At 45.7% G+C, this 144,179-nt stretch overlaps 1 pseudogene; it reads right to left on the reverse strand.

Annotated features, from left to right (window-relative positions):
- Positions 1 to 10,014: 10,014 nt before the first annotated feature.
- LOC120845975 lies at positions 10,015 to 89,949 on the reverse strand (annotated as a pseudogene).
- Between the last annotated feature and the right edge of the window lie 54,230 nt (positions 89,950 to 144,179).

Here is a 144,179-nt window from a genome sequence, read left to right on the forward strand (position 1 = left end):
CTAAGCTGAAAGTGTAGAGGAACCTATGGGGTGCCCGGTGAACTAATCGCACGTCTGTCCTTAATCACGTTATCACGCTCCCTCCTGTAACCACGCGCAGAGAGCGGGGCAGGTGGTAACTGGTCCGGTGGGCGCTTAGCTCGCCCGGCACAATCAGCTTAGGAATGAAAGGAGTCTTCCCTCAAGGACGCTGAGTCCGCTTACGAAGAGATTTGGAGATTGGTGATGGTGTAGGGCAGTGTGGGGAAAACGGGAGGGGAACTGTTCTCTCATCACCCTCTCTCCCTCTTTACCAGGGGAAGATAGAGGTCTTGCACCTGGCCGAGCGACCTTGTAAGCATTCCGTTTCGAGGCCGTCGGTGTGTGCGCCTTTCCCCCCGTGCAGCGGAAGGGCGCGTCGAATTCTTTCGTTTTTCTCTGCTGGTATTCGCTTGCCGGGTATGCAAAAAGCCTATGTGGTAGAGGTTGCTTAGGCATGACACCTCTAGCAAGAAGACAAAAAGTCTGGCAGACACGACGCTCCGAACTCAGCTTGAAGCCTAATGTCAAAAGTAGAAAGAGAATGATAAATCAAATGTCTCCCAACGAAAAAAAAAGAGGCAATATGATTTTCAGAAAATCGTCAACCACTTTCGCGTTGATTCGGAGCACCAGCGAAGCTAACTAGGTTATGCCTCAAAATAAACAAAACAACAAAACATGCGCACCAAAAAAAAAGAAAAAAAAAAGAACATGCACGCAAACATGTGGATTGCGCCAGATCGGTAGTCTAAAATACCAACCACATGTGGGCGATCGTACAGGTGTAGCATTATAGCCTCACGTGCAGAATCCCTGTGCGGGCTTCAACCAGCATTGCTCCATGTCTTAACCTAATATGTTGAGGGTCATGGGCTTCTGATCAAGCTAGCCTTTTAAAGGCGGGGCTAAAGGGTGGGGGTGTCAATCGTGGGGCATTTGGCACGGGCTTTTGACATTGGGTGCTTTCGTGCACCACCAGATCGTACACAGGGCATGAACTTCCTGTAAAGCGGTCCCCCTTGTGGAACTTGGCAGTCCACTGTGATAAGTGTTCGTATGATTTTTTGCTAGATAAAATACCTATTCCGGGCAAGTATGTACCGAAAACAGAGGGGAAAATTTTTGAGGCATTCAAAATCAGTGTAAAGAAGGATGACGGTTGCATCAGTGCGTCGTCACTCGTTTCATCAAATAAGAAATTCGGATTCATTTGGGGTGAGGTATAATAATGTGTGTATATATGTTCGGGTTTTTGGCAAATAAAATTCAGTAGCCAGTAGCGCTCCGAGTGTGCACTCGTATTTCTTTGTGCTCGCTTTTTTTTTTTTTTTTTTGCGTTTTGCGTTTTGCAGCTGACGTTATTTCCGGCTAAACTCTAAATAAAACACGACGTTATCGTCTGCTATCAGTGCCTTGGTGCCATGTTGGAGGCATTCGGCGTGTTATTGTGGCAGCAGTAGTGCCGTAAAGTCATAGAGCCGTCCTTGTATAACCACGTTTCAGAATATGTTCTTGTCCCGTCAATCGCAACGGGGTTCTTCACTAGACACGAAATGGAGTTCATAAACCCGTAGTTAGGGCACGAAGCTTTTCTCTCGAGGTCATAAAGTCAACATAATATTCTGGAGCGAAAGGTCTCATGCATTTGGTCGCGACGGAATGACGAGGCATTGACGCGGACATCGGCAGCCCCATTTGGAGGGCCCCGATGAGCCCATATCGAGACATTTCTGATCGTAGTTTTCGGTTTCCAGAAACAAAGATACGGTCCTCATATCAAGATCGGCAATAAAATAAAAGAAATTCTTCATTAACCCTTTGCTCATGTGTAGTCATAAAATGATGTACTTTTATCCAAGTCTCTGGAAAAAAGTGCTGAAGTTTCGCGCGGGTCATCGAAAAGCTTTTGTCCGGCAGAGCTTTTGTTCGGGATTCATAAATTCATCAGTGACGATGTTTACATCGCCCGCACGGATTATAGTCACGTGACCTTGTGACTATTATATGGAGCGCTATTTCCACTGTGGTTACGTGGTGGCTCCAATCTGTTGTATGGTTACAGACGACCGACCGGCGGACCGTTACGGACGCGTAAAGTGCGCAGGGCTCGCCCATAAATGCTATCGCAAAGCAAGCTATGTTGTGAAACGACACAACGCTCGTTTTGATGAAACCGTCGATGGGACAGCGCAGTGTCGACGAGACGATTTTGTCGATGAAGCATCCTCCAACAAACTGATTGCCATAGCGGATGAAACTCGTCGATAAAACCCATATTCCGGATTGCTAGTTGGAGGGGTTATTAATCATATGATATACGTAATACCGAGGCAAGAGAGCGCGGGTGCACTACTGAAGGAATGCCCCCAATAAACAAGAGCTCACGCGTTGAAAGCATCCGCCACAGTAAATATATTCAAACCAACATGTCCGAAAAAAAAAAGTACATTGGAGAATGTTTACCATTTTACAGCGATAGCTCTTCGAATCTCTAAAACCCGCGAACGGTTCCACTTGCCTTCACTACAAAAACAGATCTCAGCTTAATATTTGAATGATTAACTGCCGTAAAATACCAACCTTTGAAAGACTAATCGAAAATTATTCATTCAGTTATTAGCGCATCCTTTCCACGGATATTTATTTGTTCTATTTATATATAAAATTGCCTACAGTGTGCAGAGGGCATTATTTAGGGATTAAGTTCGTACATAAACTATAAAATTTTCACCGATGGAGAAACACAGCGTCCGACTACATAAAAGTCCAGTTGTCAAATTGCAAAAAAAAAACAACAGGAATTATAAAAAGGAACACGATGCATCAAGAGCACAGCACTCAAATGTCACGCCAATATGGCACTATACAGGTATCACTGGTGACCGATATTCTCGGAGATCACTCCAATCACGAATAAATTTTTTGAGAAAAAAAAGTGAAAGCCGTTTACAACTCCCTGTAACGCCGAATTAGAGCGCAGCTCTTGAGGAGGAGGAGGGAAGGGTACTTGGGGGGTGAAGTGACCTGGGGGGGTGGTCGCGTGACCTTGGGGGTCACGTGACGATGCCGATGACGTCATCAGTGACGTCACTTATGACGTCGTCAGTGACGATGACGATGCGGACTCCGATGACGTCATCAGCGATGATGACGATGACGATGCGGATGTCGGTGACGTCATTAGTGACGTCACTGATGACATCATCTGTGATGATGACGATGACGATGCGGATGCCCCCCCCCCGAAGTCACGTGACACCCCCAGGTCCCGTGACCAACCTCAGGGTCACGTGACCCCCGCCGAGGTCACGTGACCTCCCCGATGACGTCAACGTCACTGATGACGTCACCGGCATCCGCATCGTCATCGTCATCATCACTGATGACGTCATCAGTGACGTCACTGATGACCTTGCCACCTCAACAACCTCACCGGCATCCGCATCGTCATCGTCATCATCACTGATGACGTCATCAGTGACGTCACTGATGACGTCACCGGCATCCGCATCGTCATCGTCATCATCACTGATGACGTCACCAGTGATGATGACGATGACGATGCGGATGCCGATGACGTCATCGGGGAGGTCACGTGACCTCGGCGGGGTCACGTGACCTGGGGGTGTCACGCGACCGGGGGGGGGGGGTCACGTGACCTCGGGGGAGGGGGGGTCACGTGACCTCGGGGGGTCACGTGACTTCAGGGGGGTCACGTGACTTTGGCTGTCACGTGACGTTGGGGGTCACGTGACCCTGGGGGAGGGGTCACGTGACCTCTGGGGGTCACGTGACCTTGGGGTGACCTTGGGGGTCACGTGACCTTGAGATGACCTTGGGGGCCACGTGACCTTGGGATGACCTTGGTTACGCCGACGCCGACGCCGCTCAAGTTGGGAACGGGCCCCTTAGAGCTGCGCTCTAAAAGAACAAATAGAAGATTATTCAAACAATTACATTCTGTTTCTAAAAGTGGTAGCTTACGTTAAAAGTACTTACGCTACTTTCGCGAGCACTCTGCTCGTGAAATAGATGCGGGTGGCTTCCAGCTTTTCTCCTGCACTTCAAAATACTACTACAACACCAAAATGCTGCACGTGCCCGAGGCTTGTCCTTAAACAGCGAAGGCTACCGGCACGAAAGTGCAGCCTTCAGAGGTGTTTTCGCGGAATGACCGCTTGCGCTAGAATATTCTGTTTCAAAGGGAGGATTTCGCGCTAGCCCGCGCGTGTCGCTGACTGGTTGGAGCTAGGAGCACGAGGAGCGCAAGCTCATTCTGCAGAACGTGCTATGAACACAAGGAATACTTCGTCTCAACTCAGCATGGACCATTGTTGGTCACACGTGCTAAAAGCGCGAGCTAATTGTTTTGGATGACGCCTCGGCGGGCACACGAGCGCTCGCGGGTGCACAAGCACTGAAACAGCATCTGCAGTTCATTCGGAGGTGAAACTAAGTATAGCGCGTGATGCACGTTAACGACCTCAGGTTAGCGGTCGTGCTGCACTAGCTACTCGTGTCTCATGTACAGCGTGAACCAGTGTCGCAAATCTTGAGTGGCAGACCGACTTCACACCTAATAATCTCTCACGAACAGTTTGACCTTTGAATCGAGTGTACACCAGTTCATTGCGTGTAAACAAGCACGCATTTGCACACAAGAGCTCCGCGCACGACGCGCTGCATGTACCCATTTTCCGAAGTGTGAAGCGTTCGGCCATGCTCCGTTCAACAGGCTGCACCACCGCCTAAGCGCGACGTCATAGATTTGGTGTAGGTGGGACTCTTGTTTAATTAACGATTCACTATGGCACATCGACTGTAATTTCGCCCTCATTTGCTTTGAAAAAATGTTTTCATCCGAAATACTATCTATAGATTACGAATGACAAGTCACTGATCGTTTATACGCCAGGCGAGCACGGGATGGCGGCCCCTCTCAGTGGAAATGCACCGGTGATTTTGGCACGGGTGTTTATTTCAAATTTATAATATAAACGCACTCCTGACCTGTCCTATCAAAAATATGTTTGCTTTTTTTTTGCAGCAATGACAGCAGTGTTGCACAGAAGCATATATGCATTTAAGCACGTCCCTTATTATAGGGAAAATTTAATCGAGAAAAGTAATTAAGGTAAATTAACGTAAAGTTCTTTTGTATAAAAATTAAAAAAAAATTATGCCATATAAGTGCACACGTCAGTACTTAAATGATTGTGTTGTAACCTATGAAGCGCGCGAGAAAGACCTTCTTGAGAAAAAATGTGAAACATATACTTTTATAAATATATTAATTAATTCATTTATGTACTTTCCGTGTTCACAAACATAACAAATAAATTATCGTTGTCCTATATATTTATGCATAATTGCGCATGGAATACCTACTATCAATGACACATTCATAGTGTCACTAAATCTTAGTTCTGTGGAGATGTCAAAACGGTATTCGGTCATATATTCCGAAACTGTTCGTAAAATCAAAAACAGAAATAAAAAAAAAATAAAAAATATGGCAGCGCTACTCTTCCTAGGCCCCATCGTTCGCAAGGCATCCGTTCTAAAGTTCCGGCAAGCTTGCTCGTGGGAAAAACGATCTTGTTGCTTTCAAGGTTGGAGGTTCCGCTCGCAGAAAGTGATGTCAGGCGATAACAGGCCGGAAATTGATAATAATAATAATAATAATAATAATGTGTTTTATTCCCTTAACAAATACATACAAATAATGCTGGCCTACAAAAGCAGTATTCTGCTTGTGCATAGGACCAGACAATAAAGCGAAATACATATTAATACATCATGATAAAAAAAATCGAACGAGTGCAATGTGGCCATTTATACCAACATTAATACAAAACAAAGCCGCAATTCGGCACAAAACAAAATGAACACAACTATCGAAATCATCAAGAGCCAAGTATACAGTGATGGTAGTAAAGTAGTGTTTATGGAGGTAATGAGAGGCACCAGTTTTTTATTTCTTTTTTTAGTACTTTTATCGAATTTATTTTCATTAAAGGCTCAGTGAGCTCATTAAATAAGGTGGGAATAAAGTGAGCTCTGCATCTTTTTCCGTATCGCGTGTAAATTCTGGGGATTATAAACCTTTCTTTGCGCCTTAGGTCCTTAGGCTTGTCCAATGGAACCTTGAACGTTGCATCGTAGAAATAATTTATAAACGTAACGTATCTATGAAAATTTTTAAAGAATAAAATTTGGAGCTTCTTTGCTTTATCTTCCATATCTAATGTTCCGTGTGTAGTTCCGTATGTGATGTTTTTAACCATATGTTTTGAAATTCTGTTTATTGCATTTGTCTTGTATGGAGAACAGTGACCATATAAAGTGATTCCATATCGTAGAATTGATTCTACGATATGGAATTGTAGAGGTGAGCTCTTATTTCGTTCATCTCTAAGTTGACAATGCGGTGAAGCTAAGCGTTAGCCAACCATTGAGTGGCCTGACTCCTATCGCTTGATTTCGCTCGTTTCGTGTGTGTATGCGGAGAAGGGGTGATCACGTGGTGCGAGACTGACAGTCAAACGGTCTAACAAGCACGTAGTTTCCACCGCGCTGTCAGCTTACGGGGGATAAAGTCCCCGATCCATGACTAAAGGCTTTATGTGGCAACTGAGGACAGCGTGTGCTTCCGAAGGCGGTAATCCAGGGAATCCGGACTCAACGGGAGCCTCGCTCGTTCGTTGCGCACCTTGCACCCAGCTTGCACTAATGCTCCATACAAAAAAAAAAAAAAAAAATAAGAAAAAAATATTGACGAACTTTAGTGTCCGCAGCATGCCCATTCCACACTATCTTTTTTGTGTTTATTTTTTTGTTTTTTCGAAGTTTTTTTTAAAGTTTTTTCGTGAATATATTTGCGTCGTAAAAGAGCTGGTTGGTCGGTGCTGGTTTGTTGTCGATTCGGTAACTAACAAACACAGGAGACCAAATTAAAGTTCACAATCTTTCCACATCATGACTTTCAGCTGGCTGGATTGGTACCAAGACCAAGCTTATAAGTAAATTTGGCTGTCCCTAAAAGACAGATTTATTTATCTTCTAAATTTCTTGTTATGTCTGCGGTGCAAGGAGTGGCCAGACGAAGGAAGGACTGCGAAACAGCTTTATTTCCGCAGAGGCCGGCAGCGATCTGGCTGCGCGTATGACGGTGCTCTTCTTATAGAGCGCCCGGTGACGTCAGTACTACGCGTACTGCTGATAGCAACGGCAGCGGCCTCTAGCACTTCCTTCACCGCAATTTGGAACGTCATGAGGCTTCATAGCGATCGGGGGGTCTTCTCTGGCGTTGTGGGTATCGCCGAGGCGCAGCGTTAGTGGGGGTGACGGGCACCGTTTGTCTTGCGGAGACAGTAGACGGAGGTGGTACGTCGGCTTCAGACGCAGGATAGATGGTGTCGGTATCGTCCTCCCCCACAAGGGACGGCGCTGTCACTGCAGTAGACGCTGAGCGCAGGTGGTCCTTGTGTCGCCTCCAAGTACGGAGTCCATCCGGTGTCCGCACCTTGACCACGTAGGACACTGGTCCCGTCCGCTGCAGTACTGTTGCGTGGAACCATGTGGGGCCGCTCCTGAAATTACGCACGAACACTTCATCGTTCACTTCGAACACACTGTTAGCACCCCTGCGCCGTGAAGTCTGTTCAAACTGACGTGCTCGGATAGTACGATCCAGAGCCGGCTTCAGTGCATCCAACCGTGTTAGTGGCCGACGACCCAAAAAAAGAAAAGATGGGGTTTCTTGAGTCGTCGCATGCGGAGTGTTGCGATATGTCATTAAGAACTTTGACAAGGTTTCCTCCATACTTTCAGTTGCAGGGCCTTTTCGTAGTGCGTTCTTTAGGGTTTGCACAAATCTCTCTGCGAGTCCATTGCTGCTGGGGTGATATGCAGAAGTGAGAACCTGTCGAACTGCCTGTTCTTTAAGGAACTCTTTAAACTCGGACGATGTAAACTGCGCACCGTTATCGCTAACCAGAGCTTCTGGTGCCCCATACCGAGCGAATAAATCGCGCAGTTTTGTTATCGTCGCTTCTGCGGTGGTAGACGTCATGACAAAAACCTCCGGCCATTTAGAATGCGCGTCTACAATGACTAGTAGCATACGACCGCGAAGAGGGCCCGCAAAATCTACATGTACCCGTGACCACGGTTGTGTCGGCCATGACCAAGGGTGCAATGGTGCCTTTTCTGGCATGTGGCGCTGCTGTTGGCATGCTGCGCAGTGTCTCACTTGGTTCTCCAAGTCCGTTTCCAAGGAGGGCCACCATACGTAGCTTCGGGCGAGTGCTTTGCTCCGCACCATTCCTGGGTGTCCCTGGTGTAGCTCCTCCAGGACCAGCTGTTGAAGTTTCGGGGGCACGACGACTCTCATTTCATGCATCAGGCACCGCTCGTGGACTGTGAGTTCCCTGCGTCTGTCAAAATAGGGCTTCAACACATTATCATCAAGATGTGATGGCCATCCCTTCTTGGTGAAGTCTACGACCAAGCTGAGGACGGGATCACGCTCTGTATGACGCGCGATGTCCCTACTGGTGACTGGTAGAGATGCCAATCGCAGCGTATAAAACGTCTCGTCGTGACTGTCGTCTACTTCTGTGGACTGCAACGGAAGTCGTGAAAAACAGTCCGCGTCCGCGTTCTCTGCGGACGTCCTGTAGGCAAGTTTATACTTGTAGGCTGACTGAGTTACCGCCCACCTCTGCAGTCTTGCGGCGGCTATTGCCGGGATCCCACTCTTTGGCCCAAGGATCGCTTGCAAAGGTTTATGATCAGTAATCAACGTAAACTCCCGACCATAAATGTAGAAGTGGAATTTCTTGACGCCAAAGATTAGGGCGAGCGCCTCCTTTTCAATCTGGCTATAGTTTTCCTCAGCCTTTGATAATGTTCGGGAAGCGTAGGCAATTGGCCTTACCGTGCCATCTTTCATGACGTGCGACAGCACAGCGCCGAGACCATACGCAGACGCGTCGCAGGATAGCTGCAGCGGGCGTGCCGGGTCGTAGTGTGCCAGCACCTCCGTCGAAGACAAGATTTCCTTGATGGCTTGGAAGGCATCTTGACATTTCCGATTCCAGCACCAGGGAGCATCCTTCTGTAGTAACCTGTAGAAAGGCTTTGCCAGCGTTGCTAGCCGTGGCGTGAATTTTCCATAGTAATGTATCAGTCCAAGCAGTGAACGCAACTGTGCGATGTTAGTAGGCGCTGGGGCATGCAGCAACGCTTGAACTTTTTCCTCGCTTGGCTTGACGCCGGTCTCGCTGATAATGTGCCCCAGATACTGCAGGCTTTCATTGAAAAATTCACATTTTTCACGCTTGACGCGAACACCTTTCTGCTGAAGTGTACAAAACACGGCTTCAAGGTTCCTGAGGTGTTCTTCAGCGGTTGCTCCCGTGACGAAAATATCGTCAAGGTAGCATATGACACCCGGTAGTCCTTTAAGTATGTTGTCCATAATGCGCTGGAACAACGCGGGCGCAGACGCTACTCCGAAAGGGAGTCTGTTCACCGCAAAAAGCCCTTTGTGCGTGTTTAGTGTGAGAAGTTTTTTTGAGTCCTCCGACATCTCTACCTGCTGGTATGCCCTGCTAAGATCTAGCTTGGAAAAGTATTTGCCTCCGGCGAGCGCAGCTAGTATTTCCTCAGGTTTGGGCAGGGGGTACTGCTCCCTGTCTAGGACAGGGTTCAACGTTGTTTTGTAATCCCCGCACACACGTATGGTGCCGTCCTTTTTAACTACCGGTACAATAGGCGTAGCAAACTCACTGGTTGACACTTGCGTAATGACGCCCATTTGTTCAAGCTTCTGCAACTCTTCCTCTACGGCCGACCGGAGTGCGTAAGGCACGTTTCTCGCTTTGAGGAACTTCGGACGTTGCTCTTTCAAAAATAAAGTGGCTCGCTCACCTTCTATCTTGCCAAGGGTGCCGTCGAAGATGCGGCTGTACTTGGCTTGAAGTTCTTTTAGGCGTGCCTCGTACTTCTTGCTTGCATCAGACCGATGAGGGTCCGACAGCTTGTGTACGCCGCAGATGTTGTCCCAGTCCAGACGAAGACGTGTGAGCCACTCGCGGCGCAAAAGAGGCGGGCCATTGTGGTCAACTACGTAGAGGGGTAGAACGTCCTCTTGACCCTTGTATCTTACGGACGCTTTGACGAAACCGCAGGGTTGCACGACTTCCCCGGTGTAAGTCTTGAGGCGTAGCTCGGTGGGTTCAAGCTTCAAAGGGGGCTGAAATTTCTTGAACTGCTGCTTCGGTATTATGGACACCGTGGCTCCCGTGTCCAATTCCATGCTCAAGGAAGTTCCTTGAACTTCCACGTCGACGGTGATGGGTCGCCGGCTTTGCGGTGACAGCATCTTGACGTTGAATGTGTCGTCGCTTTGAAGAGTCCGGACCCACTTCTTTCCGCCAACAGTCTTCTTCTTGGCACTCCAACATGCACGCTGAACGTGACCCTTCTTGCCGCAATTCATGCACTTATCTGCAATGTGCGGACACGCCCGGGCGAAATGCTTATCAGAGCCACAGCGATAACACTCGAACGACTGTTTCCTTTTCGCGGAATCTTCGGTACTCATCTTGTGCAAGTCATCGCTCCTTTCTTTTGCGTGCGCCTCCTGAACATTTTTTTTAGCTTCTTCTAACGCGAGTGCGCGTTCAACGGCTTTTTGAAATGTCAACGTTTTATCCTCTGCAAACAAATACCGCTGTATGTCCGCACGGAACAAACCGCACACGAACCGATCTCTCAGCGACTCATCTAGGAAACCGCCAAATTCACAGGTTTGAGAGAGCTTCCTGAGCTCCGCTACATATTGTGCGATACTCTCGTGTTCCAACTGACTACGGCGATGGAATTTCGCTCGTTCTCCAATCACTGATACTCTCGGTGACAGCTGGTTTCGCAGCAATTGGGTTAGTTGCTCGAGCGTGTTTTCTGACGGTTTGGCAGGTGCCGTCAAAGACTTCAAGAGACTGTACGTTTTAGGCCCAATAACGCTTAAAAAAGCATGCACCTTGAGGTCGTCAGGTATTTTGTTGATCAGAAAAAAGGACGTAAACCTTTCTTCATAAGACTGCCAGTCACTCACAGTTTCATCGAAGGCTTCTACTTGGCCGATATGACTGGAGGATGCCATCTTGAGAAACTTGCTGTCGCCGAGTACCCAGCGGCGTGCGGTGATGTTTCGCTGTCTGTTTGGACGCAGCTTCAAGGCTTCTCACCTTCGTCTTGGCTTTGTTGCCCCCATCTTCGTCGCCAGTTGTTATGTCTGCGGTGCAAGGAGTGGCCAGACGAAGGAAGGACTGCGAAACAGCTTTATTTCCGCAGAGGCCGGCAGCGATCTGGCTGCGCGTATGACGGTGCTCTTCTTATAGAGCGCCCGGTGACGTCAGTACTACCCGTACTGCTGATAGCAACGGCAGCGGCCTCTAGCATTTCTCTAAATTTATTTACTCTCTAATTTCCTCTGGGTCCTCTAAATTTCCGCTTGCGACACTTCCCTCACTTCCGAAGCACTTCGATGATGAAAAATTTTTTGTGAATCGGATTTCTTTAGCTCACGGATGCTGCAGGCTATGTTTCTCGGGACGCGCTGACCCACGTCTTCTGTACAGCCCATTTAGGGCATTCGGACGGCACTCCAATGCGTGCTTAGAGTGCCGACGGACGTGGGCACTTGAACGCTCGGCAAGCATGGCATTCTAGACACAGGCTTTTTCAAAGGCCATGCTAGATGGAGGAAAATACCGCTAGTTACAGAACATATAGAAATTTTCGCTCATTCATTTTAACTGAGCTTCTGTCGTCCATGTTTCGTACCTCGGGGACATTGAACATAAGAAGCTTAGCATACTTTTTAACATATCGTAGGGCGACATAGAGCAGTCTACGTTCTTCCCAAAATAATTGAGCTATCGCTTGCTGTGTAGAATCAACTGAACGTAAGGTGAACCCGTCAATGGCAGTTTAAATGTGGCTCTGTTGGACAGCGAAATAAGACTTCTGTAATACACACTAATGTATCTATATTTAAAGCCAGTAAGATCCGTACCACAAATATCGATATCCGGAATGCTACACGGTGCTTCCGCTGTACATTAGGAACTGTTTGATGAACAGCGGAAAAGAGCAGCGATCTTGAATGTTCCCTTATATCGAAAACCTTCCTGTCAAGGGAGCTTCGGAGAGCGAGGTTAAAACAGTTAAAGGATGTAGCAAACTGTGCAGAGTTAAAGGTTAAACTCCCCAGAGCTTTTCTTGAACAGAGCAGAAGACTGATCGACTCCCGCGCTTCGGAAAGTAAAATGTAAATATTGTAAAAAAAGGTAGTAGTCAAGCCAAGTTTATTTAATGACTCAAAACAAAGACCGCTTAACAAGTTTGGAAATCATCGCTAACAACTTTTCCAAACGCTCTGGCTCCGTCGTTTATTTTCTCCACGGCGGTGTAAATTAGGGAGCCCCTAGTGTCACGTACCATAAACCTGGCTTGCCGCCATACATAGGTTTTTTGAACCTATACATGGCTTCGAAACGAACGCCGTGTTTAGGGCGACGCTTTATGAAATGGTCGTCACGTGGCGTATGCAATAGACCGCGCGAAGCCGACCTCTTCTGTCACGGAGGGAGGTTTTCCTCTTTGCTTGCTTTTAACGCGAATGTGAAAAAAATACATTTTTTATACATATACCTGTTCCTACGATCAGGGAGGTCGGGCTCAGCAGTAACTTGAAACGACCCCCCAAAAATATAACAAAGCTCCAAAAACATCCCTGGGCTACACAACAACCCTAGGCACTTGTGTAACGAAACATAATCGCACACGCGCGTCAGCATCCGCTCATACACCCGTTTACACACTGATCTATATGTTTATTGTTTAATATATCTGTGTAGCAAAAGTATTAATTGCCTATTGCTTGGATAAAGGAGTTTCCCCCGGTCCAATGATCTTCCTGCCGCAGGTAATAATTAAGTTAATAAATACTGGAATATAAACCCGTCAAGGCAGGCTGTACCAACTCATTTATTAAAATATCCTTGCCCATCCCCCCCCTCCCCCGCAAAAAAAAAAAGAAGAAGAAAAGAAAAAGAAAAAAAGAAAAGCGGATAGGAAAAAAAAGGTTTCCCCGAGAAAACGAAAAAAATACCTGCGCCGAACAGCGTCGGACTTGCGCCGAACCCATAGCGGCGCCATCTATCGACAGCCCGTGATATCGCGAGGAGAAACTAACTCTTGTTACAGTTACTCTCGAGGTCGAGGGAGGGTTAAGGGAGAGTATCATCGAAAGAAGCGGTCGGGAAAGAGTAACTTCCATGCAGATAGAGTTAAAGGAGAGTAAGTTAGGGCACTTACTCTCCCTTGACACTTTTTTTTTTAGAGTGTACGCCTCGCTAAGCGATGGCGTTGGTTTCTAGCAGACCAGCGAATCGCGCGGGGTCATAAGAACGCAACGGTCACGTGTCGCGCCCGATTCAATTGAAGCGAGGGAAAAGATAAATTTTGAGAGGGAAAGGGCACGGGTTAGGAGAAAGTTCTCTTCCCATTTCAGACAATGGTTTACGTTACCTTTCAGTCTCGGTGGACTCTAGCGGCCCAGGTTTCAAGAGTGAGTTTCCCAACCCCAGAAGGCAGCGCGCTGAATTTCCTCGCCTTCATTCTTTCTTCGGGTACATCATGACACAAGAGAGCAAGGAATCTCCATCTGTCCGTCGTTTCCGACAGCGTCTCCCATAATGCCTCTCCGCGCCTGTCCGCTCCCGCAGGCGGTCGTTGATACACCTGCCAGTTCGGCCTATGCCTTCTCCGCCGCAGGTGAACGGGATAGAGTAGACCCTCTCTTGTTTACATGGAGCGAACTCATGCCCGCGCATCTTAGAGCAGGTCTTATTTAGGGGAGTGCAATTAGCCATTTTGTTAACTGAGTTTGAATTTGCAGCGGAACACCACACCTACTTCGAATCTGGACGCGAGCGCTTTTCGCCGGTGCGCTGTGTTGTGTATATCAGCAATGACGGCCAGTTTTCCCTTCCCTTGTCTGGGTGCCGGTGTCGGACTAGGAGGGGCGAAAATTAGCCTCTTGAGCGAGTTGTCCAGCAAGTCGTCGGGAAAGCCGGCCTTCCTCAAACTCCGCGTCTGCAGCCGGTCACTACTCTCCGCATAACGGGGGCAGGATCTTGAACGCGCTGACGTCGTAAAAGACTTGACAAGCCCTGGTTTAATTAACGGTCTTTGAGTGAGCGCTAGCGAAATGCAGAACTCGCTTCTTCCGTCCTTTGCCTAAACTCACAGCAGATTCCCCCGGGATGGATCGCCAAACGAACGTTTAAAAATTGGAAGGTTCCGCCGGATCGAGGTGTCCTTCTTTTTAAAGACGAGGCCTGCCGGGCCCGACGAGAAGGCCTCCAGGATAGTCTCAGGGTCTATCTGCTCTTCATGCATGATTATGTAGTCATCTACATAACGGTACGGCCAGCAGCCCGGCGCGGAATCATTCAGTCGTTCCCTGATTGCCCGATTTACGTACGTGAGAAATAAATTGAGCATTGCAAACTAAAGACATGGAGTGGGGGGAGGGGGGGGGGGGGGGGGGTAACGAACAAAAGAAAAAACACTGAACAAAACAGACGAAGTCTCAAACGAAAGAAAAAAATTATCTTGCTTTGTGCTGTTTATACAGTCTTGAGCTGAGACGGGTGAGCCTTATGGTGCCTACATGTTTTTGCTTCGCTTTAGAGTGGCGCCAGCTTCTTCTTACCGTTTCCCAGATACTCTCTTACCACCAATATTTTCCGCTTCTTATTTCGCCAAACGTAGGCATGAATTCCTACAGTCTGAAAACACCGGCAACACTGTTAGACCACTTCCGTTTCCGTTCACGAGAGGAGTCGGAGACTCAGCAGGATGGCGGTCGTTGTGGCTGTCGCTCTCTTTATTCGGGTGTTTCATATTTCGAAGTTGCGAGCAGGAAGTGTGCATTGCTTTTAACGAAACGCGAGTTCCCGCGACAAAATAAAACGCATAAGACCGGCATCGGACGCCGGAGCCTCTCCGTTGGAACTAGAGCGGTGGGCGCTCCCTAGCGCCGACTGACGACAATTTGCGGCGTAGTGCGTGCACAGAGCCGGCGAGTGTAACAAAATGGCCGACGAAAACAGCGCAGGTTGCCATGGTGACGAGGTAGGCAACACCGGTTTGTCGGCAACAGGTATGACAAAAGTTGTCGCCACCCTAAACAGCGGAGCTGCGGCAACATGTAGGCACCCTAGTTTGCCCACTCGGCCACTTCCTCAGATAATCATTTCACAGGACGAACTTATATGTCACTCGCTACCCTTTGTCCCCCTCTTTTCTTCTTCATTTTCCCAAAAGCCCTACCCCCTTCTTTCTTCCTTTCTTCGGGTTTCCGTACATTCTAGCCAACGATAAGCTCAGACGGCGTCAGCTCAAAGTTGCCGAACGGTCTCCTGTCAACACACATACACCGCGACATCGCAAGGACCCCCCGGTTCTCCCAAATAAATCGCAAAGCCGCCGACAGGACCCGTGTCATGATGGAAGCATGGCGGAAAGCAGATTGCTGGAAATAGAAGACTATATTCCATTGCCCTGGTGCGAAAAAGTATTGCGTATTTTGTCTTATTTCCGTGCCAAAATAAAAACAGCGTTTAGAAACCGAACACTGTGCGTTTATAGGAGTGCTGAAAGGACATAAAAAACCCGGACTCAGCTTGTCCTGGTTCTTGTTTTTCAGGAGCCTTTCAAAAGTGGATGAAAAATTATGAATTGTCTGATCCGACTTACCACATTAGAGGAGTTCATTTTCATTACGATAGGCTCTCTTCAAGTGTCTTGCATAGTTCAGCTTGTATTGGTCCGTTTTCATTTCCGGTTCCATTCAAAAAGTGAGCTCTAAGCCACTGGACCAATCTACCAATTTCATAATTTGCGGAAGCAGCGAAATGGAAATGCGACAAAAGGAAAGATTCGTCCGCGTTATTTGAGGCCTATAGAAAAGCGGACCGGATGGGAGGGGCCGAAATCTTTTTTCAAGAAACACACAATCTTCCCTACAGTTCTAACAATTTTATATGAAGGTATACTTGGACGCCGGCATTATTCGTTTAGGAATCAAGCGAAACTTTGTATCGGATAATTATACATCTACATCCACTCCCATTTGGTGATTATCGTGTTTTAGACTCCGTACACAGGGTGGTTTTCAGCGGTGGGTTTTTAATCTGACTGCCCGCCAGAGCGCGAGCAATAACGCACTACGGCCGCGAACCGTCGCGCTCTTCCCCTTCTTCTCCGTATCAATAAACAGTAAAATACCTGGACGGAGCCGTCAATCGTGCTGGCGTCGGGAACAAGTAACCGCTCATTCACACTGGAAGCGGATCTGCGTTCGCAAAGCGGTTGCGAACGCGGTTGTATAAAGATACTGTACAATTGCGCGTGCACTCCATGACATCGAGTGCGCGTGTAATTACTGGACCTTTTTAGAGCCGCGTTCGCAACCCCCTTGCGAGCGCGGATCCGCCTCCAGTGTGAATGAGCGGTAAGTCGGACCCTTGAAAGGCAGGCGTGACGCAAAACCTAGAGCCACTCTATGTGGCAGCCTAGCTGCCAGAGTAGCGCCACGCTTTTCTCTGTGCCGCCTCTCACCGCGATTGATCACAAGCTGTACCATAGCAACGAGCCGAGCTGGCACCGTGCCCATAGCAACCGAGTGACTACTCGTCACGTGACCTCGCAAGAGTCATGATGTCACCGGTAAGATGGCACCACCCAGAGCTGGTGAATGCGAGTTTGTTCTGTGTACGGAGTCATGATGTGCAGCTGCTTGCTGACGATTTCGGACTTCTTCGTGCTCTCTGATGCGGGTATAACGTGAAGATCTGAAAGAATGAGACTTTATACCTTTTCTGCGCAAGATCGAATCAGTCATCTCGCCGTAGTTGTGCCCAGATTCCCGGATGTGTTCGAGGATCAATACGACTCTCAGCATGAAATTTTCGCATACTCTTGGCTTCGTTTCAACGTTGGAGTGTCTGAGAACCGGCACGGAATGTATGAGTCGCAAGTTGGGCCTTGCGGATGTTGTTTCAGCCCCAGGTAAACGCATAATCATATAAAGGTTTAGCGAGGAAGCTCCTGCAGCCTTTACCTTTTTGTACTATTCAACAATTTTACGAATTGGCAGCTCTAAAATCTTTGATATAACGTGCTTTGGTTGCAATGAATTGCATGTGATCGCACTGTTTTTCGGTTTGTTTTTGTCAAGTGACGAGCTGGCGTTTCCTCAAATGACGTATATGAAATGACCTGCTATATAACAATGCATTAACACATACTATTAAACTTAGATATTCAGAGATGTGTTCGTCTTTGTAATTAGCAAGTTGAAGACATAATTATTTATACGTGCAATATTTGTTTTTCCTCGCGCAGAGCCCGAAAGAAGGGCCGGTGCAAAAGGCTAAAAAAGCCTGACATGGCACCGGTCTCTTACAGTCCGCATATAAAAATAACATGAAAATACATTCGATCTGAACAAATAATACAAGATGATAAAAACTTTTACAGAACTGAGTCACACATACTTAACAGATATGCAACAATAAAGGCCACATATATTTAGAGGCAGTCATTTTTATAACCTAACCCAATTAAAACTGTTAAAAAACAGCAAGGGGCTTTGATATATTTATTTATCAAGTTTTGCACTTTCTTCCCTCGATTCAAGAACCACGCGCGGTAGGGAGCGGGCAAAGTGGAGAGTGATTTAGCGGTTTTGACATGGCATGTCGGTGATGGCATAGTTGTTTGTGTTAGCGAGAACTTTTCATACTGGAGTTCTATGCATTATTTAATTTTCTAGTGAAGTTAAAACCCTCATAAAGTGCTGTCGCATTGAGCATGAACAAAGTTGCACACTTTTGGCAGCGTGCCTTTGACGGTCATGGGCAGTCTTGGGTAGTAACGCGTTACTGTAACTTCGTTACTTTTTTGGTAACTTGTAACTGTAACTAGTTACTTTTTAAATTGTAACTTGTAACTGTAACCAGTTACTTTTTAAATTGTAACTTGTAACTGTAGTTCTATTACTTTTTTCTGAGGTAACGATGAAAGTAACGACGTTACTTTGGTCGTTACTTTCCAGTGTTTTATGAATAATATATCACTGAACGAGTACAATTTAGCCATTCCTTGGACTTTCCAAATCATCTATTCCGACGTTTCGAGTGTCAAGTTGGCCTTGCACAAATTTGTAAATACGTTCTTTCTTGCGAGTCACGACCCGAATATAACGACGTGTAGATTTTATGAAAAAATATCTAGTTGTCTTTATGCACGCGCTTGTACTTTGTGATCGAACACTCACATCACATCTTAGTGTCTTGAAGCACTACCGATGTTGCAGTTTTTTTTTTTCTGTGCAAACGCATTTTGATCGGGTGAATCAACCGTGAAACAACAAAACACGGGAAGGACACTGTGCATGGCTCGTATTTTGATTAGCGCCAGTACTCCGCGCTGCGGATGTTTCGTATTTTGATTTGCGCCACTACTCTGGCATGGAAACTTTCAAACACTAACTTCGAGAAGCAACTCCTGCTATGTTACAATATGAAGCAAAAAGCGTACTTTTTAATTTTATGCAATAAAACGTTGTGAAAGGCGTTTTATAATTTTTTCTATATTTTTTGTGTTATTCAAAAATAAATAAAAAGTAACGTCGTTACTTCTTAAAAGTAACTGCAACTGTAACGAGTTACCCTTTTGTTGCGGTAACTGTAACGGTGAATTCGCTACTTTTTTTCTAAAAGTAACTGTAACTGTAACGAATTACTTTTAAAAGTAAGTTACCCATGACTGGTCATGGGTAAGTTAATAGTAACGCGTTACTCTAATTTCGTTACTTTTTTGGTAACTTGTAACAGTAAAGAGTTACTTTTTCAAAATGTAACTTGTAACTGTAGTTCTATTACTTTTTCTGAGGTATCGATGAAAGTAAGGACGTTCCTTTTGTCGTGAATTTATAGTTTTTATTTTAATTATGTATCATTGAACGCGTACAATTTGCTTTTCCTTGTACTTTCTAAACTGTCTGTTCCGACATTTTGAATGTCAAGGTGGCCTGTTCACAAACTTGTGAATACGTTCATTCTCGCGAGTGACAACCCGAATATAGCCACGTGTAGGTTTGACGAAAAAAAAACTACGGTAGTTGTCTTTACGCACGCGATTGTACTTTGTGATTGAACACTTGCATCATAGTAACTTCAAGCACTATCCATGTTGCGGTTTTTCTTTTTTTCTGTGCGAATGCTTTTTAATCGGGCGTATCAATTGTGAAACAACAATACACGCAGAGGGTACTCCGAATATTTTTTTCTTATTTCGACTAGCGCCATTACTCCGCACTGCGCATGTTTCGTGTTCGCCATTAAACGAGGGAAATAGAAGCAACTCTGCTAGGCTACAATATGAAGTGAAAAGCATACTTTTTAATGTTACGGAATAAAACCTGGTGAGGGGTGTTTTCTAGTTTTTCCTAAATGTTTTTGTGTTCTAGAGAAGTAACTGAAAAGTAACATCGTTACTTTTTAAAAGTAGCTGTAACTGTAACGAGTTACTCTTTTGTTGCGGTAGCTGTAACGGTAACTTCGCTACTTTTTTCTCAAAGTAACTGTAACTGTAGCGAATTACTTTTTAAAGGTAACTTACCCAAGACTGGCCTTTGGTGGATGCTCCAGCATCATACTTGCAACGGTTCGTCTGAAGCGACTACGTAAGCACAGCATCCTGCGCCCCGTGCAGCGCGCTGTTTTTAATCAGGCGACGAAATGCAGAGTTTTAGCTATGAATAACTCTGAACTCGTCACCTTTTCGCAAAATAATTCAGTTGGGCTAGAGCTTATTTATAGCCCCTTTAAAACTTAAAATTACACATGGTCAATTACACCGTCAATTAAAAAATTTAATTAGACAGCGTGTACTGTGACGTTTATTTACTCATCTGATGTCCGCCGAGCCCCACAAATATTCTGTGAAAACGGAATCGGCCTATCTATCGCGTTTTTAACGTGTTGATGTTAAAAATGGCACTATATATATATATATATATATATATATATATATATATATATATATATAAAACTGAGAAGAAAAAAAACCCTTAGTGAAAAACAGCAACAACGGACGATTTAATCTTCGACGTTTCGGCCGGAGTCCGGCCTTCGTCAGGAAGAACGTTTACAGATAAACGCGGGTGGTATTTATACAATGCTACGGTCGAGTCCAAATTTCGGAGGGGTGACGGTTGAAGCTTTCGAGAGAGGGAAGCGTAGGGCAGTTCTTATCCGGGTGAAGAAGCTTGACGGTCGGTGCCATGTTTCAAGGACGGCAAGATGACGGTTGTAGCTTCTTGAGAGGGGGCGCAGGGTGACTTTGTGTCCGGGCCGGCAGCGGTGACCTATATAGACGATAGCGTACAATAGACGATAGTTACACGCGCAAACTAAAATACTGTCTCAAAAAAAAAAAAAGAAAGGGCGGCACGGTCATTTGTGTGCATGCAGGCATGCATGAGTCAAACCTGGAAGGGAACAATGTTAAACCTAGAAGTAAAAAGAAATACAATGGATATCAGAACCTGGAAATAAAAGAAAAGTTGATGGTCCAGTTCCGGCCCCAAACACACTACCACTGTTAACAACAAAATCTACAAAAAAAAAAAATGTTTTTGGATTGCTGTTGTTATTCGTCTGTTAGCATTTTAATCGATGCCAGAGTACCGGGGCTTTCATTTATTCCTTGTTTAATAGTGTTAAATCGGTAAATTAGGTAGGATTCACGCTGTTCACGTTCGCGATTTGATTTAAATCCAGATTCTAGGAGCGTCACTGACAATTTATCAAAAGAATGTTTTGGGAGAGCGAGATGTTTGGATAAAGGTAGTGCCGGAAGATTTATGGCGTGAGATTTGTGATTATTAAAGCGCAGTCTAAATGCCGTTCTAGTCTGCCCTATGTATTGCATTTTGCATACCGTACACTCGAATAAGTAAATGACATTCGACTAGGCACATGTTAAGTTCCCTTTAATTTTGATCGAGAACTGCGAGTGCGTGCTGCTGGCCGTGCTTGTGTGCTGCATCTGTTTACAGATTAGACATCCTGGGTGCCTGCAAGGCCTACATTCGTTAGGGGGTGGCGATGAATTTATCCGAGAGTTTACTAGCGCGTCTTTGAGGTTACGCGATCGTCTGTGGACCACCCCCGGGGCGGATGGAAACGCGCGTTTAAGGCGCTCGCTTTGTTCGAGAATGTTATAATGTCGTCTCAAGACATTATTTACATTAGGATGGTTTGTGCTATAAGTTAGACATAGATTTGTGCGTTGTGTGGGGCTTTGCGTGGGGCATATATATATATATATATACCCCTTATTATAATTTCAGTACGCCGACTGCAAGCACTGAAAGTACACCTAAAGTATACTTAAGTGCACTTCCTGTATACATATTCTGAACTACTTTTTACTGCGGGCACCACGATTCTACTACTTGTACTACTTTTGTACGAACGAGTATACTTTCAGTCCACCACCATTTGTACTGCAAGTATACTTTAAGTACACTTAAAGTATTCATTGAGTAGGAAGACCATACTGAAAGTATACTTTTAGTATACTTCAGTGCACTTCTAGTATACTAATTTTGAATGACTTTTCACTAAGGGTGTTTCTTCAGTGCTATGGACGAAGTTACAGACTTGGAGGGGTTCTAATTTATTTGTTAAGTCCTGCACCAGGAGGCAACTTTAGAAAGACACATGTATAGTTTAAACTCGTCATCAGGGGAATCAATGATGCTATATAGAATACAATCATCAGCAAATAATTTGATATTTACATCAATATTCGAACATAGGTCGTTAATAAGCAGTAAACATAATAGCAATGAGAGACTTGAACCTTGCGGTACCCCGGATGTAACACTGCAGCTGTTCGAGGCAGAACCACCAAAGGAAACAACTCGCAGCCTATTTGTCAGAACTGCGTGTTGCCAATTTTGGATTTGAAAATGTTTAATATAGTATGAACCTTCTGTAACAGCTTAGTGTGCGAGACAATATCAAAAGCATTACCCAGATCTAAAAATATAACATCCACCTGTTTGTTTTTATAGAGCACGGAAGCAAAATCATGGACACTAAGTAAGAGCTGTGTGGTTGTCGAGTAGCCCCTTCTAAATCCGTGTTGGTTCGGACTTAGTATTTGTGGTTGGTCTAAAAAGATATTGATATGCTTTTTATTTACATCTTCGAGTATTTTGCAGCACTGAGATGTCATTGAAATAGGACGATAGCTTGACAGGTCGGTTTCTTTGCCCTTTTTGTGAATTTTTTATATTTGCTATTTACCAGGCACTTGGTAAATCCGCATTTCAGAGAGATTTTCAAAATATGATACACAAATATTTTGCTATCCACGGAAAACACCGCTTCAAGAATGTATTCGGTAGCATATCGGGTCCCTGAGTTTTCTTGCAATCGAGATTGATTAATAAATTGAGATCACCTTCTGATATCACAAGATCACTCAGAGAAGCGTCAAGATTGTGGTGCAAGAAAATAGGAGCCTCACCATTATCGATCGAAAAGACAGAAGCAAAGTATAAAGTACCTATTAAACCCTTTACTATCGTTTTGCTATCCTGAGTAAGAATACCATCGACGAAAAATCTATATAGGGAGACATGTTTCGGCGAAATGTGACGCCAAAATTTCGCAGGTGACATTTTATAAAATTGACGAGGGTTGTCTTATGGCAATGAAAATTAGCATGTTGAATTTTACCTTTATGCTCTACGACAAGACGTTGGAGGGTGTGAGGCGGTTGGTTTGAGTGTGCCTTTTTGGAAGCTTTTCTCAGTCTGATTTTTCTGCCCAACCGTATTATTTCTCGAGAAACCCAAGGACTCGTCTTGCCTGGGTTTATAATCCTTTTAGAAACAAAACGGTTAATAGACTCGTGTGGAATGTCTTCGAATTTATTCCATGGCGTGTTAAAATTTGCGTGAGGAATACAGGAAAGCGAGACAAATTCCTCGTGATTTTCTCCGAGAACGTCAAGGATGGAGTTGTCATCCCCCTTTTCAAAATTAAATGCGTTTTGTTTATTTGCCGGTTTATGCGGGACCGGTATGAATGGAAGTTTAAAAAGTACGCTTTTATGGTCGCTTAGTCCTTCCCCAATAGAATCCTGAGATTAATTCGGAAGTTCATGGCTAACAAAAGTAAGATCGAGGATTGATTCTTATTCCACTTGAATTCTTGTGGGTGATAAAGCGAAGAGTTATAAGTCAAATAGAAACGGAATATCTAATAAACACTCCGAGCTTTCACGGTCCGATTATCCTCCCGATAGGCATTTCCAATCTATATGGGAAAGGTTGACATCTCCGGCGAGAATTATTGTGTAGTTACTGTGCACATGGGTCAGCATATAGTTTTTCTTTCTTTCCTTCTTTCTTTCTTGCTTTATTTGTTTTCCCTCGCGCAGAGTCCTAAAGAAGGGCCGGTGCAAAATGCTAAGAAAGCCTTGTATGGCACCGGTCTCTTACAGCCCACATATAAAAAAACATAAATATACATTCGATCTGAAAAAAATATTACATGATAAAAAATTTTACAGAACCGAGTCACACATACTTAACAGAAATGCAACAATAAAGCACATATATATAAAGAAAAAAATGCGCACTGAATGCGAAAAAACGAGAATACAGATTATAACACACATACAAATAAAAAAGAAGTCATCTAAGGAACACACAAATAACAAGCATCATTAAAGCTCATATTCCTAACGAGCGTGTTGGTAAGATGTACTAGATAACAGGAAGTATAAAACAGAGAGAGGACGAAACAGACGAGTACATTCCTTCAACTCACAACAAAATTTACTCCATGGGGTACGAACGCATGTTCCCCTCACTTTGCGGAAACTGAACAGTATATTGTCACGGTTGGTGACCAAAAGAAAACAGGAAATAAACAGGGAGAAATAAACGTTTAATGCGGCGAACTTGTGCCGAAAATAAAGAAGGAAACAGAAGAAAGCAGAGCGTCGCGGGCGTCGAAGTCGGCGTGTCAGCAGAATCGAGCGCTAGGGCGAGACTGACTCGACAAGGTCGCGGGCGGCCTCTTATCTAGAGTGCGCCGCTATCTCGAAGATTCGGCGAAAGCGGTTCGAGCGTCGCGTGATCGTGGCGAGAATGAACACGCACTTTCTAGAAAACAAAAGCAGGGATAAATGATAGAAGTTACGTGCGGTACATGAGTAAACGGGAACTTTCTGGAGGACCGTGACCGAGCGTTGCTTTCTCAGCCTTGCGCGCGGCATTACTCCCCCCTTTAAAAGTGCATCGCCCCGATGCAGTGTAAAACAAATCAAAATAAAAAAAGAACGATAAACCAAAGAGTCTTTTGGAGCACAAAAGGTCCACAGTCCTATCGAGCGTAGTACGGCTTCAGGCGCACGACGTGGACGACCTCAGGTCGTGGTGAGCGGCGTGACGATGTTCGTGTTCCGTCGGGCATCACCTCGTAGTTCAGCTCGCCGAGGCGACGAAGTACCTTGTATGGTCCAAAGTACCGTTTCAGCAGTTTCTCACTGAGGCCGCGGCGACGGATGGGCGTCCATACCCACACCCTATCTCCGGGCTGGAAGTGGACGTCCCTGCGACGAAGGTTGTAGCGGCCGGCGTCGACGCGTTGCTGGTCTTGAATCAGGAGTCGGGCGAGCTGGCGAACTTCTTCGGCGCGTTGAGCAACCGCCTGGGCGTCGTTGCTCTCGTTGTCAGATGGCTCATGGGGCAGCATGGCGTCCAGCATGGTCGTTACCTTCCGACCATGTACCAGCTGGAAAGGGGTGAATCCAGTGGTCTCTTGAACCGCCGTATTGTAGGCGAACGTGACGTAGGGCAGCACCTCGTCCCACGTCTTGTGCTCTACGTCGACGTACATAGAGATCATATCGGCGATTGTCTTGTTGAGTCGCTCCGTCAGCCCGTTGGTCTGCGGGTGGTACGCAGTTGTACGACGATGGCTGGTGTGACTGAGTCGGAAGATTTCTTGGGTCAGTTGTGCCATGAACGATGATCCGCGATCTGTAATCAGAACTTCTGGAGCGCCGTGCCGGAGGACGATGGACTCAATGAAAAACTTGGCAACTTCCACAGCAGTCCCCGAAGGAAGAGCTTTCGTTTCGGCGTACCGCGTGAGATAATCTGTGGCGACGATGATCCAGCGGTTCCCCGACGTCGAAGGCGGAAAAGGACCAAGTAGATCCATTCCGATCTGCTGGAAGGGTGCAGTTGGAGGAGAAATAGGCTGCAGGAGTCCGGCCGGCCTCGTCGGAGGTTTCTTGCGTCGCTGGCACTCGTGGCATGATCGTGTGTACAGGTGGACGGTGTTGGGGAGCTTGGGCCAGTAATACTTTTCACGAATACGGGCCAGTGTCCGGCTGTATCCAAGGTGTCCGGACGTCGGGTCGTCGTGACATGCTTGAAAGATCTCCCCTCGAAGGTCGGTAGGGATTACCAGCAGCCACGGCGAGTTGTTGTTCCCGAAGTTCTCTTTGTAGAGTACACCTTGTCGGATGGCGAAGGTCGGCAGTACTCGTGAGAAGACACGTGGCACGGTACTCCTGCCCCCTTCCAGGTGCTCGATTAATGCGCGCAGCTCAGGATCGTCCCGTTGACGTCGTGCCATATCGTTGGTGTTCACTGCTCCTAGGAAGCACTCGTCGTCATTGTCGTCGCTGCAGCCGGAAGGGGTTTCGACGGGGGCTCTGGACAGGCAGTCGGCGTCGCTGTGCTTGCGGCCTGACTTATAGACCACTGTCATGTTGAACTCTTGTAGTCAAAGACTCCATCGAGCGAGGCGTCCTGACGGGTCCTTCAGGTTCGCAAGCCAGCAGAGCGAGTGGTGGTCCGTGACTACACGAAACGGGCTCCCGTACAATTACGGACGAAACTTCGTTATTGCCCAGACGACCGCAAGGCATTCTTTCTCAGTCGTGGAGTAATTTTTCTCCGCCTTGGACAATGTCCGACTTGCGTAGGCGATGACTCGCTCGATGCCTTCTTGCACTTGGACTAGTACTGCGCCCAGTCCCGCGTTACTTGCGTCCGTGTGAATTTCTGTTTCCGCATCCTGGTCGAAATGTCCAAGCACAGGAGGAGTCTGGAGTCGTTGTTTCAGTTCGTCGAATGCCTGCTGTTGCTCCTCGGCCCATTCGAACTTCTCGGCGTCCTTCGTGAGATTCGTAAGTGGTGCGGAAATCCTTGCGAAATCCCGAACGAAGCGTCGATAATAGGCACAAAGTCCAAGGAATCTTCGCACGGCCTTCTTGTCTGTTGGCGCTGGAAATGCCGCGACGGCGCGAGTCTTCTCGGGGTCTGGGCGGACGCCTTCGTTACTAACCACGTGGCCAAGGAACTTCAGTTCGTCATAGGCGAACCGGCACTTTGACGGCTTGAGTGTGAGTCCGGCGGTCTGAATGGCTTGAAGAACAGCTCGGAGTCGTCTCAAGTGCTCGTCAAAGTCAGCTGAAAATACTACGACGTCGTCAAGGTAGACGAGACAACTCTGCCACTTCAGCCCTGCCAGCACGGTGTCCATGACACGCTGGAAAGTTGCTGGCGCCGTGCATAGTCCGAAGGGCATCACCTTGAACTCGTACAGTCCATCCGGCGTGACGAAGGCTGTCTTCTCTCGGTCCCGTTCGTCGACCTCGATTTGCCAGTAGCCGCTCTTCAGATCCATCGATGAAAAGTATCGAGAGTGGCGCAGCCGGTCTAGAGTGTCGTCGATGCGGGGGAGTGGGTAGACGTCTTTCTTCGTAACCGTGTTGAGCTGCCGGTAGTCCACGCAGAACCGAAGAGTTCCGTCCTTCTTCTTAACCAGCACGACTGGAGAGGCCCATGGACTGCTTGAAGGTTGGATTATGTCGTCATTCAGCATCTCTTGAACTTGCTGATGGATCACCTCCCTTTCCTTAGCGGAGACTCTGTACGGCGATCGATGCACAGGGCGCGCGTCGTCCTCGGTAACGATGCGGTGCTTGGCAACCGCGGTCTGGCGCATCTTCGACGACGTCGCAAAGCAGTCGCGGTATTCGGCGAGGAGGTTAGCCAGCTGACGCCGTTTAGGGTCCGGAAGCTTAGGGTCAATGTCGAGCTGCGCTGGCGACGTACTGTCTTGCTTTGGCGGCGAGGATTCGTCAGTAATCGCGGTGATTTCGGCGGGGTTTCGGAGTTTCTCGATGTGGCCCACGGCTGCACCTTTTGTGAGGTGTTGCGTTTCGTTTCGGAAGTTCGTCACGAGGGCCACAGTCCGCCCGTCCTGAAGTTCAGCTACACCCCTTGCGACGCCTATGCCTCTTCCCAGGAGCAATTGGAGGCTTCCCTCGAGAAGAACTTCGCCACAGGAAGCTTCATCGATCCCGACAAGTACGAAAACACTCGACCGCGGTGGTAGGTTTACGTGGTTTGCGAGGACTCGGACCGTGGGTGACGTCGCTTGGGGTCCCTCCGCTGGTGGAGCAGGTTTTCGTAGCGTCAGCCGGTTTGTTCCGAGATCGATGACGGCGCCATACTCGCAGAGAAAGTCCATTCCGAGGATAACGTCCCTCGAACAGTCTTGCAGAACGACGAACTTGACAGGGCACGTTTCACCGTGGATGTCGACGCGAGCAGTGCATCTCCCGACTGGTGTGATGAGATGTCCTCCGGCGGTTCGTATTTGGGGTCCTTCCCACGGCGTCATGACTTTTCGAAGGCGGCGGGAGAGCCTCCCACTCAAGACTGAGTCGTCTGCTCCGGTGTCCACGAGTGCCGATGCGTCGAGGCCGTCGATCACAACGTTCAGGTTGTTAGACACCGATGCAGGAGCGTCGTTGTGATGCTTGGGGTCGGGAGAGTGGGAGCGCTCCGTCGTTCTTGGAGGCTCTTTACGTCGGTTGTCTTCGGCAACTCCACCTCCAGGGGTTGCCGCGCCTAGTTTCCCCGGTGAGGAGCGAGGGGTGACAGGCTTTCACGTCGGGGTCGGTGCATCGGCGAAGCTGGACGTCGGGGCGATGGCGACCGGAACTCTCGGCGGGACGCAGGCTCGGGGGACTGGGGTCGTCGCAGGTACTCGTCGATCTCCCGAGGGCGTTCACCATACCGGGGGCGCGGGTCGTTTGGGTGGAATCCGCGCAGCCCGAGTCGTCGGTATGGGCATCGGCGGTACACATGGTCGGCTTCCCCGCAGTGGTAGCAGAGCGGGCGTCGGTCGGCCGTTCGCCACACATCGGTCTTCCGGGGTACACGGGGCTCCTGGCTGGCGTACTGGGGCTGGTCGTCGCGGCGTCGGTCGTGCTGCGGCGCAGGAGACTGGCGTCGGGGCGGCGCGACATAGGCGCGAGGAGGAGGCGGTGGCCGTCGGGCCACTGCGGCGTAGGTCACGGTGGGCTCCTCGGGTGCAGCTACGTTGGCAGGAGCCTCCAGTTGAATTGCCCGCTGAACCTCGTCGCGGACAACTTCGGCTATTGACACCGAAGCCGGCTGGTGGGTAGCAGGCAGGAGCTTCTTAATTTCCTCCCGGACGACGTCCCGGATGATCTGGCGAATGCTGGAGATGCTGGAGCCAAGGTCGCAAGCGGACGGCGGAACCGCGCTGACGCCGGGTAGCCTCTGGTAGTGGCTGGCTCGGGATTGCAGTGCACGCTCAATGTTCGTCGCCTCGGTTACAAATTCTTGAATCGTCGTCGGTGGGTTGCGTACGAGGCCACCGAAAATGTCGTCCTTCACGCCGCGCATCAGGATACGCAGCTTCTTTTCCTCGGTGGACTGAGGGTCGGCGCGGCTGCTCAGGCGGAGGACGTCTTCAACGAAGCTGGTTACCCTTTCGTTGGGCCCTTGAGTTCGTACTTGAAGGAGGTCTTCCGCTCGCTGTCGTCGTGTCTGGTTCGTGAATATCTCCTTCAGGCCAGCGGTACAGGTGTCCCACGACGTAAGCGACGCCTCGTGGTTCTCGAACCACTGCCTCGCGGTACCCTCCAAGGAGAAGTAGAGGTTTTGGAGGCGCTGCTCAGTGGTCCATCCATTATGGCGTGCTACACGTTCGTAGTGCAGGAGCCAGTCCTCTACGTCTTCGTGGGTCTCGCCATGGAAGGTCGTCGGGGTTCGCTGGGCAACAGGCAGGTAGACGACGGCGGCGGCGGTCGGGGACTGCGATTGCTGGTCGTCCATCGTCGGCCTCGTAGGCTGCCTGGTCCTGGGTGGCAGAAGTCCGTATTCCGGGTGTAGACCTTGGGTTCGGCGACTGGTCCGAGTTTCAGGTTCCGCGTTGAGTGGTCTTGTCACAGGGCTTGGAATCGGGCTTGCACTGCGGGCCCCGGGAGGGGAACGCTGTACGGGCACGCGGTACCCCGCACCTCCACCAAAATGTCACGGTTGGTGACCAAAAGAAAACAGGAAATAAACAGGGAGAAATAAACGTTTAATGTGGCGAACTTTTGCCGAAAATAAAGAAGGAAACAGAAGAAAGCAGAGCGTCGCGGGCGTCGAAGTCGGCGTGTCAGCAGAATCGAGCGCTAGGGCGAGACTGACTCGACAAGGTCGCGGGCGGCCTCTTATCTAGAGTGCGCCGCTATCTCGAAGATTCGGCGAAAGCGGTTCGAGCGTCGCGTGATCGTGGCGAGAATGAACACGCACTTTCTAGAAAACAAAAGCAGGGATAAATGATAGAAGTTACGTGCGGTACATGAATAAACGGGAACTTTCTGGAGGACCGTGACCGAGCGTTGCTTTCTCAGCCTTGCGCGCGGCAATATCACCAACTAAATAAAACAAGGTGAGACAGGCACATAAAATAGATCAAAGATAATCTTTGAAGGTATAAAGTCTAACACAAACTTTATTGTGATTGGGAAGCTTAGACGACTTTTATATCACTGCCTACCAGCAGTGCTCTACATTATTATTTAATCAAAGTGGAATATTTTACATAGTTCACAGAGGGCATGTTATTTAATAATTGTTTGACAGTGTATACACTGCCTTCCGTAATTCGTTCTTGTATAGGGTTCCGTCTTTTTAATATGATGGAACGGGTACAAGTCTTCTGTTGCGACTGGGGTGGCATATAACCTTTTTTTATAAATTAATTGATATATTTTGAAGTAGCATATTTGATTTGCCTTCAAGATCTTGTAGATAATAAAAACTGGTTCCGTCCGCAGTTCTCTTATTCTCCCCCTATAGTTTTCGAATATGCGTAGAACCTTTTTTTGTACGATTAGTAACTTATAGTAATCGGATACTGTAGTTGTGCCCCATATAAGAATTCCATAACACATTTTGGAAAAAAAATAAGGAATAATACAATGTTTCAACTGATCACCTCGGCACAAGGCTTGCCACTCTATAAGTACAGCCAATAACTCGTGGTAATTCTGAGTTTAGTTTACTTACGTGTGTATTCCATTTTAGCTCTTGGTTAGGCCACACACCCAGAAACTTTTGCTCGGTTACTTGATCTATTAAATCCCCTTCAAACGTAATCATAAGGAAGTTTTAAGATGTTTTGTTGCTGGTTTAGAAATAAAATATTTTGTTTTGCTTGTGTTTAACTGTAACTCATTGGAACTCAGCCATTTTGAAAGATTTGCAGGATAGCCGTTTGTCCTTCCCTCCTGGCGTTCTGGAGATGCTTCACTAAAAAATATTAGTGTCATCTGCGTACATTATTAACTCCAGGGAACCAGAAACGCTTCTGAGATCATTTATATAAACTGAGAAAAGTAAAGAGCCTAATATAAAACCCTGCGGGACACCATGACGCGTTATTTCCCTATTTTATTGGAGACTGACAATTTTTACGTATTGACGCCGATTTGTTAAATAGCTTTTTAGTAACGCGAGCGCTACCCCGCGGATGCAGTAATGTTCTAATTTTCTGATTAAAAAAAGTATGTCGAATGTTTTCCTCAAATCTAGAAACAGTCCGAGTGTAAATAAATTGTCTTCAATATTTGCAAACAATGTCTCTTTTATGTACGAAAGAGCTTGCTCGATCTTCCAAAAAGGAAACGTGGCTTCCAGGGGTCTGTAAAGGGCGCCTCTTAAAGGGGATGTATTATCAATCATTATTTTTGCATCAAAGCGTTTTTGCTGACCCTTGCTCGTCAAGCTGCAGACATGATATGTTATTCTTTAGAGCAATCGCAACCTCTCCTCCTCTAGTCAACCTGTCTTTTCGTGGAATTACGCATTTGGGTGGTATAAGTTCTTCATTTAGAATGTTAGAGTGTAACCATGTTTCTGTATGTACGATGAAGTCCGGTCCATGGAGAAGTATCATATGCTCCAGATCTTCGGTTTTATTCACAAGGCTTCTTACATTTACATTCAATATTTTGAGCTGGCTTCATGTAGGATTTGTCGCTAAGTCTACGTTGTGCGGAACTGCTGTCACTTGTTGGTCAAGCAGTTTAACATTATCAGCAGAAGTATTATATACGTAAACCGAGTCGCCAATGATCAGCCTATGGTACCGTAATTTAAATCGGTGTGTTTTCCCTTTGCCAAAATCTAGAAGTCGTCGAGCAAAATGAACATCAAGTGGAAAATCCTCGCTGATAGATATGCCGATACCTTATAGCTTATGGGCCGACGACAAGACAGCTGCTTTTTGTTTGAAGGATCAAGATTTCACGATAATGGTGCGTTTTTTATCTGAACCAAAACGGCCAAGGCATTGGGCCCTTTCCATTTCAAATGCCTGGATTTCCAGCCCTAGTCTATCAAGGCACAGTTTTCGTACGTGTTCGTCGGATTCCGCCCACGTTTCTTTTCCTGTGCCATTGATTCCGAAAAACAGAAAATTTGATCTACGTGATCGGGCCTCTGAGTCTACACATCTTATCTTCAGACCGGATATTTCATTCTGTAAAGTAGAAACTTGTGCGCCGATTTAATTTTGCAAAGTGGAAGCTTGTTCGTTGAAATTGGTTTCTGGTGCACTGGTTGAGCTTTGAAGTTTTAAAGCACGCTGCTCTGGTCTTTCGATACGTTCTCGATACTTCAGCCCACTGCGCATTACTGATGACACCTCCGAACAAGCCATCGAGACAGAGGCCATCCGAAAGTGTCACAAAACAAACCGCGTGCGACTTTTTAAGCCTTACTGTTCTTCGTGCTCGTACACGGATACATCGCTCTCATATCAGACATGTTCAGATCTCTGCTCTATAGATGCTTTCAAGCAGCTGTCTGTAAGCACCGCCATAACCGACTTTCAGTTTTTGTGTCCTCTTATTCCGTTCGCTTCACTTTATCATTGACACATCAGGACAAGTTACTGCCACTTTAGGTGCTAATGCGTCTTTCTCCCTAGCATAGGCCTTTAAGGAATTCTCCTCAACGCCTGCTTCAGTGGCTCGCCATTTAGGTAAGACAAGAGAAGATCAGAAATGGCGGCTCAATTTGGCGCGTGTTTAAAGTGTCTATACAGCCGACGCAACATCGCTACAACATGCCTATTTTCTGCACGAGCCCCAAACTTCACGCTTTTTTGGACCACAACAGCGATACAACCTGTGGAAAAAAGAAAACAACAAGCCGGTATGTTTCTACCGCAGCACCCCTAAGCACATCGCTCGCTGTTGTCGCCACCAGATGAATCAAGACACGCCTCACAACACGACAGTGACTCCATCCCAATACTTTAGTTCTGACGACAGCCGCCATTTCTAGAACCGCCGCGATGCAAGCACTTTTCAGACGCCCGGCACCCGCCGCAGTCGATGGCCTTCTCAATATTGTGCTCGCCGTCGCTAAGTTTGTACGTTTAACAACACTGCCGCTCCCACCCAGTTAACAAATTAGGCGCTGCAGCCTGCAGATCAACCTGGATACTCTCATATTGCGAACAAATACCCCAGGCGCGGCAACACAATAATTAACGTTGAAATCGCAGGACACATATTGCGCTCTAGTCGACACCGTCGTTGTAATATGTTGCATCTATGACGACGTCCAAAAGCGTTTAACGCAGTTGTGACCCTTGCACGTGGACATGTGTTGCGTCTCGGAATAGATGCTATTTCTCAGCTTCTGGGAGGTTCAACCCTATCAGTGCTCGTTGCAGGAGCTCGTTGTGTTACTTTATTCATCGGTCTCCCCGACTGTGGTGCGCATAACATTTTAAGATTATATTTCGTAAACTCAACAGACACTCTCATTTACTGCGCCATCCGCGAGTTGCACGCAAATACTTCTGGAGCTCCAGACGAATTACCTGACCAACCAACTGTCGTATCCTGGCGCACAATAGATAACATTCTTCTGCAACACTTATCGGTCATCGTTGCATCCCTTAATCCGGCTCAGCCTTTTCCATGAACTTCCGACTTAATAGAGCCCTTCATTCTCATTTTACTAAGGGCATCACTGTTCTGTAATCTATCGTTATATGTTTACTGTACCAGAAGGCTTAGTTCATATCTAAGCCAAAGCGCTTTCCAGCAGCAGCAATTTCTTCCACATGGAAGTCACCTTGCTAACTCTTGGGCGTTTGAATAACACAACGTAGCTTCGCTGGCTGACCACGCGTCCCGTATTACAACTTGCCCAGTAATGCGATTGGCCTAAGACATTTTGGAGCACCTTTCGGAGCAGCCAAAACGGTGTTTGGGAGCAGCAATTGTGGCCTTTGGAACAACCAAAACAGTGTTTTGGAGCAGCAAAAGTGGCTTTTGGAGCAGCCAATACAGTGTTTCGGAGCAGTAAAAGTGACTTTTGGAGCAGATATTTTTAGAAAAATCAAAATATCCGTTTTAATGAGCTGTACAAACGAATGACACTTCGTGTTGTGTTGTGCTCTCATGTGACTTGTTATGACGGAACTCGCTGCTCGTGGTTTTACTGCTGAGATATCCCACAAGTGTACAGCGCAGTGCTGTACGCATTGTCGAGCAATTCCGAAAAACTACTTGCCACCGTTTTACTGGTTCCCAACATTCCAGATTTTCGTCAAAGGTAAGCAAACGTAAAACATAAATTGCAATCGTCCCGGCTGGTGCCTCTGTCGTTCAATCAAGTTCGCATGCACGTGAGGGAAACTTCGGCAGGTTTGCAGTCGCGCGTGCTTCGTCGGGCGAGTGGAGGCAACGGCTGTTCGTTCGAAACCGAAACCATTGCAGTCCGCTCCGTCGCCAACCGATTCCCAAAATTGTATGCAAAATGTCACTGTCGAGCATACGACAAAAAACAGTCCAGCCGCGCGGGCTTGCCAGGCCGGCGAACAAAACACAGACACACACACACACACACACACACACACACACACACACACACACACACACACACACACACACACACACACACACACACACACACGCACACGCACACGCACGCACGCACGCACGCACGCACGCACGCACGCACGCACGCACGCACGCACGCACGCACGCACGCACGCACGCAAGAAAAAAAAAGAGAACTGGAGCGCATCGATGCCAGACATCGCGAGCCAAGGTCTAAACGTTTTTGGAGCACTTTGTGCAACGACTGAACTCGAGACAAACAAGCGCGCTGTGCAGGTTCAGCGTGCAGACATTGCCTTTTTTGCGTTAACTCACTTCTTTTCACCGACTTACTTTCGCGGTAGATTTTTCACGCACTGGGATCCCTCTCAAAACAAAGCCCACCGAGAGAAACCTAGGTAACCAATACTTCGACACAGCAGTCTTTGAATTAAAGAGAGATTTTTTTAGTAACGTATTGATTGATTGATTGGGGTTTAATGGCGCAGCAGCGACCAAGGCTATAATGCGCCAACAACTAGGACTATTGCTGAATCAAGGTTGAAGAGAAGAAAGAGCTATAGTAGCTTGTAATTTAATAAAACAATGATCATGAAAGTACAAGCGCATAAGATGTGGCAATGAATACGATGAACTATTAAAATTATAACTGGTCCAGGAGTCTTATATCCTTAAGAAAGTTGAAAACACACTTGTGTGGAATCAACGGCTCATCACTGAGTAAAAGGGCGAGATGTAATGGTGTATGCTCTTGGTAAACCTTAGCAAAGTGTCTGTGGCGTTCTTGGTCATACAAAGGGCATACAAGTAAGATATGTAGGATGCTTAACGGAATGCATCAGTGTTCACACTCCGGAGCATCCTCCCCACGCAAAAGATGCCCATGGGTAAGACGGGTATGACCAATTCGCAGTCGGCACAAAACCACCTCATAAAAACGCTCGCGGTGTCGTGCAGTCTCCCATTCCTGAAGTAGTGGTTTTACTGCGCGCAACTTATTGTTTATTTCTCGGTCCCATTCCTCTTGCCACTTGCGTCTTATGGAAAATTTCAGAACATGCCTATAGTCTCTGTAAGGTATTTTCTACAGGTCGACTTCTCGATCCTTAGCAGTACTTGCTGCTCTGTCAGCATCCTCATTTCCGGCAATTCCGACATGTGAAGGAACCCAGCATAGTATTATTTTCTTTTTCCGTTTTGCGGCTGAAATTAGCCTGTTCCTTATTAATATTACGAGTGGATTGCGATCATTTCCCACTCTGGCAAGAGCTCGTACAGCACTAAGTGAGTCGGTGTAAACAATTGACTTGTGAAGCTTTTGTTTAAGGATCTTATCTGTGGCGAGGAGTAAGCCATAGAGCTCTGCCGTAAAACTACAGGCACTGTCATTTATTCTCCGGACAAGCTGCATCCCAGGCCCGATCACTGCGCAACCCACAGAGGAATCAGTTTTACTACCATCAGTGTAAAAACTTATAAAGTCGTGATACTGTACTTGGAGCTCAAGGAATTCTTGTCTCAGGACTTCGCGAGGAGTGTCTTTTTTGTTGAATTTCGTTAGCTCCAGTTCGCACTGAATGGGAACTAGGTCCCAAGGGGCTGCCGAACTCAAACACTGTACAACTGGAGGCAACACGTTCAGTCCTACAGACTCCGCAGAATTGCAAACCCTCATGGCAAGAGGTGGAACAACTGAAGGCTTGTTACTGAAGGTTCGCTCGTAGCGTATTCGTTCCATACAGTGTAAGGTTGGATGGTTAGGAACCGATCTAATTCGCATAAAATATGTGAAGCCCAGTTCAGATCTTCTTTTCTCTAGAGAGAGCTCGTTTGCTTCTGCGTATAGACTGAGAACAGGAGATGTGCGAAAAGCACCGGTAGCAAGCCGCAACCCCTGATGATGAACAGGGTCCAGCATTTTGAGAACCGATGTCCGGGCAGAACCATACACAATACAACCGTAATCAAGACGGGATCGGACGACCGACCGATAGATACGCAAGACACAAAGACGGTCAGCACCCCAGGACAGATGCGACAGGACCTTAAGCATATTAAGCGATTTAAAACATTTCATCTTCAGGCTCTTGACATGCGGAACAAAAGTCAATTTGGAATCAAATATAAGACCTAAAAACTTGTGTTCAGTTTTCACTGGGATAGGAACATCATACATAGTCAAAGAAGGTTCGTGCAAAACTCCGCGGCGACGTGAGAAACTCACACAGACGGTCTTCTCAGGAGAAAATTTAAAACCGTTGACATCAGCCCATTTGACCAAGTTGTTGATTGTGAGCTGGAGCCGACGTTCACATATGGATGGATTACAAGACGATACAGAAATCTGCAGATCATCGACGTACAGCGAGTACTGAACAGATGGAGCTATTGCGCGGACAATTGAGCTCATCTTCACAATAAAAAGAGTGACGCTAAGTACACCACCTTGAGGTACTCCATTTTGCTGCGAAAATTCTCTAGAAAAAGTTGTCCCAAGCTTCACGCGAAAAGTCCGGTTTTGAAGATAACTCTGAATGCCACTTAACATTCGGCCCTGTACACCTAAGCTGAACAGATCCTGCAGTATGCCATGGCGCCAGGTTGTATCAAATGCCTTTTCCAGGTCAAAAAAGACAGAGACACAATGCTGCTTATTTACAAATGCCTCTCGCACAACAGTCTCAAAACGAACTAGGTGGTCGACCGTGGATCGTCCTGAACGAAAGCCACATTGGTACCTGTCAAGAAGATTATTACTCTCCAAATAAAACATCAGCCTTCTGTTGATCATCCTTTCTAATGTCTTCGAAAGACAGCTAGTTAGTGCTATAGGCCTGAAGCTGGAGGCACAGGCAGGATCTTTTCCTGGCTTTAAAAGGGGGATAATGACGGCAGCCTTCCAGGTCAATGTGAAAAGACCCTCGACCCAAACTCGGTTGAAAAGATACAAGATGAGCTCTAGAGTAGATGGATGAAGGTGCTGAAGCATTTGATAGTGCATACCGTCCGGTCCAGGGGCAGTCTGTCCGGACGAATCGAGAGCCATCTGCAGTTCGTGCAGCATGAAAAGAGAGTTATAAAGCTCTTGCAAACCACCGGTCGTAGGCTGCATGTAGCTTATGCCGCCTAAATGATTGCGTATAGTGTTCGGAACTAGAAACAAATTCGAAGTGCTCACCAAGAATGTCAGCCTGTTCGTCAAGGCTTGCAGGACATATTCCATTCCGGCACAAGAGTGGGACAGAGAAAGCGCCGTAGGAGCCCTAAATTTTATGCACGCGGTCCCAAACTTCCTTTATAGATGCACTGCTATTGATTGAAGAGGCATATCCTCTAAAGCTTTGCCGCTTGGCTTGTCTTCGAATAAACCTTGCCTGGGCCCTTTTTCTTTTGAAACCAATCAGATTACTTGAAATAGGGTAACGCCTAAAGATACCCCATGCACGATTCTGTTCCTTTTTTGCCTGGCGGCAGTCTTTATTCCACCATGCCTTCGGCCTTTTTGGGAGATGCGAGGACGTCATGGGAATGGTGATGATTGCGGCCTGTAATATGTGTCGAGTGATATGCAGAGTGACATCATCGATGGAAAGATCATCAAGTGATGAACAAGCTAAAACTGAAGAGCTGCTAAAAGTTGCCCAGTCAGCCCTCTCAAACTTCCAACGAGGGGTACGCGTTTGAAGACCAGCAGGAGGACTGTTAAACTCTAAAATAATTGGAAAATGGTCACTTCCATATGGGTTTGGGATGACCCTCCATGAAAACAGCGAGTATAGTGAAGGATGGCAGATAGAAAGGTCGATGGAAGTAAAAGTCCTGGTTGCTGAACTAAAGTGTGTGGCTTCTTTAGTGTTAAGTAAGCACAGTCGCGTGGAAAGAAGAAAACGTTCAACAAGTGCTCCTCTAGTATCCCGTTTACCACTCCCCCACAATGGGTTGTGTGCATTAAAATCGACTAAAATTAAGTATGGAGCCGGGAGCTGACTAACAAGATCCTCTAGCTCTTCGTACTGCAGCTGGTATCCCGGTGATATGTACACTGAACAAACAGTAATCACCCGGTCTAGCAGTATTCCGGCAGCCACAGCCTCGAGAGTGGTGTAGAGAGCCACTTCGGCAGATGGGGTTGTGCGCTGGGCAACTACAGCAACACCACCAGACGCCACAGAGGAGTGCAACCTATCTTGTCTAAACACTTGATAATGGCGGAGTACATTTGACCTAGTTTCTTTAAGATGCGTCTCCTGCAGACAGAAGGCAGCAGGGCGGTGTCCGTCTAATAAAAAAGTGACATCATCATAATTACAAAAAAGCCCACGACAGTTCCACTGTAAAAACAGAGACATGGTGAAGATTAAAGCTGGAAATTAAAATTAAAATTATAACTGGCCTTTAGGACACCGCAAGATAACTAAGTGAACACTTGCTTATGATTCATTTCTAAAGGGACTACGATCCCTTTGGGGGCAAAATTCTAGGAAGTTTATTTTTCTTTGTCTTTTCTACGACCTGAAAAGGTACTGATGACTCAGCACCTGAAGGGACCAGGTCGTCGTCAGAGGGTGGCATGCTCTCATCCATCATTTCATCTACTGACTGCTGGCTTGCGGTCGAGTATGGCTCGTCCAGCTGGCCAGGCTTTCGAGAGCTGGTCGAGGCGGGAGTGGGCAAAGCCCTGCCTCGGCCTGAAGAGCGAGCAGATGACGAGGGTGTCCGCTCCAGCTCCTTAGAGGAGGTGGTCTGCGACGGACCCTCTTTAAGGACTGAGGGTGGTGCGAGAGGCACCACCCCTGATGCCTTTGGAGGGGATAACTCCTTTGGTGCCATGGTGTCCATTGCCTCCTTTAAGAGAGGCGCGGCAGCACCATTCAGGCACCGTGAACCTTTTGGCTCCAACGACAAACGTGGTCGTGGAGACGACCTTGGGGGGGGGGGGGGGGGGGGGCAGGGGGTGTCGGCGGGGCTGCCAGGTCTTTGGGACAGACCTGGGTTCCCACCGAGGTTTTCGGTGACACGCCCCCTGTGCCTGTTACCGTAGCAAAGGATCCTTTCTGTAGAAAAGAAAGTCGCTTCCTGGCCTCAGGAAACGAGATGTTTTCTTTTACTTTGAGGGTAATTACTTCCTTCTCTTCTTTCCATTTTTTACAAGAACGGGAGTAAGCGGCGTGTGGTTCGCCGCAGTTGACGCAGTGTGGTGGGTTTGCGCAGTTGTCTGACGGGTGATCGTTCTGACCGCACTTGGCGCACGTGGTCTTGCCCCTGCAGCTCTGGGCACTATGGCCGAACCTCTGGCAATGGAAACATCTCCTGGGGTTCGGCACATATGGCCGTACTCTACAGTTCAAGTACCCAGCCTTGATTGACTCGGGAACTTTGCTCAACTCGAAAGTCAAAATGACATGTTTTGTTTTGATCTCTTGCCCCTCTCGACGAAGGGAGATTCGCTTTGTAGCGACAACTCCTTGGTCACTGAGGCCATCTACGAGTTCATCTTCTGTACTTTCGAGGAGGTCATCTTCAGAAATCACACCTTTTACTGTGTTCAATGTACGGTGGGGAGTGACTGTCACTTTATAGTCAGAAACTGAATTTAGTGATAGGAGTGCTGTGCTCTGTTCACTGGTTTTAATTTCAACGAGCAGATCTCCGGATGTCATTTTTTTGGCAGAGAAGTTCTTTCCAACAATGGACTCAAGTGTTTTGGAAACAAGGAATGGTGACAGTTTCGCCAAAGGTTTCTCACTCTCAGAGTGCATCACAAGGAATCTTGGAAATTTTTCTGCAGATCTAGTAGTATTAATCGCATGTACTTCGGTGCGGCCCCTTTTGGGGGGCCGATCAAGAAAGGTTTTTTGTTTAGTACCCATAGAGATGGGAGAGAATTTCGGTGCCTTGGGTGCACCACCCACCACGGAGCCCAACACGGGGGTAGGCAATGTGCCATAACAAATATGGCTTTGCTGACAACATTACACTACCAGTGCTGCCCAGGCACTATAACCTAGTGTTGATCCGGACAAGGGGTCTATTGCCACCCAAGGTTAGCCCTTGCCGCCAAAGAAGGTGAAAAGGAATAAAAGAAGAGCAGAGAAAAGAGAAAGATAAGAGGGGATAGTAGAAGATGTGGCGACTGACTGAATCATCCTGGTCGGGCCAAGCCAGGACACCCGTCTATAGGAAGCAGGGGCCAAAGTGGTGTGTTGCCTCGCCCGGGGGGCCCCGAAGGGTCCAAACCTACCCCGGGCTCAGCTCAACCACCAGGATGCCCTTTTCCCGGGACACGGGCTCGCAACGCACAGCCAGACGTGGGTGGGTCTTAGCCACTTTTACTCAGGGTCTGTGGTGTTGCCAAAGAGGCTAGGGTCCGTGGTGACGCTACTCACCAAGCACCTAGCACCTAAGGTGCAGGCGCCCGCTGCGGAGCTCGGGGTCCGTGGAGACGCCACTCTCCAAACACCTGCTTTCACAGGTGCCCCCTGCGGGGTTTAGTAACGTATGATTTAAACAAAAAACAGGAATGTTGATGAACGTGCGGCGGTGCTTAGTTTTATTTTAGAAAACGCCATATCTGCAGCGACGTGGGGACGGCAATACCCGACGTCGCGCGACCACGGTGGCTGGTAACCAGGGACCAAATATAGTTTTCCCACGGCCGTTGCTTTCAGGAGCGAGCAATTCAGCTCACAAAGTAACTCCCGCCGCGCAAAAACGTGGTTTTGTTTGACGGCATGACCACGTGTCTGCTACCCGGCACGCTAGCGTCGAAGCGTCTGTACAGTCACACACTGCGTCTATCGTTTAAAATATTTAAAAAAAAGACGCGTGACGAGACGCGCAAGACGACGAGAGCGCGGAACCCGAGACGGCGGGAAAACCATGCAAGACGGGATGGTACTTTGCGTCGGGCGGCCGCTTGCGCCACATAACGTACGCATGCTCTATTACGGTAGTTAGTTTCGGTTTTGAAAGGCGACCGAAATCGGTCCTTTGGCGTAGGTTTGGCGCAGATTACCCATATTTTCGCAAAATGTAGCAGGATGTAGCAGGGTTAGTCTCTTGGCGCAGTTTGGCGCAATTGGCGCAGCAATCACATCACTGCTTGTCTCCCTCCCACTAAAGACGACACAAGTCATATTGCAGACATGTTCAACCCAACACTATATGCCGTTCAACAGCATGTTTTGACTCATCTTTTGATGACAAAACAATCTGACCTCCACACGACTTCCCTCGCACGAATATTCCTAGTACACCATAAACACAGCCACCGGTGACGACTTCTTACTGGGGAGGCAGGCTTCAGAAAGAACACGCCCTTAAAGAGTCTCGCTAGTAGAGGGTGCAGTTATACAGTGTCACGTCACGTATATGCTTGATAGGTAAATATTGAGCCCTCATTAAGTTTCTGGTCTGCCCCTGTTTTTCTGGTCAAAAACAACGACAGATCTTGACTATCTTGTGTAGATTATAAACGCCTTAAATGTAACCAGGAAGACGATTATCCTCTACCGCGAATAGATGATACGCTCGATGCACTTCAAGGACCCTGCTTCTTTTGCACGGACCTCTACAGTTGGTACTGGTAGATTCCTATAGCCCAATCTGATAAGAATAAAACCTTTCAAAGTAATGCCTTTCTGAATTTGCAGACGAGGCAAAGGGCACCTGACAGGCGGTCGGCTGAGAAGTCAGGAGCTGGCGCGGGACAGTGCGTGCTGAGCGAGGCTGAAACTGGGCAAGAACGTCGGAGCCGGTCTGCCTGGCCTGGCCCATGGCGAACCCATGGGTCTTAGCCGCCAGCGAGGTTCGAAGTCAAGACCGGTGGAAACGGCGAGCCCTGGCCATATGACCTGGGCTACGACGATCCCGGGGTGGTTTCGCAGCGAGACTCGGGCAGTGATATAGCCCGCGACAACCAGCCTACGCAGCGCTGGCGTGCGAAAGACGATCCGCAGGCCTGGGCACGGACTCCGACTGTGAGCTCTGATCGACGGACGACAAATGTCGGCGTGCCCGGACTGCCGGCTCTCGACGACGGGTAACCAGGAGGTACAGTAAACCCATTCGCTGTCTTCTCTTTGTGTTATGTCACTCCCTGGGTGACGGGCGGAGCGCATCCCGATCGGGCGACGATTATTAGTAGAGGGATCTCCATAAAGAACCCCCCAGTCTTTAAAGCTGCAAGAGTACGATTTCACTGTGGCATACACATAAGGCAAGTGCTCTCTACACAGTCATTCATCGTGCATTCTAGAACGACTTTAAACCGTATGTGAATGTAAATCCTATACAGCCGGAAATAACGTGCCTATGGTGACCGGAAGGATTTCGAGTAAGTGAAAGTCTCATATTTTATTTATGCTCAGTTAACCCTACTGAAAAAAAATTATATGAATTTCTTTCTGATATGTTTATTGGACACCTTTTTCATATCAGAACTTATAATTTCATATCAGTTTCTTATGCCGCATATCAGTTACTCTAGGCTAGGTGGCGCTAGATGCCGCCCAATTCATGTGCTGCAAAAATATATTTATTTACTCACGCCACCACGTAGATACATTACGCATACCACTAGCATCAGTTGAACAAATACATTGAGTGTGTACACATATACACGGCACACGCAACAAACATGAATACAACAGCACACCCAATAACTACTTCGGAGCTCTGCGTTTCCGCCTTTTATACAGGTCGTTTTGTAAGTACGGAGTTTTTCGGTGACCACCTACGCAATAAATAATACTTTCAGCGTGTTGGATTTTTTTCAGTAATGTCGCACCTCTGAGAATATTTAGAACGGCTCAGGGGACGAATCTCTTAATAAAAAGTAAACGCTCATGCCGTAAATATTTGAAAGGCAGTAAATCAAGCCGCTCCACTGCGGTTCCAAGCCACGTGTTTGCTTTCCCGCGCGGCACGTCGTATACTGAAAAAAAAATTATATGAATTTATTTCTTATATGTTTATTGGACACATTCATATCAGTTGGCATATGTTGCATATGAGTTCTTATATGTCCCATATCAGTTTTTGGGTATTTCATATCAGTTCTTATATCGCATATCAGTTTTTGGGATATTTCATATCAGTTGGCATATGTTGCATATCAGTTTTCATATGTCGCATATCAGTTTTTGGGTATTTCATATCAGTTTTTATATCGCATATAAGTTTTTGGATATTTCATATCAGTTTCATATGTCGCATATCAGTTTTTGGATATTTCATATCAGTTCTTATATAGATTCATATACTTTTTTCAGTAGGGAAATTCAATTTGTGGGGCCTGGGTTTGTCCATGGGTGCCTATGTGCCCTCAAAGTGACGGTTAGGGTCAACGCACGATGAGCTCCAACGAGAGCAGTTAAACGGCACCTGGTGACCGGGTTTCAGAACGGGCAGCGGAATGATCCCAGGATTACAAGATTCTTGTTCCTCGTCTACGGTCAATTAGCTTGTTATAAATTGTTTCGTTATTCATGCTGATATGTCCGGAGGTCTGTAGAAAATATCTGATGTTTCGAAAAAGCTATATTTATCATTGAGTGGAAGGACCTCTTTGACTTGGCGCACACCAAATGAGCGTTGCCTTGATGGCCACATTCGCCAATGACGCAGCCAAATGCTAGACCAAGCCATATGAGGAGCTCCTGGTTCAAGAGGAAAGGTGAGTGATCATTTTCCTATGTAAAGAAGAGTTAAAATTATAACTGCTATCACTTCTACTATCTTTGCCAGGCAGCGAGATAAAAAGAAGGTTCTCAAGCCATGGACACAATCAAGTCATTAAAAAAATGAAAGCTGTTTAGAACTCTCTGTAACACCGAATTAGAGCACAGCTCTTGAGGAGGAGGAGGCAAGGGTACTGGGGGGTAGGTCAAGTGACCTTGGGTGGGGGGGGCGTCAGGTGACCTAGGGAGGAGGGAGGTCACGCGACCTTGTGGGAGTCACGTGACCTTGGGGTGTCACGTGATGTCGGGGGGAAGGGGGGATCACGTGACCGGGGGGGGTCACGTGACGATGTCGATGACGTCATCAGTGACGTCACTGATGACGTCATCAGTGACGATGACGATGCGGATACCAATAACGTCATCAGTGACGTCACTGATGACGTCACTGATGACGAGGTTTCGAGGGTTTCGAGGGTTACTCTCACGAGGGTTACCCTCACGAGGATCACGAGGGCTACGAGGGTTACGTCATCGCCACTAATGACGTCATCAGTGACGTCACTGATGACTTCACTGATGACGTCATCAGTGAAAATGGCGATGACGATGCGGATGCCGGTGACGTCACTGGTGGCGTCATCAGTGACGATGACGATGCGGATGCCGGTGACGTCACTGGTGGCGTCATCAGTGATGATGACGATGCGGATGCTGGTGACGTGATCACTGACGTCACTGATGACGTCATCAGTGGCGATGACGTAACCCTCGCAGCCTTCGTGATCCTCGTGAGGGTAACCCTCTTGAGAGTAACCCTCGAAACCATCGTAACCCTCGTAACCGTCACGAGGGTTACGCCGACGCCGACGGTGACGGCGACGCCGCTCACACCGGGAACGGGCGCCTAAGAGCTGCGCTCTAAAAAGAAAGATAACGATTTTCGGAACTCGATGAGACAGAAACATTGACACGAATGGTGGTACTGGATCCACAAGAACATCACTGTGTTGACAAGGTGCCACAGATGCTTGCAAGTTATGTGGTGAACACTGTTTGTCATCTCTGGCTAAGCCCCTGCATGTCTACGGTGTATATCTATCGGTTACATTTGTAAGTCGTGCTGCACAACACTTTGCGCCTAGAGCTGACGCTATAGGCATGCTAGTGAGAATCGCGTTACTATGCAAGCTTTTTTAGCTGCTAGAAAGTGCATTGCAAACAGCAGACCAAAACGAACTCATCACGGACATAAATTAGATAAACAAGAGTAAGTAGAGTCCTCCTGAAGGCTATTCTGATAGGCAGAGACATAAGAAGATGTTACAGTTCGAGCTGCGAGAAAACCTAACTGATGCTCTCGTTGTTCTCAAGATAAAAAAGCGTTCAAGCTCAATACAGGAATTGCCTTCAAGCCCTGGAAGTGTCATCCCAAACAGCAAGGTCAAAGACCCAAGTAAACAGCCCATGCAGATCTCAAAAAAAACATACCGAGTGAGAGAAACAATGTCTGGGTGTGCAAAAAAGCTAAACCGATCGCAACTGATCACCACACATTGGCAAATTTTGGAGTCTCTTATGAAACCCTCTCGGTAACACAAAAAACGCTAACAAGTACTGAATTCCGAGACCAGAGAGGAAAGTCTAAATAGAGGGATCGGATGAAAACCAGCGTAATCCGATCTGAACCCAACGACTAGACAAACTGGCGGCACGACCCAGATGAATCAGTTCAATATTTCTACCCTAACTTTCCATGGAATCAACAGAGCTAAAAAGCGGTGGTAACTTTTTTGCTTGCTATAGAGGTTTGACTTTGAAATAGTGACCCTAAAAAAACGAAGGATTAAAAAAATGCTTTGTTTCCGGCTAACGGTGTGTGCATGAACACATCGAATGAATTTACTGCCCAGCAGGTAATTCCCCTTCTGAATGTGCCATTGACAAATGTCTTTAAATATAGGATGCGCACAGTACTTTAAGCCATAAACGCTGGTAGGCTTTTGGACACTAACCTTCGTACCCTGAACGTAACTTGGCGCATAATTTTTGTGTACGTATACAAAAAAGCGATACAACAAAATCGTGTTGATTCAATTATGAATACTTGAGGATAAAAATTTAAGATAGATTTTGTTAAAGATTTTAACAGCGTGTTGCAGGCTAGAGACAGAACACCGTCCAACAAAATTGACACCCCATCTGAGGCATCCTATGATCTGTTTTTCGGGATTTTCGCTTATTAAATTTATCGTTCATAGATAGTGCAATTAAGTACTCATACTTCCAAGGGTCGTCGCAAACACGACTAGACTAAATCTGTGTTTCTCGCTAAGTTTGCAGTGCGCTTAACAATTATATCGTAATATCTGTATTTTTATTGTATCACTGCATATTCATAGTAACTGTAGGCTTAAGTAAAACTCCAGTAAAGCAGATGTCACAGTGGTGTTCTATATAGAAGACGAATGAAAGGCGTTTTGAAAAGGACGACTTTAAAAAAACGCGTAGGGGAATTATTCAAATAACGGAAACAAACAAATAATGGGTTGTCCCTGAAAAAGAACGCCTAAAGCTTGAAATAAAATACTGCCTATAAAACATTTATATTTACTTGGTTTTTAGAAAGCCTAGTGTAGGCGATTAAATGATGATGTCTTGTGCCTGTAACAGCTTAGGTGCATTCAACATGGGCAATATATAAACGAGAGAGAAAACCTAAATAAACAACTTGAAGAACATGACATAAGGCGTTATTAAGGCGCTTCGGCAAGAACACTAACTCTTCAAGTACTTGGGGCAGAACAACCGACAGAGCGATATATTCACCCGGAAGTGAAAACGCGAAAAATAAATTGTTCCCTCTTTTACACACATTGAGAGACTTGATTGATGAGAAGTATAGCCTTTTTTCCAGGCAGAACTTTTAATGAGCTTTTGCAGCTAGCTAATGACACTATAAAACGTCTCGGATATAGGGTAGTGCAAATAATCTTAATTAAACAAAAAAATAAAACTAGGGTTGACTATTTAGCTCCAAAAGTAGGAATCTTGACTTTTCAAGTAATATTTACCTAGACACCTTGCCTACTGAAATAGGTAGTACGTTTAAAACTTCGTAGGCGATTTAAACCATGCACATGAATTGGACTGAACATGTGGATTACATCATTTCCAAACTCACTTGCATCAGTGCTATATTAGACAGATACCATCATGTCCTTCCATCTGGAGTAAAGTTGCTTTTATATTTCATTATTTTATCCCATCTTAACTACTGTATTCCAGTCTGGGGTATGACAACCAGAACTAGTCTCCGAAATCTATTCTTACCACAGAAAGAAGTGATAAGGTGTGGCGTGCCTTAATGTAATCACACTTACCAACTTTTGAGAGGCTGGGTGCTTAAAAATATGTAAATACAACGCCTTTTGACTTCGTATGATGTATTAACAGAAATGTCGTGAGACGAAAAGCTTTTCTTATTTTTGGCGTTACTTAGAAACAAACCTATAACATACTCCACTCGTCACACAGATATCAATGTAGTAGAGGATTCACACACAGATAATGTCCTTCCGGTTATTAAAAGGATCTTCCCACGGTACTGAACACAATTGTGCGCTATAGATTGACAAAGAATCTTGTAGCACACGTGATATTGGAGAATATTTTGTTTTCTATAGAAAACAGTATAATATGCAGCATAAACACAGTATAAAATAAAGATTTGATACTGTATTGATTATTTAGTATACTTTCTGGATTTCTTTACGTTTTTGTTTGCTAGGTATTTTAATTATGTAATTTCTTGTGCATTTTTTTTTGCAACTGGTGTGTACCTGAGTGTGGCTAGAGACCAGTCCAGCTCCTTCGGCAGCTCTTTCCTTATTTCCAGCAATATCTATAAAGTAAATGAAGCTATTATTATTGTTGGAATCATCTGCCAACCAAGATAGCCATCAAATGATGTAACTCACTTTCATGAACTCATGTGCAGTGATAATAATATCTAGTTTTTTCTTGTATACTCATGTGTATTTTACTTAGATTTATCTTATGCATCGTTGCAGGTTGTTTTTAAAAAGTTTTTATTGCTGTAATGCCTACATTTTTGTTATTCAATATATTTTTTCATATACATCTTTCCTTAGGAACATTTTGAATAAATATATAAAACATAAAATGTTTGCGCAATCAACCAGTTCTACGCACCATACATGCAACAAAACACTAATAAAACCTATTTTTGATACTGAGACAAAAACAAAAACGCAACGAAGCTCTCTATGCTGCACAAATTGAGTGAAATATCTTTAAAATAGAGAGCAAGAACTCTTCAGGGCCAGAAGAACTGCCTGAAAGTTTTACAGAAATAAAAAAAAAAATCTTGCCCCAATCTTTCTTGCGTTCCATGAGTCATAAGAAAAAGTTTTTTAACACACTCATTTTAAGGAGCACACATCATACTAATTTATGAAGTCAAAATATCATCACAAGCTACAAGTTGGAGGTGACAGACTAATTAGCGTTCTCAATTGCGACTATACATTATTCGCCCAACAGCTGGCTGGTCGATTTTAATAAGGGATAATTACAATCGTAAGTGAGCACCAAATCCGTTTTGTAAAAAAAAGGAGAATACAAACCTACGGAGTGTACGGTCTATACCAGATATATCCAACGAACATCTCAAACAGCTTCGATATTACCAATTGACCTCGCAAAAAACTTTCACAGAGCGGAACAGACCTTTGTTTTTTTTATTTCTGAGACAAATTTATTTAGCTGAAAAATTTCTCAAGGCCTTGTAACTTTATTACGATTATATATCAACAAAATATTATTTACAGAACACTCTCAAGATTTCTTCAAATTCAATGCTCGGTGCGCCAAGGATGACCTCTCTCGCCACTTCTCTTCGAGATATATTTGGATCTCCTTTGCAGACACATCGCAAGCAACAGCATGGTGCACGGTTCTTACTTCCATGGTTGTGAGGTGAAAGTCTTGGCTACTGCCGACGACCTCGTGATTGTGGGCGTGGATAAACACAACATAGAACAAGCAATGTCGTGCACTTGAAATGTTTGTGCTTTGTCTGGTGCGGCTGTTAACGAAGAAAGAGTGTTGGCTCCTGATGCGTGCAGAGGGGAAAAACAGCATCCACGTTTGAAGTCATCATAATGTGGAGTACCACGGAGTGCTATGGACAATCCCAAATCGATATCGGATGTTGTTGGAACGAGTACGAAAACGGCTTTTTCCCCTAAGAAAAATTATACTTTTTAATCTTTGGCCGAGTTTCAGTATGTAACATTTTTGTTGTCAAAATTAACGTACATCCTTAGGTCAGGCATTTCTGAAGGTTGACGAGTAATAATTTTAATAAAATTTACGCGAAATTCATTTTAATGTTGTTTTATAAACCGATGCTAGATCGCCTTTGATTCAATCTGTTAAAGATGGATGTCTCGGCTTTTGACACATTTGTGTACTGCAGTTAATTGACAAATAAAAGTTTTCTCAGCAATCGCAACACCCGTTTCAAAAATAATTGCAAAAAATATATTCGTGACAAACTTTTTAAACCAGAGTTCCAGGTGGATGACACGCACAACATAACGCTCTGATGTTTTGTAAGTAACTGGCACCCTAGATTTAATCAGGCCTTTTTAGTTTCTTTCACGAAGAAGAGTGTAGTAAAGCAACCATTGATTCTTGCTCCCAGATCCAGTGTATCCTGTATGGCATTTTGATTCACCGCATCAATGCCGTGTGGATTTAATGAAAGGGATGAGAAAATATTGACAGCACCAAAATTTAGGACGTACTCCTTTCATTTTTATTTAGGGGCAGTATGAAAGAATATATTGAATTCTAACGTATTGAACAACTGTGACCAATGGTCTGTAGGCCATGCAAGGCAACTGAAACATTTACGCATGCTTTTGCTTGATGTGTTAATGCAGTTTTATTTTTTTATTCTCTAAAATTTAGAAACAAAAAGCTGAAAAGATAGTTCAAAATTGAAGAAATAATTTTTCGCATCTTTAATGTTTTTGCCACCTGAATAGCGTGCTTGGCACACTTGAAGTATCATGGTCCGTTCACACTAAAAGCGGGTTCATGCATTTTCAACCGTAAAGTGGCTTGGATTGCCTGGTTAGGACGCGTATTTGCTAACCCCTTAGGGACTTATTTCTTCCACCCGCGAACCGCGACGCTGCCGCGACGTCGGTGACCTTCGAAGCAAAATGTCACTTTTCGCTTGGGAAGCGGTACTAGGCACTCTAGTCCTAGTTATAGAGACGACCGACCAGGTTGATGTCCGAAATCCAACTGGGCTTTTTATTCTAATCCCCTCGCGCCTCGACCTTCTCTTCTTTTTCTAGAGATGTCATAGTGGCGCGTGGCCACAGGATTCCCCCCCAGGAATCAAGGCTAATAGGCTTGTATTCTGATGAAGGCAGGGCAGTTCTGGCGAAGGTGGCGCGAGGGAGGTGCGCATGGTGTTTAGGGGGAATCCATGTCGTGGGCTATGAACGATGGAGTCCCAAAGTTGCGAGCTGAAGAAGCGATGCTATAAATGCCACGAAACCTGCTTGATGGATCGACCAGGAAGATGTGGTACGCTGTTGGCGAGTGTGGGGCCAGCGCAATTCATAAACGCAGGTTTTATGCGGTCGGCCGCTACAACTTCTTCGCGACCGTTGATGTCCAGCGTGAATGTTTTGGAAGTCCGCGTCAGAACTTTGTAGGGACCATTGTACGGTGGAGTGAGGCCCTTCTTAATTCCTTCCTTGCGTAAGAATGCATGGGTACAAGTGGTAAGGTTTTGGCTGGTGAAAACCTTTGGATGAGCTGGTTGGCGTGGTGGCACAGGTTGCAAGCGACGAATGAAGTTTCGTAACTCATCGAGATACTGGTGAGGGGTAGGGGCGTTGCCGTGGTTCGGTGTGGGAATAAAGAACTCGCCCGGTAGACGGAATGGTGAGCCATACACCAGCTCTGCTGATGTAGAGCTGAGGTCCTCTTTGAATTAAGAGCGTAGACCTAGGAGCACCATGGGTATGTGGTCTACCCAGTTAGCTCGGCCTTCACGTGCTACGATGGCGGTTTTGAGCTGCCGATGTAGGCGTTCCACCATGCCGTTGGCAGAGGGGTGGTAGGCCGTTGTATGGATGTGGCGAGTTCCTGGCAACTGTGTTAATGATGAGAATAAAGCGTACTGGAACTGTTGACCTCTGTCTGTTGTGACAATGGATGGACACCCGAAACGGCTGACCCATATGTTAACGAAGGTCGCCGCAACTGTCTGTGCCGTAATGTCTGGAATCGGCGCTGCTTCCGGCCAACGAGTGTAGCGGTCGACACATGTTAGAATGTAGGTGAAACCGCGGGATGGAGGAAGAGGTCCCACAATGTCAACGTGGATATGATCGAAGCGGGCATCTGGGGTGCGAAATGGCATGAGAGGTGTGTTGGTATGTCGAGTAATTTTTGATCGCTGGCACGAGAGACACTGTTTAGTCCAATCTCGAACGTCAGTGTTCATCCGTGGCCACACGTAACGTGCACCAATAAGGCGTTGCGTAGCTCGCACGCCCGGGTGGCTGAGGCGATGGAGTTGTTCGAAAACTTGTCGACGTAATTTGGGAGGAATGTAGGGTCGGTTGGTCCCCATGGATATGTCGCAGATGACTTTTGTGGGACATTGTGGAAAGAGTATCTCTTTTAGCTGCAGGGACGTGGATGTGTCTCGGAGATGCTGAAGTTTAGAGTCTTCCTTTTGCGCTGCAGTCAGTGTCTCCAGGTCGAGGTCTACGCAGGGCGAGGACATAGCCCCGACACATGACAGGGCATCAGCCGCTGCGTTATCTTGTCCTTTGATATGACGAAGGTCGACGGTATATTCTGAGATGAAAGCTAGGTGTCGAATTTCCCGTGCAGAATAGGCGTTGTGGTTACCTTTAAAAGCAAACGTCAGCGGCTTGTGGTCTGTTAGGACATAGAACTGTCTTCCTTCGAGAAAGTATCGGTTATGCCTCAGAGTTAGGTATATGGCTAGCAGCTCTCGCCCGAATGTACTGTAGCGTGTTTCTGCTGGTTTTAACTTCTGGGAGAAAAAACCTATGGGCTTCCACTCGCGGTCCAGATATTGCTGTAGCACCGCGCCTACAGCAGTGTCTGACGCATCAGTTATAACGCGAGTATTAGCGTCTGGCCGCGGATGAACAAGAAGCGTTGCACTTGTTAGAGCGTCCCTTACCGATGAAAATGCTGATTCAGCGTGTTCGCTCCATGGTAGAGGCGCTTGGGGGCCCTTTGTGGTCTTTAGAAGATCCGTTAGTGGTTGCAGGAGGCCGGCGCAGTTAGGTATAAACCTGCGGTGAAAGTTGACCAGGCCCAGAAATTCCTGAAGTTTTCGGAGAGAAGTGGGGCGAGGAAATTCACGGATTGCCTTAACTTTTTCTGGAAGAGGCAAGATTCCTTGGGGCGTGACGCGGTGACCTAAAAATTCCAAGTCGTTGACCCCGAATTGGCATTTGCTTGGGTTGACGACAATGCCTGCTTTTTGAAGTCGATCGAAAAGCAGGTGGAGGTGTCGCTCGTGCTCGGCCGGGGTTGAACTGGCTACGAGGATGTCATCGACATAGGCGAATATGAAATGGAGCCCTCTGGTGACTTCGTCAATGAACCTTTGAAATGTCTGGGCCAAATTCCTCAGACCGAAGGGCATTCTGATATATTCGAAAAGGCCGAATGGGGTGGTGATAGCTGTTTTAGGGATATCACTGGGCGCCACAGGAATTTGATGGTACGCCTTGACTAAGTCTATCTTGGAATAAATCATGGTTCTAGAGAGGTTAGCAGAAAAATCGTGTATATGTGGGAGAGGATATCGGTCGGGCACTGTGGAAGCATTGAATGCCCGATAGTCTCCACACGGGCGCCAGTCATTTGGATCCTTTTTCGGGACCATGTGAAGTGGTGATGCCCAGTTGCTAGAAGAAGGCCGGATGATGCCTAACTGTAACATGTGTTCAAACTCTCTCCTCGCGATCTGCAGACGCTCACCAGCGAGTCGACGAGGTCGCGCAGACACGGGCGCACCTGTTGTGGTGATATGGTGCATGACTCCATGTTTTACAGAAGACTCCATGTTACATGGTCTTGTGATAGATGGGAACTGGGCAAGGATGGCTTCATACGCTGGTGGAGCCGAAGAACGTCGTATTGGGAAAACTGTCAGGTTTGATATGATACTGTCATGTTCCTCCGCGGGGAAGAGGGAATGTCGAAAGACGAAGCGACACATAAGTAGACGAACACAAATTCATTTACTCACAAGCACAAAAGAAATCAGAACAGAAAACAAAATTATAAGCGGAAGTGAAAGGAAAAAAAAAATAGAGTGGTTAAATAGCTACAGTCAATACAGACAATCTCGGTCGCGCGCTGAGAACACTCACAGTCTCGAGCGTCGAACTTGTTTGGAACGGAACGCGGCCTTGTTCCTCGATGTTACGGGTGTGGATCCAAGCTTGCTAGGAGCTCTAGGCCTTCCAGCACCGGTTCGATGGTGTCGCTTGACCGACCAGGTACGCGGCCTGGGTTGACAGGAATGTTGCGAGGACACCCCTTCGCGTCCGCCTTCGAGCTCGAAGTCGAATGCTCCGGGCTTCTGGTGCGAGCAGCAGGCACGACGTCGCTTCGGCTCGATGGCGGCGAGAAGACCTGGAGCGGAGCCAGGGTTCACCAGGAGCGAAGCCTGGGCTGCCGGGAGCGTTCGCGTGTCAGCTGCCGCCCTTCAGGTTCAGTCGTCGAATCTCCTGCGCGAGCTTCTCCTTTCCCTTTTGCTCGAGCTTATCCTTTCCCTTTTGCTCGAGCTTGCCCACTTCTTCGTCTCTCGCTTTCACCGTCACTTCAGGAACGTGACACTCCCCCCTTCTTCAAGAGCCTCACTTCCTGAGGCGAATAGTGGTCAAAGTTCTGATGAGATGTGCGTCACGTTGTTGGCGTCGCTTGTCTTCCTCACAACGCTCACCACACGCACACGCATCAAAACATCAACATACGCATAAAAACAAAATAAGACCTTGATATTCGCACCAGTCTTAACACTGTTCATAACGCTCGTTCAGGCTTGGCAGTTTATCCTTTGAAAGTTTCAGCCAGACGCCTGCTCCTGGAAACCTTTTCTGTAACTTTCCTTTAACTTTGTTCCAAATGAACTCAAAGCTCCCCGGTGCATTATATAAGCTAGTCCTGACTCTTTAAACGCGACTCATGAAGTTAGCCCCCACGTTGTCTCTACCCTTAATATATCCCTGTTGAAAAATCCACCAGACCGGTTTGGTGTGTCCTAGTGTTTTCTGACGTAAACAGCAGACCGGCCTGGTGTGTTCTGGTGCGCACATCAGACCAGCCTAACGTGTTCTGTTGTCCCCACTAGAACACGTTAGGCTGGTTTGGTGTGCCCATCACATCATCCTAGAGTGGTCTCATGTGCACATCAAAACACACCAGGCTGGTCTGATGTGCACAACAGAGCACACCAGAATGGCTTGATGTGCACACTACGCCACACCAGACTGGTCTAATGTCCACCCCAAGGCACACTAAACTGGCCTGACATGCACACCAGGGTGCCTCTGGTGAGCACACATTACGGATATATGTATGGTGTTGGATGAAAACATGTTTTCATGTAAAATTATATAAGATGTACAGAGCTCAAACACCACATTTGATTTTATAAGGTGCTTAATTGAAGGGGCGATGCAACGATGCACTTCAAATAATATGTACTTTGAATAAGCATGTTGGCACAGTGTAACAAACGTTTACCTATATGCAATAGCCTGATGGAAAGAATACAGGTTTGCCTCGTCAACAATCGTCAGCAGCTTGTCATCAATGAAAACTTGAAAATATTTCAGTCGGCATTTGACATCATCAGAGGCCGTAAACATGGGTTCCGCAGGCTCCAGAAAACACCGGTCTTCTTTTCCCCAGTCAAAAACTTGCGTCGGTGACTTTTGCTTCTTTCTTGACGTTGACAGAAGTGGACAGGCGGGCGTTCTGCCTTCAGTTTCGTTATCGCTTGGAAGTTCTGTTGTTAGGCCCTTCGCTGGCAAGTTCTCCTCGTCACTGTCACTCACTTCACAATCACTAGGTCCCGCATCAGACACTGTTCCACTTTCTGGAATCAAAACCACACAGGGACGATCGCGACACCGTGTCTGGTAGAAAGATCCCGATGGAATTTCCTTCAGGTAGCAGTAGAATACGAAGCCTAAAAGAAAAGAGCACCACGTCAAATTCTACCAGAAAACAGGGATGTACTAAACCACGCCAAACAGGAAGCTTTCTCCCGACAATTAAAGCCGATTCCTCGTGCACAGGTATGTAAACTTCAGAGTGAACGCCCGCCCCTAAAGGAAACTACTGAAACACTGCCAAATCTCAGCACGCAACGGAACACCACAGAAATCACAGAGCTACTATGCGACTCCTCTCTTAAGACAGTTTCACATGCAGCGACTGTGCGAAAAAAAAAAAATCGGTGCGACAGCCGACGCAGCGAGTGAGATCGCAATGTTTGGTTTCACATGCTCCAACAACCGCGCGATTTCTGTCGGAGCGGCTGGCGCTTCGGACACGGACGCGAGGCGTTTCACTTTGTCTAAAATACAACAAAAACGTTTTAATAAGCATACATGTTTGAGGAATGCAATACGTAACCAGAAATTTATAATAACGAAGCATTAAATCAGAAGCTTTTATGTGCCTACATTTATTTTCGCGGATGAAAGCTGGCTAATGAACGGCCGATTGACGAGAAAGCGATCGCACCGGCTCTGCGGCAAAATACCAACTTGGTGGAAACCAGTTGCAGAGCCACTGCGACAGTGCGACTGCGATTTTAATCGCACATATACTAGAAATCGCACCGATTTCGGGCGAGAATCAGAGCATGTGAAAGAGCCTTCGCATATCTACTATGTACTTTTTTCCCCCCCGACCTTCACACGTTTCAGGGTAAAATACGTCAGCGCTATGGAATCCAGAACTTGTAAAAATTCAAAATTAGCATATTTCAGAGCAAAGTACTGCTTACCTTTGTAACAGCAGGTCGAAGTGCGTAGCACGGCGTGGACGATACGCATCTTGGGCGCCGCCATGCACATCGCAGCCGACGAAGCGACGGAGTATCTGGAAACCCCTCGCGGCGAAAAGTCGAGACCGCGAAACCGAAACCAGAAAATGTATTTCCTGAGATACGTTAAACATTTTGCATGAGTATTGCTTCGGGTCCCAAAAACACTATTTTTATATTGAATGTGTCCTAAAAATACACAAACATTTTTTAAAGTACCTAAAAGGGTTAATAAAAATAAAAACGAAAGGAAAACTTTAGTGTTGCTAGAAGTGCTAGGAATCGTCGGCGGCGTCTGTGCACACTGGGCAATTTGCCCCGCCAGCGAGCTGCTGAGCGCGAAGGAAAAAACGGTCGTGGGAGAAAAGGTAAGGATTAAGGATATTTCTTTGTTTGTTTTTGTGCTTGTTGCATTACCATGTGGGGATTTCGCATTATTAGGTCTGCTGAGACACTTGTAGCTTTATTTTCAGTGAACGATTCGAGCCTGAATGTATAGCTTTACAGAAGAAAAATTTCCGGGCGGCTATCAGTTCGAAAGTCTTTGTTACCCATGGGTATTGCTAGCCGGCAAGCATATTCTAGAGTTGTCATTTGGACACCAGTTTGAGTTGTCTTCACCACTTGTGGGGTGTCTCTGTAATAATCGCCGCGCGATCGGCATGTGCTTCGCTCGTCTCCCAGGGAGTGACACAATACAACGAGAAGATTGCGAATCGGTTTACTATACTTCCCAGTTGTCCGTCTTCGAGAGCCGGCACTGCGGCCCGCCGAGCCGGGTTGTCGCCCGTCATTCAGAGCTCGCAGTCGCTGTCCGTGTCCAGGCCTTCGGATCGTCCTCCCCACGCCAGCGCTGCGTAGGCAAGCTGTTCCCGGCTATCAGAGCCAGAGTCTCGCTGCGGAACCACTCCGGGATCGTCATGGCCTAGGTCGGTGTGGCCAGGGCTCGCCGTTTTCGCCGGTCCTGATCTGAACCTCGCTGGCGGAACGCTCCAGGAGTCGCCATGAGCCAGACCAGCCAGAACGGCTCCATCGTTCCTGCGCGGCCCAGCCTGGTGCGGCACGCTCTTCCTGTTTCCTCGCGCTCGCCCCCGGCTAGAAAATGTGAGTAATTAGAAACATACTCTGCGTGCTAGAGAACAGTATGCACGTTACAATGGCTGTACCGTGATATGCAAGCCTGGTGTGAAAAGGTGACAGGCAACAAGGTGCACATTTGAGAAGGATATTTACGCTTCACTTGAGCTTTTTCTAAAGAAAAACTTACGCATCCTGTTTTCTGCATGCCGTCACATTTGTTACCAGATTCAGCGTTAAATTTTGTTGCCGAAACAAGCAAAGCTTTATGTGCTGCGAAAATTTACTATTTGAGAACTCGCAGGTTTGGAAGGTTTTGGTTACGACCACGCGTGTGCCGAACGGCTATGCGCACATACAACTACGACTGCCGGGACGGGCCTTTCGCTTCTTGAAGGCCTGATCGCCTGATTCTGGACGTCACAGCGAAGCAACAATCGGCCCAATTGTTCCTATTGTATTTCCCTATGTGGTGTCTATAGTCTGTTGCAACCTAAGAACGAAGGGAGAGGGTAAGACGGGCCGGGGAGGAGGAAGCAGGCGGAACGCTAAAGAGAGAAGGAGATTTTCCCCTCTCTTCTCCAGCGTTCCGTCTGCTTCCTCCTCCCCGACCCATCTTACCCTCGCCCTTCGTTCTTAGGTTGCAACGGACTATAGTGACTCGTAGAACAACTTGTATAAAATTGTTATTTTGCTGAGTAGTCTGCAAAACAAGTTCGTCACACCACTTTCCAAGCCTGCACATCTATTTTCGTTCACTTCAACAGCAACAATTACTGTAGAACTTACTTACCTGATGCATCACACTGCAGTGATCCACTTCTGTTGCCGTGTCACTTCCGAAGATCTCGAGGGGAAGCGGTATAGTTTGACGCTTGAGTCGCCTTCGTGACTGTGACAGTCTTTCACGCAGCAGTAGCGACATTTATTTTTTGGGGGAACCCTACCGAACCCCAGCGGGTTCCTGTGGCATCTCACCTACTCCTATAGGAGTAGGCAAGATGCTACAGAAACCCGCTGGGTTCATGGAGACGTGAAGCCGGGACTTACTTTTAAGAAGAACGGTTCCCAAAAAGGTTGACGCCGATCCAAAATGCCACATTCACACTTGGTTTCTAAATGCACCCGCCTGCAGTCCTTGCGATCCGGGCTGTCCTGGCCTACCCAGTCTTTTATTTTGCAGCCGCTAGATGGCGCAATACGTAGTGACAAATGATGGAGGAGAAATTTCGGGAACGGTTACATGTGGAAGATAGGAGAACCGAAGGAAGTAGCAGTCCAGTTTGTGACATCGCGGATTTTGGACAAAGAGAATGGGAAAAGGCGGAACGAAGAGTCCCTAGTGGCACGTCGACAGGCACAGATGGTATCCCTATCAAGCTGGTGAAGAATTTGGGTCCTAAATCTAAGGCAAAACTAAGGGAGGTAGAGAGTACAATGATAACAAAAGGAAATATTCCAGATGAATGGAGGCTTAGTAGGATGAGTATGATATATAAGGGAAAGGGAGATAAGTCTGATATTAGGAATTATCGTCCTATAACTGTGACACCGGTTATTTACAGGTTGGTAATGCAGATTATAAAGAACAGACTGGAGGAATGGGTAGATTGCGAGGGCATACTGGGCGAATTACAGAACGGGTTTCGAAAACAAAGAAGGTTGGAGGACAATTTATTTTCTCTAACACAGTGTATAGAAAGAGCGCAAAAAGAAAACAGACAGCTCTGGCTAGCATTTCTGGATATCAAGGGTGCCTATGACAATGTGAACCAAAGAAACCTGTGGGACATAATGGAGAACTTAAACCTAGATGAAGGACTAACAGCACTATTAAGGAACATTTACAAAGATAACAAGGTGATTATAACATGGGAAGGAAAGGCGACAGGGAAAATAGAGATAAGACGAGGCCTTAGGCAGGGGTGCCCGTTATCGCCTTTGCTGTTTATGTTGTATCTGAGAGGATTGGAGGATAGACTAGAGAAGAGTGGGCTTGGGTTCAACCTTTCTTACAGTAAGCTAGGCCACAAAATTCAGCAATCCTTACCGGGATTGATGTATGCGGATGATATTGTACTAATGGCTAACAACAGGACAGAGTTGCAGGAATTAATGAGCATCTGTGGTAGGGAAGGAGAGGACTTAGGTTTAGAATTCAGTAGCAAAAAATCGGCAGTCATGATTTTTAACGAGGATGAAGTTGAGAGGCTGAAGATACAGAATATTACAGTTGAGAGAGCTAGTAAATACAAGTATCTAGGAGTATGGATATGTGATGGTGCAGAATATCTCAGAGACCATGAAAAGTATATAATAGGTAAGGGCAACAGAAATGCAGCTGTAATGAAAAATAGAGCACTTTGGAATTACAACAGGTATGAGGTGGTGAGAAAGATTTGGAAAGGGGTCATGGTGCCTGGCTTGACTTTTGGAAACGCAGTGCTATGCATGAAATCCGAAGTGCATGCGAGACTAGAAATAAAACAGCGCGGAGTAGGTAGACTGGCTTTGGGGGCACATTGCAAAACGCCAAACCAGGGAGTACAAGGAGACATGGGATGGGCATCATTTGAGAGCAGGGAAGCGGTGAGCAAGGTAGAATTTGAGGATAGGTTGAGGCAAATGGACGGGGAGCAATGGGCACGAAAGGTTTTCAGCTATTTATACATGAGGAGTGTAGACACAAAGTGGAGACAGCGCACTAGGAAATTAAGAGGAAAGTTTTTGGGCTATAGCGAAGATACGGAAGAGCAAGTCTCAGTTAAGAAGAAAGTTAAGGCCACAGAAATAGATTGGTGGCTAGAGGGAATGCAGACAAAGACGGCCCTGGAAAGCTATAGATTAAACAAAAGAGTTATTGCCAAAGAAAGCATTTATGACAATTCTAGGGGAAGCTCATTGCTGTTTGAGGCAAGAACGGGTGTTCTGCGAACCAGAACATATAGAGTGAAGTACCAGGAAATTGATACAGTGTGCACTGCTTGTGGAGAGGAGGACGAGACGGATGAGCACTTGATACTCTACTGTAAAGGGCTTCACCCTATGCCTACCGAAGACAACATAGATTTAATAAAGTCATTGGGTTTTAGAGACAGCGAAGGGAGAGTGGATTTCAAGACTGTAGAGATTACCAAGCAAAGATTAAGTGAATGGTGGCAGAAATCGAGAGAAAACTAGGTATTTTCTTATCCACTGATGGCAAGGGGGTTTCATAGCCTCACTTTCTTTGCACTGCGGAGTGAATATAGATTTCACATTTAAATATTCTAAGCTTAAATGGTAAAACAAAATGGCTAGGTGGCGTAAGCTACCGCCCGATCCAAAGGGCTCAGCCGTATTCATCCATCCATCCATCCAATTGCATTGCCGGTTAATATTTGGGTCACTTGAAGTGAGGGGAGTGGGTGGAGTGGAATGGGGGGGAGAGATTTGTATTATCGAGATTCTGCTGAGTCGTTGCCCAAGACGCCTCCGACTGTACGTTGCAAATCTTAATTTGTTTTTCATCTGTATAAAAGCAGATATTAATTTACTGACAGGATGACAGTGCTGGTGGGCCCAAATCTAATTATGTATTTGCAATCTGAACTGCTGATAATGTAGTTGCAGGTGGTGACAATCTCAATTTAGTGGAGCAAGTCAATTGATTGTTCAGGAGAGGCTCTGCCCAGTACTGTTATTCACATGCTTCAGGCCCTTCTACCGTTAAGAAAATAGTGTTTCACCCTCTTTGCACACAGGAGCAGAGGGATCAAAAGTCGCTTTTTTAGGGGCAGGACAACACTGTTATACTAGTATAGCCAGACTTTTAACTCAACAAAGGTTGATGACAGAACAGAAAGACATCATTTCATGACTTCTTTATGCAGCGTAGCACGATACAGTCATTGCTTACCTGACAGGCGAGTAGTTGTAATAACGAGAGTTGGTAAGGTTGCCAGTATCTTACATGAATAAATACTATCTTAAAGGCGTGATTTCAAAAGGTAGTGTTCATTTATTTAGTGCATAAAGCAGCCTGGCTGTGGCAACATCATAAGCAACAATACCACCTTAATGGTAGTGACCACAGCCCTTGTGTCACCTTACTAAAAGTACCGCAAGAAAGAGCTGACGTTACCTCTACAGGTTTGCATCGTCATAAATCAAGTTAAAGCGATTTGCTAATGGTCTGAAAATCCTAAAACAAGTGAAAGTGATTTACTGGTGGAGTGAAATTACGAAACGTTTTGAGGGCATGCATTGCTGAAATCTCACCTTATTAGCAACTGTAGCATACATTTTGTTTGGGAATATGCATGCTTCCTGCTATTACTACAACAAAGAAATGGGGTTCAATATTTTGACTAACATAGCTCCTGAGCATAGGGCTAGATTGACGTTGTGAAGGAGTATTGTGCTTTATTTATACTGCATTGCACGTCATTTTGAATATGTTGTGCGGCTATCTTTTTCTTTATTACAGCTACAGTATGTCCTAGCGTATAAACAAATCAAGATTTTGATGTTAACTCGTCGCTCTAACCTTTAATTTGCTATCCTAGGTGCTGCAGTGGCTGCTCCACTTGGTGAGGCCGTGGCCTCCTCTTGGCCACCTCTCTTTGCTGTCCAAGATGGTGAGGTACGTATCTGGGCCTACAAGACATTTTGTCTATTGTTTTCACTTCATTGACTTGTTCTGGACAACAGACTAATGGCAGAAAAAACAAGGACACAAACAGGCAGGCACACAAAAAGGCAAACACAAGTACTGACTTAAATGTGCACTAAAGATGTTTCTCAGATTGTCTGTTCTTGGTGATAACTCATTCGACAGGCTCTAAGCATCCTAAATATCCAGAAAATTATGCTCGTTCCATTCCTAATTTCCTTCTAAAAATAAAAATAAAAGAACATACTTAAGTCTTGCCATAGGACGAGCAGGTGAACTATCTTTGAAAAAGTGTACATGCGGATGACAGTGACATCAGTGCTATCTGATAGTTGTGTCCCACAAATTACAGTTTAGCAGTGCCAATAATACCTATCCAGAGGTTAGCTGATACATCAACCGTGGCAATATTTGATTTACTTTATGTCCTTCCTTCATGTTGGTCCGATCAAAACCTAGGTTGCACTGTTCTAACTTTTTCCCATCTTACTGAGGTATATCATAAAGAGCAGGGGAGACAATGGCCAAACCTGTCTGAGATATCTTTTTATTGCTGCTGGTCTTGTAGTTTCGGCTTCCCATGTTATAATCACCCCTATTCTCCGTATAAACCCATTCTAGAAACTTAACCGTGGTTCCCTCTAGCCCATATCCCTTCAATTGGTTCCAGAGTTTTTCCTGATTCACATTGTCATATGCCCCTTTGATGTTTAAAAATGCTACCCATAATGGCCTTTGACTTGTCATTGCTATCTCTATGCACTGAGTGATTATGAATACATTTTCATCCAGTCGTCTACCTTTCCTGAAACCATTTAAGCTCCCCCAGAATCTGTTTTCTCTTTGCCCATTCTTCCATTCTTCTTTTTACAATTTGCATAGCTAATCTGTATATTTCTGAAGTTACTGTGATTGGTCGGTATGATTTGACACTATCTTTTTCTCCCTTGCCCTTATATAATAATCTCATCCTGCTCAATTTCCAGTCCACTGGGTATCTCCCTCCCATAAGTGTCTGGTCAATCACCTGCCTTAGTTTCAATTTGCTTGTTTTGCCTAGAACTTTTATCAATCTCATTGGTATGCCATCTGGACCTGTTTCAGTGCCAGCCAGAACCTTTCCTTCTACTTTTTTCCCATTCCTCTGTGGTCCTTTCCTCTTCCTCACTATGATCCTCCGCGTGTGTTGTGTAGACGCTACCATTCCCTACGACCTGATTTGATTCTAACTCCGAAAATACTGCTTCGATTGTATGTCTAATGTATTCTCCTGCCTCATCCCCTTCTACCTTTGTCCCTTCCTGTGTTGTTAGTGCCTGCTGGTACGCCTCGGTCATTTTCCCCTGTGCACTGATGTGTTCCCAGAATCTTTTTGCCGCATTCTTATCCTTTTGGCTTATCTCTATCATCCACTGGACCCCTGCTCTCCCAATTTTGGCCTGTATTAATGCTAATGTCTCCTGCTTTCTTTCCTGAAATTCCTCCCATTTTGTCGCTACTTCGGCTTGTGTGGCCCCCTTTTTCTTTGCCCATCTGTGTTCTTTAGATGCCGCTTGGCGTCTCGATATTGCTGCCTTAACCTCTTTATCCCACCACCTTTTGGGCTTGCGTTTTAGTTTTCTTCATCCTTGTTTGATTCAATATTTCTAACTCTCTTTTGAAAACACTTAGTCTTCATATGTCCATTCTCTTTCCGGTTGCTTGGATACAATGTTCTCGATCTGCTTAGACGCCTCTTGTAACTGTTTAACATCTAAGTTATTCCTACCCTCTTGTTTTTGATTTTGCATTTCCTGTTTTATTGTGCCAAATCTGATTTTGATTCTCTTATGATCGCTCCCCAGACCTTAGACCTACATACCTCCTAATCTGTTGTATATTTTACGCGACATTAAACAGTAGTCAATAGTCGAGTGCGAGTTCTTTCTTTCCCGTGCTATTTTTCCATCACATTTCACCTGAGTGTTAACCCATTAACATTAACCCATTAACCTTTGCAGAACGCCTCTAACATCCTCCCTGTTGTATCTGTATGTCCATCAAAGTCTTCCAAATATGCCTTCACGTCCCCCAAGATAAATATTTCCTTGCTAGTGCCAATTTCCCCAACGTCTCCTGATATACATGTCAAGTGTTCTGCATTTTCCTCCCCTGCATCACCGCGTGTTTTTAGATAAACAAAACCCAGGGTTGTGTCCAAACGATTAATGTTGCCTTACCCACATGTGTTCCCTGCAGCCCTCTCGTTCCCTTTCCCATTCCTGAACCTTAACTAACACCCCTAATCCCCCTCCCTTGTGTTCCCCATTGGCCCGGTTGCATCCCATCCAATGATATCCCGGTATGTATGGTAATTCTTCCATATCCTTCAGATATGTTTCTGCTAATCCATACACTGCAAAGTTGTCGCTTTCTAATCGCTCTTCAATCTCCTCCCACTTTATTCTGTTCCTGCCCTCCTGCGTGTTTATGAACGCTGTTTCTTTTTCCTAGTCCTGCAAGGCTTCCTCTCACCCTCCCAAACCCTCCCCCCTGTATCTACATTTTGGCCCTCATTTACATTGGCGCCCTCAGGGCTCCGGGGCTCCGCAAAAAATGTATGATGTGGCATCCAATCCTATCGCCTACCGTGCTCCCAGTGGTTCCACTGTAGTGGATGCCCATTGTAAAAGGGTCAGAGCGAGCTTCGTGCACCGCCCTGTTTACTTTCATTACTCCATACTCAAATCGTTAGCTCAACCCCCTTATCACCCGGTTAGCTTCCACCACCCACTTCTCTATCTGCAAAGACTGTCCCCAGACCTCTGGGACGGTGCATATTTGCACATGCACAGTCTCAGAGACGTCCCTCAGCTTACGTAACCCCAACTCTGTCTGCCTGGCGAGGTTCTGGCTCCGTCCCTTTAACACATCATTTAGTCCTGCGTGTACAAACACTAGGTTCTCTCCTTCCCTGTTTTTCCACACCTCCACCTTCGCTTTGGCCATAGCATCTACCATGCACTTTCCTGACTGAGCCATACGGTTACCCTCCCATCCCCTTTCACCCTGTCCAGCAGCCCCTCCTTAACCCTTGTTATGTTTGAGTCTTTTACCACCAGCGCCCTCTTTACCTCCGACTGCCTGTCTTCACCCCCTTCAGCTCTCTGTGCTTTTTGTGCCTCAAGTTCTGCTGCCTTTCTCAAGCCCTGCTGTACTGCAGTACTATACAGCTGTGCAGGCTCCTTTCCTACAGAGTCAATCACCTCGTCACTATTTAACTGGCCCCCTTGGTCTGCCCCCCCCCCCCCTCGCCGTCTTCTCTGCCACCTCACCCTTTTTCTTATTAACTACTCCTGTCAGTTGCTGCACCATCTCCTCATACTTCTTCTTATGCTCTTCCAACTCCGCCTTCCACTCTTCCCCTAAGCTCCCCTACCTGTCGCTCAACCTCGGCTCTCTGTTCCTGTTATCGTCTCAGCTCTCCCGCCACGCTCCCTACCTTACTTTCCCATTCCCTGGTCATCTCCACCACATCCGCTTCGGCCCTCTTATTCATATCTCCGACCTGCGCCTCGAGCTGAACCCGCTTCTCCCGCTCTACCCGTATCTCCCACTTCGACTCCTGAACCGTGTCCGCCCATTCCCTTCCTATTCTCCCAAAACCAAGTTCTACCTTCTCGCAACTCCGACTGGTAAAGTTGCTCTCTTCGGCTTCTGTTACAGTTTTGAGCTCCAACTCCATCATGCAGCACCAACGGCCACACTCTTCAGATTCTACATCGGGTCCCCCTTTTATATTAGCCTGCGCATTTTTCTTCCTTCGCATATTCACCATTGCCTACGGAAACACAGCGCGACCCCACGAAAAATATCGCACCAAAACCAAAAAAGCCTGGGTAACGTCTCTGTCCACAAAACCAACTAGCCCGCCAAAAGTTTCAAACATACAGGTGGTTTGGTCTTGTGACCCTACCTAAAAAGCCTGCTGTAACCCAACTATCCTATCGCTACTTTAAAAACTGCTTTCTGCTACCTCATAATACCACCAGAGTTAGAGCAAAAATGCTTTACAGCAGGGTGGTAAACCTGGAGGATCAACCCCAATGGGGTGTGCCCGCGCAACACCACCAATGAAGCCGATCCAACAAGCAAGCCTATCCTATCGCTACTTTAAAAAGTGCTTTCTAGTACCTATAAACACACTCGCAACTAAACTAAATACACCAAATATTGCTTAGCTTCGCAGGAGCTCTGGAAAACACGTCCTCTTTGTCAGCTGATAAGCAGCTGACTGGTGAGACATATTGATGCCTATTTCGGAACACAGAAAGGGAAGGTAGTGAGCTTTGGTAATAGCACACTCGTTCGTGTTTTCTTTTTCATGTCTTGTCATAAAGTGGAGCCAAAGGTTTTTTTTTTTTCACATTGCTCGGCTGCTTGAGGTTGCAAATATTTGTACAAAACATGGGAGTGCACAGCAGTATACTTCCTTCATACTTGGCGATGTTGAATTTAAAAATTGTCAGATGGTTCATTAAAGTCAAGCTTTCATGAAACAATTTTTTTATATCATTATTAGTATTTGATGTGTACAGCAATAATGGACCTCCTTTCTTAATGCATATTCCAAAGCTGAAATTACTTCTCTTAAAGGGGCGCTCGGGAGCTTTCTAAGACGGCCTATTTATGGCCGTAACACATTCTATGTGCTCTAAGCATCCCAAATATTTAAGTTTAAATCATGTGCAGCTTAGTTCACTAATAAAAATGTGATAAAAGATAGTGAATCTCAGACATACAAATGGCGGCACTGAACCCGGCCGAATGTAGGTGAGTAACGAACGGGGCTTATCAGACAATCACAAGCGATAGCTTCACGTCCGGACAAGCAGCCAACCAGCCCTGCTCGTCTGCACAAGAGGCCCTGCTTGCAATTGACTGACAAGTGTCTTTCGCCGTTCCACCCTATTCGCCTTGATTCGGTTCAACCGCATTCGCTATCTTTGATCACATTTTTTAATAAAGAAATAGGCCACACATGATTGTACGTTTTGGACTTGTGGGATGTTAGAGCACATAGGTTGAGTTAGGAACATAAATAGGCCATCCTGGAATACTGGAGAGTGCCCCTTTAATTTATTTCATTTTTTTATATATATTTACAGTTCAGCATTTCAGTGAAACAAAGCAGGAACATGATTGCAGACGAAAGTGGAGAGTCCATTTGTGTTGCCTGTATTTCTCCACTTTTTGTGCATTTTCTTGACAGTGTTACTCACTGCAGATTCATCTTGGACCTGGCATCAAAATGCGAGAGGCAGCATTTACACACGCTGTGGAAAAGGCTGCCACTCCTGGCCGCTCTCTCAGAATGGTCAGCCAATCACTGTGGGAGCCTGCGGAGCTCTTGGACAAGGGTGTGTCAGGGCAAGCCTACAGGCGTCTCCTCTAGGAGGGTGTGGTGGGAAAACAGCCGCTACCACACCAGGTGGGTATTTCTGATCAACCTGGAAGGGCACAGCACCCGTTGTGGCTGCTGTGCTTAGCTCTGAAAAAAAAAAATTTGGTTATGGGAATATTTATACAGCGTGTAGTTGGTCTGCCATTAAAGTTGCGACGAGTCATACGCTGTAGATGAGCAGCGTGTGACTCGTCGCAACTTTAATGGCACACATAATGTTTGTATAGTGTGAGCTATGATTTACTATGATTTGAGATTTTTATGAACCTATTGTTGATTTTGCCTTGTGCAGCACACATGTACAGTGAGAGGCACTAAGAGGTCAGACAAGGTGAATGTGGACAGAGCAGGAGAAATGCCATTTGGAATGCAGCGCTTTCTTTGCTCACTGGGAGCGAGGCCACGATGTTCGATCTGCAGTCAAACCTGATATTATCGAACCCGGTTAATTTAAGGGCACATGGTGAGGTAAAATTGAAAAAAAAAATCGATTTTAGTTTTTTTTTTTAATTTGAAAAGTTTAGCTCTTTCTGCACATTTTCCATTGTCCCAGTGTTTTTGGAAAGCTATATTTTGGGCTGAAAATCACTTCTTCCGAAAGCAAGTAGCAGGTGACTATGCCTCCTTTTGGGATACACTCCCTGTTTATCGATGAATTCTCCAACAAAACAAAATCAACACAAGACCTAAAAGCTTGTCCAGTAACAGATAATCTAAAAAAAATATTTTGAAACTATTGCATAGCTTTTTTTCAACCAAGACAATCACGAGACGCTGTGCACGTTTTTCCCAGGTGTGTAACGTGTGTACATTCAAGTGTTTGTGTTTTCATAACGACAAAATCGCGCCATTGAATGCTGTTCCTTTATTCAATGGTGGCAGCATTGCACAAGCCAATGTTTTGAAGTTTTGTGGATGGAACCCTGTTTGGAAAGCCATCAAGTGGCTGAGGGAAGTTGACATCACTCTAATATACTTTACTGACCAAGCGACATGGCAGGTCACAAAAGAGGCCCGGCAAGCAATGCGATAAGCCTAAAGGCGAAGATATGACTTTAGCAATGCCTTTCAAGCTGGCGGCTATTGAAAAAATGACTGTAAGGCTGTTGGTGCCAATAGAAATTCGTTATTCACCAGTTTTTTTTACTTTAAACTCAATTATCTCAAAACAGTGTTTTTTAGTACATACGTACCATTTTTTCCTTAACCTGACATTATAGAGGGTTGATTTTTTATTCCTACCACATACATGAATGTTCAAAAATACTGAACTAAAATTAAAAATGTGCACCTAGCAGTTTTTGAGTTATAAAGTTTTTAATAAATGAAAAAAGCTAAAATTTCAGTACTAGAATAAAAAAAAATATTTAAAAAACTTATTTTAGATTGGTTCAAATAATTCTAGTTCAGTGGATAAAACACAATGTTTCGAACAAAAGGATATATGCATGACAGAAATACTCCTAATAGTCACCGAGAAAACTTCCTCAACATGGCCTCAAATGCATGGGGAGTATAGGACTTACCTTGTGCCCTTAAACTATTTGTAAATGGACCGGTAGCTGCAATACAAATGCATAGCGAAAAATGCAATTACATCGAACGAAAATTGCAGCGTCTCCCCATGGACCGATCTGCCAAGAGCGCTGTTTAGCTCTGCAAGCTGGCTTTCCCCCCGCTTGAGAAACATCCTTGGGGGAGAGCCAGCTTGCAGAGAAAGCTGGCTTTTTTTTCTTTTGAGCAGCCGTGTCGGCCGCCCAGGAGTAAAAAAAAGTCTTGTGGGGGGAGAGGGTGAGCCGGTAAACGAAGAAGCGGCCACTATATAACTGCAGTCGGCGTCCCTCATGATGTACAGATGCCCCTTCGAGCGTGGACAACTTTTCAAAATGTGGCGTGCTTGTTCGTTGTCAAATTCATTAAAACTTCTATAGAGAATCGCCTGCTATATCAAAGTGGTAGACAGTTTTTTGAGAGTTTGATATAGTCAGGTTTGACTGTATTATGTTGCCCACAGGTAGGCGAAATCAGATAGAACGTGGGAGGCCGGGCCGAGTGATAAATTGACTGATTATCAGGCTCGACACGACATAACCTCTTGTTCACTGTTGTAGTTGTGATTTTATTATTTTAAGGTTTTTTTTATGAATAACTGCTTGTGTATTTCTTTTTATGCACTGCAGGTTTTATCACGCAATACCGACTTGCCGAAGCCATCATCTTAGCCATCCAGATGTGCTGGCAAAAGTGGCATGGAAGAAAAGAGCCATGGACAGCCCAGTCTGCATGAGAATGTTTGTGAGTGGTGCATGTTGGGAAAAAAATAAAATAGTAAGTTCCATTCTCTTTGTAGTTTTGTTTCATGGCAGAATGAACACCTAAACCTGCAAAAAATTAGCAGTCTTTTTGCACAATTTGCTAGCTGTTGTCATCAGCAGTCCTTTCTGCATCTAAATTATATCGTGCATGCATGACCAGGTCACCCCAGAAGACACTAGGTCGGCCGGATCACATCAGAACACGTCAAGACACTAGAACACGTCAAGACACTAGAACACGTCAGGATACTAGAACACGTCAGCACACTAGAACACACCAGGGCACCAGAACACGCCAAGACCCGTGTCTGAATTTCCGCTCTCTTGTAAACGTCAGAAACACACCAGACCCGGGCTGGCGGATTTTTCAATAGGGATTCTACATGAAAACTTTGATCTTGTAGTGTCATACTCCATCTCATCACTCGACTGTTGGTCGGTCTGTACCTTGAAAGTTCTCCCGTACAAAAACCACTTGAATCCTCGCAATGAGTTTGCGATCCGGTGATATCGTCCCTAGTTGAAGAACTGTTCAAAAACTGTAAGCTATTACTGGACGCTAAGTCCAAGAAGAAAAGAAAACGAAAAATCACAAACTTGATTCCAAATAACTGGCCTGAAAGTCGCGAGGTATCATCACGAAAGTTCGAAAACCCGAAGTTTGTTTAGAGTTCGAATACCACGTATAACTCACTTACCAAGTGGAAGTTTAAAAAGAAAACACTGAAACCACCATGGCAAATGTCCGAAATCGAAAGACGAAAAACAAACAAAAATGAAGCAGCTTATGACTTGCAGCGAACGCTGTCAACGTTCTGTGTACATTGTCCTGTCAAAATTTCAGTATTAAATCGGCATTCTAAATCTAAATTAGCTAACCGCCCAACCTGGGCCTTCGAGCTGACCAGCTCGGCGCAGGACCTAACCACGTTTTGGCGTCACACTCAATCTGTGCTAGGCTGGCCTCAGCCGAATCGGACCCAACCTCCGAGCATTTAGTGCTTCCGGTTTGTTTTAGTGTCCGCACTTGCTTCCGCATCTTCTGGACCACGCGTCTCTGACTCCTGCTTATCTGGCGTGCTTCCTGTCTCACCCCAGTGATTTCTGCTAGGCGACGAAGCTTGCGCACCTTGAAGCACTCTCTCCGCCCTCCTCTGATCTGCACTACGTAAGACATTTGGCTCTGTGGTCCTCCCGCAGGAACAATGCTGCGTTTTGTTCCACGAGATGCAGTCATACATTTTTTAGATTCGGACTTTTCGCAGCTATCTCGTTGTCGGGATTCCGAAGCATCACCGGCTAGAAGCCCCGCCCACAATGCATTGGTTGCGTCCTGCACGCTCGGTATCTCAGTTCTCGCCGTTTCTGGGGTGCAGCTTAAACCTCCGTAAGGTTTCAAAGCCTCCCCGAGTAATCTCATTTCCCTGGCAGGCGCCTCTGTGTCTGCACTCAGGGAACGGGGGAGTGTTATCGAGTCACCCTCAGGTTTCTCATCCGCGTTTCGCTCTTCACCTGATGCGCACATTCCATCTTGAGCTGAAGTCACTATGGCTTCCAAAAGCCCGATCATCTCTTTCAGGCTACGTGATTCTGCCTGAAAACACGACAGTCGTGCGGCCGTCTCTCTTTTACATTTCTGCATTTCTAAGGAATCTCCGTCACCTCCATTTTTCGTCTCTTGCCATAGCATTTCCCATTCTTCACATTCCAGCTCCCACTCTTGCTTTACGAACGAAAGGTGACCTTCTAGCCACTTCTTCAGTGACACCTCGTCCATTTCCAAGGACTGCCCGAGTTTCGTTACCCTATTGAGTGTGTCATCTTTTCTCATCCATGTTCTTTCGTCGTCCACAAATTTCTTCAACTCTGGCCCAGCATAGTCCAGTTCCTTTTCGACAGCCGCTACTCTCTCTACCTCCATGACCCTGGATGCCTTTCGCCTTCCGACGCTCCTCTACCTCTCAGAAGAACAAGACGTCAGAATGGGCCATTATCCTGGCAGGCTCGCCAATTGTCACGTTCCTCCGCGGGGAAGAGGGCATGTCGAAAGACGAAGCGACACATAAGTAGACGAACACAAATTCATTTACTCACAAGCACAAAAGAAATCAGAACAGAAAACAAAATTATAAGCGGAAGTGAAAGGAAAAAAAAATAGAGTGGTTAAATAGCTACAGTCAATACAGACAATCTCGGTCGCGCGCTGAGAACACTCACAGTCTCGAGCGTCGAACTTGTTTGGAACGGAACGCGACCTTGTTCCTCGATGTTACGGGTGTGGATCCAAGCTTGCTAGGAGCTCTAGGCCTTCCAGCACCGGTTCGATGGTGTCGCTTGACCGACCAGGTACGCGGCCTGGGTTGACAGGAATGTTGCGAGGACACCCCTTCGCGTCCGCCTTCGAGCTCGAAGTCGAATGCTCCGGGCTTCTGGTGCGAGCAGCAGGCACGACGTCGCTTCGGCTCGATGGCGGCGAGAAGACCTGGAGCGGAGCCAGGGTTCACCAGGAGCGAAGCCTGGGCTGCCGGGAGCGTTCGCGTGTCAGCTGCCACCCTTCAGGTTCAGTCGTCGAATCTCCTGCGCGAGCTTCTCCTTTCCCTTTTGCTCGAGCTTATCCTTTCCCTTTTGCTCGAGCTTGCCCACTTCTTCGTCTCTCGCTTTCACCGTCACTTCAGGAACGTGACAGATACCCTGAACAGACAACGTTGTGGTGGTATCAGTCAGTGTGCGGCTGCTAATGTTGACTGTAATTCCGAATTGATCCAGGGAATCAGCGCCTATTATGGCCTGTTGTAGGTCCGCGATGACGAATACCCATCTGAACGTCCGCTTGAGCCCAATGTAAATCGTCAGGGAACGTTGACCGTATGTGGCTATTGCGGAGCTGTTGACTGCCCGAAGAGACGGTCTAGTCGGTTGTAGCTTGCGGTCAGCAGGGGAAGCAGGTAACACGCTGACCTCCGCGCCAGTATCCACGAGGAACAGGATGCCTGAGAGAGTGTGGCGAACATAGAACAGGCGGCTGCTGGGTTGGCCGGGATCACTCGCCGCCGTTAGTGTCGGGCCTCGGCATTTCCCGTCCATGAACAGGGGTGGGTGCAGCGTTTTGCTTGGTCACCAAAGGTGCGATGGTACCAGCAGATGGACCGGCCACCGAAGTTGGTAGTGCGGCGAGAGGGCGATCGGCCACGAGAAGAACTGCGCGGCCTTGATCGATCTGGTCGGTCCTGGGCAGGTCCGAAGGCGGCAATGGCAGCAGCCAATTGCTCGATTTTCGATTCAATTTTGGCGGCGGCCGTTTCCCACGATTGTGAAGCAGGTGTTGTGACAGCACGAACAGCCGGAGCGGGGTAGTCAGCGGTTCGGTCTGCTAGTATTGCGAGACGATCCAGCGACATGTCGTCTGCAGCGGCTAGGATCATTCTCATGCCTTCTGGTAGCTTTTGTAAGAAGAGCTCACGCAGGATTGCGTCATGACCGTCGTGGTTATGTGAGCCGAGCAGTTGACGCATCTGATGGAGGAGCTGCGACGGCCGGCGATCACCAAGCTCTTGTGCGGTTAGCAGCTGTTGGATCCGTGAGCGCTCTGTTGCCATTGTCCGAGTCAGGAGGACAGACTTTAGATGGTCGTACGCGTTGTCGGGGGGTGTTTGCGACAGCACGTCGTCTATTTCGTCTGCAACCTGGGGTGGTAGGCTGGCGACGACATGGTAAAAATGGGATATCTGCGTAGTGATTTTTCGCAGATGGAAGTGCGCCTCCACCTGGGTAAACCAAACCTGAGGGTTTTTTGGCCAGAATGGTGGTAACCGCAGAGGCAGAGTTCCGGTCTCTTGAGTCCCGCTTGCTTCGTCAATGTCGCTGTGTGGTTGAAGGGTGGGTGGACCGGTGTTGCCAGGTTGGCGGCCGGTCGTGCCGCTAGTGCCCGGTTGTCCTTCGTCGGTCATGATAGAGTAGTTCGGTTGATCACGTCCGGGTCACCAAATCTATAGAGACGACCGACCAGGTTGATGTCCGAAATCCAACTGGGCTTTTTATTCTAATCCCCTCGCGCCTCGACCTTCTCTTCTTTTTCCAGAGATGTCATAGTGGCGCGTGGCCACACTAGTGTTGCAAAAAAAAAGTCATAAACGAAATGTGATGTTCACGATCATTACTTTTAATCTGTCACGAAAATAATTGACTCGTAATATTAACTTGCTTAGGAGGGGTGGTATGGCTCGAGACGTTTGCTCGTTATTCGAGGTACCTAAGCCCGCCACTGCTCTGGTTTATTTATCTTTGTCCGTTGGCCATCAGAACCGTCCCCGATAGCCCGAAATGACAGGTTTTGAATCCACTTCGGCAGTCCCGTAAACTGATGAAAGTTACCGAACCCGTCCATGACAAGCAATAAAACCAATATAGACGTTGTGAGCGTAATTGCGTAGCCAAAGATACCGCGGAACTGGTTTGGCAGCCAAAACAGCAAGGCTAGTTCGTCCAGTAACGCTTCTTCTACCAAAATAAATGCAGGGATCCTACTCAACAAATAAAATGTACGTACCATATAATGCATAAGAAATCTATTAGGCGTGTATTTGAGCTTAATATCAAACAAACAACTAACCCGATCGATGTGTTACGAAAGGCTGCTCCTCCAACATTGAAGGTACGACCGGCTAGCGCCGAGCAGATTCACCGCGCCACAAATGCCGCTCAAAAGTCCGAAAATGAAAAATCGAACCTCAAGGTGTAAAACCTGGCCCTCCTGTTTCGAAAAAGAGGGCAGCTTTTTATACGGGCAGCGCCCAATTGGAATAAAAAATGGTCCGGGATTTCCTCCTATTCAACAGGAGGCCATGATTTAGCAAAGCGCGCCCAGCTGGGTTCTGCTTGCGAGCTAGTCCTGGTATCTTGGGGGAAGCGCCAAAGAATTGCCGGTGTGGTTTCGCGGGTTCAGGTTACTTCTCTTGCTGGCTGAACTCGGGAGGCGTGCAAACAGCACAAAGAAAAACCTTCTGTACAGAACAAATAAACTTTGGCTTGGGATCGTAGAATAAATGGATTTTAGATTCTAAAATAAGGTTGCCAAACGTGAGTCCCAAAAGGTCACGCGTATTCCCCGACAATCTGCCATTCGCAACCGCATTCGACAACCGCATTCGCAACCGCTTCGGAAACGCAGGTCAACCGTCAGTGTGAATGCGCCATTTAGTTGTGTTCTGTATATGTATGTATATATATATATATATATATATATATATATATATATGTATATATATATATATATATATATATATATATATATATATATATATATATATATACATATATGTATTAAAATTGCAATGGCGTAGCCCGAAAACTTTTTTCAGAAAAGGGGGGGGGGATGACAGAAGTTTGGGATGTCCATGACTTGAGGTGCGGTGGGGGGAGGGGATGTCAAGGCGCATGTGTTGAATACAGCTTCGGCTGTATATCAGGGGGGCAGGAGGGCTGAAACTGGCGCGTCGCCGCCACATAATATTCGTTTATTATTATTATTATTATTACTATTATTATTATTATTAAGAAGAAGAAGCTCCCCTAGCAAGACAATCTTCGCGGTGAGTATTAACATCGCACGCGGCCCGCAGTCTCTAAGTAGGCTTTTCCACACCTCCACGTGCGCGAACTTTTTACGCCCTGATTGAAGCCGCGATCCCCATGGCCCCAACGGTTGAGTGCGCTAAATGCGCCCAAGTGATTCAGGCCGATGGAAAGCACCTGGTCTGTGCGAACTGCAGGAGCGCTTACCATCTTGGAAAGCTCTGCGCCGGAGTTTGCGATTCGACGTTTACCACCATGGGCACGGCAAAGAGAGAAAAATGGGTCTGCAGATCATGTCGCAGCAAGGATAGCCGAGGAGATCCCAGTACACCACCATGCAGCTCCTCCCCGGAAACGGGCTTTTTGATGACTCAGCTGGCATCAGTGAATGTGAAGCTGGAAGCCTTACTTTCCCTGAAAGTCAGCGTCGACTCGCTGCAAACGCTCCCCGCCAAGCTTGATGAGCTTCTCCTGCTTAAGCCTACTGTTGAGGAACTCAAGTCAACAGTTAAAGACCTCCAAGCGTCGGTAGACTTCTTCTCTGCACAATATGACTCTCTCCTGAAATTGGCAACGTCTAATGAACTAGCGGTGAAAACTCTTCAACATGAAATCTCGGGCCTCCAAGCCACAGTTCGGTCTCAAGCTACAGAGATCTCACGGATTCAAGCTGAACAAAATGACAGTGAGCAGTACTCCCGTCTTCCAAACTTAGAGCTGCACGGTTTGCCCTACTCTTCTGATGAGAACCTTATTACCTACATAGCTGAGCTTGCGAGTAAGCTGTCAATCGATAATTCGTTTCACCCTTCTGACATCCATGAAATCCATCGCTTGCCAGCCAAGCGTGACGGAATTCCACCAGTCCTAGTTCGGTTTTCTTCAGTTAAAATGAAGGAAACTTGGATGGCTAAGCGCGGTACACTTCGTTTGCTAAGTCAGAAGGGTTGCCTACTTAAGCTCTACTTCAATGACAACCTCACTCGAACAAACAAAGAACTGTTTTGGCAAGCGAGGCAGAAAGGCAAGGTGCAAGGCTATAAATTCGTATGGGTGAAAAGGGCCAAAATATTTGCCAAAAAAAGCGAGAATTCTGAGCTGGTCCGTATCAACCAGCTAGCCGACATTGAGAAGATTGTATAGACTCACGATGAATTTTGCTGAAGTGTCAGATTTTAACGACCCCTGTAGTTTTTTTGAAGATCCACAAGAGACGTTTTGCACAGTGATACATGTAAGTATTAGGAGCCTCAATAAGCACTGGAATGAATTCAAAATAATTTGCAAGGAAATTTGCCCCTTAGTTGATGCGTTTATTCTTTCTGAAATTAATATTGTAGCAGAAGCGACAACTCAATTTTTCCTGCCAGGATACACTAGCATGTTCACCACTCGACCATCGCGTAGAGGTGAAGGGATAGCAGTTTTCGTTCGCGACACCTGGTCCGTCACTCACCTTGCAGTAACCTTCAGTCATGCTGAATGTATTGCGCTCAATATCACGAATTCGATTAGCTCTGTCTGCATTTTAGCAATATATAGACCACCTTCGGACAACGTCCGATGTTTTTTGGACGAGTTTGATGCTGCACTTCGGCAGTTTGCAACTTACGATCATTTATGCGTTTTAGGAGATTTTAACATTGATACCTTAACCCCGTCAAAGTCCTCAGTATGCACCTACCTCAACACTCTTTCTGCTAATGGGATTTCCAACTTGATAACAGCTGCCACTCGAGAAGAGACTCTCTTGGGCAGGCTGGTTGCTTCGTGCTTAGACCACATCAATCTAAGAACTTGTTCAGAAAAAGTCCTATCGGCGGTTATTACACAGAAGCTAGCTGATCACTATTTTGTTGGGTGTCGTTGGTTCTGTGATAATTCTTCTCCCCTGAATAGCTTGGCGGACACAAAAATATCAGTCTTTGACTCCTCTAAGTTTGATGGCCTTGTTTCTTCCTTTGACTGGAACGACTTTCTCCAATCATCTACATCCACTGATATTTACCAAAAGTTTGTGCAGGTTTTCAAGGCATTTGATGCTTCCTCCAGAAAAGAAATATACGTTAAAAGACGCCGGCCTGACCACTACTGGTTGAATGCAGATATACCTGCAGCAATAACAGAAAAAAATAAACTTTGGGCTCGGCATAGGCGCACTCCTAACAATGCAGAGCTTAAATCAAACTTCAAAACTTGTAGAAATATGGTTACAGCGATGATACGTTCAGCTAAGCGCAGATACTTTTGTAAAAAGTTCTCAGAATTTCGCTCAGACATGCGCAAAACGTGGCTTCTCGTTAACGAATTTCGTGGTCACTCCTCCAGAAATTCAATCGATAATGTATTAAAAAGGTTCTTTGGCTCTAATCTGTCAACGGTTGTAAGGGATTTTAACAGTTTTTTTGCGACCTTTTCTGGTACGACACGAGATTCTTTCATGACTTTCGAAAATGTTGTAACGGCCTCCGCTTTCCTTCCGCCTATGATAGAATCAGATCTCTCTTCATTGTTATTCAGTTTCAAACCATCAAAATCACCAGGCATCGACGGCATTCGAGTTACTGATCTTCGTAGAAATTATGAGCTTATTAAGCATGTACTACTTCATATGTTGAACGGCTTTATTACGAGTTGCATTATTCCAGACGAACTAAAGACCGCTATAGTACGGCCCTCGTTCAAAGGCGGCGCAGGGAGTAAGATTGAAAATTACCGCCCAATTTCTATTTTGCCAATTATTGCACAACTTCTTGAAAAACATGTATTCCATACTATGACATCATTTCTAGATTTACAGGATGTAATTGCACCGAGTCAGTTTGGTTTTGTTCAAGGAAGGGGAACCCAGCCATTGCTTGAAGATTTTGCCGATTTATTATTTTCTGGTTTTGAAAAAACATCTTGTTTGCTGTGCTCTCTTTTTAGATATATCTAAAGCTTTTGATACCGTTAGCCATTCAATCCTTTTGAAGAAGCTTTATAGCTACGGATTTCGTGGTCCGTTTTTTTCTTTTCTTTCAAACTACCTATCAGATCGCTCACAACTTGTAATTGCAGCTGGGGCGCGGAGCCCGCGAACAACATTAAGGGCAGGCGTACCACAAGGCTCAATTATATCTCCTCTCCTATTTAATTTGTTTGTTAATGACATTTACACTTTTCTTTCCCAAGCCAAACTTTATCAATACGCGGATGATACTGTAATTGTTACTCGACATATTAACTTCGAAGATGCTGCCCGCTCACTGCAATGCGCTGCGACTGTAGTCATGGATTGGTTTCAACGAAATCTTCTGGACGTTAACGTAAACAAGACTAAGCTTATTTGTGTTCATAATCCTCTTAAATATGTGTGTCTTGATTTCCCTTTCCTTTTACATAACTCAAACTGTGTATCTTGCAAGTGTGTTCCTTTAGTATATGTTGAATCTGTAAAGTACTTAGGAATCTTGTTTGACTGCGGTTTAACTTGGAATGCTCAACTCACGTCCCTCTGTAAAAAATTAAGGAGTACTTGTTGTCTGCTATATAATACAATATCACTTATGCCTCTCTCAGTTCGCAGACTAGTCACCCATGCTCTTGCATATAGTGTGTTACAATATGGCGTTACGGTGTTTGGAAACTGTTCCGGCTTCTGGCATGAGAAAATTGACTGCATTTTAAAAAAATATTTTGAAAAGTGTTTCTTATTGCATGCAACTTCCCGATGGTACTGATCTCTTTCAACATATACAATTTCCCTGCCTCCGAACACTTTTTATTCAAACTGTTATCTTACGATACTTTTGGACAGATCAATTCAAAAGAAAAAACGTTGTTCTTCGTTCTCTTCGTTTTCAAGAGACTTTCGAGATACCTTTGGAATGTGTACACGCGAATTTTACGTGCCTGAACTCTTTAATAATCTGCCTTCTGAAATTCTACAAGCGAATTCACTGCGTCAACTAAAGAGAATGCTGAGACTTCACCTACTGGGATGAGATGTCGCCTAGCGTGTGCATATTTTGTTAGTATCAGTGTGTATGTGCCTAATTACTGATTCAGTTTTGTACATCCTAAAGTTTTTCAGTTTGTTTTACTGATGTGTGTGTGACGAACTTTACACTGCTTTTTCGTGGACATATCAGTTTTTTTTTTTTTTTGTAATTTTTTGGGCGGCATCGCACAAGCCATTTGTTGGCTTTGATTGCCCCTGCACTCTTGTATGCTTTCATGAATGTGTTCTGAATACAAGTTTATTATTATTATTATTATTATTATTATTATTTTTATTATTATTATTATTATGAGTCTTCAATAAGGCTCACGTTTAAGCATTTGTGATTCGTGCCTTAGCGCCTAGAAGGGGCAATCGACTCCCATAAAGAATAAGAGAGACGCCGGTTTCTTCGTGTTTGTTGATTTGCTCTGTTGGTGTAAAGCATGATTTCAAAACGAACAAAACTGTAAGAGACGAATGATGTCCAACTGAGGGTGAGGCAGAGGAAAAGGAGGGGGGGGGGGGGGGGGTGAGGGCACTATTACTTTATGGACCCGCCTTGGGGGGAGATGACATCTTTCATTCGCCGAGGGACGGATTAGAACAACGCCGACGGCAGCTGGTCATCTCATCGCAACTTCTCCGATTCCTCACTCAGTGCAGCCCATAGGGTCTCTTTTGAAGAGTCCTGTAGGTTCCTCTTGACAAGCGTTCACTTCAAAAGGCTCCAGACGTTCTCAATGACGTTCATGACCACACCACCCGGCGGCAAGGGCAGCTGACGGATTGTCGATTCCTCAAGGCAGTCCTCGACCTTCTGTGCGCAGTGAACGGGAATACGGTCATGTTGGAGCCAAAAAAAACCCACTCGGGAATAGTCCGTCTAAGATGTATGGACGCAAGACCTCTCGCAGGATTTCGACATATTTCGAGGCCGTAAATGACCCCTTAATACTATGAAGAGGTCCCCGCCCACTGCTTGATATAGCGCCTCAGACTTGAGCACATGAGCGGCCACTGGCGGCTATCGCCTGAACGTATAGAGCGTCATAACTTAAATCATAAACATGAACAGTTAAAAGATATGCTGAAAAAAAATGCAGCGAAAAATATCAAAGTGAAATTAATGTCACCTGCATCTGACCGGCCTCCACACTTGCCGCTTCTGGTTCCAGCAGCTACTGAAGCTCGACTCGTCAGTGAATAGTACCAGCTCCAACTCTGAATGGTTCTACGCCATATGCGCCTCTGCAAATAGAAGACGGGCACTGCGGTGGTAGAAAATGAGCCGGGGCTTCTGGCATGCGATACGACATCGCAAGCCAGCGTATTTAATTCTACGTCGCACAGTTGGCTTAGATGCCGAAAGCTGAAGGGTGCTTTTTACCTCCCTCGCACTCATGAACGAATCATCAGCGACGCACCCGAAGATATTCATATCATCCTCTTCTGAAGTCGCAGGTGGGCGCGATCCACTTGGGGGATCTTCTAGGCGTCCTTTGTCGCGATACGCTTGAATGATGCGATTGATTGCAGAGAGCGAAAAATTTGTCAAACATAGAATATCTCTTTGGGAATGGCCTGCTCTTGGGAGTGATACTATTCGTATCCGGTCTTCAAGTGGGACTCTTTGCAGCATGCTAGTCAAAGAATTCTGCGGTGCTTTTCCTCTCTAAATGTTTCGCTGTGCAGCGACGATATGACAGCTGAATGAAATAATTGATAACTTACGTTTTCGGTACTCATCTATCAGACGCCGAGCGAGGGAATTGTTATAAGAGTAAATAGGCTGACCGGCGAAATTGCTGCGGTGTTGTAGGTACAGCTGCGACATAGACCTTGACCGGAGCGGCCTCCCCTGCTTGGACTGTTCCATTGCGTGCCACGTCATGGAGCCGTTTTTGTCGGCTGCCGCCAGGGTAGCACTCCCTCCAGATAAGCCACGGCTCGCGCGTTCCCAATAACTTTGCTGACGACTGTAGTACCCGTAAGGCATGCACTCCCAGCACAAGAAAGTAAACATATTCGGCAGAAATCTGCCTGGTTGGGTGAAAGTTAAAGTCCGAACTTGTAGCTCCAACCAATATTTGGAAAGGCAACCCGACGTTTCAAAACGAACTCGGTTTCTTCTTCAGGTGTGACTGAAGGCACACGGGAAAGCAGCAGATTCTAACCTCCTCGTCTTCAAAAACAAAAATAAAAGAAAAGAAAAAGAAATTAAAAATGAGAAATTAGGAAATTGGAAAAATTGTAAACTAACTTTTTAGTTAAGGAGATGGTCACCTCTTGAACTTTTTCGTCAGTTCACGGAGGCATGTGCGTACACAAGGGACCTGTTTTGGTTTCCTGGAGTATGCTGGATTTTCCACGATTCCAAGAAAAGTCGTCTTCGAAAATTGGGCTCTGTGTCCACCACGTGCGCGTTAGCAAAGTCAATGCGATGGTCTAGGGTATTGCAATGTTCGGCGAAAGCGCTGCGCTCACTGTCAAACTTCCTCATGTCGTTCCTCAATGAAGCTACTAGAGTAGCCATTTTTCTTTAGGTCTTCAAGAAGAAGATCATAATCGAAGATCTAAAGAAAAATGGCTACTCTAGTAGCTCCATTGAGCGCATCGCCCGACACCAAAGTCTTGCCAGACGAAACCAGATGCCAGTAGAAGAAAGACGGCCCCATGGAGTCGCGCGCATCAGGGTTCTCTACGTAAGAGAACCCGCGAAGCGCTAGCACGAGTACTGGGAAAGGGAGCTATTCCGGTGGCCCACAAGCCCACGTCCAGACTGGGAAGGATTATGCCAAGACCGGAAGATCGTCTACCAAAAGAAAGAGCGCAGGGCGTGGTTTGCACCATTCCTTGCGCAGAGTGCCCCTCAACCTACATCGGCGATTCGAAGAACTTCCACGAGCATATCCGCCAACACAAGAAGGAAGTGCGGAAGTTTGACAGTGAGCGCAATGCCCTCGCCGAGCATTGCGACACCCTAGATTATCGCAATGACTTTGCGAACGCGTACGTGGTGGACACAGAGCCCAATTTTCGAAGGAGACTTTTCTTGGAATCGTGGCAAATCCAGCATACGCCAGGAAACCTAAACAGGTCCCTAGGCGCTTTGCCCTCTGTGTACGCACATGGCCTCCGTGACCTCAGTAAAGAGTTGAAGAGGTGACCGTCTCCATAACTAAAAAGTTATTTTACAATTTTTTTCAATTTCCTGATTTCTCCTTTTTACAGCGGAGCGCTTAAGGGCTAGGGTCCCCAGGATCGTGTCCGGTATGTCTACACAAACCTACCTGGACAGCTACCGCCATCTATAAGCGACGGCGGCAAGCAATCAACCAGTATGGTTTCCGCCGTCGCTTGAAGATGGTGCCAACCTTTCCAGCTATGATAGAAGGATGGATAGTTGGGCGCGTTGGTGGGAATTCATCGTAGAAAACAGCGCTAAAAACAGACGACGACGAAGAAGTAGCACACAGTGTATCGAGTACAGCTCCGCTGGTCTCTCCTTCTTCTCGAGAGTGGAAAGTCGGAACGCTTTTTAATTTCTTTTCCTTTTCTTTTCTTTTCGTTTTTGAAGGCGAAGAGGTTAGAAGCTGCTGCTGTCCCACGTGCCTTCAGTCACCCCTGAAGAAGAAACCGAATTGGTTTTGGAACGTCGGATGGCCTTTTCAAATATTGGTTGGAGCCGAAATTTCGGACTTCAACTCCCAGCACAAGTTTCGAGTACTCAAGGCGTTGCGATCTATGCTGCACGCCAAAGCCCGCGGCCCTTGTTCCAGCGCATGCCGGCCCGGCTGCCTCAAAAGAATGTTTTAAGCGGTGTGACGTAATCATAGCACTGAAATTTTGCTAATCGTTAAAAAAAAGAAGGAAAGTGCAATATTATTAGCGTAGCTAATATCCTTAACCTCTTAATTTTCCCCAAAAAATCTTCGACATTCTTCTTTTAAAAAGGCTTAAACAAAGAACAACAAACAAAAAAGAAAATCTCAATATAAATTGAAAAATAAGGGCGACACAGCGCATCCTAATTTTAGAATGATCGGACATGAATCGACTGTGTCCACTCTGTGCTGACGACAAGCTTCGAGGTTCAGCCTTAAAAGGTCATTTTGACTTCCTTCAAAATGACCATTGCCATCATTCACACGGTTTAAAACACTGAAAATAACGTTATGCCTAAAAAAATAAGATGCATTGTCTAAAATAAATTGCGGTATCGCAACTTGGTCCATGCCACTGTGGCATGTTTCGATTACTTAGAGGCAACGTGTATCTTGGGTGTAATTGATCTGCGTTGGACCCCAAACGTTTAGGTATCAATAAGCTGACATTTCGTACTCTGAAATTGCTGTGCGATAATTTTCGCAAATATTTTTTAATCAGTATTACACCATGCAATTGGGTGGATTCCCAGTAAGGCGGCAAAGATTCTCCACGTCGTCACTTTTAAAATTATGAACTCTGTATGTCTCTGTGAAATACGGCAGCAGTGCTTTCCATTCATACTTTGCGCAAACCACTTCTAATGAAGAACATGACATTGCACTCTTATACTTCTTACAACACCCGGCGTTTGACCCATCGGATCCTGCCGCTTTTAAGTTCGGCATATGCGCAGACGTTACATTCGGCTGTTTAGGGTGTACATTTTGTTCACACTTATCCATAGTGAACAAATTCGAGGCGCCACAAACTTGAGGTGAAGGGAATTCCAAAGACTGAGACAGAAAGCATCACGGATCTGATATTTCAGATCGGAAATCTAATTGGAGGGCAAATTACCTTGACCGACATCGAAACTTGTCATTGCGTTCCGACTCGGGAGATGACGAAAAGTAACGTCATAGTCCATTTTCAAAGGCAGCAAAAACGAGACGCTGTTCTCGATAAGGCAAAGAAAAGAAAGATTACATGCCGGGACCTAGGTCTTCCAGATACCATGCCTGTTTACGTAAACAAGCATTTATTCCTCACCCTGAAAAGACTACTTGGAATGGCAACGTCACGGAAGCGTGAGATGCAATGGCGATACGTTTGGGTGCGAAATGCCAAGATACTGGCTCGTAAGGCAGACAATGCCCCCATCGTTACAATCTCCGATGAAAGAGATCTTGATAAGATCTGCTAGCCGAAAGCTACTTTTATGCAAACTTTAATGTTTGATTTTTTTGTTCCCGATGTGGCTGGAAATCTTAGAATGGTGACCATAGAAGTCCTAAACCGATATTTAAAACAGCGGACTAACAAAATCATTGAGCTTATTTCACCTAAATTTGCGATCCGCCAGATTAAAAGGCGAAGACCTCATGTTCCTTCTTGAGTCACTATAGATACCATTTTTGATGCGGTCATGCTCAGCCAAACGTGGTACACAGATGATGATTCTTTCTTTGTTCTACCGGGCTACAGTCATTTCAACCTTAATCGGGGTTACGGTCGTGGTTGCGGTGTGTCATTGCAGACTCGTGTTTCTGGATTTGACCTGCTCAGTGATTATTCTATTGTGACGCCGGACTATGAAGCAGTTTGTATAAACAAAATCGTGATATTGCCACGGTCGTCGGCAAGCGACCGCGTGCGTGGCCGAGTGTCAGATCGATCTTGAAAAGGCGTTCGATCGCGTGAGGCATGACGTAATGCTGAAAATACTAGCACATGTCAAAGTAGGCACAGTAATGTCGACGGGCGTGCAGATGGCCTACCAAGGTTGCGTAATACGATTAATTATAAATAACGCGGTAACTAAAGTATACCAGTCTTATCTTCTGTAAGACAAGGCTGCCCACTGTCGCCATTGTTGTTTGCGTTGTACATAGAACCGCTTTGTTTAAACGTTCAAAACAGTAAAATGATTTACGGCTTCGCGCTAGAATCAGTGGAAATCAAGCTGCTGGCGTATGCCGATGACGTCGCCATATTTTGTACGGATAAACAAAGTGCCAACGAAGCCGTTGCAGCCACTAATGAATTCTGTGATATTACAGGCGCTGTGTTCAATTGGGGAAAAAGTTGCGGAATATGGTACGGAGATTGGGCGACGAAACCAGATAGATACCAAAATATGAATTGGACTAGCGCGCCGTGCAAGTACCTAGGCGTTCCACTTCAACATTTTAAGAACAGCTCACACTACTGGGCAGACAAGGCAGTAGATTTAAATAGAAAGGCTACGAAATGGGCGAACCGAGACCTCTCAATATTTGCGCGAGCAACAATATGCAATATATTTTTGGTAGCAAAGATATGGTATGTTTTACAAGTAATGCATTGTGCACGCACTAACGTACAAAAGTTCCACAGGGTCTTCGCTACCTTCCTCTGGAAGTCAAGCTGGGAAAAAATGAAGCGAGACAATCTGTTCCGTCGGGTGAAGGATGGCGGAGTCGGACTTTCGCACCTTTTCGTTCGACAGCTTGTGTCGAGGACTGCTTTCCTGCGAGATCAGACCCACCCATTCATACGAACCATAATACAAACAAGACTTGCAAGCTCTTTACCAGCAGTAATAGTGAGTAGCAACCACGATGATAACACGCACCTATTTGGATTTCTAAAAGAGGTCCGAGACGCAACGCTGTTTTTACAGGCCAGGTTTTCTCTCGAATACCTGAGTATACTGTCACTAGGAAGAAACTGTCTCAAGACCTTATCGAAGTACTGTTCCCCCCACCGCTGTATCGCTCGCTGTATAGTGACAGGCCTGGCCAGGATGTTCTTTGCCGTGTCAAGAAAATGTGTGTTCCTCCAGCCGTGAAAAGGTTTTTCTTTAAACTTCACAGTAACACGTTACCTGTGAAGACATGGCTTAGAGACAGAGGCATATTTGTTCCTTGGTCTGTTAACTGCATATTGTGCAAGCAGCCAGAAACAGTGGAACATGTGTTTATACTATGCTGGGACGCAGTGTTCTTCTGGGACGTGTTGCAGCGGACGCTAAGGAAAGAGTTGTGTGTTATGCCCCACACGATTCGTTACCTTCCTATAGATAAGAGCGATGAAGTGCCCTACGACATGTTCCTTGCGTTAGGCCTCTATTCCATATGGAAATCCCGTATGGCCCACAGACATGCAGATGTAGAACTCAAAACAGTAAGAGGGTATTTCATCGAGGTGGTTGCACAAGTTAAATCAGTGTTCTGTCGGTCTGAAGAAACATCGCCCGTTTGGGCACCACTCTTTGATGATCTCCTAAATATGAAGGAATTTTAGTGCGCCCGCAAGAGGCTGGGCGGCAAATTCTTGACATCGCATACATTTGCGACGAATGAGTGTTGAATAAACTGTGCAAAAGTGTCCAATAACGAAAAAAAAAAGCGTGCGTGGCCGAGTGGTTACCGTGTTTGACTGTCGCGCGGAAAGTCTGGGTTCAATTCCAGTCAGTGGAATGCTCTTTTATTTGTTCTTTCAACATTGCGTTCTCGTGTGTTCCAGAACATTCTCGTATGATCGAGATCTGAACGTTCCAGTCGCCGAACAATCTAGGCCGATTGTTCCAGAACCCAACGCGAGTACATAAGGGACTCCACTTGCTGATCTGCAGTCAGTCACGCCACAGCGTTCGACTCTGCTGCTACGCAGACTTCGACGCTCTGTTATTACCTTTTGTTCCCTTTTATTTTTGGCACAAGTTCGCCACATTAAACGTTTATTTCTTCCCGTTTATTTATTGTTTTTTGGTCACCACCCGTGACAATATCTACTCGATTTTGTACCGCCCACCTACTGGGAACGTTGCGGCCGTTATTAGCTTCTGAGGAAATGTATTTTATTTTGTCAATGATGAAAGATGTCAGTTGTTCCTCGGTGGCGATTTCAATATGAACATGTTAGAAGACTCTTGCCTCAAAGATGAATTGATTGTTTTACTGACGTCTTATAGTTTTTGTAATGCGATTATACCCCCGACACGAATTACAAGCTAATCATCAACATTGATCGATCTTTTTGTGACCAACCATGATGAGAGCAATATCACTGCGGGTGTTCTTAGTTATCGCCTCAGTGATCACCTTCCCATATTCATGTTTGTTAAGCAAAATATCCCACTAAAAGAAGCCATAAGATCTTTAATAATACAAGATATAAGTCCTGAAACACGTAGCAAATTTAGAGAAAATATTATCATTATTGATTCGAGTCATGCGCTACGGTCTTATGATGTCAATGAATGTTATGACCTTTTATTAAACAAGCTAAAACGTGCCTACTGCACAGCGTTTCCATACAAAACAATTATTGTCAACAAAAAGTCTAGAAAGCCCTGGATCATAAAGAGCTTTTGAAACAGATGAAGAAAAAAAAAATTCTGTATGATTCTTTTCTTAAAACTCGAGACGAAGTAAAGTTGCGTGAATTCAAAAACAAATAAGAAACTTCGTAAATACGCAGTTAAAACGTGCAAAACAACGTTATTTTGCTGCCAATTTTGATGAGTCTTCTTTTAGGCATCCCGAAATTATGTGGAAGCGTTTGAACTCCTTAATTCGGAACCCGAACCAGGACGGTATTGAAATATGACCATTAATAATAGGGAAGTATCCCGTACCGAACTTAGCAATAAATTCAATGACTATTTTGTAGGTGTGGGAGGCAGTACTTATAACACTACAGCCATAAATAATTTTACCGCCTGCAATGAAACCATTTTTTTAAAATCCTACTGATGAAGGCGAAGTTTATTCCACATTTATGAATAGCCGTAGTCATGACTGTGAGGATCTCCATATCGGACCTGTGAAATTTGTGTTGGATTTGATACTTCCATCCTTAACTCATTTGTATAATCTTGTATTATCATCCGGTATATTACCGAAGACAATGCAGGTTGCTAACGTTTTTGAGAGCGCAGCTCTTAGGCGCCCGTTTCCGGCTTGAGCGGCGTCGGCGTCGCCGTCGCCGTCGGCGTAACCGCACGGTGCATTATGGGTAAACTTCCCCGCTAAATCTAGCGGAAAAATTTCCCCGCTATATTTAGCGGAGAAATTTCCCCGCTAAATCTAGCGGAAAAATTTCCCCGCTAAATCTAACGGAAAAATTTTCCCTCTAAATTTAGCGGAAAAATTTCCCCGCTAAATCTAGCGGAAAATTTTCCCCACTAAATCTAGCGGAAAAATGTTCCCGCTAAATTTAGTGGGGTAATTTTTCCGCTAGATTTAGCGGGGAAAATTTTCCCCGCTAAATCCAGCGAAAAAATTTCCCGGCTGAATCTAGCGGAATATTTTCCCCGCTAAATAGTGGAAAAATTTCCCCGCTAAATCTAGCAAAATATTTTCCCCGTGTCGTGATTGAGCGTTCCGACGAAGGCTCCCAGCCCGGCGACACTACTTTGTGCCGGGTAGGAGACAGGAACGAGGAGCCGGGAGGCGACGAGCTCAGCAAAACAGAACACACACTATATTTACATTAATTACAACATCCTTTCAGTGTTCGTACCACAACTTCACGGGTGTCCTTTCTTTATATATCCGCCTCCCATCTCGCCGTCCACTGGCTTGTCCAATCGCAGGGGCCTACGTGGTCCTCGGCAGCCAATGTGGAAGAAGTTCGTGTGCCAGCGGCCAGCCAATGCCGAAGAAGTTCGTGGCGGGTCTCTCGGCGTGGTGGCTCGCTCGCTGAAGAGTCATCCACGCGCACACACAGACACGGACACCCAGCTTGTACAAAGTTTGCCTCGAGAGCCGAGTTCTCCAAAGCTCCCGCACGAGCCGCCGGTCGGTGCAAGAGCGTGCTTTGGTCCACGTGAGCCAGGGGCACGCGCCGCTCTCGTAAACGTGGTACGGGTGTGTCGTAGCCTTTCACAATAGCTCCTCCGCCGCTGGGAAGAGTGTCTTGAAGGGGAGCAGTCCACACTGGTCCCTTGAAAGACGCGGTCTCACGGCAAGGCTGGCGACAGAGGTCCAGGCTGGAGTCAACTCTGGGAAGTGACAGTAACGCAACCCACAACACCGAACCAGACTCCGCGCGGCCGAGCGCCCAGCCCTCCATACCTTCAATCCGCCAGACCACTCTCAAACAACAATAAAAAATGCCACTTGAAAGTTCCGTGCTATTCTATCAACGAAAGACACACAGAAACTTATTTCCTACGACAGGTTGCTTTAGCGAAAGAAACTTTTGTAGACCAATAAATGCCCTCTAACGCTCAACCCAAAATAAAACAGACTCCCGTGAAAACAAAACCACATTTTAAACCGGAACGTAACTCACATAGTGTATATCCCTATTAAATTTGATCACGTCCTCCGTAATGCAATCTCTACTGAGGAGAAGACCGCTTTAAAGGAACAACGCTAACACAACAAGCTAAAGCCCAACGAAATGCAAAACTCGGACTCCCGAATAAAGAAAAGCTAATAAACTTGCCGAATAACCTAGTTGACTCAATAGCACTTAAAGAACCACCTTTTCCCTCGAAAGTCCTTCTTTGTATCTAACCCACGCCCTGTTTGTTCTTGGCATCACTCGGACTGTTCAAGTTCTTCTCCTTCGACTTGCGTGCAGGCCCGAAGTTGCAGTCTCGGAGATCTCCCTTAGTCTCCGCGTCCGACGTGACGCCAGGCTGAACCACAGGCGATGAGCTGTGACTCCGTCTGGAACCTCGCCGAGTCATTCCAGGCTCGTTGTTGCCTCCTCCAGGCTGCTTGCTCGTACTTGAGCTGTGGGTCCGTGGCTCGTTGGGACGAGGGGCTCGGAGTCTTCCCCCACCCAGCCTCGAGGACCGCTTTTTCTTCTTGAAGGGCGCTCGTCGCGCTTTCCTTGGCGCTCTTCGCAGGAAGCGTTGCTGCTAGAGCGTACAACGCTGATTCGGCGCCGCCTCTTCTTCTTGCGTCTCGGTCGCTGGATCATGACGGCCTCCAAGTTCTCGGTGGCGGATCCCCCATGCCGCGAGGACGACGACGTCCTTAGAGGCACCTGCGTCGGGCCTGTTTGGTCCCGCCCGGGCTCCATCGTGACTCCGGAGGGTCCCTTGCCCGCGCAGCCACCGCCGGTTGCAGGTCCCCTGGGATGGCCGGCTTGGGGTCTCCCGTCCTCCAACCCTGATGACGACTCGCTGCCGGACGCGCACTCGTCGCCCTCCCTGCACCTGGACTACGTGAATGACCTGGAGTCCGGGTTCCCCAACCACACCAGGCAGGTGTGGTTGATCTCGTCGAGGGAAATCTTAACCACCTCCCTCCTGGTGGGCCGCTTGGACTCCTGCGATGGCGCCGTGAGCTAGTCCTCAAAGCCGCACGCGTGCCGATCAGAGCGGTCAGGATCCTGGCTTGATTGCTGGGCCGCTCTCCCCGGCATCTCGGCGCTGCTCTTCATGAGCTGGCTGGACTCCCCCGGCGTCGTCTCTGTCTTGGCGTCGCCTTCATCCTCCAGGAAGTCGCAGCTGGACGCCCGAAGAGCCTTCTCTTCCTTTTCCCGCCGCTCGGGCGTTCGGTCGGTCTTGTACGGAACGGCGTCGGTCTTGCGTGGAACAGCGTCGGTCGTGTCGGAGGAAACATGCTGGTTTCCGGTCAGCTCGGTGTCTCCCGCTTCCATTTTCCTCTTTTCCTGACACACCAGTTCTGTTGCTGCTTTCACGTCACTCTCACCGTCCCGCCGCTCGGAGTTCGGGTCGGGCTTGCGAAGAACGCTGACGGCCGCGTCGGGAGAAAGACGCTGGTCTCCGGTCATCTTAGTGTCCCCAGCTCCCACTTTCTCCTTTCTCTGACACGCCTTCCCTGTTACCGCTTCAACGCCTGTTGTTGCCCGACAAAGAGCCTCCAACTCCCGCGCTTTCTTCGCGAGCTCGAGCTGCTCGAACTCGTAGTCGAGCCGCTCCATTTCGCGCTTATACTCGCGCTTCTCGAGCTCCCATCTCGCCGCCTCGATAGCCCTCTCGAGTTCCTTTCTAGCCCTCTCGCGAGCCTCCTCGTCGGCCCGCTTTCTGCGTTCCTCCCGCTCCCTTTCGCGAACTTCCTCCAGAGCCTCTGCAAACTCCTCAACACTGACGTCTTCGGCCTGAAGGAGTTTGATGATGTGCGGTTTTCTTTTGGCTTGTCCCAAATCGATTCCCAATTCGGTACAAACCTGCACCAGTTGTGGCACACGCAACGTCTCGAGATTCATGACTCTCTCTGTGTATCGGCACCCTTTTAGAACTCAGGAAAGCTCGCGTCCAACGGAAACACACTCGTTTAGACCGATACAATTTCCCCCAAACCCTAACAACAAATCTAATGGCTGTCAGGTCTGGCGGATTCAAGAAAGGTGGCCGGGCACTCACCCACACCGAGAGTCATGGTCCGGCGAGGTCGATCCGGCGTAGTCGAATTCCACGAAGTCGAGTCCCACGTAGTCGTATCCCACCGCTGGCAACCAGTTGTCGTGGTTGAGCGTTCCGACGAAGGCTCCCAGCCCGGCGACACTACTTTGTGCCGGGTAGGAGACAGGAACGAGGAGCCGGGAGGCGACGAGCTCAGCAAAACAGAACACACACTATATTTACATTAATTACAACATCCTTTCAGTGTTCGTACCACAACAACTTCACGGGTGTCCTTTCTTTATATATCCGCCTCCCATCTCGCCGTCCACTGGCTTGTCCAATCGCAGGGGCCTACGTGGTCCTCGGCAGCCAATATGGAAGAAGTTCGTGTGCCAGCGGCCAGCCAATGCCGAAGAAGTTCGTGGCGGGTCTCTCGGCGTGGTGGCTCGCTCGCTGAAGAGTCATCCACGCGCACACACAGACACGGACACCCAGCTTGTACAAAGTTTGCCTCGAGAGCCGAGTTCTCCAAAGCTCCCGCACGAGCCGCCGGTCGGTGCAAGAGCGTGCTTTGGTCCACGTGAGCCAGGGGCACGCGCCGCTCTCGTAAACGTGGGACGGGTGTGTCGTAGCCTTTCACAATACCCGCTAAATCTAGCGGAAAAATTTCCCCGCTAAATTTAGCGGAAAAATTTCCTCGCTACATTTAGCGGAAAATTTCCCCGCTAAATCTAGCGGAATATTTTCTCCGTCGTCTAGCGGAAAAATTTCCCCGCTAAATCTAGCGGAAAAATTTCCCCGCTAAATCTAGCGGAATATTTTCCCCGCTGCCTAGCGGAAAAATTTCTCCGCTAAATCTAGCGGGAAAATTTCCCCGCTAAATCTAGCGGAAGAATTTCCCCGCTAAATCTAGCGAAAAAATTTCCCCGCTAAATCTAACGGAGAAATTTCCCCGCTAAATCTACCGGAAAAATTTCCCCGATAAATCTAGCGAAAAAATTTCCCCGCTAAATCTAGCGGAATATTTTCCCCGCTGTCTAGCGGAAAAATTTCCCCGCTAAATCTAGCGGGAAAATTTCCCCGCTAAATCTAGCGGAAGAATTTCCCCGCTAAATCTAGCGAAAAAATTTCCCCGCTAAATCTAACGGAGAAATTTCCCCGCTAAATCTACCGGAAAAATTTCCCCGATAAATCTAGCGGAAAAATTTCCCCGCTAAATCTAGTGGAAAAATTTCCCCGCTAAAGCTAGCGGAATAATTTCCCCGCTAAATCTAGCGGAAAAATTTCCCCGCTAAATCTAGCGGAATAATTTCCCTGCTAAATCTAGCGGAAAAATTTCCCCGCTAAATCCAGCGGAAAAATTTCCCCGCTAAATCTAGCGGAAACATTTCCCCGCTAAATCTAGCGAAAAAATTTCTCATCAGGTCAGGTGACCCCCCGAGGTCACGTGACCCCCACGTGACCTTGGCGAGGGGGTCATGTGACCCCTCCAAGGTCACGTGACCACGCCTCCCCCCCGATAACACGTGAACCTCAGTACCCTTCCCTCCTCCTCCTCAAGAGCTGCGCTCTAACAGGCGTTACAGCGAATTGTAAACGGCTTGCATTTTTTTTTATAAAGGTGGGGATAGGAATGATCATGGTAACTACCGTTCGATTTTCATCCTTTCTATTTTTTCAAAGCCCATTGAAAAAAGTATGTGCTCTTAACGTTGCAATTTTCTGCGCAAATACTCCTTGTTGACGGAATCGCGATTCGGTTTTAGGAAACATACATCCACAGAAACAGCTTTACTAGTACAGAAAGAATTAATATTAGCAAATCTTGAGAATAATCTTTTAACTTTAGGGATTTTCATATATTTTAGCAAAGCGTTCGATCAAATAAACCACCACAATCTTCTTGACAAGTTAAAATGTTACAGTATACGTGGTATTCCCTCATCACTTCTTGCTTCCCACTTACAATATCGCAATCAATATGTTCAGATTGGAAACTCGTCATTCAACATGCAGCGCATTTTCTCTGGGGTTCCACAGGGAAGCATATTAGGTCCCCTGTTGTTTATTATTTACGTCAGTGATATTACAAAGATAGAAACTTCCGCCAAGCTGATTGTGTATAAAGATGATACCAGAATCTTTTTTTTCTGACTCAAGAGAAGACATATTGTCACGGGTGGTGACCAAAAGAAAACAGGAAATAAACAGGGAGAAATAAACGTTTAATGTGGCGAACTTGTCCCAAAAATAAAGAAGGTAACAGAAGAAAGCAGAGCGTCGCGCGCGTCGAAGTCGGCGTGTCAGCAGAGTCGAACGCTGGGGCGAAACTGACTTGACAAGGTCGCGGGCGGCCTCTTATCTAGAGTGCGTCGCTATCTCGAAGATTCGGCGAAAGCGGCTCGAGCGTCGCGTGATCGGGCGAGAATGAACACGCACTTTCTATAAAACAAAAGCAGAAATAAATGATGGAAGTTACGTGCGGTACATGAATAAACGATAACTTTCTGGAGGTCCGTGACCGAGCGTTGCTTTCTCAGCCCTGGGCGCGGCATTATCCCCCCCTTTAAAAGTGCATCGTCCCGATGCAGCACAAAAACGGAAAACAAAAACAAAAGGACAGCAGAATTGCTAGCCGGAGTTCACAGTCCACAGTTCACTCGTCGACGAGAGTGGAGAGTCCTATCGTTCGTAATACGGCTTCAGCCGGACGACATGCACCACCTCGGGTCGCGGCTGACGTCTTGCAGATGGGCGCGTTCCGTCGGGTAGAACTTCGTAGTTCAGATCGCCGAGGCGTCGGATGATCTTGTAAGGCCCAAAGTAGCGCTTCAGGAGTTTTTCGCTGAGACCGCGACGACGAATCGGCGTCCACACCCAAACTCTGTCTCCGGGCTGGAAGTGGACGTCGCGGCGACGAAGATTATACCGGCGAGCGTCGACATGTTGCTGGTCTTGAATTCGTAGTCTGGCTAGCTGGCGGACCTCTTCTGCCCGTTGAGCAACCACCTGGGCGTCATCGCTCCCGTCGTCGACTGACTCGTGCGGCAACATAGAGTCTAGCATAGTTGTCACCGCCCGGCCATACACCAGCTGGAAGGGCGTCACTCCTGTTGTCTCTTGCACTGCTGTGTTGTAGGCGAACGTGACGTAGGGCAGCACTTCGTCCCAGGTCTTGTGCTCCACGTCGACGTACATAGAGACCATGTCGGCGATTGTTTTGTTGAGCCGCTCCGTCAACCCGTTGGTCTGCGGATGGTATGCCGTTGTTCGACGGTGTTCGGTGTGGCTTAGACGCAGGATCTCTTGGGTCAACTGTGCCATAAACGATGACCCTCGGTCTGTGATCAGTACTTCGGGGGCGCCATGGCGGAGGACGATGGACTCGATGAAGAACTTGGCGACTTCCACAGCAGTCCCTGAAGGAAGAGCTTCCGTTTCGGCGTACCGCGTGAGATAATCTGTGGCGACGATGATCCAGCGGTTCCCCGACGTGGAAGGCGGAAAAGGACTAAGTAGACCCATTCCGATCTGCTGGAAGGGTGTAGTTGGAGGAGAAATGGGCTGCAGAAGTCCGGCCGGCCTCGTCGGCGGTTTCTTGCGTCGCTGGCACTCGTGGCATGATCGTGTGTATAGGTGGACGGTCTTGGGGAGCTTCGGCCAGTAATACTTTTCACGAATACGGGCCAGTGTCCGGCTGTAACCAAGGTGTCCGGATGTCGGGTCGTCGTGGCAGGCTTGGAAGATCTCTTCACGAAGGTCACTAGGGATTACCAGCAACCACGATGTGTTGTTGTCGCCGAAGTTCTCTTTGTACCGTACACCTTGTCGGATGGCGAAGGTCGGCAGTACTCGTGAGAAGACACGTGGCACGGTACTCCTGCCCCCTTCCAGGTGCTCGATTAATGCGCGCAGCTCAGGATCGTCCCGTTGACGTCGTGCCATATCGTCGGTGTTCACTGCTCCTAGGAAGCACTCGTCGTCATTGTCGTCGCTGCAGCCGGAAGGGGTTTCGACGGGGGCTCTGGACAGGCAGTCAGCGTCGCTGTGCTTGCGGCCTGACTTATAGACCACTGTCATGTTGAACTCTTGTAGTCGAAGACTCCATCGAGCGAGGCGTCCTGACGGGTCCTTCAGGTTCGCAAGCCAGCAGAGCGAGTGGTGGTCCGTGACTACACGGAACGGGCTCCCGTACAAGTACGGACGAAACTTCGTTATTGCCCAGACGACCGCAAGGCATTCTTTCTCAGTCGTGGAGTAATTTTTCTCCGCCTTGGACAATGTCCGACTTGCGTAGGCGATGACTCGCTCGATGCCTTCTTGCACTTGGACTAGTACTGCGCCCAGTCCCGTGTTTCTTGCGTCCGTGTGAATTTCTGTTTCCGCATCCTGGTCGAAATGTCCAAGCACAGGAGGAGTCTGGAGTCGTTGTTTCAGTTCGTCGAATGCCTGCTGTTGCTCCTCGGCCCATTCGAACTTCTCGGCGTCCTTCGTGAGATTCGTAAGTGGTGCGGAAATCCTTGCGAAATCCCGAACGAAGCGTCGATAATAGGCACAAAGTCCAAGGAATCTTCGCACGGCCTTCTTATCTGTCGGCGCTGGGAATGCCGCGACGGCGCGAGTCTTCTCGGGGTCTGGGCGGACGCCTTCATTACTAACCACGTGGCCCAGGAACTTCAGTTCGTCATAGGCGAACCGGCACTTTGACGGCTTGAGTGTGAGTCCGGCGGTCTGAATGGCCTGAACAACAGCTCGGAGTCGTCTCAAGTGCTCGTCGAAGTCAGCTGAAAATACTACGACGTCGTCAAGGTAGACGAGACAACTCTGCCACTTCAACCCTGCCAGTACGGTGTCCATGACACGCTGGAAAGTTGCTGGCGCCGTGCATAGTCCGAAGGGCATCACCTTGAACTCGTACAGTCCATCTGGCGTGACGAAGGCTGTCTTCTCTCGGACCCGTTCGTCGACCTCGATTTGCCAGTAGCCGCTCTTCAGATCCATCGATGAAAAGTATCGAGAGTGGCGCAACCGGTCTAGAGTGTCGTCGATGCGGGGGAGTGGGTAGACGTCTTTCTTCGTAACCGTGTTGAGCTGCCGGTAGTCCACGCAGAACCGAAGAGTTCCGTCCTTCTTCTTAACCAGCACGACTGGAGAGGCCCATGGACTGCTTGAAGGTTGGATTATGTCGTCATTCAGGATCTCTTGAACTTGCTGATGGATCACCTCTCTTGATGCGCCGGCTGGTCCGGGTTTCGGGTTCCGCGGGGACTGGTCTCCTTACTGGGCTTGGAACTGGACTTGTACTGCGGGCTCTTGGAGGGGAACGCTGCACGGGCATGCGGTTACCCCGCACCTCCACCAAGATGTCACGGGTGGTGACCAAAAGAAAACAGGAAATAAACAGGGAGAAATAAACGTTTAATGTGGCTAACTTGTGCGAAAAATAAAGAAGGTAACAGAAGAAAGCAGAGCGTCGCGGGCGTCGAAGTCGGCGTGTCAGCAGAGTCGAACGCTGGGGCGAAACTGACTTGACAAGGTCGCGGGCGGCCTCTTATCTAGAGTGCGTCGCTATCTCGAAGATTCGGCGAAAGCGGCTCGAGCGTCGCGTGATCGAGCGAGAATGAGCACGCACTTTCTAGAAAACAAAAGCAGGAATAAATGATAGAAGTTACGTGCGGTACATGAATAAACGAGAACTTTCTGGAGGTCCGTGACCGAGCGTTGCTTTCTCAGCCCTGGGCGCGGCAATATTCAGTTCCAAAGGAAACTATTTTTTTACGCAAGTTAAAACACTGGGTCACTATATATTCTCTGTATATAAACCCATCCAAAACAAACGCAGTCCTTTTTAAATGTCCAGGATCACGGATCCCATTGTGCAGTGATTTGTACTTTCGGCCAAGTATAGTAGAATGCGTTGACTGCATTCTACTGTCGAAGTTCCCCGATTCCCTTTGTTATTACATTAGAACATATCAAGAATGCTAATTTCAGAAAACGCCACCCAGACGACATGACGAATTTCAGCTTGTCGCAGCGTCAGGAAAAACCGTTTCAGCAGACGGGCAAGAATTCGCTCAAGTTCGTTTCATACATCCACGTCCATAAACTGGTGAGTTACCGTAGTCACGGACTGTTTGACGCGACCCAAGCAGCACATTATGACCGGCTCAAGCTTGAGCCAGACTGGACAGCCGGGGAAGTTTCACTGGGCCTAGATTGTTCTGCCCCATGGCGCTAGGCAGCCCCATCCTGATATACCAGTCTGGCGACCACCGGCAGTTTCCTGAATAGCCATGGACTGGCTCACCGCGGGAATTATGGCCTGGGCCAGGCGGGAAGCTCAGTGGTACCCCAAGCTTGGGTCTTTATTGTATATACAGCATGGGCCAGGTTAGTGGCCGAGTGGTCAGCCAAGCTTGGCTATACAGTAGAAATTCAATCCGGATCAGCAGGGCAGTTACCGGACCTATTAAAAAAAAATTTGCGAACTGGACCCGTTCAAACAGGATTACTGTCACTGGGTAAATTGGTTGAACTGGACAAACTGAAACTTTGCATAGTGGTCTTACTGTGAAAATGTGTATACACTCCGTGCGGGAACTATAGGGGGCGCTTTGAAAAACGCGCGCAGCGCCGCTAGCGGAGGAGCTGGCGTTCGACTGTGAAACGCGACCAGCAGCCTGCGGCGCCTTTTCGTATGCCAAGCTGTGGCGGCGGAAGCGCGCACGGACGAAACTTTTGCTTTTTGAGCCGATAAGTTGAGGGTGACGTTGCATGAGTGCTGGGGCAGAAGGGCATTTAGCTGTTCTCCACTTCTTATATATTGAGTTTGAGTCGTAATTAGGGGTAATTTCTCTAGTTGCGGCCGAAAAAGGAGTTGGAGTAATTTTCCGAAAAACAAGACGGCCGCCACTTTAATTGCTCTGAGTGGGAAATTTATTTCACTCGTCGCTGTAAACCTAGAACCGCTGGAACAATGATATTTGGAGGCGAGTGAGAGGTTCACTAACAGTGTTGCGGAATGGGCACCCCCATTCCACTCCCATTCCATTCCGTGGAATTAGAATTTTCGATAATTCCATTCCTTTCAACTCCTAGGAATGGGGACACTGGGCCCATTCCCACTCCTGGAATGGCTGAATCGTTCCATTCCATTCCTCTAATTCCTAAACGTTAAAAGTGTCACTTGACAGCTGCATTATGTTTTAAGGTTGGGCAGAAATATTCAAAAATGTATTCGGAAATACAAATACTGGGATAGATGAAAATAGTTGCTAAAATACTGATACTCAAGTCTGAAATATATCTGTAAAAATGTATCCAGGTACGTATCGGAAATACGTTCTAAAAAGAGGCAAAAATTCTTTGGAAATGCAAATACAAGATTACATTTTAGGGAGGGCAGAAATATATCTACTGATAATGCAATACATTTTTTTCAATTTTCTTTGAGACGCCAACTGAGATGAGGCTTTAAGTTTGAAGTAAAAGTTTTTTTTTTTTTGGTCCCAAAATTACTTTTTCGCAGGCTTGGCACTTCGCCTTGAAGGTAGTGGTTCCGGACGAAGGGTCCTCAATGTTTAAAAAAACGTTCCATGAAGGACTGACTGCGGTTCCTTCCCTGGCATCCTGTCTGTCTGACCAGTGATGCGAAAAGACTTCGACTTGTAAACAAATTCCTTCAAAACATCACCACTTCCCTGTCCAATAAGGGCGCCCCTGTCAGCACTGATCACATGACGTCACGTTAAGATGAACTAGTATTCTTGAATCTGTAGGTGTTGCCTTGAACATGAAACTTTACCCACGCTGCTGTATGAAAGGACAATACGTACTTTCGTTGTAGGTGGCCTCGTTGAAGACCATGCAGGCAGTTGCATTTGGAATTTTCGAGAAAAGTGGACCACCTGAAGCATCCTGAAGCTCATGTCTTATCTACTGTTACGGTTGAAAAATCGATACGGTGGCATTTCTATTGTGACGGTCCTTCCTGCCGACTCTCCGCCTCCAACGCATGAATGGCAGTCTTCAAATTTCGCCTAGCATCATTCAAACAGAGATCTCGTGGAGTACGACCTGAGATGGTCGGCACAGGTGCGAGCTCTCCGACAAACAGCGTGCTCGAGACGAGTCGCAGGAGTACAAAGTCCGGGTAGGAACAGCGAGGCCACGTCTGGCCTCGTTCCTGGGTATCGGATCACCGGAGCAGCGGGTGACGTTCACGTTGGCTGATGGCATACCCTTGAGCCGTGCAATATCACAGGCGGAGACGCATTCGGATATGTATTGAATTTCACTAGTGAAAGTCGCCACCGCCTCCCTCCCCCCCTCCCCCCTCTGTTCTTTGCTTTGACGCTTGTCTTTTGTATTGCTTTTTTTTTTTCGTATAGGTCTGTTAGGGCCTTACGCGGGTTCGCAGTATCCCGCTCATTTTATTTCTGAACAACTGACTCCCTGACTGGCTCGGTATAGCTGAACGTAAAAAATAAATAAATACATAAACAAATAAGATATAAAGAACCTGGCCCATTCCCTTCCCATTCCATTCCGGGCAAAAGGCATCTAATTCCATTCCCATTCCATTCCCCTCAACGTTGCCGCCATTCCATTCCCATTCTATTCCGGGGTCGCGAAAATGCGGTATGATTCCGGAATCATTCCAACTCCGGAGTGGCAGCTCCGCAACACTGTTCACTAAGTTTGTGCACGAAGAGAGCCAAGTTTCTTTAAGACAGCAGGCGTGAAAGTTATGTTTCTAACGAATAAAGAAATAAAGCTGTACGGGGTATCCAATATTGGACCCAAAATGTTGTGTTATAGCGGGCTGTGCGAAGTGCAGATTTGGGCACACAGGTGCTTGGACTTGACAGTAACATGACACAGCACTTATTATACAAAAAAAAAGGTGGCATAGGGAAACCAGGTGAAAATTTGGTTTGGGCGGCGTAACTCAATGGGAACCGGTTTCGATCATGAAAAGGCTGTCAAGAGAATACCAATTCTCGGGGGAGGTGGAGCTTTAGAGGTACGAAGGGACTAGTGGACTGTACGTTCAATTGAAACAACTTTACGAAAGGTGGTTCCAAAGCCGAGAAAACAAAGTTGTCGGCCAACACAAGGTTTGGCCGCCAAGGGCTTTTGCGGTCAGCTGTTGTGTAATAACCTGTTGTGCGAAGTGCTGATTTTCGGCGCACAGGTACTTTGACATGACCGTCATTTGGCACAACACTTATTATAACAAAAAGAGTTGGCATAGCGAAACCAGGTGGAAATTTAGTTTGGGCGGCGTAACTAAATGGGAACTGGCTTTGACCGTCACAGGCTGTCAGATAATACCACTCATCGTGGGAGGTGCACACTTTACAGGTAGGAAGGGACCAGTGGACGGTATTTCCAGTTCGAATCACTTTCCGATAGGTGGCTCTAAAGCCGAGAAAAAACATGTTGTCTACAAAACTCGAGGTGTCAGCGTTTCCACAGCCAAAAGGAGGCTGGTCAAGAAGGAAAGTACACCACATAAACTTTCATACTCAAACGTCGGTTCTCCAGTGATTCCGAGTTTCATTGTTGTTTTCTTTGGATTTATATTCGTCACTTTTTTTACCTTTCGAATCTTTCTTCATGAAGTACAGATTGCGTGCCATACTTGTCCGGAAATATCATTGACCCATACGATGGGGACGAAGCTTCTTTGGAGGGCATTCCTCCAACGAAATTGTCACTACATACCTGCGAGTGTGGGTTTGTCCCACCGGCGCTGACAGATGTAGGCGTTACTGGTACGAAAACAAACGCAGAGCGCAAAGCGGCAGTGTAGAATATGTCAGCCGTGCCGACACAGTGGCAGACATGATCGGAAGACCAAATTTCTCACGTCGTACGGCACTGCTCCATCGTTGTCGCTGTCCCACAAAACATCGGCGAGGTGAAAAACTGCGAAACTTTGTCTGCACGAGATACGACGCATAACTATTGAAGCACTTAACGACGCAGCGCAGGCAGCACTTCATGCTGTGAACCCAGCGCAACCGCACCACTCCGACTTCAATGCGTACCAACGTACGCAGCGTAGTTTCGGTTTCGTATTTCTCTGCGGTTCTCGCTGCCTACCTTCGGTACCGGCCGCGCGGCGGTGCGCCAGTCGCGTCGCACGGAGTGTATACTGGTAATACTCTAGAACTGCGTATACTGGTTCACTCCATGCAGTTAATCCAGTTTAACTGGTCATATAGACAGCACAAGTCGTAATTGAATAAAATTCACTTTATTTAAAAAAATACATTGTGCGGACCGCAAAAATAAACATAAAACGTATTTAGAATACAAAAGAAATCGTCAAGATAATATTCATGTGTCCCGGTCGGTTCTCGAGGTTAGAGGTAGTCGCTTTCCATTATTATAAGTGTTTTTTTTTTTTTACTGCCAGGACGGCATCCCTTGCTCTGTTTTCTTTATCCGCCTTTCGGCGCTCCGGTCGGGAATGGGGAGGTGCTTTGGGAGTCGAGTGTCGCGTTTCAAGGGGTCCCGTGCCGTTACAAGTCGGAATTCATCTTGTTTATGAGCTTTTCCCGGAATCGGGGAAATGGCCGCGGGCATGTCGCCCTCTTCGTTGCATTTCATGCAGAACCCCGGTTTTCGAACCCACGTGAAAACACTTAACTTGCCGACGAGAGCCTGCTGTCTCAGCGCCGCGTGCGTCGACCCCCTGACACTGAGACGGGGGGCCAGACGTAAAGGTTTGCCGGGGAACCCACGGCCGAGACAAGAACACGTCACCGGTCGCCAGGTGGTTTGTTGCGACACAAAGTGCTTCAGAGCTCTTAGAGTCCTGCCGCGAAACTCTTCCGTGACGCCCGGGGACCAGGCGCTCCCTATAGATGTATATTCTGCATATGCCTGGCGTGTCTTTCTTTTTACTTTGTTGCCGACGGCCTTTCGCGGTGGCATAGACATGCCCCAGCCGACATGTCTCAGTGGTTTTCGCCGTTCGCGAATGCGTATTTTCTTTGGCGGATAGGAAAGCCATAAGTCGTATTTTATCCTCGGCTTCTGAGAATCAAGGCTTGGCTTATGGTTTACTCTCGGAGCAATGACCTCTCACCCGATTGGTCGAAAGTGCGTTGTGTGTAGGCGTTGTAGTTTAGTTCCTCTAGCCAATGGGACCGTGGTCAAACCCTGATTGGCCTGAACAGGTTCGAGCAAGCTGTTTTAGACCCTAGCCGGACCGGGAAATCTTTGTTTTGGAACGGGCTCGTGAGCGAACCCACTTACGTTCAGCTCCAACGGTGCGCCGCATTACCTGTTGTGCGCGACAGCATCTTTATCTTCGCGGCTACAAGGTATTTGCCGTCCTTACTGTGCGCGGTAGGACCATCTGACGCCGAGGCGTCCCCTGCAGTCTGTAAGCCGTGCGCGGCAGTTTATTACAGCGCGGAATCTGTTCGTCCTTGTCTTTTATGTAACTGTTTGATTCTTTTTTTTATGGAAGAAAGTTTTGTTGATTTCGTTAACCCAACGAGTTGTCGGTCGCCTCTGCATCACCACCCACCCATTCAGCCCTCCAGCAACTAGCTTCATCCACGATCCCCTGTTCCTCGACGGCAACGACAAGGTGGTCCATCGAGGTTGGGGAAAACAACCTGCCTAACATCTGCTGCGAGATTCTTCAGATCTTCTGGAGTGCCGGGGTTCCGGTTTTGGCTAACATAGTGCCCAAAGGCATCTGAAATAGGAATAAACATGAGTAATTAGAGCCATGGCAGATTTATTTGCACCCTTCTGTTCTAAAATGGGTATGTAACTAATGCCACGAATAGAAGATATGCACAATCATAAACAGTATGAGAGAGAATATGGAAGCGTGTGCCAATCGTGTATGTGGTGCCAGTCTCGCGGCAATGAAGTATAAACCGTATGTAAGCGATTTCACGAGCGACGACGATCCGCTTCGCTGTCGTTCGGTCACTCGTGCGACGCGGCAGACCGCATTAAAGCAACGGGAGCCAGCGACCAAGGCGATGAGCGACGATTTCTAGAAATCAAAAAACCGAGCGACGCAACGAGCGATTGTGGAAAATCTCCGCCGCTCGTCGCTCGCTTTATCGCTTGCATCCGGTTCAGCCTTTACGCAAAGCAACGCCTAGGAATGAAAGGAAACTATTTTCGTCGCCTACTCAAACTACTCAAAACCTGTCCCATCACGTGAGCAGCTCTCCCCTTTCAAGGCATCCGCGCTGCGCGCGGGGACACTGCATTATCTCCGGTCCCGGGGCACTGGCGCATTCCAGGCGTCTGACCACGTGCGTCTGACTCACCTGCGCATTGCACCCGCGGGGCCGAATTTTTCCCGCGCTTTTCCAACATCACGTGGGGGCTCCCCGCCTCGGGCACTTGCGCTGGAAGCGGCTTCTCGGTGCAAGCGAGGGCGGATAAAGGCCGCGGTAAAAAGCGGGAAATTTATAAGGTTCGAGTTCGACCAATTTCGAATGTTTGATTTCCAATTTGTCCGGTTAATTCCACAACAACCAGTTCATTTCGGGTTTGGCCTGTTCATATCCAAACTGTTTTCAAATCGTTTTTTTTTTCAATGGGGAAAACGTGTTATTTTTATGTCTCTAGCTAAAACAGACTTCTTGCAATGAAACGTCGCTTTCTAGTGCGAGGGCTCGTGTCACAAAGCACCAAAATATGTTGAGAGAACGCTCATACGAAAAAAAAAAGTAATTAAGTTAGACGAACTATAGAGTAACAGTGGCTTTCAGCGGGCATTCTAGGCATTCTGAGTCCAGTAAAATACGAGCTTGAGGTAAGGAACATTTCTTAGCGCCAATTCTCTGCCATTCCTTGGCTCACCCTATCTTCGATCTGGAAACATGCCCGAACACTGGCTGTTGCTCGTATTGAGTGGACCATTAAATTCCTACGAACCACCGTGGAACATCAAAGCTTCGCGGAGGCATTGCTGCCTTGGCCATCTCTGACCGTGGAAAATCGTTAAACAGCCAGGTTACATCAAATACTGCCATCGGCCTGTTTACACTCGCCATCAGTGACCAAGGAAATTGATTCGTCAACCAGGGAAGACGTTACCTCGCAGTTTCGTGGCTTTCTGAAGCAGGGAAAGACTGTGAAACGCCAGGCTGGCATACAGACGTAAATGACTGGGCAGTCGTGGCCAAGCTATCACAACAAAGGTCCAATCCTGGCCTCAGCTAAACGAAGCAAGTGTGCTACCTGGGGATACCTTGATACAAACGCCCTCCCGTTCTGTAACTGCTGTAGATGCTGCCGAGTTTGTTTTCGATTGTAATATTGTACGGCACGGCGCCCGACAAGGCCTACTCACCGAACCCGTGTCCGCTTTTATGGTGCAGATAACCGTATCGTTCCTTCCTTTAAGTCACACGAGCCATCGCAGGACAACTGCATACGATCCGTACAAAACGAAAGGTCTGAGAGACTTAATGAGATAATTGCTAACATGAGTGCCATGCACAAAAATGTGGAACACAAAACGTACAATTAAGGGCTGCCCTACAGTACCTTCGCGTACAAGATCGCGGTTCAAAAACACAACTGGGGGCACGCCGTTCCAGCTTGTACACTGCGGGTAACTCACCACCACGTTCGACGTCCTTCATCAGGAGTATATTGACCATGGTGGCGACTAAATAAAGCAACGACGGCGCTCAATTTACATATGAGAGTGCTAAGGAGGTTTGTCAACTGGCAACGGTCAATGTTTGAGACCACCAGCAATCCCACGTAAACCGGAACAACCTTCGTCATGGCGTCGTACGCATTGAGCCCGGAGGCCAGGTTTGAGTTTGGACTGTGATACGGTGCCGCGGTGTCAACGAAAACGATCAAAAACAAAACTTTGAACCATACAAGGTTCTTCGCCACATACGCACAGCGTTAGATGGCGCTGATGAATCCATTTAGCCTACGCGAAAGTAACTCTATTAAGAGTTCTGCACTGATGTCCAGATGCCAATTCGTGCGAATGGTGGCGATGACAGGAACCTTCTGACTACGAAACAAGAATCGGTGTTCGTTAAGACGAGTGTAACACCGAAATTCATAATCAAATTATGATTGAACTGCAGCCCTTAAGTGTTAATAGATAAGGAGGCTGAATACAACGATATTTTCATTAGTCATGTGCAAGTTTTTCAAGGCAAACACAAATAATAAACAAACACATCTAGATTTACATTGGTGTAGGTTTTTAGCAATATAGAAATAAATGAACTGCGGAAAGGACGAGGACAGAGGTAGAAACGAGTGTGACACACGGAGCGCAGGCTTCCAACAAACAGTTCATTATTTATTTATTTATTTGCTTTACCCTCAGGGCCCGAATCCATTACAGAGGGGGAGAGAAAAGTTGGGATCAAAACACAAAACACTCAATAAAAAAAAATGATTGGTTAGAGCAGACCTAAAAAGCACTTTCTCGATTATGGATGCAATAGGTCCGGGAAGGTGGTTCCAGTCGAGGGATGTCCGAGGAAGGAAAGAAGATTGGAATGTAGATGTGATAGCGACTGGTACCTCAACTTTGTGCTGATGATCGTGACGAGCAGAAATAATAAAGGGACGAGTGATTAATTTGTCGCGAAGCACAGAGTTATGAAAATAAATTTTCTGATATAAAGAGAGGCGTCAAAGTTTACGTCGCAGGAAGAGGGGTGGAAGTGACAAAGTTGTTTTCATAGAAGTTACGCTAGATGTATAATGATAATTAGAAAGAATAAAACGAGCGGATCTATTTTGAATGCCTTCCAACGCGGTGATGAGAATGGCCGGTCCGGGATCCCAGACAGAGGCTGCATATTCTAACTTCGGTCGAACTAGAGTTTCATAAAGAATTAGCTTGAGGGAAACAAGTGCTAATGAAAAGATACGCCTGAGGTAGCCTAACATACGGTTAGCATTAGATGCGATATTCTGTACATGTGTTTTCCATGAGAGATTAGAAGTTATATGTACACCTAAATATTGGTAAGAAGATATCATGCCAAGCTGAGCCTGATGGAGAAAGTAGTTCCGAGTTTCACGTGACTGCCGAGATACACGCATGAACTTACATTTGTTAGTATTAAGCGTCATAGACCATACGTCACACCACTGGTAGAAAGCGTTAATGTCAGACTGAAGTATGATGTTATCGTGATCATTATGTATCTCACGGTAAATCACACAGTCGTCAGGAAATAAACAAATATACGAGGAAACATTAAAAGGGAGGTCGTTGATATATATTAGAAAAAGTAAAGGTCCTAAGACAGATCCTTGGGGAACCCCAGAGGCCACAGACGAAAAGGAAGAATTACTCTTATTTACTGTAACATATTGTGACCGAAATGATAGAAAAGATTGAATCCATGCAAGAACGTTAGCATCTATGTTAAGTTTGGACAGTTTCAGAAGAAATAGTTTATGAGATACTTTATCGAACGCTTTGGAGAAATCTAGGAAAAATGCAGTCTGCCTGGGATCCTCCGTCCAGGATGCAGTGAAGGTCATGTGTGAATGATACAAGCTGTGTCTCGCATGAAAATGTTTTTCGAAATCCATGTTGGGATGTACAGAAGAAGTTGTTAAATTCGAAGAAATTGACGAAATTGGAAAATATTTTATGCTCAAGGAGTTTGCAAGGAACACTGGTTACTGAGATTGGGCGATAATTTAAAGGGGAATGTTTGTCACCAGTCTTGTGAATGGGAACCACCTTTCCCACCTTCCAATCCAAAGGGAGAACACGATCTCTAATAGACTGATCAAAAAGTTTAGTTAAAATGATAGAAGAGTAATGCTTTGTATTTTTTGAGAACTTCGAATTAACACCGTCATGTCCCGCTGAAGACGACAATCTTAATGTTTCAATGACATGATCCACACCAGCACAGTCAAGCGAGATGGGGTCCATCGGCAAGTACTCTGAAATGTCTAAGAGAGGACACTCCGTGCTGCTGTCACTAGAAAAGGATTCAACAAAAACTTGGTTCAATACATTCGCACACTCTTCGATTGGCATAACATCCCCACTTTCATTCTTTAGACTAACAGAAAAATCAGTGTTTTTATTCATGATGTTCCATAATTTTTTAGAGTTTTTTTATTAACATATCGGGTAGGGTGCGCGTAAAAAACTAAAGCTTGGCCTTATTAACTTCCTCTTTATATGTTGCAGCTGCAGTGCGGTATTTGGACTACCGCCAATCACATGTGGTAAATTTGGCCGCTCGAAATAAACGCATCTTTTTATTTGAGAGACGTTTAAGGGCTCTGTTAAACCACGAAGACTGGGGCTGTGTTCCAAAATTTACTCGATCCGACTCCGGAGTAAAAGTTTCGTACCGTGGCGTTCCAAAACTTACTCGAGCTTACTCGATGACGTCAGAACTCGCGTTCCAGAAGCGGGTTGTTCACTCCGGAGTAATTACTCGCGCTACCCTCCTCGATCGGGGGGTAAAGTCGGATCAAATCGAGTAAATACGTCACGTGATCTGTTCGTCGTCTGCTTTCTGCGCCGACAGCCGTCAAAGCTCGCTTGCTCCGTTGGTTTTGGTGGCGGACGTTCGAAATGACAAAGAATTAGGTGCAGCATGTGTGGTTATTGCGATTTGCTGTTGTCAACGCAGGAATTGACTGCATTACATCCAGATCGTCCACCTTCCCCGGGAACGTGTACTTGTTATTATCTGAGTGCGAGCGTAAACAGGAGCTTCTCCGCATCCTCGTCCTCGGCGTTGGGGGATGCCGTAATCTCACGTTCAAGGCCGAAAATGTTTGAACTCGTTATATGATAATGTAATATTTTTGTTTCCTCCAGAGTGTGTGTAATGAGAGGATAACGTTTGTAAAGCAGTGAAGGCTTCGAAAATTTCACTGTAATCACATTCGCGTCAAAGCGAACGTGAGTTTCATATTCTGGAGAAAGCACCCTCGCGCTGGACCGCTACACCGTGTGGAATATATTTCTGCAAAACATAATCGGTGCCAATTACAATGCGTGGAATATATGCGTTTAGGGCACCGTGACTAGAATTGCAGCGATCGCGCTGATTAATAAAAACACATTTTTTTATGTCTAGCTGTAAGGAGTAAGTAATTTTGATCTCAATATACAGCTCAAAACGAAGGTGAGTAAAAGGAGCTGGTGGATCCACCTCAAAATACACCGCGTCGTCATTAACATTACCGTTCTTCGATTGCTTTCTCCATGATCAAAAGGATCGTCTGCCATTTTCTGCCATCGCTGCTGCGTTTTCTTTTTGCCGTCGCCCAAGACGAAGCCAATCCGCGTAGTATCCAGGCGATTATCCTGGCCGTTCCAAAATCGAGTCGCGGATCGTTTACTCGCGATGTCACGTGGTATTACCCGCTGACGTAGGAGGCAGGTTACTCGGGTAAGATTTGGAACATAGCCTGGGAGTCTTCGAGTACAGTCCTAAGGGGAATACGCAGGTTAGTAAGGGATTCTACTTTATTCTTAAACATTTACCAATTCGCTTCCACTGAACGGTCAGAGAATTCTTCTAGTAATGTATCAATAAAAGTTGCTAGATCATTGTTAATTTTGACGAAGTCAGCTTTTGCATAATCTCGAATTTGTTTTACGTGACTTGGTGATTTCAGCACTGCAGCCTTAACATAAAACTGTAATATACAATGATCACTAAGCCCTGTAAGATATGATATGGGAGAAACTAGGTCAGGGTTATTCGAAAGAACGAGGTCCAATATATTTGAAGATAACGGGGTTACTCTGGAGGGTTTAGTAACCAATTGAGTAAGATTAAAATATAAACAAAGATTCACAAAGTTATTGCACTCCGATGATGATGCAATTGTGGATAGATTCTCTTTCCACACGATAGAAGGAAAATTGAAGTCGCCCAACAGAAAAATCGGTGATCTGGGAAAGCGCATAACTAAGTTGTTTAGAGAGCCATGCAAAGCTTTGACAAAGAGAGATGAGCATGACGGTGGTCTATAGCATACTCCCATAATCCACCTGTTATGGTGAGAACCTATACAGACCCAAAGTATTTTTAAACCACTTCTCGCGTTAATGCAAAAAGATTCAACGTGAGTACCCACTGCAATTAAAACACCCCCACCGTACCTATCTTGCCTGTCATTTCTGTAAATATTATATTTCTTAGACCGATCAAAACGTTCACAGTCACGCACTTTCCCAGATAGCCAAGTTTCAGTTAAGACAATAATATCCGCGTCTGTCGAGTCAATAACTGAACACAAGTTGTCTCGTTTTTTAATAATGCTTCTACTATTAGTAAAAAGTACAGAAACATTTGAGCCAGGATCATGACATACTCTTCCACTCACTGCCTGCTATTCCGAATTTAACGTTTGAGGAGCGTCCTCAGCAGAAGGGAAACTTTGTGTCCCGGAAACAAGAGCTGAGATGGAGGGACTGTTTTCGAGCACGTTATCTTTAACAGAATCATAAACAAGACATTGTTTACCAATGTACATTCTATTGTGACGAAACTCAAAAGTGGCATTTTTGGGTTTCGCAAATTCAATTAACTTTCTCCTTGCTTGACGTGTTCCAACTGAGAAGTCCTCACTCACGGAAATGCGACTCGATCTAAACGATGACCTGGACTGTAGAATTTGGTCTTTTAGTTTATACGAAGCAAGTTTAACGATAACTGGGTGACATTTATCGCGACAGAAAGTACCGATCCTGTGGGCACGAATAATGGCTCCATCAGCCACTTGAATATTCGGCGTCTGCCTCAATATGTCCAAAATTGCCTCTTCCGTTTGTGCCCAAGTTTCAGATAAGTTGTCAGTTATCCCGTAAAAAACCACGTTATCACGAGGAGAGTGGTCTTCCGCCTCGACCAGACGTGCTCGCAGTGCCCAGTTTTCTTGTTGGACTACTTCGACTAGACGTCTTGTCACGCCAACTTCCTCAGTCAAGGCAATAGTTTTATTTTCAACCTTGGACAGTCTAGCGTTAATACCTGTTATAGCAGTTTGAATAGACTCCTGAGATTTTTTAACTTCGTTTAACGATGCCAGTATACCGGACTGAGCCTGATCTATTTTAAGCGAGCACGCGTTAACCTCTACCAGCATTTTGTGCATGTCATTGAACTGTTCCACTTGTTTATCACTCATCGGACCGGGGTTTGCCTCAACGTCGCCGGATACCTTTAGAAGGAGGCTTACAATATCAACACAGTCATAAACAGTCTTGCAAAACACTTGTGAGCACGGGAACACCAGTAAACACACTTTGTTTGTTCTTTTAGCGTTTAACGAGGGTACTGTACCAACCTGAACGAGCAGAAAGACGAAATGAGTGGTCCGCATGGTCAGTGTGATCCCGTGCTCACTCAATGCTGCCAAGTGATTCCAGCCGTATATATAGTTGTCTCTAGGTGGCGCCGCTGTTTTTGATGATGACGTAGATGCCGACGCGGTCCAGGCCATCTCGATGGCCCAGCTCGGAGCATGATTTTCCAGAAGATGGGCCGCAGATTCATGCCGTGGGTGGGCTTCATCACGATGGTTGCCGTACTCGTTCACCAGAGCGGCGTTGTCACGGTCGGGCAGGAAAGTTGAGGGCCAAAAATGGAGGGGAGTCATAGCCTGAACGAGCAGAAAGACGAAATGAGTGGTCCGCATGGTCAGGGTGATCCCGTGCTCACTCACTTAGAAGCCTGCGCTCCGTGTGTCGTACTCGTTTCTACCTCTCTCCTCGTCATTTGCGCAGCTAATTTATTTCTACAAATCTTGAACCAACTAGCCCGTCAAAAGGTGTTACTTCTAGCAATATTTGGTGCGCAATTTTATCCGTTAGCGACTTCACGGATCTATGGATACCGCCCATCTGCTGTGCTTTTATTTAGCGCGTGATCTCAGAGTTAACGGGCTTTCAAGATTGAGTTGTATAGGCGTGCATCTTCCGCCGCAGCATTCCTATAAGAAAAAAAAAGAAAAAAAGTATGTTTAATATTTTAATCTAAAGACGTTTTTCCACCGAAAATGACGACGCTGTCTATATTGACAGATACCAATACGGAGTGAACACACCAACCATTGTTATTTTATTGTTATTTACTCGAACTGTGAGTGGTTATAACAGATAGTTATTAACGCTCTGAAGGAACTATGGATCATGTTCTTATTGAATGTTTAGAATGGTTTTTTTTTAAACCATGAATACTACACTAGTGCGGTCCGTGCGGGTGAGATAAACGGCCAGGTGTATAAAATATATGGTCTAGCAGTCACGATAAATCTATCACCTAAAATTTGCGAATTAACTTTTATATTATTTAAAGTAATCGTATGCATAGTACCAATCAAAAACGTGCCGAGCGTCATCAATATCCACTAAATAAAAAAAAAAACTGCAAAAATATTTGGAGCGCAAGGAAATTAGCTGTCATTCGTGCAGCACGTGGAAGGCGTTTAATGCGAAAACGTGGATGATTAGGATTATCATTTGCGCTCTCCATAGCCTGACTGATAACTTGGCTTCTGATGGCGCTCAAAAACGCTCTAATCAAAACCATATGTTCACTTTATTAATAAAAAGTTACATAACAAATCATTGTGAATTATTTCACTTATCTCAAATTATTTTACGAACTTCAGTACGCTTCTGCGGTATGCGATCGAAGCCTAGACTTTCTTTGTAATAACCTAAAATCAGCTCGAAATCGCCGTGTACGTATTATTTTGTCTTACTACCATCATGAATAAAAGGTTTCATTAACGAAAGCTACTTTAAACCTTTATCCTCTCTCTGTGCGGAGAAAAGTTTCTTGACTACCCCTTTTTATAGAATTTATCATCAAAATCATAAACTGAAAAGTGAGCTGCTTTAGAGCCGTCATAATTGTCATCCCATGCGGAGCATAGTCATAAGGTGGGTCTCCCTCATTGTCGCACTAACATATACTTTTTTTTTTCATTTATTCCTAAAACAAGCAACAAATGGAACCACCTGGATACCTCAATCGCCACCATAACAGATCCTCAACTTCAAAACTGCCATTGAAGCTTTTTTTTTTGTCTTATTAATCCGCTTTTTTTTTAATTTCTTGTATTGCATATGTGACGTTTTTTTTAATTTTTATTACACATCCCTTCGTTAGCGCATTCGAACCTTTAAGGCATTGAAATAAATAAATAAATACATATATAAATAAAAAAATATTGTGACGATTATTTTTATTGTTTCCTCAGCCGCATAGCCCACCACAAAATGCGTCACAGTAGTTTTATGGCTTTTTAAAGCAAATCTCTAAAGCAAATAAAACACCCTGTATATTTCACAGATTATGTTACGCATTTATATACCTCGGCTTTTTGGGGAATAAGACAGTAAAGACGCTAGTGCGCCTCTAATTACTAAACATTCTTGAAAACCATTTCATATGTATCGAATGTGTAGCACGTCTCTAGAATATATTTGATTTGATATCTTATTTCGAGGAATTACCACTCGTGGATGCATTTTATGTAATACGCACCGACTATTTCTCGGAAAGTTTTGAAAAATAAAACAAAAGTTTTGCAATACGCTAAGCGTAATACCGTACAGTGTTTATACAGCGAAAGAAGTGCCTCAGAGAAACATGGCCCTATAAGCAACTTGCAATGGTTTGGCGCAAACTAGCGAGTAAAGCGAAAAACAAAAACATTGGGTATGGCTGGAAGTGGAGGCAACAATCTTGGAAGTTGAGCTAATACTCTGGTGGGGCCACATAATCCAGTCTCTGAAGCAAAAAATACTGGGTAGGCCAGGAAGCAGTGGTCGCATAACATGCAACTACGGCGGAAGCTACAGCCCTCGCGGGCCAATCGGAACATGGCTACCTATCCCTGGAGTTACTGCTTACTGCTAAGATGCATTAGGCTTTTCGCTGCCTCATACTCTAATGCGTTGCGCAAAAAATAAATTGTTCAGTCTTTCACACATAATGAGAGACTTGATTGATGTAAACTATGGCCTCTTTCTTCAGCTAGAATTTGATGAGCTTTCGCAAGTAGCTAATGATACCATAAAACGTCTCGGAATGTGGGCTAGTGCAAACAATCATATAATAAAAGAAAAAAAAACAAAACAATGCTGTCATTTTAGCTCCAAAGATAAAAATCTTGACCTTCCAAGTGATATTTATTTAAACTCCTCGCCTATTGAAATAGGTAGCTCGTTTAAAACTTTGAAGGTGATTTTCACGAGTCATCTTCTTGGACTTAACATGTGGATTACATCATTTCTAAAATAACTTGTATTAGTGTTATATTGCACAGACATCGTCATGTCATTCCAACTGGATATAGTTTTTTTTTTTGTATAACTCATTATTCGCATCCCTTTTGAACTCCTGCCATCTACTCTGGGGTACACTCTAAGAAAAAGTGAACACCCCCTCTAGTCATCATGCGTTTTGACGGCTGTAACTACCCCACAGGCTTACTTAAATACCCACTGGGCTCGAGCCATTGAGCGTTACCACCCTGTTGGCAAGTGACAAGCATGGGGTAGTCACGTTTTATAAACTCTTGAATTGAACATTCAAGTGTATGCAGTCGTTCGATAGTAAAAGTCACTTCAAAAATCTCAAAAAGTACTTGAAACTTGTTTTCTTTGTGCGTTGGTTACCATTTATTCAAATTTGAACCGGTCGAAACAGGCGTGTGGCTCAGTTCGCCTAAACTGGCAGAAAGCAAACATTGCCAAAGGGTACAGGCAAACTTGGTAGGCACCTACTAAAACCCGAGGCAGATAGAAAGTATCGCGGTTGTACTTTTTGGTTCCGTCGCGGGTTTTACCATGTACTGCTAGTAAACAGCTGGCAGCTGGCGTCGTGCTCGAGGAATTTAACCAAATCTCTAGAAAAGCACAGGAAGCTACGCACAGGCGTGAGTTGACTGGAATGTTCGCCGGACGAGATACTCTTGTCGTCTTTTATTGTGCGGTTCAGTAAAGAGCGCGCTCTCATTAAAGGTGTGATCAGTCAGTTCTGCGTACAGATCAGTTGCAAATGGCCTCCTCGGTTCAGCCGAACTTGCACGCCTGTCATACCCAATTATTTTGCTTTCAAGTGCAGTGAAGTATGAAGCATTGAACATCACGACTGAGGCCGGGCAGGACGAGCGCGTACACAGATATCTGGGATTATGTCCGTTTATTTCAGTATTTCTCTATCTTGGGATATATGATTTGCCTTCACCGGCTCATTTGGCACATTTCATCGAGCATACTCGATAAAAAATGCTTGAAACAAAAATGCTTCAAACAAAGTGTTTGTCATCCAAGGTGGAGTACCTTGAAGGGGACTAGGTTTTCAGGCATTTCGGCACGCGTTCCTTTTACCTATATAAAAGATTTCAAGTAAATTTCCAAAAATAAGGCGTTGGCAAACATATACGTGCTATTTATTTTAGATTTTCTTTTTTTTTTTTTTGAAAAAGTACTGTTGGAGAAGCTAGCAGGTGCAGCGCAAAGAACTATGTTCTCGGCGTTCTTTGATGCTTGAGGCCGGTTTAGATACTTGCGTTTGAATGCGTTTGACAGCGTTGCGTCGAGAACCGAAAGCGACTCACCGGCACATCTGTGCTACGTATGAAGCGTGGAATCCAATTCAAGGAATCGTCTTGGCACGCGATATAAGCAGCAGGGATGTTCTGGTTTCTCGCTGCCACAATGCAGTCAAACGCAACTGTCTGAACCAGGCTTCAGATAACTTAGCATACGTATTTCGCGTTTGCTCTAAGTGAAGGCACGGGCCCGAAAACAGCAATTCTGCACTGTCCTCTTGGCGCTAGCGCGAGCGCATAGAACGTATATTTCAAAGACACACGCTTGAGCAAAAACAATAGTCGCGAATAGAAGAAAACTGAAACAACGCTTCGGGGAGGACCGGCAGACGGGCTTCGCTAGAATCACCTGCGCGCGCTCAGTGTATTCAACATTTACTCAACCGCCGCTCAAGTCATTCGGATATGTAAAAAGAGAAAAGAAAATGCATCAGCTTGTTCAGAAAGTTGTGATTGGAGAAATTGGTTTCGATAATTCATACAATTAATTAAACAGGCTTCTGTATACTTGAAGTGTACGCAAGCGAGAAAACGAAACTGATCAAAACGTGACGTGTAGCGACTATTCAATTTTATTTATAACCTGCAGTTCACTCTTGCAATGAATTATATTAGAGATACGGGCGCTTTCCTAAGGACAGTAGAGGAAAATATTATATACGGGTATATCTTGCACAGTCTTTTCGTATTTATGCAAAATATGACTGTGATCACCATCCTAATCGGTAACAGAAAATACAGCAGTATATAAGCTCGTGGTGTCGACTAGTCGTGTGTATATAGGAATGTAGAGTGTCAATATCTCATGTTGTACCTTGTGCGGTTTTTGAACGCGTTCATGTGTAATATTGTATGGTGTCTGTGTGTGAAGTGTGGTGTGGGATATGTAGTACCTGCATGGCTGGCGAGGCGCTCGCGTTTCTTTTTGCTTAGTTTTAGCGCTCTCCGTTAGGTGGCGCGTGTCGCCACCCAATTCAAGGAGTCGCCCGTTTATGTGTCTACTTATTTGGGTGAAAACATGGAGGCGCTCCATGGCTCCACGGAGCAACCATGGAGTAATATAGTAAAAGTAAAGAGAGGACACAGGAGCCGATTCGCGGCCCAGATAGTGCGTTTAATACCCTCCGCTACGTGGCGCTTTTCTGCAACTTGGTTAAAATTAATTAAAACTATTTCTGTGAAAAGTATTTATTTTTTAAATGGCAATGCTTTAAAACTGTTTAAAGTACTTAAATCGAGTAAATAGCTTAAATTGAATACGTCACAAAAACCACGTGATGAATGGCGCCTGCCATGGCCTGCCCGCCTGCACGCCGTCGCCTCTGCTCGTCCCTGCGTCGTTCGTCTGTGCCGTGCGTGCCGTCCATCTGAGCTTTCTGCTGCATCATGTTCGGTCGACTTTGCATCAATCAAGGTGATGCATGACCGCCCGCGTGCTCGCATGCTCGGCGTGAATTCGTGGAGCCGGTCGGTTCGAGCTTCTCGCGCTGTTGTTTCTGCCAGGCTGTCTGGCTGCACTTGAACGTGTGTGCATGTTGATTTTCGATGAGATTGTTTAAAAAAAACAATATAACTTACGACCCTGCACACGACATTGTTCTTGGGTTCACAGATGACGGTGTTCAACGAACCTCTAACATTGCAGATAGAGCCTTGGTTGTTATGCTGTCTGAAATTTCCAGGAGGTGCGTTTAGCCCCTTCCATACACTGTTGTGCACACTTCACCAACGTCTTCTGTTTAACGCAGTCTCCTCATTTCTCTCATTCGGGAGCTTAAAGGGGCGGTCTAACGATATTGAGTTGAAATGTTTTTCACTTTACACGAGCTTACTGGCACTAGTGGGACTCAAGGATACTCGCACGCAACGCCACTGACCAAGAAACTCCTTTGTTGCGCTGTAATTTCGAGGACAAAACCGAGTGTTTTCATTCAATCTCTCCTTCGAAAAACCTGATGACGTAGCTGGGCGGTAGCAGTACCGCCCAGTGGCGATATTTGAATACGGCTCATAGATTGGACCCGAGCATGGCGTGGACACTCGATTTGGGCTCGTGATAATCAATAGCTCGAGAAACATTCAGGTAGTGTCCTGTGTCCAATCGCTGCAATGACGACAACAGCCGAACCATAACAATGTCTGGAGCTCAGCGCGTGTCCTGTGCCATGCCAACTCCAGCGTATGGCTATGATCAACATTGGCGGCATATAATCGGCTCCAGATCACGGGGCCGCTTGTTCTGGCTGCGAGCTAAGGGGGTGAACTCTGCTTGTTTTGTTTTTTTTTTATTTTTTTTTCTGCAACTTCGATTGCGTGTGGTGAAAACGAACGGGTATTTCACAGATCATTAACGTCAGGGATTCGTCCTAAGCGGTATTTGAGCAAAATACAAATATCAGTGCATCGCCACTTTAAGACTGTTGGTTTCACAGTAAAGGCCTGTGGTCTGTGGTTAGGAAGCTTCAAACGTAAGCTAGGTGTGTGTGATGATAAGCCATTTTTTGAAGTTGACAGCGAACACGTTTACTTTGTTTTTGATGTTCCGCACCTTCCCAAAACAACCAAGAGCAATCTCCAAGCCCACAAACTTTGCATTGGAAATGAGGTCATTGAGTGGTTTTCTATTGAACTTTATTGTTCTATCCATGAGATAAGCGTTCAATTGGCTCCGAGACTTACTGAGAGACACATTTTTTCAAGAACCTTTCTGTAACATGGAAGAAAATTGTGCCCCACAGGTACTGAGTGCCTCACTCTTTCTTGCAATCATACCCCTTGTTTATGCCAAGGATCTTCCTGAGGCAGCCATGGCTACAGCCTATTTCTGTGATAGGATGTGCATACTTTTTGATTGTCTAAATAGCTAAAAAATTCAAGAAGACAGGGCAAAAGTTGAGTCATGCCATTCTGAAGGGAGAATCTGAAATACTTGATTTTCTCCACCCGTAACTCGGATGGATTTCAGCATGGCAGTTCCAAAGTAGGAGGCAGCCATAAGCCATCATTGGGTGGCAAGCTACTATAAAAAGTGTCCTCATGCTCTGGGATGAGCTTTCAAGCAGCCATGACTTTAAGTTCTTATTTACACGACGCCTGCAGCAAGACACACTTGAGAACGTTTTTGGAGCTATATACGACAAATGCTGGGCTGCTACACAAACCCAAATGTGCATCAGTTCACCTCAGGACTAAAACACCTCCGGATAAACAAACTGTTCAAACTGTCGGACAATGAAAACGTAGAGGATGACAAGGCTGACCTCCTAAAGGAGTTGCAAATATCTTCGCACCATGAAAGTTTAATTTCAGACATTGTGGAATGTCTTCCAATTGATAACTTCCCGCCTCTAGAGGATATTTCTGAGCTGGCATCAGACATCTGGTCTAACATAATTGATGACTCGTCCACTTTTTTATTACGTTTGGGGCTATTTGATCAAGCTTGTGCTTGAACAGACAACTTACATCTGTGGCTGTTCACAGCTGCAATCGGATGAGTCTAATAACTTGACTAGGCCTCACCAGTACTGTCTTGTTCCTAAAGCATACCACGTGCCTGGAAAATTTTTCGGGAACTTAGTAGTACCATCACAAGCTGCCTTTTATTTCATTCAGGAACTAGAACATCATTTTCTTCCCATAATAGAGAGTGTGACACATGTTCGAGGAGTGTGTGCCGTCTTGTATAGCACACTTTGAGGTCTGGGTGGTTTTAGCCTTTGCCCAGAGGAGTACCACAAAGGGTTTTTAAAATTGTTTTGCAGAATACGCTTCTGTTGACATGTTTGATTGCCTAATTGCAATTTGGACAAAGTTCGGTTGCACTCTTCAGTTGCTAGTAAGAACGAGACAGGTTTAACTGTTAATAGTGTATTAACAGAGGCGGTTGCCAAACCAAAAACAAAAGGTGCTTATTAAGTGGGCGGTGCAGCTTGCTCTGCAAATATTTTTTTCCCCTTTTTCCAGCGAATGTGTATCACGGCTCCCTAACAAAAATATTCGTCCACTTTCTACAAAATTTCGATAGAAAATTGTGTATAGGGGCTAAAAATATTTGAAAGGAAATGTATCCACTTTTGTAACCATTGTCCATAGTTCTTCAGCCACTTTTTTTCTGAAGCCATACTTCTTTTCTGAACAATTTCGGGAAATGTTTAGGGACGTTGAATCTTGTCAGATTTCGAATAGAGTTCTCATTGTTTGGTAATGGCTCGCCCGCAGTGAGTTCGAGGCTATGCAAATTGGTTTGTTTTATATTTGCCGGAAATCGGGAATTTGTACATTCCGGTGTGTGCTTCGCACTGTTATTATACTCTCATGACTGGTAATGATAGCGATGTCTTATTTATTTTTGCACTTACTTCCCGTACCCGAGTCGGCGTGAAGGTGAATGTATCATGCAGCATGTTGTCCGTGGAAAGGTTTTGTTAACTTGGTTCCGCTAAGAATCTATTACGAAGTGTACGATATGCCAAAGTCCTTCATATTCATTTATTTTTGTGAGTATCGATCTCTTTCGTATAAAACATACTGAGCTTCTGAAGTAAATCATGTATACATGAATGTGGTCCAATAAAATGCGTTCGAACCACTTACTGTTGTTGACCCCAAAATGCTCCACCAGCCAGGAGTCAATGCGGCGACTGTGTAACTACAATGCTTTACAATAGAAAAAAAACAAGAAATATATATACTTCTGCTTTGTGAAGTAAGTTGGAATATTGTTTGACACATTTTGCACAGACTCTATCGTAAAAAATAAAGCAAAAGCGCGTCAGTATTAAAAAAAAAAACAAGAAAACAGCGGCTTTGGGACTCAAGGAGCTCACGAGAGCCGAGCGAGGCGGGGAGGAAAAAGAGAGAGAAGGGTACCGGAGAACCGGAGCAGAAACGCCCAAACCGAAACCGAAACTAACTTGACCGTAAACGGAATCAGATTATACTTAATACCGCCCGCTAGGAGCGCTACCTGTCACTGGTCTATCTGGGCCGCTGGGGCCTATGGCAGTGTCCGCTCTTTACCTTGTGTATATTACTCTAGGGAGCAACCACAAAGGGTTCGGCTCTCGGCCTCTCGTCCCAGTGGGATCAGTCCCATAGCCAGTTGAATGGTGTTCCGTGCGGTGAATAGTGCGTGCACAGACGCGGTGGGGATTGCCAGAGTCTTGAAAGTGGAAAACGAATGTTAACAGGTGAGCAGGAGCGTTGAACGATCGGAACGGACGCCGCTTGAATCGGTGATGCCTCGCCTCGCCGCTGTCAACCGAAAACGCCGGATCACTTGCGGCAAGCACAGCAAGCAGATTCTCTGCTCAATAAAGACATCATTTCATTTGTCGCTATACGATTCCTTCTTTGAATGTTTTCTGGCCGCGAAGTAAATACAGCCGGCCTCGCGAAAGCAGTCGCGGACAAACCCCCTCGAATGCCCCCCCCCCCCCCCCCCCGCCCCCTTTCCTCACATCGCCGCCCCAACTCGTAGTAGATGCGGTGCCGGTGCTTCGAGGCGCGTTTTGGAGTGCTTTAGTGCGCGCGGAAGGCAGCGAACGGGCGTACGCACTTGAGAATCGTATTTTAGCAAAAAGCAGTCCAGCTCGCTAGGCCTTACTCGTATTGCTCCACTGTCGCTTGCCAGCGGCCGTGTTGCTTTTGGGGGTGCTCACTGTGACTACCTGTTGATTGCATGCCGTGTGACTACCCATGGGGTCGTTAGTATTACTATGGGGGGTAGCGATATCTGTGACGGCTTCTGACTACCCCAAATGTGTGACGCCTTCTGACTACCACTGGTTTGGCCCTACGGCTACCCTTTTGTTGAGAGTGTATGACAACCAAACTAGTCTCCAGGATGTATTACTTCAGAAAACAGTGATAAGAATTGTGTGCGGCGTGCTTTAATATGATCATGCTAAATAACTTCTTGGGAGGCTGGCTGTTTTAGAAATACTGAAAAAACGCTGTTTTTTTTTACTTTGTATGAAGTATGAAGAAAAATGTCATGAGACAAATAGCCTCTTAGTCTTTTTTTGGCACCACTTAGAGACAAACCCAAGCAGCACCAGAAAGTGAATTTCGATCGGCCGACGGTTGGCCAGTGTCTGGACAGCTTGGCCACTTTAAGTGCTTGGCCACCCGAGACATAAACAAGGCCGGCAAGAGTCCGGCCACAAACTAGTTGTTTTTAGCTTGTCCGCCGGAGACATAAACACTGCCGGCAAGCGCCTGGCCAGAAGTGCTGATTTTCAGCCTGGCCGCCAGAGACATAAACACGGCCGGCAAGTGTTTGTCCAGCAGTGCTGATTTTCAGCGCGGCCACCGGGGACATAAACACGGCCGGCAAGTTTTTGGCCAGAAGTGCTGATTTTCAGTTTGGCCGCCGGAGACAAACACGGCCGGCAAGTGTTTGGCAAGTAGTGCTGATTTTCAGCTTGGCCGCCGGAAACATAAACATGGTCGGCGAGTGTTTGGCCAGCAGTGCTGATTTTCAGCTTGGCCGCCGGAAACATAAACACGGCCAGCAAGTGTTTGGCCAAAAGTGCTGATTTTCAGTTTCGCCGCAGGGACACCCATAATCTAAACTTTCATCGCGTTGACGAAACTTTGGCATAACGACGGGCAGCGAGAGAAGCATCATGAGCGAGTGACTGGCAGGATATTAGTGCGTGCATCGCGCGAACACTGTTAGCGCAAGCAAACGATCACCGTTTTATTTAGTTTTTTTTTTTTCGTTAGACTAGCACTGTCGTGTGATATGTTCATTTGGAACATTACCAGAAGTGGGAAAATATTGTGCCCGTCGTTGTTCTATGAAAATAAAATACGAAAACAGCGCCCACGTCATTTTCGCGCTAACAATACCGCTGTGTCGCTGCGCGGCACTTTTAGCGCGAATACCACATCCGCGATTTTTCGGTTAGTGCTCCACATATTTACTTCCCAACTGCACTCGAAGAAAAGAAAGTTGTAGCCGGGTGCATCGGGCGCACATGCTCCCCTTTCCTGGAAGACGCGCCCTCCGTTACTCAGCCAGTGTATACTTGTACACCGGCCATAAGCCCCCTTCTCTACCTTAAAAACCTATAGGTGTATCAATGCACTCAGCTTAGTAAACCGCCACGCTAGCCACGCTTCCCGATCAGCTTGTGCTTGAGTCGGATAAGATTGGGTATTTCAGGCTTTGTGTTTTGGAATAGCCTAAACAAGACGTCTCTCATATATTGATTAAACTTAGGCTAGTCTCAGTAATGTTTTATATAGCTGCTAGGATACTGATTTCCTGAGCCAACGAAAGCTAACAGCTGCGGTTAAAACCGCAAAGAAAACGTTCAAAATTGAACCACACGTAAAAGAAAAAGAAAATGAACATCTCGACCTAGATGTGCAGAACGCTGGTTTTGTTGTTAACAACGTGGTTGTTGGCGGGTGGTGGGCAACGCCGTGACGCTATTGACGCTATCGTGGTGATTGACGCCAGTCATGCTCGGCTTTCTACACAGTAAATTTTTTTACACCTTTAAAGGTGTAAAAGGGGTGTTGTAGCAACTTGCGTCCTCGGCTACACCCTTTCAACACCCTAAAAACTAGGAATACAACCTCATAATTTTAGCGAAAAGGGTGCTGTTTCGTGTTACACCCTACATTTAGTGAAGAATGTGAGAAGGGTGTAGAAGAGGTTGCTAAATAAATAATGTGAAATGGTTTTGGAAAGTTTATATATGGCTCTGTCCATAATGTACAGGTAAGATTTCTGCTTGAAAAGCAACAGTTGCTAGCAGTCTAGTTTTTTATAATGTCAGTCGTAATTCATGCAAATAGCTGATAATAAAGTGCCTCTTTTGCAAACAATTTTTATCTTTGCAATCAAAATTTTATATATCAGTTCATATTTCATTTTCTTACAAATCACTCCATGCTCAGAAATTGCAAAGTAGGGTGAAATGCTCTATACTAGCATTTTTTACAAATATTTATTGATGAAAGTGTACAGTAAAAAAATCAGTTAGTCTCGAGTTTATATATGGCAACATGAAATCAAAATATAGTGAAAATGTTTGACAAATATTCATGACATGCTGCTATAACCTGTCACATGACCATGCCAACCTGAGTAAAATATTAATTTGAGAATATGGTGACATGCAAAAAACTCACACATATAAAGAGGCAAATCCCAGAATAAATCAGTCCGAGACATCCCATACAAAAATGGTCTATGGTCGTCTATGGGAAATTGAATGGCAGGCTATCCCCCCCTATAGCTTTGCATGGTCGGCCTTAGAAATTTATAGATACAGCTACAGCCAGCTATAGAAAAGTTTAGGGCCCTGTGTCTAAAGACTCAGGGCTATGTTTCAATAACAACAACAACAACAACAATAAATAATAAATAATAATAAATAAATATTTTTTTTTTATTTCACGTATTTCATAACAACACACAAGAATGCGGGTCCGTCGAAAGCCAAAAGAGGCTTGTAGGACTGGACCCAGCAGCGGCGTGAAGAAAATCAAATTCTGACGCTTGATTACGAAAAACAAACAAAACACTTAAAAAAAACAATCCCAAGAACTATGCATAAATAACTCTTAAAAAAATTACTGACATGTAATCATACACCACAATAAATACACTAAAGGGGATTAAGAACGGATGGCCACGGAATACACTCTTTGACCACAAAAAAATCTTCTATTCAAGAACTGGGAAGTGTGAAAACAAAAAAAAAACAAAAAAAAAACAAACACGAGATGCACAAAAAGGACATGTTCAGAAGCAGGATATTTAGCAAATTGTTTTTAGTTGTTTTTTCACCTGACGCTTTGACCTGAGTTCCAAGAATGACTCTGACAATGTATTGAAAAGTTCAGGGACATAGAAAGAGATGTGTAATTTTCCGTTTTCCATACTTTGTGTATAGACGAGGAATGAAAAATCGTTCACTTTCCTTTAAGTTGCGCTGCAGGACACGGGGCGTTTTGAAAGGGCTGTGCCAATAGTGTTTGCCAATTACACATCTTTTATAAAGTGCTGAAAAACGCGGTGGACACAACGAAGAAAACAACTCTTCACTTGGCAGATCAAAAGAGGTGTACGCTTCGCTTTTTAAAATACTTTTTAAGATGCTATCTATTTTGTGATACCAGAGCATGGAACAATTCGCATAAATAGTAATTCCGTAACGTAACAGGCCGTAGGCTAAGGCATTGACTATCAATTTTCGGACAGACAGCGGTAAAAACGTTTTTGTAGTATATAACATACAAGATACACTCCTTAACTTTTTGGCTATGTAGCTGAGGTGTGAATTCCACGATAAATCGCTATCAAAGAAAATGCCTAAGTACTTTGTTGTGTTTACATATTCAAGAGGCATACAGGAGCAGTGAGTGCATTTCGACGAGTGCAATGTAAAAGGGATATCAAGGCTTTTGCGTTTCGACGGACTACTGAAACACATAATTTTTGTTTTCTGAACATTTATTTTAATTAGATTTGCTCGAACCAGTCCATAACTTTGGTCGAATTCTCTTGCAATGATACAGTCGCACTGCTCAGATTTAAATGTCTAGATACTAGCAACGTATCATCAGCGTACTGATATATTTCGCACCCGGATATAGTTTTAGAAAGGTCATTGACATATAAATTAAACAAAAGGGGGGCTAAAACAGAGCCCTGCGGTACACCAGCTTTCATTAAATTATTATTATTATTATTATTATTATTAATAATAATAATAATAATAATAATAAATAATAATAAATAATAATACTAATAATAATAATAATAAGTTAGTGTTTTAACAGTGTCCAGGGACATCCAATTGTTCTTCTTGCGGGCGCAGTGCAATAGAACGCACAAACAGACGCTTGCGCGCTCGCAGTCGCACTCATATACGCGCGCACGCACGTACACCCGCATGCACACGCGCAAACCCACGCCCGCGCGCAGACGCACACGCACGCACAACCAGAGACGCACACACGCATGCACGCGTACGCATCCACACGCGCGCGCACAAACACTTACGCGCCATACACGCACACACACGCAAACAATTACGACGAAGGAAACGTTGCTTAAGTTAGTTTCGGTTTCGGTTTACACAAAAAAGAAACAACCTAAAGTTTAAATAAAACCTAAGATTTATTCAATTTTTGTGATGTTTTACATTATTATTCTAAGGACATTCTTATTGTTACTAATATAATAATAATTTGCTTAGCATCGTTCTAAAAAATAGCAATAAATAAAAAGGAAAAGAGACTCTTGAAGACTGCACAAGACAATCGCTATTGCAATCAGCTTCCGTTGGGCTCGGTTGAATGGTCGTTGAACTTCAAGTGGTTTCGGAAATCTCCTTTTTTTCCGTTTTAGCCGTTTTAGTGGATATTTTAGATATCTTCCTTACGAATACCGTGTTCAAGAATAGCAATCGACGACTGACAGCTTGGAGACGCTGCGTCTTGCCAACGCCCGTAAGTTCAGAACCGCCCATGCACGACTCGTGCAAACGCCGGTAAGCAACTTTCTTTTGTTTCTGCGAAGTGGGCTGCTGTTTCAAACTTTGTCGTGCACCGTGTGCTTGCTAGGCTATGCTTGATTCTAACTATGCATCTGCCCTGTGTTATTTAGTTATTTGAAAAGAGCGTAACTTCTTCAAAACCTGTGGCTCGCTCCGCAGTGTGAGAAAGATTCCCGTGCGGCGGAACCGTGGGCATGTTCTGGGCGCCGTCGTGTGGCGCTCGTCCGACGACGGTTTTGCGGAGCGTTCAAGTGCCGTCTGACGGCAGTTCAAGCATTCAGTCGCCGTCCCAAAGTGTTAATCACAGGTCATGCTAGTTCTGACGTGTTGTCCTAACAGCCGCTCGCCACCGATTTGTTTCATAAAGCGGGAGCGAGAAAAACGTTACAAGAGCGAGCATGCAGCATGATTTTTTGCATAAGCTAATGCCTGTGACGTAGAGACGCGCGGTCTTTTCGTCATATTTTCGAGGGTAAAAGCGCTGAAAACAACAGACAAACAGCGCCCTGTGTTGTTTATTTCTTTTACTTGTCCGTTGTTCTTAGAGCTTTTACCCTCGGAAATTAGGTCTCTTCGCGTTTACCGAACCGGCACACTTTTTACGTTTACGATTGTGTGATGCAAAAAATAAAAGGAGTTTAGATGTCACGTTTTCTAGTAGTGGCGAAAGCCCTTACAAAAATCAGAGCAGCTAGAAAAAGCAAAAACATAAAAAAGGCGGAAAATATTAACTAATGTCAAACCTGAATATTTGATGGAGTTCAAAGACTACCACCGTACCAACTCGCCCGGTTATTCTTCCTGTCAAAGAATAATAGCCAATTGTAATAAACATATAAATGCCAACTATTAATTGGTTACAAAGTTGTAATTATATCAGTGCAGTCCTACGCTACTCTACTCTTTTGGTGATATCAGGTAATGTGTAAACGTATAGGGCAGTTCGTAGCAACCATTTCTGCCCGACCCATTATATTGAGTTTTTTCTTTATATAAATGTTATATGAAAAAAGTGCTCTTCCTAAATTAAGCCGCACCACTGTATGTACAATAGCGTGTAACGTTTATGTATGTTCTCAGCAAAAGAAAAGGATGCATTAAAAAAAGGTCAATCATTTTGTTTCCTCTCTGTTAGAGCTTCTTTCACGTACATGCAAAATGTGGGTGTCTACGTCTAAAAGAGTGGAATTCACATTTCTTGCAGGGCTGGAAGGCCTGACTCAGTTTGGCTAGCAGCTTGAAACCCATGGAAACCTGGGGAACTGAACCGCATGAGTGAGAGTGACACCCGACTTGCACTTCCTGAACGATGGCACCTTGAGGAAGTGGGAGCTGCCCCTAAAGTGAATGCAATAGCAGGTGGGTCGTTCCGGTGAACCCCTATACAGATGATACCAAGCAGAAAATTATTAATAAATGTGTTATTAAAAAAGTGGAATGCGAATGGCACGGACAAGAAGGAGGAGATCAACACAGCGCTGTGTTGAGTTCATATCCTCCGTTCCCATATTCTTCATGATTTCTTTTCAATAATTGGCTGCTAACTAGTCCAATCATCAGCACTAGTCAATAAAAGTATGCTGCTATTTATTAGTATGAATCAACACCGTGCTTGCAGTTGAATCCTAGTCATTTATTAATAAACAAAAACGAGGGTGCAAGCTAGCTAAACAGGCTAAACACATAATTTATTAAAAAGACGGATTCTCTGAAGGATGACACAAACGCAGAGGAGTATCAAACACAGCTGAATATTAATGGGCAAAAAACGAATAGGCGACCCAAAAAAGAAAACGTAGGGGAAGACATGAAGTCAGTCTTTACAATTTCTCTTCTGCTTGCCACCACTTTACAAAGAAAATTTCTTCCAGGGCCTTACAGCGTTTTACTGTTCACAACCCCTGATATACCCAAGGACAGTAAACATAAAAAAGCAACCTACTAACATTCGGGTAAATGTGATTGAACAAACGACAGGGAATGCCTTGAGCTTTCAACCTAGGAAATAAAAAAATATGCACAACATCAAGATTAAAAAAAAAAAAAAAAAACGACGGACGCATCACACCTGTTTCGAACAAAAATATAGGCCAAGAAACTTCTTCCACTCGATGGCAAAACACAGGGAAGACACTAATAGATTTCTAGGTTTCATCATTGTTAGTGATTCTTTCAGTATACACTTGTGGTCACTCTCTTTAGTCAAAATTGTTTCATCATCATCATTCATTAAATCATCATCACAGTTGTGTTCTTTAAAGGGGTACGGAAACAAAAATCGAAATATTCAAGTTTCGTTTGGAAGTGAATCAAGTATGAGGGATAATAACCGTAAATGATGATCGCACGTTTGTATTTTGAACGACTGGCTATATTTTTCGTTCCAAACGGTGCACTCGAGCAAGCGCTCGAAGAGAAGCGAGCGGAGAGCGCGATGCGTCATGGGATATCCGGCGCAAACAGAAACAGAACGAAAAGATTCCCCGCGTTCGTTGAGTAGCAAGGCAGGCGTGGTTATGAGCTTTGCCCTTGGTGGCGTTGTCAGCGTTGTGGTGGTGTCAATAGCGTCAGCACGTTATAACCGAGCCGTTCAAAGTACCCGTGGCGTGACGAGCGTGTGGCTGGCCCACGTGGGCTGGCCCAAGGAGCACGTAGCTTCCACAACACTGTCAGCTTAGGGTTGAACGGGATGTGGAAAGCAACTTTTGTTCGAGTTTTGAGCGACGGGCTAATCTTCTAGGGGGAGAATGGCTGTTTCCGGTTGCACGAACGTGGGCCCGAGAATGAGGAGAGTGCTTCTTTTCCGTCTTCTTGGACCGTTTGGTACAATGCGCGATTTGTGAGTTGAGCCAGGAGGAAAGCTAAGAAAGAAAATGTTGAAATTCCAAAGGGCGGCGCTGCTCCGAAAGAATCTGCTACGTCACGACTACGTAGCAAGTTCCTCAGTGTTGCTAGATTACCTCCCAAGTAGGCTCCGCATGCATCCACCAGGTGCACATTGAGAGATCGTTTATTTAGCTTTAAAATTAGTTTTCTTGTGCCTTTCAACGGAAGACTGGTCTTTTTGAGGTTAGGGCGCAACATGCCACACATTCAAGCTAGAAAATGAGCGCTGAAATTTCGTTTCCCTACCCCTTTAAGGCCACACAATTATTACATTAGATCACGTGTTTTGACACAGCTGAATACATATCCTTATTTTTCTGCAACATTTATACTAAGTTCAATCGGTCCTTAACGCAGGGTTTTGTCGCGTGAAGTGTTCTATAAGTCGAGCGAGAATTTCTAGCGGTCCTTGGGACATGTCGTGCTGTAGACTTATGTATTGCTGGCTTTTCTTTGTTACTTTGTGGGATATGGCAAGCGGTATTGAATTTATTGCAGGTCCCAGCTGCACCAAGCGAGTCGACTCACCGTCAAAGACCGCAAGCCGCTATCTTCAAGCCGCGCAGAGTGTTCTATGAGGTGAGCAATCATGTTTGGCAGTGATTGGTACATGCAGTGCTGGGGGTTTATGTAAAACTGGCCTTGTCCGTTTGAACCAGTTTTACTTCAGAAAAAAGTGGACCTCTATAGTGCGATGGTGCTCGGCTGCATGCACATGCATCAGGTATTTATTATATTTATATATACATAAATACAAAGCTTTCTATTTTGATTCAAACAAAGTAAAAAAAAAAAAAAACGACGTGAGTGTTACTTGGATGTTGACTTCAATGTGTGTTTGTGGGGCTCAGAGGACATTACATAAGGGAAAAACCCTTAGCAGTATGTTATTCAAAACTAATTAACCAAAATGTTTAATAATGGTTTTATGGGGTATGTTTCAATTCTAGTTTCAAAGGCAGTGAATATTAATGACTAACACAATTGACACAATTTGCGAATGGCAACAAGTTTCGAAATGTTCAGTGATGAAAATCTGCGTTTTCGTCGCCCAATTCCAAAATCTTGCGCTCAGAAGGCCTCAGGATGTCGTGCGGACCTGGTTGCTTCGGACGCACCTTCACTATCCTGGAAGTATGACGCCGATGTTTCCGCCAAGGACACACTGTCGAGATAGTGACGACGTACCCGGTATGACTAGTGGACTTTTCTGCCCATTATTAACGGCACGAAAACTTGAGCTCAAGCTGAGCACGGTTTTTGCATCCGGCATTAAAAACGCAAAAGTTGGACAATGAATACCTCCAAGCCGCTTGGCTTTTTGTGAATGGTTTAAATAGGGATAGCCTTTAATATTGACTGGCTTTTAACACTGCAGTTGCAACATAGTCCATAAAGCCATGAATTACAAAGCTAACAGATTTTGGTCAATTAGTCAACGTACTGTGACAGTTATCCCCTTTACTAATGTCCGCCGAGTCCCACGAACACGCAGTGAAGACATCGACAGAACTCTCACGGCCTTTTTTTAAAATTTTGTTAGCTTTCAAATAGAATGCTGTGCAGAGTCTATACACGTAAAACGACTTGTAGAATGTAATCATGCCCATAATTGTTACAAAACTTTGCTTTTCATATAATTAAGTATTGCATTTGTCATTGCAACCTTCCAAACATAAGCAAAGCATCCAGTTTGGTACTCAAAGTGTGTTCTATTCTTCAATAAATCAACGGACTGCTACTAGGTTCGCCTTTGGCTTCATTGTGAAAATAATAGGCATGTGCGAATCATGGATTTTGGCTTAAAATGGATAATAATTTGAGCTTATTAACTTTTCAGTTGAATGTCACATAGTTTCTGCACCCCTCTCCAAGCCCGTGAATTCTGGGTCCGTTTACATAAAGTCATCCAGCAGCCGCAGGTTACCTTTTGGGCCACCGAGATTGCTCTTCTCTTGACGCAGACAGCTCATTGTAGATTTTGTCAGAACACTTTTGTCTGCCACGGATTCGAGGGGTGCATTGAGGTGCAAACGCCACAATGTATCATAGATAGCTTTAGAAATATATTATCACGAGCACCTTTTAATGTGTAATTACCCCCTCCACCGTTGAAAACCGCAGCCGTCAACCTCGACACGCTGCATGCTGGATTTTTGCTGCACCGGTTGGTGTTTGGACGGGGGAGTTCATATGGCCGGCGACTGTACTTAAAATGTAGCTCTTGAAAATTAATTTCTTCAGCTACATGCGAAACATTTTTATGTTGAATGTTTTCTGTAACCTTCATCTTTGGGTTTTTCACGGTAGAGGAGGAGGCAAAAAAATTAACATTGGCCAAGGGACAGATATTTGCATGTACCGTTATGGTCAGTCGGCAGCCCTATGCGGTTCATAAATGCGGGGTGGCGAGGTGAGAAGGGTGTGTCTGTGGCAAACATAGATTGTAGCACCTAAGCTCCCCGCCTTCTGTCGGTGTTTGTCCCTTTTTTTTTGCAACTTGACTTCCCTTGGCTATGTTCGCTGATACCGAAAAGAACCCATTATCGCACCCAATGAATGCTGGCGACCGATGACACCGCCTGACAAAGCGTGTCTGCCCAAACGTCCCTGCTTTTTGCCTTCTTCTTTTAGACATATTGTTTCTCATCTGTGCATTTGTTGGTGGCCTGTTACCCATGCAATAACCTCAAATGTACACAGGAAGACTGCTGTCATCAGAAAGAAAACCGGCCGCTGTAGATTGTTAAAAATGAGAGCAAAGCGAAAAATCCCTCATTGCCAAAATAAACCAGTGATGCGTCGGATTTTTCAGTGGCTTTTTTTTATCTCCAAACCTGTCAGCTCATTTCTAACAATAAATGTAACAAGTTACATAAGTCTAGCAGGGTATCATAATACATCGCAAAAGTATTTCACTACTGAAGCACAAATAGATTTCGGAAATGCATTTCGGTACAGAAATAGAGATTCTCACAAGTGCCCCTAAGATTACATCGCAATGCTTGCATGTTGTGATGTTGCCCCGATTGTAATTCTTCATTCGTTTTACATTGCTGCAGACGCCGGTTACTTGTTCCAACATAAGCACTGTATGCCTGTGTGGAGGGTGATGATCATGGCCTTCACTGCAGTGAATAATAGCAGTTGACAAGAGCAAACATGTTTTGGTCTTCTACATTAAAATATGTTTTGCTTTATCCTTTTACCTAACGCAGGACGAGAACACCCCACCGGCACCATGTGTCCTCTACAACAAGCAAGAGCTGGACGATGCAGACTTTCTTCATCTTGTTGAGGATCGTGAGCGCTTGTTCTCCGTTTTTAATGCAGAAGAGGGGCTGTGCATGTTGCTGGCAGCATATTGGCTTTTCAGCATCCAGTACGAATGCAAGGCCTCCAACACACTGGTTGCTCTGGAGAGGATTTTCCTTGGCTTGAGCGACACCAATCCAAGGACAGTCGTGATTAAATTTTTGAACAAAGTTTGCAGAAAGGTATGTGGTTGAAGATATGTTTTGTGAGCCGTTTTAAAAGTGTATAATCCACTTTTCTCGCCAGTATTATCACGTTAATTTTTATTTTGCTTCCAGAACGAATGATAGAAGGTTTTATGGAGGCATGTTTTCTTTTTATTTATATAAATGTTGGGCACTTTCTGTGATAACTAATGCTTACCTCCTGTAGACGAGGTGCTTAGAATTTAGCTGTACGAGTTCCTTATCCATAGTCGTCTTCCAGGACTTTATAATTTTCTTTGTACGTGAGCAAGAGGATAGCGTCTTCTATGAAACGTTTGCTTTTTTTGCCCTAGAGTGCAAGTTCATTCTGTAATATTTTTCATTACATGTGTGCAGATAGCATTCTTTATTTCATGGAATGGCATACATTGTATTTTAGATTTCTCAAGGTTCAATAAACGTTCAATTTAACACATTCTAATTGATGTCATAATGAAATACTGCTGTGGTTCAGTCAAGGGCTAAACCGCCCCCTTCTACCCTGCTTCCAATTAGTAAACATATGCGCGTAGGAGACAAGTGATAAGCGAAGCGTGTTGCCTGCAATCCTCTGAGACAAACAAAACATGTCACTTGATCTCCAAACAGGAAAGCTTTACATGCTTCGTTTGTGGCAGACCATGATGTTCAAAATGGTTCAGCCGTGCAGTGCGATGCTTGGGGCCACTGCTTGCTCACTTAGAGTTCGAGAAAGGGGGGTGCCGTAACACTTCCCAAGTGCCCACGGGGTTATGATATGGCTTGCAAGGAGCTCTTGTATTACTTCTTCATGAAGTGAGTCGTGTTTAATGTGACTCATTTTTTCTTTATCACGTGCCTCGTATGTGGTGATGTGGCAATCCCTCTAAGTGAAAAAAGTGTAAATGTGTTCAGTAAACATGATAAGCTGTAAATCATATAATATTAATATAAGAATATGCAATAGCATATATGATTTTCGTACAATTTACAAGTTCTGATATGTGTATTGGACACATTCCAATGAAATGTATACTGGGGTCTATACTTCATTTCACCCTTCGTCCGAGCGCGGCGGACGCTACCAGCCAATCTAGCGTCGAGAGAGCGTCATGTGACCTTGAACTCCACATAACCAAAACGTCCCATGATAGTCTCCCGGCGCGAGATTGGATGGGGTGGCCCAGCATCCACTGGGCCACCCCAGCAGGTGCCCATTTCATGCCAAGCGCCCTTCACCAAGGGTTTTAGCCCAGGGACAAACTGATTTACACCCTTAAGTGTGTAAAAACCTTTACTGTGTACTCAAGGCTTCTCTTTTCCATTAGTGCCAGCAAGCTTGTGTAAAGTGAAAAATATTGTAACCGAACAGTAGAGAGTTTTAGTAGATCGCTCCCATGACTCCGATAACGATACCCGATACTCCGCCACCGCCTCCCTTGCGCAAGCATGGTATCGTTATCGGGACTATCGGAGGTATCGGAACGATCTAATAAAACTCTCTATTGTTGCACTGTCCCTTCACCTAAAATTACTTCTTTTTATTTTTTTTTACTGCTGCACTACCGGGGTATCTTAATGGTGGGACAACATACCATCCCTGAACCTACGACGACTGGAATGGTGGTCGCAACCAGCGACGCAAGTTTTAGTACTCAAAAAGTCCAATACATATTGAGCAGCCTTGCAGCAGCTTCGCGTGTCATTACTATGTAAGAGTTTCTGGGGTTGAGTTATAAAACATGACCTCCCGAAACTCTTGACAGTCTTCTGAGGAACACTGAGGCAGTCTGTGATAAATTTTGTGTTAAGTGTATAACTACAGCCACTTCCGGCCAGTGACTGGCCGGAAGCCAGTGGCCAGTGGCTGGCCGAAAGTGAATGGCCAAAGGTGAATGGCAAGTCACTGGCCTAAAGTGAATGGCTAGTCACTGGCCAAATATGAATGGCCAGTCACTGAACAAAGGTGAATGGCCAGTCTCTGACCTAAAGTGAATGGCCAGCCACTGTACAAAGGTGAATGGCCAGTCACTGGCCTAAAGTGAACGGCATGTCACTGGCCTAAAGTGAATGGCCAGCGACTGGCATAAAGTGAATGGCAAGTCACCAGACGAGGACGAAAACACTTCTATTGCCGAGAAATTGGCCAAGCTTGGGCTATTGAAAATCTGGTTGGCCATAGTACACTTGCCAGCGATGGCCCATTCACAACGTGCTGCTTGGGAACCTATAACATACTCCACCGGTTACTCAGATATCTTTGTAGTAGAGGCATCACGCGAAGATTATGATCATAAGATGATTAGAAGGACCTTGCCCACATTACTGAACCTGATTGCGCGCTATAATTTTGACATAGAATCATTTAGCGCACGTGATAATATGAAAATAAATGTGTTATCAAAATAAATACTTTATATTCTATTGATTATGCAGTAGACTTTATTATTGCTTTAATTAATTGTTTGCTAAGTGTTTGTATTTAATAATTTATTGGGCGTGTTTTTCGCAACTGGTATGCGCCTGTGTGGGGCTGAGGACCACTCAAACTGCTTGTGCACCTTCTTTCCTCATTTCTCTCCATATCTATATGGTATATGAAGTTATGATTATTTTTGGAATCATCTCCCAGTCAACATATTCCTGAAAGATTATGTAACACATTTTCATTAACTCATGTGCCGTGATAATGATATCTAGTTTTTTCTTGTCTACTCATGTGTATTTTACTTATATTTTTCTTATGTAACTTCATAGCTAGTTTATAAAATGTTTGTAATGCTGTCATGCTTACATTTTTGTTAATAAATGCATATTTTATTTTATCAACTCATCCCTTTAGTAATATTTTGAATAAATAAATAAAACATAAATGTTTGCACAATCAAAAAGCTCTAGGGATCATAAAGCAAACTAAATAATAAAACAAGGCCATTCTTGATACTGAGGCAAGGAAGCGCAACGAAGCTCTTAGTTCTGAAGAAAATGAGTCAAATAACGTTGAAATAAAACGCCGGTACGCTCCACAACCAGGCAAACATGCACCTTTTTTTGCTGGCCCCCCTTGTCACATGTGTGTAAAAGCGCTGCGACAAAAATAAACTGATCCTGATTCTGATTCTGGTAGGGTTGTCTTGCTGCATGCCCATCCGGGAGGAACAACACGACGCCGGGGGTTTTCAAAACAAGAAGCTACATTTATTAGTGTAACAGAAATGGGTTGATATTATTAAAGTATAACAGTGTCGTGGCGTTCGACCGAATGCCCCTGAATAAAAGAGGTAGCGACATATTTTCCCTCCTCCTATGCCGCGGGTACCTTTATCTTTATGTTTAGCTTTTTTACACCGGCGCGTCGATATCAGCGCCGCCTGGTTTGGCCCAATATAGCAGATGGCTTTCCTATACTCGAACCATAGCGCATTTAAAGACTGAAAGACACGCGAATACATACAAACAGGTTAAATGCCACAGTCGCAGTCTGCCGGCCTCGAAGGATATGCTCAAAGGAAGACGATGAAAGCCGTGACGCTGCACAGTCGGCGTTATTTGATTGGCGACATGGGCTCATAGCATGCACTGCAATCCAGCAGCATAGGCCTTCTTTCTCTCTTCTCCTCTGACGCGCACACCTTTTATCTTTATGTTTTGCTCTTTTACACCCGCGCGTCGAGGGTAGCGCCGCCTTGTTTAGTACAAGTTAGCAGGTGACATTCTTCAAAGGATGCCGCTACTTTAAGTCTAAAGGGGCTTTAGTTCGATTTACACGCCTCCGTGCCCTCGGTCTATCTCCCCCCGATTCGTAGGCGTGTCCCCTCTTTTATAGGCTCACGCGCCTATTCTGCATGTGCTGTGGTGCGTTTCGGACGTTTCAGTCGAACCATATCCGCGGGCTTTTCCCGCCGATATACTTGGATAGGAGCAGTCTTGTACACGTTACTAAAAAAAAGTAATCGATTACAATTACTATTACTCTTGGCTAAAAAGTATTCGATTAGATTACTTGATTACTCGACGGCAAAAGTAATTGGACATTACTTAAAAAAGTAATCGTTACTTTTCCGATTACTTTATTGTGTGAAGACACATTTTTAGCGCTCATAACAATGAACTACCTCCAACCTATACTTCACATTTGCATAAGTATTGAAGAAGAAAAACTGGCTCCCTCTTCGTGGTCGTTGCACCTGCACAATGCGGACAAAAACATAGAATTCGTTTGAAGACGTTTAATGACTTGGGCGTTCGCCAGTGTGTGTGTGTGTGAGGGGGGGGGGGGGGGGGAGCGGAGGGGGTTCTAGATCTTGTCATGCTTGAGCAAGGGTTGTCGCTCAAAGTTTGCGTCGCTCATTTTATTATTCACATGTGGATGGGCCCGCATGTTATAATAATAATAATAATAAGTTTATTCACAAAGAAAGCATACATACAATATACTTAGTTACTTATACTTATACTTATACAATAGAGCAGCAGCTCCAGGATTTGAAACGGATCATGTGTAGTATCCATTAGCGGAAGAGATCGCCCCGACCACTTCTCAACTCGAAACATTGCTTGTCACAAAGACCACGCAGGGGAAATGGGGAGATACTTTAACTGCCTTTGTTATATTTTGCATCCGGTTTAGGCATTCTTCGGTTCTGGTTCTCCTACGGGCTGCGAGTAGGTACCGTAAGCAGGATTTTTTTTTTATTTCTGTGTGTCTGTGCGTGAGGGGGCTAGTTTGAACGAAGGACTCACAAAGCTACATTCTGCTTCCTCAAACTTCGTCCTGAATGGCCTTTGTCACGCACTGCGGCTTCCCTGGGGCTTCCCACTCCCAGTCCAAGCTCGAAAAAAAAACAAAAAAAAAAAACGGACATTCCACAGAAACTGTATATAGAAAGAGATTGACCTCGTTTCCTACAGCTCCGCAAAAATCTTTATTTTTTCCGTTCGAAAAAAAAAAAAAAGCAAATATTATTTTTGTCATTTTATAAAAAAAAGGCTCGTGCCCACGGGGGGGGGGGGGGGGGGGGGGGGATGGACAAATTGTAACGGTTACAAGTAATTTTATTACTTCAAAAAGTAATCAGATTACTCTTCTAATTACTGCCTAACTGGTTACAAAATTACTCCCAAAAGTAATCGATTACAAGTAATTTGATTACTTGTAATGCGTACGGTACAAGTCTGGATAGGAGGCTAGCTGCAGACGTGTGTCTGCCCAATGATAGGTTATTTTTTATTTGTTTTTATTTTTGCGTAGTTCATAGGCAGCGTTCACTATAAGTGAGATACCAGCCCCGGTACTCAAAAGCGCAGCAAAAGGAAAACCGAGCAAAATGATCGTCATGGATGGCTCGATCATTTCGATATTAGGCTGAATCCGACATCCCGAGGGAAAAAGTGATGCTGCGAGCGTGATCCCCGCTGTGATAGTGGCCATGGGCGGCTCCCCAGTAGGGTTCATCGGCGCCGGCCGTAATTGTTTCCCGATATGGTTACCACGTGACCACCCAGATTCTCACGGCCCTAATGGCGCATCACACTGGAAGCGGATCCGCGATCGCTTCGCGAACGCGGATCCGCTTCCAGTGTGATGCGCCATTAGGGCCGTGAGAATCTGGGTGGTTCGCGAGCGACCCCGTTCAGACACACCGAGAGGCGGTTGACGGTTTCTCGGCGATCATGCGTGATCTTTTGAGACTTGCGTTTGGCACCCCTGTTTTACAATCCAAAATACACTTTAATCGACGATCCAAAGTGAAACTTTTGCTAATATTGCATTCGAAATATTTTTCTCCGGGATGTTCGCACGCATCACGAGTTCAGGCAGCGAAAAAAGAAGCATAGACCCGCCAAACTCGCCTGTGATTCCCTCGACTTCGTCCACAAGCAAAGCCCAGCTAGGCGCGCCTTGCTGACTCAGAACAGGATGACCCCGACCTTTTCTTCGAAGTGGACCCTTCCCGCATGAATAGCTGACCTTGTTTTCGGGATAGAGGGCCAGTTTTCCCCCCTCGTTGTTGTTCGCTCTTATCATTTTTGAAGTTGTTAGCGGTGGGGTGGACCGTGGTGCGGGGGAATGTGTTCGGTGCTAGCCGGTCGTGGCTTCGTTGGTGGCGGACTCTGCTCTTGTCACTTGCTCGTCGATCGAGTCTACTGTTTGTTTGGCATTAAGCTCAAATAAACACCGTATAGATTACCTCTGTATCGTCTGGTACGTACACTTTATTCCTTGAGTAGGTTCCCTTTATTTATTTTATTAGTAGTAAACGTTACAGGTCGAGCTAGCGCAGGCACCCTGCCCCCTCCGCGGCAGTGCGTTGGCTACGCAATCAAGCTCACGACGTCTCTATCTGCCTTCGTGGTGGTCATGCACGGTGTCGAAAGCTTTCATTAGTTTACGCTACTATCCTAGTGGGTAGAAAAGCTGACATTTCGGTCGATCAGGGGCGGGTTCCGACGTTCTACAGGCAGAGATTAACAAGGCAGCGAGCTTCGGCTGTGGCACCCGGAATAATAAACAAACTCTTACCCGAACCAAATAACCGGTGCGAAGCCCGTTATAATTTCGAGTCAATTCTTTTCGCGGCGGATTCATGTGACGGACGTGAACATCAAGTTTCTCCTTTGAGTTGTCGAAAGCTAAGACTACAGCGCAAGGACTACTGCGCCTTGGACGCCTCACCAGCGAATGGTGCTATCTTGTTTCGAAAGTCACTGACGTCACGTCAGCATCGCTTTGTGTTTGGTTGCCGCTTTGCGGTTTGTGAAAGCGGTTGGGAGAAATCGGTCCCGAAGCGGTTGGCAAGAACGCGCTCCAACCGCTCGATCCTAGCCGCTTTGCGGTTGAGAACGCGCGGATCCGCTTCGCGAACGCGGATCCGCTTCCAGTGCGAACGCGCCATTAGGCGTGCGAGGGTTGACCGGATTTCCACAATCCCTCCGCTCACTTTCACCCCTTCCGCCATTTTCTCGGTCTGCCTGGAAGTAGTATTTGGGCACTCTCTTTGGAAGTGGCCGCGCTGTCCACAGTTGTGGCATTGGTTCGAATACCTGTTTGAGTCGCCTGCACAAGGGCGCTCTTCGGACGTCGTCCAGTGGCCACGGATTGAACCAAACTGGAATGCCTCCGGTTGCTTTGATTGGGCACTCTGCGCCCGTCACGTGGAGGTCTTGGCGCCGGGATCGCCTCGGGGCCCTCCCAAGCACATGCGGGTTGAAGAGAGTTTGCGGCCAAAGGCTGTGGAGGATAGCTCTTCTGAGAGAGGAAGATTTCCACTGTGCTGCGGGTATGCCGGTCTGGCTCTACCGATATTATTCTTTTTACGGTCATCCGTGATCAGAAAATTGTTTGGATACTGCGATTGATTTCAATCATCACGGAACTACAACTAATAATGTTTTCTTTAGAGTTGTAAGAGGCATTATGCGAAAAAGGCGCAGTTTTTCTAAAGCAATCAATTTCTTTAAGTTTGTTTCCTTTAATAGTGCGTACTTGTGTCTAATATCCCTAAACTATATGAAACCATATTGGATTGACTAATCCAGGTGTAATCGAGCGTGTTCATTTTGAATCATTTGCGTATTTTTTTATTGTTATATTTCGCTGATTTGTTTCTACAGTTAAAAAAGAATTTGTGAGTTCGCAAAATTGGACAGGTTGCATAACAGGAGAACGAACAGTGAATTGATGTTTTTCTGTGTAGGATCACAAATGGTATATTTGATTCACTAGCGCTACTCAGTCAGGTCTACTTGCTCTTCGCTCGTAGGTCCAGGAGAATTTAATCTTTGTTTAATTATCGTGCGTTATATCACGGAGAAACCATGAAACGTCTTCTATTGAAGCGCAATCACATAAAACATATTTCTTGGAAAGTTAGCCTAGATACTTTTGATGAGGGGTATCAATTTAGAAAGCCTTCTGCTACTATTGTTTTCTCCATACTTTCTGTCCTTTTATTGCGTTCGAACAATTATACATCTGACACTGATAAATGTATCACTAAGGATCCGTCAAGCTGTTTGTGCACTGTTAAAAATGAGTCGTGAAATTTGCGAGGAAAGTTCTCGCAGATCTATTTCCAAACATTTCCCGTCAAAATAACGTACAATCATTTTTTTTTAAATTATGTGGGAAAAGTTGTCAAAAAAACGAGGCACCGCATTCTTAGTTTACGAGCATAGACGTGAAAATGACGATTGAATCGTTTTCAAATCTTCCCCCGTGAAAATAACGTACTGTCGTTTTTCTAAATTGACTAGGAAAGTCGTCATTTTTATTTGCGGCTTTGTACGTGAAAATTACGAGGAAATCTCTGGCAGCTCTATTTCCAAACAGTCCTCGTGAAAATGACGTACCAGCGTGTTCTGAAACTGTGTGAGAAAAACATAAAGAAAAGGTGGATTGCATTTTTCAGCTGAAAGTATGTATGTGTAGCACACAGTCATTATGATCAGTGTTCTTCACGTAATTATAAAGACAAAAAATTGAAAGATTACTTATCACTTTATTCAAGTTTCCGAGCTTCCTCACTGTACACTCTCCTTGGTGATGATGGTGTGCCATTACATCCTGCGGGAAAAGAGAAGAGAAAATTACCCTATGCCACCCTATGATATATTGTCACATAACTCGCTCAAAGGACTATGAGAGGAAAGCAAGAAAGATAGTAACAGCTTCATCCTGACAAAAGGGTGAGGAAAATTGGACAATAGCATTTCTGAAAGTCTGATATGTCAGACATTGCTGGTGTGCCTTCTTTGCATGCCCAGGGCTATGCTACAGGTAATAGTCTTCACTGCAGGGCACAACATTTATTACATCAAACCTTAGGCACCATAAAGAAAATGTGTGACAAACAATAGCCTTTTCCAGATTCAAGGTTGCAGCTGCTACACTTGAAGCCCATATGAATTGATGAACGCCACAGCGAAAACATCCGCAAATGGCCATTTTTCAGGGCTGTGCTAATATTACAATTTTCTTATAGCAGTTTAGTATTATACGGTATTTGATATTGGTTTAAACATTAATCGTACTACTCTAAACGGCTTAATTTTTGCAAAGGCTTACTGTTTGCGAGTTTATCGAAATTGCTTCAAATTGGTCATGCAAATAAGTAACCCCATGGCTACGAATACATTGAACATTACTCCTCATTGTGAAATTTTGTTCCCACAAAGTATTTCCAAAACTGACACTTCACAAAATGTATGAAATATCAAGCTCGCGAAAATAAAGTCGTTTACGCCAGTCGACCATTTCAAAGCGCTCGTAAAGTCACCATTGCAATGAATTGGCTTTGTTCAGTGCGCTTCTCCGCATGTGCACTGCGCTGCGGAGAAGCGAAACCCATGGAGCAAACTCCGCAATCGCATTAATCGCGTTAACACCCAACACCATCTATAGAATAATAAAAGCCTCGGCATCGCCTCCTCTCCCTTAATGAAACGTTATCACGGTCGGATGGCGCTAACTCGGCTACTGGGCCAGAGTCCGGCCTTCGACGCGCTGATGGAACACGAGCCCCGGCCGAACACTGACGCAGCACTCGTGCCCAATCTCAGGCCTCAATCGATCTGGCTGTGATGACGGTGCGGAGGCCTTCTGCTTATCTAGGTGGTGGTGTAACACCCCGGTCGCAAGAATCTCGCTTTGTCGCAGCGCAGACTCATACTTTGGTGGGAAATGCACACCTCTATAGCGGAGAGGTTTTGACATGTACACAGGAGGAATTAAGAAAAAAATTTAAAAATGGTTACGTGAATGTTTATGCATCTGATGGATGTCGGTACTCTCCTCAAGGTCAAATTTAGAAGACAAATAACACTGTAGCTATTCTGTTATCAAAAATATGTATTAGGCTGCAATGTCCTAACATGCTATGTCACGACATTGCAGCAACAGTTCTAATTTGAAATTGAAGGATGAGCATGGCGAGAAGGCCATCAAATCGTGTATTTATACTCACAACCTCTATGTGGGCCTTGACCTGATGATAGCCAGAGCCACTACATAATTTGGATCAGAACTAACAGAGCTTTGGCAATGGGGCGATGATAACGAGATCAATTAGAATTTCATTTAAAAAGTATATGTATTGCCCTCATGCTGATTATGTACACTTATAAATCTATATGCCCATGCAGCATGCTGCTGACAAGCATAAATAAATGACAAGCTTTGCTTGCTGCCTCGATTACAACTGTGCAGCTTAAGCAGATCCTTGAGAATTTTAAGAGAGCATTCAGTTTGGTAATCAAAATTATTCACTTCTAACTTTATTTCAGTGGATGACTACCTCCCCCTGATATTAGGTATTTTTTTGTACCATGCCTAAAGTTACTATTCGTGCACGATCATGCTCCTTCACTGACATATTACTGCATTTTGAAAACATATGTACTAAAGTAATCAAAGCAGCCTACAGCTAAACAAGTGATACCAACACTGTCAGGATGGCTGAGGCTAGCGTGACGGCACTAAGTAACAGGCTTTGAGAGAGGTGCAGACACTGTGATATTCAACTGAAAAGTTAATAAGCTCAAGTCATTATACACTTTAAGCCCAAAATTCATGATTCACACATGCCTATTATTCTCAGTATGAAGCCAAAGGCGAACCAAGTAGTAGTCCGTTGATTTATTACCGAAATAGAATACAATTTGAATACCAAACTGGATGCTTTCCTTATTTTTGGAAGGTTGCGATAAAAAATGCACTACTTAATTGGGTGAAAAACAAAGCCTTGTAACACAATCATGTGCATGATTACATTCTACAAGTCGTTTTACATGTATACACATCATTCTATATCAAAGCTAACAGAATTTTCAAAAAAGGCCGCGAAAGTTATCAGAATGTCTTTTTCATTGCGCATTCGTAGGACTCTGTGGACATCAGTAAAGGGGATAACCATCACAGTATGTTGACTAATTGACGAAAATTTGTTAGCTTTGTAACTAATGGCTTTATCGGCCATGCTGCAGCAGCAGTGTTAAAAGCCAGCCAATATTAAAGGCTATCCCGACTTAAACAATTCACGAAATGCCAAGCGGCTTCCACATATTCATTGTCCAACTTTTGTGTTTTAATGTCGGATGCAAAAACCGCGCTCAGGAGCTCAAGAATTTGTGCCGTTAATGGTGGGTGGGAGAGTGACATAGTCGTACTGGGCACATCGTCACTATCTCGACAGTGTGTCCTTGGTAGATGCATCCGCGTCATACTTCCAAGATAAAAAAGGTGCGTCCGAAGTAACCACGTCCGCACAACATCCTGAGGTCTTCCCCGAGTACGCAATTTTCGAATCGGGTGGCAAAAAAAGCAAATTTTAGCATTCCATATCTTGAACCTTGTTGCTATACAGACATTCTGTTAATCTAATATTTACTGCCTTTGAAACTAGAATTGAAATGTATCCCATAAAACAATTAATTAAAAACATTATTAAAAAAATTTTGTTCATTAGTTTTGATTAACAATCTGCAACGGTTATCCCCTTATCTAATGTCCTCCGAGCCCCATAAACACACAGTGAGGGAATCATTTAAGTAACTCGTGCCATTCTATTTTTTTTTTTTTTAATTTCGTTCGAATCAAAATAGACAGCTTTGTATACATGTATATAAAAATATTGAATGCATGTCCATCCCACTATAGAGGTCCACCTTTTCCTTAGGTAAAACTGGATCAAACTGGAGAAGGCCAGTTTTACATAAACCCCCAGCATGGTATGTACCAAGGGCCGCCAGAAATGATTGCTCACCTCATAACACTCTGTGCGGCTTGAAGAAAGCGGCTTGCGGTCTTTGACGGTGGGTCTACCCGCTTGGTGCAGCTGGGACCTGCAAGAAAGTTAACGCAGCTTGACATATACCAGAAACTAACAAAGACAAGGCCAGTATTACATAAACCCCCAGCAGGCATGCACCAAAGACCGCCAGAAATGATTGCTTACCTCACTGAACACTTTGTGCGGCTTGAAGACAGCGGCTTGCGGTCTGACGGTGGGTCAACCCGCTTGGTGTAGATGGGAACTGCGAAAAAGTTAATGCAGCTTGCCATATACCAGAAAATAACAAAGACAAGGTCAGTATGACATAAACC

The sequence above is a fragment of the Ixodes scapularis genome, unplaced genomic scaffold (genome assembly GCF_016920785.2).
Source record: "Ixodes scapularis isolate PalLabHiFi unplaced genomic scaffold, ASM1692078v2 ptg000597l_1___fragment_3__unscaffolded, whole genome shotgun sequence".
Lineage (NCBI taxonomy): Eukaryota > Metazoa > Arthropoda > Arachnida > Ixodida > Ixodidae > Ixodes > Ixodes scapularis.